Source organism: Biomphalaria glabrata, chromosome 18 (genome assembly GCF_947242115.1).
Source record: "Biomphalaria glabrata chromosome 18, xgBioGlab47.1, whole genome shotgun sequence".
Classification (NCBI taxonomy): Eukaryota; Metazoa; Mollusca; class Gastropoda; family Planorbidae; genus Biomphalaria; species Biomphalaria glabrata.
The window spans coordinates 9,528,009-9,672,187 of NC_074728.1; the positions used below are offsets into that span (position 1 = coordinate 9,528,009).

Here is a 144,179-nt window from a genome sequence, read left to right on the forward strand (position 1 = left end):
GTCTTTTCATAGCTATAAATTTATTTTTAATTCTTTAAAACTTTAGTCTGACAATCATCATACAATCATACACTTTTTACCCCCCCCCCCCCCCCCCCAATAGGTTATACTTTTACAATGATGGCTAACATGGTAAAGTACCGGCTAACTGGATAAATAATATTCTTTTTAAATTTCCTATAAAGCAACACTCACATCAGTCACACTTATATCTAGATTTCTATTTCTACAACATATTTTTTTTTTAATTCAAAAATTGTAATTGAAACTACAACTGAGCGCAGAGAATTTAGTAACACTCTAGGTAGATGTCAACATGTGGGATAGCGGTTTGCGATAACAGTCTATCACAGCAGTTGTTTTTTTTGTTTTTCATAAAATATCGCTGATTCTAGCAAAACGTTTTACACTACTGATAACACACATATATAGCCTATGGGCCATAGGAAACGCTGACCAGTAACGCTTTCTTCTTGGTGTCTAAGACCTTTAAAATGTAGGCTACCTGTCAACCCAAGCAAAAAAAAAAAGTAAAGACATCGATCTTGTAAACTTTCTAATTAAGTTTAAAGATGGGATTTGAAACAAAATTAAATGTACATGTAGAGCTAGGCGCGGTGGCTGAGCGGTAAAGCGCTTGGCTTCCGAACCGGGGACCGGGGTTCGAATCCTGGCGAAGACTGGGATTTTTAATTTCGCCTCTGACTCAGCCACCCAGCTCTAATGGTTGGTCGTTGTGCTGGCTACATTAACCGTAGGCCACAGAAACAGATCCGCCCTATAGACCACAAGGTCTGAAAGGGGAACTTTACTTACTTTACTTACTTTATATAGTATCACTATTGCTGGATAGGCGTGTTTGCTCGATGAAATTAGTTAAAATCTACTTTATTTTGAAATTTTCTGCTAAACTACTGCAACGGTACTGCGCATGGTCCATTTTTCTACATTTCCAATATACGGGTTTTCCTTTCCTGTTTTGACTCCAGGTTGAAATCGTCCATTATTTTTCACGCACCAGGCCTTTTAAAAATGATAATGACCCATCACTTGCATGATACACCTAATTTTCGGTTTATTTTTCGGTTTCGGATGTGGAAAAACATCATTTCATAGCCATCTACCCGGAATTTAATTTTTAAAATTAGGTGTTTTTACATTTTTAAAGATAGTCACAATTGTGAAACACTATAGATGTTATTTATTTGATTTATTAAGTTAAATGCGCAGGTCAAATAAATAACAATCTATATCGGTGTGTAAATGCATTGGCATTGAACATGTAAGCCTTAGCCTATAGGCTACACGGTTACCTCAGGCTGTACATCAGGTGACGGTACTAAGGTGTATATGTCTTAGTGCAGCAAGACAGTCTACACATCCTTTGATAATTTATACCTACAAAAAATCTGTATCTATACCTGTAAAAATCTACTTCCCTGATGCCTTATTACAAATTTTAGAAAAGGGTTGGATAAAAACGTCCATATTCTATTCATGGCTTAATAGATACACTTTTTTTCCTGCTACCCTAATTATCCCAAACCTATCATTTGGTGACGGTCATGCAAGACTAGGTTTTCATTTAGAGTCATATGAAAAGCGCTCTATTGGACAAACACCCTCAAGTATATATGTTGCCATGACCTGGCGATAGGATTAATCTATAGAGCCCTTTGGGAGGAGTTTTGAAGAAAGTCTGGAGTAAAGTGGCAGCACCCGAGATAGCCTAAAACTAGGCCTGCTAGATCTATAGGACTGCGAGAAATTATCCCTTCAACATAAACAAATTATTATTTGCATATATATATATATATATATATATATATATATATATATATATATATATATATATATATATATATATATATATATATATATATATATATATATATATATATATATATATATATATTGTTATAATTTACAAGTGTATTTTATTTCCTCTCTCCACTTACTTGTCCCCACACGACCTAACTCTTTACTGATGTATGATCATGATCAAATACAAAGAATATATTATAAAACTTACTTTTTCGTGATGTAACTACATCGTCGCCTTATAAATGCCCTTTCTATTCATACCAACATACATACAATTCATACATACTACCCGAAATTAAATAATTAACATGAGTCAATCTAATACTAACCTAATTGCATGTATCTTATAACATAAATATACTATTCAAGATACCTTAAAACAACCTAATATCCTTCTAGTTATGACTACTAGTTAAGTCAATCAATGAAGAATGAAATAATTAAAATAACATCTATTTACATATTTATATACATACTATGGTCGTATAGCGTTATGTCATATCCGCTATCTGCCCGAGCAATGCATTTGTTCTCTCCAACTGGAGTTTACATCTCTTCTTACTCCACTATCAAACTCATATGACCTTCTACCTGTGTAGTCATTTCTTTCATCACAGTCGGACCTAGGCCTGCGCCTCCTATCCGAACTCGCAATCTTCTGTTCAGACTGTTCTGCTCTATTCCAACAATCTCTAGCGACGTGCCCATGTTTATGGCAGTTAAAACAAATTCTGTTCTTTCTAGGTTTATTGCGCCTCATGTTGCCATACCTGCTTTTCCACCTTCTAACCTGTTTGTCAGAAGCGGCGCTGACACCTGCTACATTTCCAAGTAAAACATCTCTAGATAACCTCGGCATGGCTACCCCTTCGCAATACCCTGTGTATAATGGAGATCGAAGGAACACTTTGCACGCTTCGAATCTCTTAACTGTGCCGTCTGCCAACCTGACTGATTTGGTATAGCCTAAATAATCCTTAGATTTAACTAATCCTCCTCGAACTGCGAGTGTACTGCTAGCTGTGTCCCGAATCACATTTACCTGTTTATTATTTATCATGCCTGGATATAGTTTAAATCTATCTTCCCCACAATCAACGTAATTAATTTCTTCATCTGGTTCACTATGTCCACTATCACGATCCCTGTCTTGGATGTTCCTTACAAAATTAACCCTATCTGGTGGCCGATTATCCCTCTCTTGTCTACGGTTTCCTTGATTACCTCTCCTATCACTAGTGCCACTATTATCCTGTGTATTCCCATTGCCAGCTCCATTCCCTCTATGTTTCCTACATTGGTATGCCATGTGTCCCTTTTCCTGACAGTTAAAACATGTAACATCCCTAAGGTTTCTATCACCCGCTTTAGGTCTATCTATTCTCCTATCATAACTTTCCCTGCCATTGTTTTCATTTTCCCAAGGTCTATCATTTAAGCCCTCATAACTATCCCGACCATTGTTCCCACGTTCCCTGGACCTATCATTTCTCCTACCATAATCCCTATCATTACCATCATTTTTCTTTACATAATTTACCAGGTCAATAACTTTTTTGTGGTCGCTAACTGAAAGTGGGTTGTTTGGGTAAGCATTCTTAAAGATCCTAATAATTTCTACCAAGTCTTCAATTACCTTAGGGTTTCTTTCTTTTACAAAGGACTGTAACTGAGGGTCACACTTGTTGATAAAATTGTCAATCAGAATAAAGTTCTTCAACCCCTCGTAGGTGTTCTCTACATTCTCGAATCCGAGCCATTTAGTGAAGAAGTCTTTCTCTGAGTTGATAGTTGTTTGTGGATCAACTTGGCTGGATGGAGTGTTTTCGTAATACTTCTTTCGGAATGTTGCCGCGTTGTGCCCGTATGCGTTTAGCAGTTCCTTCTTTAGCACCTGATAGCTGTTTTGCATCGAGTGGTCATGGTTTTGGCAAATCGTGAGGGCTTTCCCATGTACGAAGTCTAACAAGATTTCGGACCACTCCTTCTCCTGGACATTAAACTTTGCTAGTTTAATTTCAAATCGTTTCAGATAGTCGCCGATGTCGTCCTTGTCTTCTGCAAAAGGTTGGATTTTCTTTTTCATCCATGCGGCGCTACTATGGCTTTCTATGTTGGCACTATTGTTGCTGTTCCCTTCGGTGGGCACACTTACACCAGCCTCTATCCTCATCTGTTCAACTTGAATTCTCACTTTTCTGTCCGCCTCTTCTTTCTTCTCCCTCTCTACACGTTCCGCCTCTCTAACCTTTTCCCTCTCCAACTTTTCTGCCTCTCTAACCTTTTCCCGCTCTATGCGATCTGCTTCTTCTTTTCTTTTTCTCTGGCTCTTTCAGCTTCTCTGACTCGTTCCCGCTCTCTGCGGTCTGTTTCTCTTATCCTCTCCTTCTCTAAGCGTTCTGTTTCTCTTATCCTCTCCTTCTCTAAGCGTTCTGTTTCTGCCGCCACCATCTGCTGCACATAGGCGGCCAGTTCTTTGCCGCGTAGTTCCAGTTCTGTCTTGGCCTCTTGGATTAGCTTTTTCCTAAACTCTTCTAGGTCGTACCCTGGAGCAGTTGCCATATTACTTATTTGTTACTTTACTTCGCTTTTTATTTAAATTATCTTACACAAAAGCCTAATAGCTTCTATTACCTATGTTCTATAAATCAAATTATCTTTTGAGCGTACCCTCGCTCCGCGGCTTCCTAACATCTCTTAATTCAAATGAATTAAATTCGTCACTCTACCCTTGGAGTCTAGACTACCAACTCCGACTTATAATAACTTCTGTACTTTCCAAGATACACTTAGTATCCTTGGTACCAGTGTGTAGGCTACACTCTGACCCGACTGAATACGATGTGCGACACACGCACACTCAACCGACTACGTGTTACTCAACACGAGTCGCCGGTAAATAGACCAACCTGTCTATTTACAAATACTAAATTTACAAATGGGCAATCAGGCTTCACCTCGATTGTTCCCCAGATCTAGTCTAGATTACGCTAGATCTTAGTTACTTCTTACCTGCTTTCACAGCCAGGAGTGTATATAACTTACTCATACACATAAACTATGAAAATAAACTTAAATATGATAAACACCAAACTATAGATCTAGTTCTAATGAATGAGACTTTCGTCTGACAGTAAGACTTAAGACGGGAGTATTACAAACAATTAATACACAACGTTACTACAAAAAAAATGCTTAACTAAATGATCCACATTCACACACAGGACGAATTAACAGCTAAACGTATATCTGGACCTCTTGCTAGATTACACCTAATTTTTAAGGATATCCCCAATCCACCACGATTTAACCTGGTAGTGATAATCTAGCGAGTGGTCACTTCCCTACAGACTCTAATTATTCTAAGAAGAAAGTAGTTAAATAACACTTGACTTATCTGTCTAAGAAGCGGCGATAACTCCACAGTCAGTCTCGGGTCCACTCTTCCTACGCTAATGTCTGTCCCGGCGGCAAGGCTCACGGCGATGTCTTCCCTAGCGGTGAGATAAGGACAGCGAACGTTTCGGCTCTCCAAGGTTCTTCGGTACTGGTCTGCAACGGCTCCGGTTCTTCGGTGGTACGGCGTCTGGTTCTGGTTCACGGTGATTTGTCGTCTGGCTCCGGTTCGTCGGTGGCGTAGAGTCTGGTTCCGGTTGCTGGTTCCGCCGCGGGTACGGTGGTTCCCGGTGGTCGTCTGTCCAAAGTGAAACTGGAACGGTCCAACAGTTGACACAGCGACAAAGTCAAAGTCCAGTGCTAGAATACCGGCTATCTGGCTATCTAACGTGTAGCACCGATTCAGCCGAGCCGTAGATCAAATTAGCACTACTGTACTTAAGTGCCGTAGGTAGTAAGATGGCCCCTACGTCAAAAGTTCTTTGGCGTGACCTCAACGGTCGATCTTGGCCTTGCAGAGGTGACCTTAACGTTCGTTCTCACGATGCCGGGCAGGCGATATCTCTTCAGTACGGCTTTGACAGGACGGTTTTCTTCCCTTCCACCAACTGTAGCCTTCTCAATACCGAACTCCAGGCTTCAGTACGATGCCCCAACGTATGGGCGTTTCCAAATTACAAATGTAGATCTAGATCTATATTTTGTTACCTCCTAGGTCTACGAGTCCAGGATCTCACTGGCTTTCCTTCGCCAATGTGGCTGTATAATCAGGGTCTAGCTGCAGACTAGGCCGATGACGTAACTTCTGCCTCCTCCTAACAGAGGGCTTCTATCCTTCTGAACGTTGATGCCAGTGAGCTCCGAGTCTGGGGTCGCCACGTTGTTAAAGCCTCCGCACGGTGTTGATTCTTGACAATAGCATGAATATGTCTAGTGTAGATCTGACTGGAAGTAACGCTGAACTAAACTAATTCAGTAACACCGGCGAAAGGCCGAAACAATCAAATATGTAGTCGACGCTGATATGTTGTTCTATAAAGATATTTAATACTCAAGAAGGGAATCGTCCGATGTCAATTATGTCGTACTCAAGTCTACTACTCTACAAGAATCGTCTTCCTTTTAGCGTCACTTAGAGCGTTCTTATTTTTTAAAGATCTGTCACGTCACTTGTCGCTAATTAAAACTTTCCCCTTATTCCCGAAACAAATAACTAATTCCTAATCATGTCATAACAATATATATTGTATATAATTATGTAAATATCTGCTGTATAGGCCTACAAATATGTAGGTCTAATTGTTAGTAAGTTTTTCTTTTTTTAAATTTTATTTTGGTTTGTTCGTTTAATTGTTAATATTATTGCTTTTTCTACAGTTGAATATACAAATCATATTATCAAATATCATATAGATGGCTGCCTGGTCGCGCGGCTTGCGCGCTGGACTGTCATTCAGATTTATCGATGGTCCCGGGTTCAAACCCTGCCCGCTCCCTTCCCCCGTCGTCCTGCGGGAGGTTTGGACTAGGAAGTAATTATCTTCAGCTCTGAAGGAACATCCGAAGCATGTAAAACATTTTACAAACAAATTTATATATAATATTAATATAACAAATAAGAATTAAAGAATAGTGGAAAATAAAACCTTGTAAGGAAAATCAGGGTAGTGTAACACTGTGACGTCAATTACAAGAGGTAGAGAACCTAAAAGTGACAATGCGTGTCTTAAGCTTTAATACAACTAAAATTAATGTAAAGGATATGGAGTTCAATTATCATATATGACTAATTAATTTGTGCTTTATATATGCTTTGTTCCGACATTTTTACCGTGTTCCGCAATTGTGACTTCTTAATAAAATTATGTTCCGTAATTGTGACTGACCATATCTCAGTCGATTTGAATGTAAAATTTAAATATGTGTTGCAAAACTAAATAATGCATCTATTTTTATCAGAAAATGAATAGGCAAAAAAAAAAAAAGAAAACTATAAGTAGAAGCAAACTGTTCCGCAATTGTGACTCTACTAGAGTCTATAATCTACTTTACGGAAAAGAATCTCGATCTTGAATATAAAAACACAAAAACTTGCCAAGGCCAGCGATCGTATCTATTCACTACTGCGCATGTCAGGCTAAAACCGGAATATAAATAATTATGTGGAGAAATCAGAAATGAAAGCAGGAAAGAAAAGTGCATTGATTACAATACATTACAAAGCATGTAATACTAAAGTAATAGAATAGATAGTCTGTAGAAATCTACTGTACTTATTTCTAAAATCTAGTTCTAAACCTATAATAGTCGACACAAGTTCTACACTAGATTTAGATTTGATTAAACACATTAATGATTAACTTATGATATGACAAGGCAGGCTGCTGACCTGACTGACTCCTCCTTTACTGTTCAATCTGTTGTCAGTGTTGTTATTCTTATTGTCACTTATTGTGTTAAACTTTTAGCCTTGCCTTGTTAGTTTAGGTGTAAGTTAGTAATACTAATACCACTAGATCTATAGACGTAACTATTTATTACAAGCATTATATTCTAGACTAGTCTTTATTAGTAAATAAATTACAGTCTTTTACTTTTAAAATTCTAGAGTCTAGACTAACTTAACTAACTAGTTAAACTAGATCTACTACTAGACTAGTGACTAGATTCTAGTACTAAGCATACCCTTTTTTTTTTAACTTTCTAAATCTAGTACTACTACTAACTTAACTAACTACTAGACTCTAGTACTAAATATATCTAGATCTAGAGTAAAGGATGGTTATCGGCCACGCTAAAGGCTAAGCCGGCTAAGCCAATCTCCGGCCATTTTTAAGTTTCATAATTCATAACTGCGTAATGGTCTGACCTTTGAATAAACGGAGGTCGTCAATGAATTTGTCATCCTTTCAAGGCTTTTGTCTATAAAAATAGCTATTTTGTAATGTATCACTACACATAGTTAAAATTAAATCTGATGTGAATAGGGGTAAGGTTGGTTTTCTGATGCGTAAAAGTTTTCGACATGATTTTTTTCCCTTAATTTTATTTTTGTGTACATTAGCGCAACAAAACAAGCCATATTATAAAATCACATTTCCCACTCTCCACGCTTTCATTCATGGCTTGTAACTGACGTCACACCAAGGCCACTACTTTGGACCTAGCCTAGCTGGTCGCACTAGAGAAAAAAATCATCTCTGTTACGGGGGAGAAGAGGAGGAGTCTTTTCTCTACTCTACCTTATTGTCTCTATGGGGCACTTTTTTTCCCGTAGCACAGCTCCACTAGCGCAGTGCGTGCCTGTCTCACCTTAGCCTTTTTGGTACCAGTAACTGTTCAATTGATAATCGCTAGTCTCCTGCTCTTTCTCACCTTTTTTTTTGTAGATAGTCTCCACTCTTATGGTATGCTTAGGGGACATGGAAAAAAAGGGAGGTGGAGGAGGCTTCATACTCTCTTTTGATTTCGACAATCTCTTAGATCACACATAGCATAGTGGGTATATACTTATCACAAGCCCAGTGCATGTTGATGTTTCACACAAAGGGCTTTAGTGCACCTGGTCGATCAATAATTGTAGGCTAGAGGTCTACAATGATATTGCTACTGTGACTTTCTTTTTCAGCTGCCTATTGATGCCAATCTATTATTGTATAAGGATATACGCTCAAGTGTCATAACATTTGTACAAATTTGTTGCCTATTAAATGGTTTAAAAGAAATGGTTATATTTTTTGCATACACCACATTAGCTTTTTTTTTTAATAAATATGTTATGAATTTGTTTTTTAATAAAACATGTAACAAACACACACAAGAACACATGCATAAATTAAATATACATTTTGTACTATATTATTTTGACAAACAACAAAATTATTCATATAATTGTTTAAAAAAAAACAACAAATTTGTTTATTTCCCCCTACTTTACTGTGTCAAGTTATTTCCCTTTGATGACTCGCGTCATATGACCATATGTTTTCAGAAAAGGTAAAACTTATTGGCCACCCCCTATTTACATGTTGAAGTGGGAAAGGAGAATCTGGGTTGTGAAATGTATCTGTTTCTCTGACTATTTAGAAGCATTATATTTGGGTTTTAAGTGGCTAATGCATCTAGGGGCTTCTTCTTCTTCTAGCCAGTTTTATTGCTGCTGAGCTGTGAGCTCTTTTGCTGATTGTGCCTAGGAAAAAAAGTGTGCTGTTTTCTTCAGTTGTTCAGCACTGCAATACAGGGTGTTGGTTATGTTGGGCTGTAGTGAAGTAGGGTCTGCCTAAGATGGATTTGGGAGGGGCATTCAAAAAGGTTGTGATTTATGGTTTCAAAGGGGTGGGCGCAGTGTCTGCAAAGGGGAGGTTTGGAGTTTATTTCGTTCAGATGGTAATTTAATAGTGGTGTGTGTCCTGTTCTTAGTTCGAAAATTGTAGATTGTTCTTTGCGGGGGAGGAAGTTAAACTGTCCAGTTTGATAGGCGTAGTCATTTCTTTGTACAATTTAGGGGCTTAAAAATCGTGCTAACACCAGACCCTATCTCTTCTTCCCTTGGTAAAAAAAGGTCAGTTTTACAGTAGTCAACTTTGACCCCAGATAAAATTAATTACTCTCAATGAAAAAGGGAGATGTACGTGTCGGAAGTCTGACAAAATGGTGCTTGCGCAATATTTATGAGGAAGTTGTGTAGTAAACTTTCAAATAAAGAAGATTTAATAATAATACAGTGAGGTGACCGATATGCAAGATGAAAACCGGGTGGCCGACAACCATCCCTTACTCTTATACTAGATTCTATTTAGAGTAGATCAATTCTCTAGATTTTAGATCTAGATCATCTACTAGATCTAGACTAGTCTTAATAATCTACTATAAAAGCAAAAATACCACTCATGCACTGATTCACTGTTTTTCAAAACAGCATTCTTTATCAAGAGGCCTGAACAAGACACTGGCCCCTAAATATCCCTATTCCTATAATAATCCATTAAGTTTAAATTTGTCTTACCATTTGTGCATTACACCAAACAAAACATTATAACTATAGTGTTTATACATATTTTTTGGGAGGTGGTGTATAATACAGTTTGTAAAGGTGGGTTATAATAAATTCAAATTATTCTAAATAAGGTGCTTCTCTAGATCTATGACTGACAAATTAAAAATAAAAATTAAAGAGTGGATTAATTTGTGAATATATATATTTTATTGTAATACTGACTGTTCCACTGAATATACAAGGGCCAAAAGTGTATTGTTGAGGAGAGGTGTTACACTGAAATATATTTGTTTCATAGGTTTAAGAGTATTCTGGACAAAATAATCATATATACCAACAGTAATGTAGCACTATATTAGCTAATCTATTCATAAATGTATGTATAAACATATGCATCAATATTTATAATATATGTTTTATGTCCTCTGTGAAGGATAAAAAAAGTATTAAGCTTAGAGTTTATTTATTTAAATATATTACTTTTTTTACCAAATATTTTTTTTCATCTAGTGTTATTTGTGTTGTCATTAGAGTTGAGATTATGTTTCTTGAAATTCTTGTCCTAGCTTCCTTCCACTGACCTGATTAATAGCTCTCCAGTTGTATGCAAGAAAGCCAAACTTTACATTTGTATAACTTTTTTTCCTGGGTCCCTTATCCGAAGACATTTAGGCTAGAGGCCAATGCTGAAGGCACAGCAATACAGGGTGACACTCATTGATTGTATACTTTATAATAGATTCAACATAATCTTCTATTTAAGACATAATTTTTTACAGACATTTAAAGCACAAACTGCATCAATTGTTTTTCATGAAGAATGGTGTGTTGTGTTTTTATTAATGCATCTTAGACATTGATGACTTCAGAGCCTCATTTTTTACAATGTCTCTATTCAGCTGATACCTTTGTGGAAAAAAACTTCTGGGTGGGTTGGTGGATGAGAAGAACCTGTACTCGGATCTTGAAAAAGCTCTTACGACTTTCCTAGAAATTTGATAGTTGAAGTATATTGTTGAAAAGAGAACTACTAGCTAGTTGACCACACTGAGAAAACTCTAGTTTGACTGTTATAATTTTTCAAAGTAAAAATATACATTTAAATTTGGCTTACTTACTTACTTAGACTTAAGTCCTCCCGTGCTGTTTGGCACATTGGGCGGCAAGCTGTTTCCACAAAGATCTGTCACTGGCAATTTCAGAAGCCTCCTCCCAGGTGGTGTCTACTGTTCTTTATTATTTGTCTTTTTCACTTCATAAAAAGCTAATATCTTTATCAGATTTAGCGAAATTTTGTAAACTATGCCATGAAACAAAATTTGTTTTTAATAAAACATATTTTACCATTCAAAAGAAAATTTGGGTAGAGAATTAGAAAATATTTATCTTGAACAGACTATATGTCTTTGGGTATTTCCATATGTAGGCATTATTCATTCAAGAGTTTAATAAATAAATATTTCGGAACATTTTGCTCACCATCTTTTAAGTTGAGATGTAAAGGCCTATCAACTAGTAGATTAATAAGTTCCCTTAAACAGGAATGAGACAGGGAAAAAAATGCTCCATTAAAAAGAAATATGGCTTTTAAATAATCGCTCCATAAGTTGTTTAAAGTAAAGCAAAATGTTGTTTTTTTTGTTTTTTGTTTGTTTGTTTGTCTTCTTATTAAAGTTAAAGTATTTTGACTGATGGTATAGTTCCTGTGGTTTTCTGTGAGGCATTTTAGGTCTTAGGTGCTTAATAATCTTGACTAATATGTCAACTGCTTAAAATTAATTATTCTTTTAGTGAGTTTTTTTTTTTTAAACTAGTCTTTAAAATACACTTTTTTTTTTTAAATGACCTTTTGATGTTCCTATTTATCTCTTTTAATTAGTTTTTCTAGATGTATCTCTTGAATATCCAACTCTGCTTTTAAATACACATTTTATCTGTTGCTATTCCTAATTTGTTTGTGTAGGAGCTTAGTGCTCTTTTAATAGTGACAATTGATAGTCATAGCAGGGGCAGTCTCTGTTTGTATTACTATTTCAGTTTTTGTGACATACACACAAGGACCACTCCCCTACCCATCCTGTAAGTTTTGTTTGTGTGAGTGTGTGACTATGGTGTTACTTGAAAAAAAAAATAAAGCGTGACTTATTGGATAAGCTTGTTTGTAATTTTCTGCTGCTGTTTCAATTGTTTCTTTCTGTTGGTTTCAAACTCCAACTCAGTAGTGTGACAGGATGAAGACGAATGACATCATGCTGTCTGCTCACTTTGGTTCACACTGTTTGTTTATATAAACTACGGCCTGATTTAAAATAGTCTATACACTACTTCATGCTGAGTGGATACCTAGCATCCAGGCTAGTGGAAAGTCTTTTTCATTTAATGCAGAAAGCTAAGATTTTTAACTTTTAATGTACTGGTTTTCAAAGGAAGATCTTTTCATATAGAATATATATTCTAGACATCTTTGCCTTACAGAGTTAGAGACTGAAAAAAGTATGTACTTTTGTTCACTTTCATTTCATTTCATAATTGCATGATCAGATCTATTAGTCTTTTCTTCTAGCTGTATTGTCTATTGACATATATATAAAAAAGTATATCTAATATATATATGTATGTATGTATATGTGTGTGTGTGCGCGCATGTGTGTGAGTGTGTGTGTGTGTGTATGCGCGCTTGTGAATGTAATGTATGTGTGTGTGTGTGTATATATATATGTGTGTGTGTGTGTGCATGCGTGTGTGTGTGAAACAACATTTGAAATGAAGCACCACTTGATAGACCTTACCTAAGAGTCATTGAATTGTTTCCATACTCTTTCATAGAGTGTAAGGGTGCTCTTAAACATATTAATAATTATGAACCACTATTTGTAAACTATTTACACATGTCCCTCCTATGTGATATTTCATAAATCATTGAATACTTGTGTCCTTTATTATTTGTATTATTTGAGGGAGGGGGGGAGAGGAGAATTTGAAAATCTCCCTGGGCTTCCATTTTAGGGGGGGGGCCAAATGAGGGTTTTTTTTAACATTAAAAATTAAATATTAAGAGGTCAAGCCCCCCAGGCCCCTAAATGATTGAAAATGAAAATTTATGATACATTTTGTAAGAACTACAATGTGTGGGATTGTCAGGTGTAAGAATAAAACAAGAACTCCATTCTGCTGTAAATAAATTAAGGAATGAAATAAAAATCATACAAATGAATTAATTGATATAAAGAAGAGACATTGTGTTGTAAAAAAGGTTTTATTGTTTTTGTTATTGTCTCTAGAGTATAATATTGTAAAACTATATTAGTTTCACAATGTATTTTTGTAATAAAAAAAACAAAAAACTAATTGTATTTTAAATGATGTGATAGCATCTCCTTTTAACCCTTTGTAAGTAGGCAGTGCACATTTTTGTCTTCTGTGTATAAATGTGTATTTTTTTGCAGATGTGCTATGTGTTCTGGACATAAATGTGCATTCTTGTTGCAGATGTGTTGTGTTCTGGACATAAATGTGCATTCTTGTTGCAGATGTGCTGTGTTCTGGATATAAATGTGCATTCTTGTTGCAATGTGCTGTGTTCTGGATATAAGTGTGCATTCTTGTGGTAGATGTGCTGTGTTCTGGATATAAATGTGTATTCTTGTTGTAGATGTGATGTGATCTGAATGTAGATTGCTCACTGCATTCTTGATGCGGAAATACTGTCTTGCCTGTTTGACTTTTGATTGAATGATGCTTTTACCACACACCTTTAAGTTGAATTTCCCTTCAGTTTAAATTAAATTAATTGGTCTGCCTGTTGTTTGATTTGACTGTTTGCTAACTCAAAGCTAAAACCATAAAAATCCCGACATTAATTGATCTCTTAATGACTCTTTTATAATCAAGGCCTTTTGACTACAGTACTTGAATTAGGAATCTGCTTGGCTGTCATCTTTTGATTAATTTATAAAGCAGTATTATTTTTAATTAGGAATTTAAACTTGACTGTACATTAGCATGTTTTTAAATGATGAAGAGCTTCAATAGCCATTTATGTTAGTGAAGTAGTTGAAAAAGGTTTACCAAGGACACTAAAAAAGACTTCCCAATTATTTTGACTGTTGACATAACCAAGTACATCCAATTTTTTCACAGCTGTTCTTAGCAGTGTTTCAAGAGAGAGGCCAGTCCATACTTATACATTGTCCAGCCAGCTTTTCTTTGGACAACCCTTTCTCCATGCTCATATTTGTCAAGGAAATTTAAAAGAAATGATAACTCTGTGTACGTTTTGCTTTATCCCTTTTGATAATTCTGCCCTTCACACCCAAAGGAAGTATTTTCTAAACCTTTTTTTGTGTCTGGTACTGTATGGTCCTGTGCTTGAAAATGTTACCTGATATCCATTGTGTGATAATAAGTTTTGGCCAGACAGATTTGACTGAACAGTTGGATAGTGTGCTATTGTGTTACACACCAACACCATACATTGATGCCAGATTTAAGATAACTTTCCTTATGCTTACATTTTTATAATTTAACTTCACTTTTTTTTAAATTTTACCCTGAACTTAAAGCAATCATTTCATCAGTCTCTTAAAATGTTTATCCAAATTACAGCAAAACAGCCTGTGTTGAACATTCTCTGTTTGGAGAAAATTATCCATATGATCTATGACCTCTGCCCTTTCAGTTGTTACTGTTTACTACGTATTTACAACCATTTTTTTTGGGGGGGGGGGGGGGGGTTAATGCCACACGTCTGACACCCAAACTTCATGTCAAAGGTCACATGTTAAAAATTGATTATTTGATTACAGGGAATGAAACATTTATGTTTGCCTGTATTCTTTTTTTTTTTTTTTTTTACACAATTTAGAGATGACTCAATCTTAAACTTGATCATATGTTCATCCTTCATCTTAGATAAAAAAAATAATAATTTTAATATAAATTTTCAAATTACATATCAACCCCATTTTCCTTGTTAATATAAGTTTGTGTAGCAACAAGAACTCTGAATGCAGGCAAACATTGTTGTCTTCACTGCAATTAAATAATGATGTAATAGGTTCGATATTATTTTTCTTGTTTTAAAATAATTTTCTGGTTTATACTGAACCCATTTTCTTTTATGATGTTGGGGAAGACAGAGATACTATGTACCGCTAAATAATTTAAATATATTTTATATTTGTTTATTATATCCAAACTATAATTTGTAACTCCCTTTCCTTCATATGAGGAAGTAAATATCCATGGTTTGTGTTGAGCGCTTCCCTGAATACTGTATTGATATGTGAGCTTGTCCAGGATGGTCTAGTGACATGTCCTATCAGCTCTGTCTGCTTTAGTTACACTGTGCCTGTGTTCTTGTGTGTGGTTGTGTTAAGGTTGATCCTTGTTCTAAGCTCTAGTGTGTATGGTGCCAGCACACAGAGGTGAGCATTGTGTGCCAGGATTAACTTTAAACTCAGTTTTTTTTAGTGGCTATGTTTATTTGAATATACACCTTTTTTTTTTCCTCACTGATATGTTAAATTGAGTTTTATTAATTGCTACCTGAGTGTAAGTAAAACTATTTTAGGCCTCTGAGATAGTCAAAGAAAATTTTTGTTATTTCTATAATGATCTGTTTAATGTACTTGATTACAAAAATTTATTAAAAAAAAATTACTGTGATCTGTGATATAAAGCCATTAAGTCATTAATTTATATACATTTAGTCTGTGAAGATTATTGCCTTTAAGGAACACAGTTATCTGCATTAAAAAATATCAATTAAATTCTTTATATTCTATTCAGTGTGAAAGGTTTCAGTAGCTTTTTTGTACTCTATAATTGACAACATTTCACAAACAATACACGGTTTTAAAAGAGCTGGAACTCTTAGATGTTTAATAAGGCACTTTGATAGTACTTTTAATGATAATAATCTTATTTTTTCCATATATTATTTCTCATTTAATAAAAAAAAAGGTTGGGGAAAAGTATTTTAGCTATCACATCCAGATTTGAGTTTTCAGTTTTTACTCAACCAGACCTTCATCTATTCCATTGATACATTCTTTGATTTCATATTAATTAATACCATTATAGGTTCCAAGCTGTGATGACATTAACATTGGTGGTAACTCCATGCTTACTGCAGACCTTTGAAGTCTATTTACTTGTACTTTCTCTAAGTTTCTGAGATGAAATTAAGTAACTGTTGCATTAAAATAAATTGCCTAGTAGTACAAATAATTGAGTACTTGTCATTGAAATTTTTTTTTCCTTATCAGAATGGAGAATTTGTTTCATGTGAGGATAGAAGATTTGTTATTAATTATAATGCATTTTGTTCTGTCAGGTTTCAAAATATTTTTATATTGTCTGAGCATCAAACACAATTTTCAACACAATTTTTGTGATTGACTATATGTATTTATCTAACAATTAAATTCAGTGTTAATTGGGACTCCTTTGATAAACCAATAGATCATAAGATAAATACAATGTACTGTTTGTTGAGCCAGCTTCCTCTTATGACTGTATAAGAGAGCTCACTTTGTCCTGGCTTGATCCCACTTCATGACAGATGGGTAAACAATGTGATGGAATGTTATTTTGAGTTGGCAGGATTCAATCGCTTGTTTAGATATTTTTAGACTTTAACTACAATTTTAGCACACTTTAGAAATGGAGTTATAATGTGACTTGCTACAAAGTCTATTAAGATGGTTTGGGTTCAACTTCTTGTGTATTTTTTTCATCAGCTTTCTATTGTACTTGACTGTTTCTCATTGATCAGTGCAGTAAAGTTCTGAACATTTTTTAACAAAAAAAAAATAATTCTTATTCATTTTGGCTTGTCACAGTGATCTAAAACCACTTCATAGAGTTTGTTGCTAAGTGAGTTATTAGCTTCCTGCTTCAGTGAAATGTCTGCCAGAGTCATTGAAGCACTTATCAATGAATAGCTCCAAGATCACTTTCGCTTGATAAACACATGACATAACTCTACGCAAACATCAGTGACTGCTGGTCTAGAAACAGGAACACTGTTTTCTACTTCTGTTTGATACAGTCATTCATTAACTAGGTCAACTATTTTTGTTTTGAATAAATATTCATTCAGCATTTGGGGGTTAAAAAAATGGTTTGAAGTTTGTCTTGTTCAAGTCTCATAAACAAAATAGATGAAGAATTTGTGTTACCAAATAGTTGATTGGGATGTTAATTATCTCATGCAAGAAGCATCCACACCTTTGTTTAGTTTCGGTCATTTGAAATGCAATTTTCTAGTTTAATTAAACTTTCATTTCATCCATTTTTTTTTCTATTAACTGTGAATTTATACACATTTAAAAAAATTAATGAATAACACATCACATAAATTAGTCTAAAAATAATTTACATTTATTATACTGGTAGTTAAAAACAACAACCAAAAAAGGTTACAAAGTCAGTTTGTGTAGAAACAGAAACTGAAAATCAGTCTCCGAAGTGGTCCACCCAGGCAGGTAAAAAGGCAGGTTTCAATATTATCAGAATGAAATTCTATCAAAGACAAATGACAGAAAATAATGGAGAAAAAGGTTAACAGATCTTGTGTGGTGCCCCATTGGACCAAAGGATAAGTGAATGTGAAGTTAGGTGTGAACTTGGCCTAACTGATGTCTTATAATGAATATCTAATTGATCTAATTGTTTTGTAAAGGGCCAATCTCTTATTCCTCAAGAATAAAACATTTCCGTAAAAAAAATAATAATTTTTTTCTTTGGTTAAGTGTTTTGCATTTTGTTTGAGGCATTGCAGTTCACGCACTAGTATGAAAAACTACTTATAAATTGTTGTTTTAAATTATGTCTGACTTGTATGCATAGTAAATAGATTTTTTCTCTTTAAAAAATAGTAAACATTTTTTATAGTACTTAGTATAACAGAACTTACTTAACTTAACAATAAATATATAAAAAAATATTTTTTGATAAAAATCTAACACTGTTTGCATAAATGTGTTAAAAATATGGCAAATAGTCACCTCCCATAATAAAGAGCCTCAAGTGTTTGTTACTATTAATAGTGAATAGTTGTAAAAGTGGTGTATTTTTATGAAACAACTGCTTGCATAAGTGATTTAAAAAATTAGATTTTTCACTTTCAGAAAAGAAAAAAGTAGCCTTTGTATCAGAACTTTGACTGATCTAAAATATTGTGATGTCGGATTTTCACTATCTTTTCTAGTTTACAAGATCTAAATGGGACAAGCCACACAAAACTAATAGGGTCTTTTCCCCTTTCTGGGGCCGCTAAAAAGAAAAAAAAAACAATCTGTCTTATGACAATTAGGAGCTTCATATTCTATTCTTTTATCAAACAAATTAAACCTTTTTTTCATATTAACAGTTACATTTGAATGTATTTTTATTTCATTTTTTTCCCTACATTTTATCATTTTGTAGAAAAGAAATGATTATTCTTTTAATATTTATGTCTTCTCAGTTGAAAAAAAAAATTTTTTTTTAACAACTGTAAAGTTTTTGGTTTTTCCTACACATTCATAGCATTATTATTAACTAAACTCTAACAGATGTACATTTTAATTAATTTTTATTTTGTCTTTTCTACCTTCAGATTCTAGACGGTTGTACAGATGAACCCCAGGGAAGAACGAGATTATACAATGTTCTCACTAGAAACGAATCTTGCTCAACACAGTTGGTTCAAAACATAGATAATTAGTTGTCTTCATGCAGCCTGGTGAATCTGGAGATGCATTGCCACATCAAATTTGATAGTGAAATTGTGACTTCTTAAAACATGTTTTTTTTTATGACGACCGGATATTCAAAGATAAACCTGTAACGAATTGTGACTCATTTGCTCAACACGTATTACATTTTCTTTCAACGAACTGCCATTCCTTTTTTTATATTAATTTTTTTTTCACTTCTTGTTCTTCATTTTTGAACAAAACTGAAAAAAAAAAAGAAACTTGATCCGGAGAAAGTTGTAGAAATAAAAAAAAAGAACAACACTGACATCGAATTATCTAACAACCTTGTAAAGACTACATACAGAAATCGTCAAAATGAGCTTGGACATTCCTTCTTGGAACATAGTGGAGTTTGTGGTCATTTGTTTTTACTCCTGCTACTTATCATTCATTTATGCACCTGAAGGTAAGAGCTTAGCTTTGCTTACCCTTGTTTCTGTGTTCAATGTTTTGTTTGTATTGTTGGCATATCTCCTTAAAACATTCAAGTAAAAGTAAGGTTCCCCTTTCAGACCTTGTGATCTGTAGGGCAGATGATGTTAAGGTCATCTGTTTCTTTGGTTAGGATTATGAACCCTGATTAAATCTCTCTTGTTAATAAAAACATTTTTTTGTTACTAGCCCATTGTGACGTGATGGAATTTTTTTTTCTTTTGAAATCATATGAATGAATTCTTTAAATGTAATGCTAAAAGAACTCACTCGGTGCATCCAATATCTATGAACCCTGGATAACTGGCTGTATTGACGAAGACATTTTTTAATCTAATTAGGCCATGTGACGTAGTAGATTGTTTTTCTTTGACATCATATGGAATTAATTCTTTAAATAAAATGCTAAAAGAACTCAATCGTTGCACCAATATCTAGATTTTTTTTACACTATATTAAGATTTTTTAACTGGATTTATATTCTAATTAAAATCTTTGCAGACTCTAGATCTAGAATTTCTAGGTCTAGTTTAGACTGATGTAGACTAGATCAAGATATGGAATTTCAATCTCTAGATTTTGATTTCCAAACGTCTAGATCAATATTGGAATGTTATAATATACTCAAACTAATCTACTATTTTTAAATTTTATGTTGCATTCAGTCTATTGATAGATTATCTAGGCTTTTTTTTTTTTCATTAATGTAATCTAAATTACATCTAAATTATTCCAAATTTATATTATAGATCTAGATTTAGTAGATATATATGTCATGCCGTAATGTGTAATATATCTCTTTATCAATAATAGGCTATTAGTCTGTTGCCAGTTTGTTATTAAGTTAAGAGCAATGCCTGGCCGTGCGGTTAGCGGTCTCGGGTTCATACCCTGTTCGCTGCCATCCTCTGTCGTCCAGCGAGAAGTTAATTATTTTTAACTTAGAAGGAACATCCTAAACATGGAAAACAGAAAAAAAAAATCTTTTTTCAAATGAATCTTTGAACTATTATTACTTTTGACCATCAAAATAAAATCATGTCTTGAATATTACTTGCGAAATGGCGGATCAGACAGGGATCCGACTCCGACGGGGGCCACTTCTGTAATCTTTGTAATCTTGTTATATTTATCTTTGACTTGTTTTTATGTTTGTTTGTCATGTTTTTATATTTATGTTCAACATTTGTTATGTTGACGCTTGACTTGTTTTCTTTCACTTGTTTTTATATTTATGTAAGTTTAACTTTTTGTTATGTTTATCCCTGACTTGTTTTTATGTTTATATATGAGTTATCTGTAAGTTCCACCTGTTTTTATATTTATGTTTCACTTGCTTTTATAATTATATTCAACTTGATATGTTTATTATTGACTTTTTTTTTTATACCTGTTGGGTGCTGAATTTTTTTTGCTAGTTTTTTAAAATTTTAAATGGATGTCTGAAGATTCAATAGACCTGGTAGTGTAGGCACTCCTTTGCTGTTACCAGTGGCCCGATTTAAGAAAAGTGTTGAATATATGTTCTTGTGTTTCAGGAGGACTGACGGTGGTGGCAGTCTATGTCCCATTGGTATTACTAGGCGTCCCTGCTGTCTTTGTGCAGCTCAAGCTAGGAGGCTACCTGCAGAGAGGGCTAGTGGGAGTTTTTTCCCTTTTTTTCCCATTCTGGAAAGGTAAATTTATAATAAATTTTAATTAAGGTCTAATATTTATAAATTTACTGGTCACTAACTAGATTGGAAATAATTTCATAATTAGTTCATTAAAGAGATTTTAATGGCAAAAATTGTATTCATAGAACAAGAATTCTTTGTTATATTAATGTAAAGACTAACTCTTATAAACTTGTATATCATTCAACCATACCTATTGCCAGGTGTGAAATGAAGTTCATGTTTCTTAAAGAGTTAAAATGGGTTAAACCATTTCCATTCTTAAATGATTCTTGAAAAGAAAGAGTTCTTATATAACTTTGTTTCTGCATATAGAACAAGAAATGTTCTCATTATAATTTTATTTTTGTCTTCAGTGAGGACTACCAGACCTTAGATGTATTGTATAAAATTCATTTAATGGATTGGATAATTTTAGTTTCATCTTTTTGATTAAATTTGAAAAATGTCTTTTAAAAGCTACTTTCATATTGTTTTTTTAAATTATTTAAGCCATTGGAAGATAATTATTATTATTATTATTGCTTATATATAATGCTACTTTCATATTTATAGCATTTACAGAGCACTATGGTCCAATCTCACTTGTGGACTAGTGGGAGGGGGTATCTGGGAGAAGGTTTTTCCATGCATGCTGTAGGCGCTAATTAAACACAACTCTGCTCGAGACGAACCTTCAGCCCCCTTCTTAGGTAGCCAAGACAAGCCAAGTTCAAGTGTACTTAGTCTCTCGACCATGGTTCCCACAATTGAAGATTGTTTGAAATGTGCTTGTCTTAATAGCGTTTAAATATATTTTCAATTTTTTTATTCATCATGGCTTCACATGCATTATTCTTATCTTGTTAACATTTTTCGGAAAAGGGTCCTTGTAATCATAACATATCCAAGAAGGATCAGTAAAGCAGTCTTAGCTTTTTTTAAAATGTTTTTTGTATGGATGTAAGCATTTGCAGAAATTAAATTGATTTAAAATATATATATAATATTTTTTAAAAGCATTCATAAAAAGTGAACTTATAATACCAAAAGTAGATATACAATGTCCTGTTGAAGACAGCGTAAACTGTCATGAACTTAGTACAGTGGTCTATTGGGTATATATATGGCTCCTTTTGTCTCGAAAGGCAATGGATGCGCCCAAATGAGTCACTGGTTTTGGCTTAATCTTGAGACGGGGCAGAATCTTTAAGAACAATGATACTTTAGAGTTTAGGGTTAAAGTTTGTTTTCTAAGAATGGCTTAGCAGTAGAGGGTTTCGATCCCAATCATTTGGTTTTATGTTCCAGTACAAAACACTGAACCATATCTTGCAAATGCAAAAACGCAACCTAATGTGCTTTACTCAGACACAATGATAAAGGCACATTTCTTTAAAACCTTTGACCATGTTAACCTCAAAATTGTGCTCGTCTTGCTTTAAAAAAAAAATTATATTTGAAACGTTGAATTCTACAATTTATGACTGTATCACAATGAAATCAGTTGGTAGTAACTCTTTAAAAGATATACACTGGCAACTCAACATTTTAAATCTTTGACCTTTAAAAGAGAAAATTAACCTGCCTTTATGTACAGTTTAAAAATTATATTTTAACTCATTACACATTGGTACTGCTGAATATTAATATCTGTTTATTAGGTTATAAAATGATAATATATAATATATTTCTTTTCTATCATTTTGTATCTGCTAGGTGTTGGTATAGCTGCCTTGTTTGATCTGCTGCTCCAGTTGTCTACCTTGGCTCCTCTTGTGGCCCAGTTGGGGACCTATGCTTTCATAGCCATCTCAAAAGAGGACTACATCTGGGGGAACTGTGAAAATATGAACTATCAAGAGACTTGTGACCCTCAAGGGTATGTTTGTCTACAACATTGGAGTGTAAAATGGAGGAAATACTGATTGAACTTGAAAAAGTTGTGTTCAATTTTTCTAGTAGTCCATTGAACAACGTTTTCTGGCTCTTACATGCAGACTAGATACAAGAACTAAACAGTAATTAAAAAAAACTGGAAATCAAAATTGAATATTATAAAAAGACAAAAACTTGTAAATAAATGAGTAAAATGAAGTTTTCTAGAGAAAGTCAAAAAAAAAACTTGTATTACATTGCTAAAAAAATGTTTTTAGCAACACATTTTAAATTTTATGTACCAGTCTGTAACATTTTAGGAGGTGGGGTGGCTGAGTGGTAAAGCACTTCTAACCAGGTATCCGGGGTTCAAATCCTGGTGAAGACTGGGATTTTTATTTTAGGATCTTTGGGCACCTCTGAGTCCACTCAGCTCTAATGGGTACCTAACATTAGTTGGGGAAAAGTAAAGGCAGTTGGTTGTTGAGCTGGCCACATGACACCCTCTTTAACCATGGGCCACAGAAACAGATGACCTTTAGTCCACTAGCTCTGAAAGGGGAACTTTACTTTACTGTAACATTTGGATAAAACTAATGTACTTTTGTATCACTCTATATAATTAAGATCTCTTTATGTTACAGTGTTTCTATGTCACGACCAGCCAACATATTTTACAAGTGAGTGAAACAATATTCATTTTGAATTATTGTGGGAGTGTGTCTGTGAGTGAGAGATGCAAATTGTTGATAATTAATAGTAGCAATAAGAAAATAGAAAGAAGTGATATAGCTTACATTCATGAGCCAGAAATAGTTGGAATACTTCAAATGGTTTAAATATGATGACCCTTCTTCTTTTTTTTTTTAAATTAAATTTATATTTAAACCTTTTTTTTTTATAACAAGCTGAAATAAGCTTGTGCTTGTATACACCATTTAGACCACCACATTTAAAATAATTTTTACTAGTTAACTGACAGTTAAGGTCTCTTATTGGTTAATTTGAGGTATGCTTATGTAAGCAGTTTGGGAGAAAGTTTGTGTGTAATTTAACATGTGAGTACAACTGATGCCCAGGGGCTGCATTTTAGTTGTTACCTCCATTGAGAGTCCATTGGTTACTTAATTTTTAAGTAAATATCTGTGGGTGCAGGTTAGTTAAAGTCATAGGCTGCAGGTTATTGGTTTGAGTCCTAATCTATATCAGTATGCCTGAAGTTCTCTAGACAACCTAGGTGCAGATGAATATGTGTTCCATGGTGTAGGGTTTCAACAAACTGACAGATTTAAGGGGTATAAAATATCAGCTCTGAAGATTGTGACACAGTTTTACCCTGTAGTTCATTTATGTCGATCTATTTTCAGGCAAGCTTTCCTCCAGGTTTCCTCTGATATTCAAAACATCAATGGCTTCCCACAGTGGCAGTTTACTGACCTAGCCAGGAAGGCTGGAATATCACTGATGCCTGTGACACTGGCCATCGTTTGGGTCCTGGTTACCCTGTTTGTTGGGTTTGGTGCTCGTGTTTGTGGTTGGGTGAGTTTCAACATTTGACTTTTGTCTCTGTGACTTGGTTTTACTGTGCTGCTTTCAGTCTTGGTTGAAAAGCAATATGTAATTATAGTTCTAGTTATACTTATTGTTGGAAGTAAAAAAAAAAATAAAAGTTCTTGACATTTGTTTTGTTTAATTATGTGCCTACTGTTATCTTGTCCATCTAGATCCTGTTTCTTTTGGCTCCAGCCGCTTTATCTTGTTTGTTAACTGTTCTGGGCTATGGCTACCACCATCTGAACAATACTCACACTGTGGACTATCTGAAGACGTTATACATGTTCCATGAAAGTGAAGGTGATGTCTTAGAGGTAGGGTTCTTGCTTGTATACTTAAGTAAGGAGTCTTCATGTCTCAGTCAGTAGAAAAGGAGAGGAAAAAATTATTGAGATCAACTAGGAGAGAGAGAAAGAGGAACAATTTATCTTTAAAAAAAAATTTTAGTGTGTATTTTTTCCCTAAGTTGTGAATAATGTTTCTGTTAGACCTTGTGTATGTAAAATGTTTAAGATTTTTGCAATATTCCTATCATTTATTTTGTTTAACCTAAATGTCACACATGGCTGTACACTTAGGGGTGGAGTTTCCATGGTACAGCAAGGTAAAAAATATTTGTTTCCAGACATTCAAAGAAATTTAACCAATCAAATTAGGTAAAGAAATATGTAAAGAGAGAGCATAGAGGCTTCCAAGAAATAGTTAAAAAGAATAATCAGTTCTTGAAAAGGTTATTTACTAGATACATAAAAAAATAGGAAGTCTGGGGATGGATCGGGAAATCAGTTTTGTGTTTAATTAATTATCTACAGTGAATTTTACTTTTATTCTAGTTATTACTTCTTGCCTGGGTTCTAGCATGTTCTCAGGAACCAGCATTCAGTTGGTAGAAAACAGCAAACACACATAACATCATTCTCCTTGTCGTAAATTTGTTTATTTGATTTGTTGCCTCTAGTGTTTGTTTACATTTGTAAGACTGTGTACTGACCATATTTCCTGTCATGATCTTTACTATGTGTTTAGTTGTATGTCATTCATTGTAATAAAGCTTTGGATGTAACATGGTTTTTGTTATGTTAAAGTATGACACTCCCTAATGTCTCAAGACCTCTACATTTACTTTGGGACTGTCCTATACATTTATGCTTGTTTCACAGAAATGGTTAAAAGGGTTCAAACTCCTCATCTACACTTTCCCTATGTGGACTCCCATTTGCTGCACCATGGGGAAGTTTTGTGGCAAGAGTCAGAGAATAAGGAACATGTGAGTTGCTTTGTCTGCTAGGAAGTACTATTTCAAAGCTAGAAAAAGTGAAGCAGCATGTTTGAAGCAATGTTGTAAAAACAGCTTGACCTTATCAAATATAATCAACCCTCCTCTGTGTTAAAATCATAGTTATAGTTTAACACAACACAGTTTACTCTTCTCTATCATTTATGCACCTCGTATTATATTTTAAACTGTTCAGAATTGTCGTTAACTCCATTGCTAAACAGTTCGAAGAATTATGATATTTGACGTTTAATTCAAGTTGTTATGACATCATCTTACCTAGCCCACAACCCATTACCATCTAAATTAGGTTATGCAAACGTCTGCACTATTTGACTCATACACCAAGTGTCAGGGTCACTTACCAGTTTATACTACTCAAACATCTCAAGATAAATAAGTTAATCTCTAACTTTGTAATGTCATGACATTAATTTTACATCAATTGTACATCCTGTACTGAGCTGTGAAACAGTCTATTCCATTTAGTTAAATCTAAGTTTGGGCACTCTAATAAGTGTTAGGTAGTTTATTGAGCTAAAAATAAGCATTTAAGCTATTATAAAGTTGTTGAACTGCATGTTAAAGTAAAATTTAAAAAAGACCATTCAATACAAGTATTACTTTAAGATAATGAACTATTCTGGGCCTGAGACTTACTATATTTCTAAAGATGTTTTTAAAGTTGTTGTTTAATGAGAGACTAGAAGAAAAAAAAATTGTATTGGAAAAATTATAGTCCACCACTTTCTTCTATACAATATGATATGAATTCTTGATACTAATGCATTTTATGAACATGCTTTTGTTTCACCAGGACATGGATTGCATTAGTGGCTATCTTTGTGCTTGTTAGTCAGTTGCCCAATTTGGCCATGGCACCATACCTGGGCAATTTACTAAACAGTGGTCAACATTTTTCTAGTGAGTATTTTATCCAGGGAAAATATTCTTTGAATTACATAAATATCAATCTTAGAAAATCAAGTTACTTGCCTTTTTTTTGTGTGTTTTAGCTGAACATTTTTAATTTAGCTTGACTAAACAGGAAAAAATTGTTAAAACACTTTTTGCAGAGATTATTAACTGTAGTTAAAAGCAGATACCTCTGATTATATATGTTTTATGCAGAATGAAAAAAATCTAAAGATATATCAGAAGACCTTTATTATTTAACTAGTCAGTTTGTCAGTCTATATATCTGCATATATAGTTGTTTTGTTATTAAGTGTCATGTCAGTGTGACACATTAAGTTGCTACACTAACATGCTTGAAACTAAATCCTGAGTCTTCTTCTGTGCACTTTTATTTTCAGTTGCATCAGACATCAGTCGTATCATGATACAGATGCCTGAGGCTTTCACTACTTTTAAAATCCCTCATGCCTATGGCTTCGTGTTCTATCTTTCAGCTTTCTTGTTGACTCTTATGTTTTTGGTAAGTACTTGAAATGAATTCAATATTTTGAAAAGTGGAAAAGGAAAAGGGGGATAAAAAGCTTTAAACTAATCTCTCTATATATAACATATTTTACTGATCTTGTTGGCAGAGGTTTTTGTTCAACTTAGAAAAGGACATTTAGAGAATTCTTTTAGCAATTTGTTTTCCCATCTTCTAATGTGTTGGAAACAAACAACTATCTAGAATATTAAGAATTTTAATTACATATTTTTGTTAAAATATGCCATTGAAAGTTTGCTTAGATTGTATACAGGTTTTTTTTTTGTACATGTTGGAGCAAAATGAAAAAATGATTGCCAACACATAGAAGTTTATATGAAAGAAGGGATTGAAATTAATTCTGTTGAATCTTGTGTTTGTATGACAGTGTATCGGCACTCTGACCATAGTGGACAACATTGTTGAGTCACTCAGGCACTGGATAGACAAACACACTTGTAGCAAGATAGCTGTCCACCTCCTAATCACCTTTCTAGTCATGCTTGTGGCCATGGGGTTAGGGATCATACAAACCACTAAGGTAAGTTTGTTTGTGCTGTCAAGGTGGTGATTGTGAGACTGCAGTAGTTACAATAGTACAAGCAAAGAGAACAGCCATGTTAAGTACCAGTCTGATCTTTCTTAAGAAATGGTTTTCAATGTTCAAAAAGTGTTATTAAAAGTATGAATAAGAATTTTAATTTAGTCAGATTATGTTACACATGGGGTCAGAGTGGTGAGGCGCTTGGCTTCCAAACTGAGGGGTATTGCGACTGAGATTTTGAACTTCTGAATCTTTAGGATGAGTCTTCCCAACTCCCATGGGTACCTGGCATATATTGGGGAAATAAAGATGGTTATTGTGCTGGCCATCTAACAGTTGGTCATAGAAGACATCATCTGGCTTCATAGAATTTACATTTACTTAACTTTTACTTTTTTTTTTACTTTTTTTTTTAATGTTATAATAGTAATCACTTACAAGTCTAGGGTGCAGTGGCTGAGTGGTTAAGTGCTTGGCTTCCAAACCTGGTGTCCGGGATTTTGAATTTCAGGATTTTTAGGGTGAACGAGTCCACCCAACTCAAATGGGTACCTGACATGAGTTGAAGAAAGTAAAGGCGGTTGGTTGTTGTGGTGGCCACATGACAACCTGCTTGTTAACTGTTGGCCAAAGAAACAGATGACCTTAACTTCATCTGCCCAACAGATATCAAGGTCTGAAAGGGAACTTAAGTATAATTAAATAAATAATTGTAAGACTTAGAGAAACAAATTTTTTTTTGCAAAGTGACTAACATTCTTTGCCTATTTCCATGGCCAATGTTTTAAGTTGTGTGTATGTGGCCTACACAATTGGTTAGTTGGTTTTCTTTTACTCCATCTAGAAATCTAGTTTTGTACATTATTTTACAGCTGAATAAGAATGCCAGTCTCCACTTAGATTCAGTGATGGAGTTTGTTCAATATCCTACAGCTCTAGCCACTCAGCCATAGAGTCCCACCATTCATCAAAAGTCTTTTATATATTTAACTTTAAATAGTAACAAAAGGTACCATCAAAATGCAATGTCTAGATTTTAGGCAAGTTCCCCTAGAGATGTTACAGTCTGTAGTTCAAAGGATATTAAGTTTATGTTTCTGGGGCCAATAATGAATGAAGGTATATGAACTTAAGGCATTAGGACAGGAATTTGTGACCTCTGGATTGGCATCCTTAAGTTTATTTTTAATGCTATATTAATTTCATTTTTTTTTTATTTTTTCATTTTTTTCATAATATACATTTTGTTTTAGTTGTATAAGATGGACCTTGTTTTAGTAGGTTTCTATTAAACATTTCTGCAATATGATAATAAACATCATTCAGAATGTTTTTTGTTTTTTGTTTCTCTTTTTCCTTACGTAGGCTGGCCACTATTATTATCTGCTGTTCACTCAGTCATTTGATAAATTGAGGTTTTTAATCATCATCTTGATTGCATTTGGTTTAATGATTGTTTATGGTGAGTAATTGTAAGATTCACAAGTCACAATATGCTGCTAGTCAAAAAATGTACCAATTTTCGTATATTTCCAATGAATGGTGTCTTTCTATTGTAACATGTGTCTGAACATATAACTTTCAACATTTTTATTTTCTCTGACAGTGAAACAGAATTTTGGATTGATAGAGAGAATAGTGATGGGTTTTTGGTTCACTATATCAGCTTTGATTAGTTCAGTGAGTAGAATTGAAAAAACATTTTTTTTATTTTATACGGTGTCTCAAAATTGATAAATTTAAAATTGTATAATACAGAATCACCTGTTATAATTATTGTATTAATTGTCTGTAAAATATATTTAGTGTTTTTTTTTTGTTTTTGTTTTTTTTTTATTAACAAAAAAAATTAAAACAATATTGGTTCTTGACATGGACATACATATGGGATCATATGGAATATACCTATTGGACCATATGAAACATACATATGGGACCATATAGAACATACATATGTGATCATATGGAACATACATATGGGACATACATACTGTGCTTTTAAAAATGATGTACTAAGTAGGCTACTTATATGTTCTAACAATAGGGTCACATTTATAAGCTAGCTAGTTGTTCTCTCAATCTCAGTCAATATTTTAGTTCTAACCAGGATTTAACTCTTTCAGTGCTGCGTTGCTCTCATGAGTAACTTTGCTTGCACTGGCGAGTGCACTGTTACTCTCCGCGAGTAACTTGATATATAATATTTATTAAGGCACGACATGGCCTAAATTGTGCCGATGTGCCTCAAATCAAAAATCATCAACTATAATATTTATTTTGCTATCTTTTTAATATTAAACTTTTTATTTGTTTTATTTTTTTTTTGGATTCGAGAGTGATTGTTCTTTGTTTTTGTTGTAAATTGGATGCAGGACCAACATGCTTTTTTTAAAAAAAAAGACAGCATTGTGTTAGTGGTTCCTCTTTTTTAGTTTAATTTGTGGGACCCGAAAAATGTTAATACAAAGGCCTAGTGTATTTGTTCATCTTTTATGAAACTTAAAGTGATAAAATGTGTTTAGTTTTGTGATTTTTCAATACTTTTTAGTTATAATTTTAAGGTTACATCTCTCAGTGTATAGATTTTCAAATCAAGTTCTTATATATTTTCTTTTTTTTGTACTCAGTTTAAAGTTAATTAGAAAAATATTCTCTTGAATAATTTATTTCAATTATTACACTTCTGTAGCCAATTCATTTTCCTTTAAAATAAAATCAAATAAAAAAACTAGTTAGTTAAAAATTCTACCTCCCTTCTAAATTTTTTTTCGTTCCTGAAAACTGCTTTTTTTTTTATCAATACAATACACACTGAAAGAGTTAAATTCAGGTCAACTTTATCCTGTTTCATTTGAATGCCTTGTGTTTTCTTTGGTTTAACCTTATCCTGTGTACTTCAAACAGGGTCTCTGGTTGTACCATCTTTATATCCAACTGGATTTCCACTCGACCAACATCCAGTTGGATGATATCACTAAATCAAAGGAGGAACTCAGTAAGTTTTATTAAGTTAATGTAATATTGGTCATAATGGTTTGTTACAAAACTTTCCATTTTAGTTCTTTATTGGCTGCTTAGCTGTACACTGTAGTGTTTCCCAAATTTTTTCCTTAACGGAACACTTCACACATTCGAGTATTTAACAGAACACTTGGCTTTTTTTTTAGAGTGATTAATTCACATGGTGGTAAAAAAAAAGTTCACATTTTAGACCTTGTGGTCTAAAGGGCAGATGATGTAAAGGTCATCTGTTTCATGGTGGTCTTCTTGTTAATTATTCCAGTAGTAGTTTGTGGAACATCTATTCAGGGTTCCATGGAACTCAGTTTTGGAAACACTGCTGTAGAGAATTAGTTCAAAGAAACCAAAGTAAATTTTAAGGAAAAAAATGGTCTGCTAGTGCTGCTATTATATTTGTGAGTAACTTTGTTTTCAGCCCTAAGTTATAACAATATAGCTTTGGTCTAATTGAAACTATTTTTACTTGTATATCAATGCTACAAACTGAAAAATCTTTTTTTCTGAGCTTAAAAATTTAATAAAATATTTCTATGACTTAATGTGCCTAAAGCGGATTCTTGGCTAGGTAGAATTTATAGTTTTAGTTAAACTTAACATTGTTAAAGTAATTTTTTTTTTGTTTAACTTCATGTCTTTTTAACCATACTTCACTCACAACCTAACTGTCCCCTTTACCTACGTTCTTGAGGGACATGCCTCTCTTTTCTTACTTTCAATCTAGCTTTAGATTTAATGAAGTTCAATATTTTCTTATCACTCAAACTCTCTGTATATATTAATTGAACTAAAAAGTTTATCCCATTATTAAGAGTCTAGATATCACAAATATCAATCGACATTGTGAATTTTCATAAATTTTTTATGTCAAACCACACTAAGGGTATATAAACACAGGAAACAGACATTTGCAATTTTCAAAGGTTGCTTAATTATTATTGCTTGGTAATTTTTGAATTGATACCAAAAAAATAAGTACAGTGGTCTGGTAGAGTTAAGTGTCAGACTACTAAGGGAAGATTCACATAAATGAAAAGATGCACCCTTAGTGAAATGAGCCCTTAGTACACAGCTGTGAAACGAGACATTGTTTTACAGCTGTGAATTTATTTTTTAAGATTAAAGTATAATGATACATTTTTCTCTCCAGATTATTTACCCCAGGAGTGGACGTGGGTCAGCTGGGCTATTGCTGGTTTTCCATTTATTGGGATTCTGCTTGGAGCCATTCATGCATGTTTCTCTGCATGTAAAGATTCATCTCAGGTAGGAAGCACTGCCTTAGTGGTCATATGTATGGTCACACTTAACCATACTGAAAACATTTTTTTTAATATAAGAAACTGTTAAAAAGTTTAGAACTCATGTGTGTATGTGAGGGTTAACATCTAAATTACTTAGTTTGTTGATCATTAGATGTGGCTGTATGGGGTGTTGAAAGCCGAGAAGAAATCTGCCTTGAGAACTCAAGCATAAGATTAGGGTGTATCGAGATGCTTATAAAGCTGGTCCAAAAGCAATAAGGTTGCATCCTCAGTTCCCCTGGCTGCTTTATATGCAAACTAGTAAGGGTCTAGGCTTTTATTGACCATTGTTACAAGTTGTTTAAACACATATTTTTCAAAACATTTCATGAGTGTTAGAGCTACTGGGCGAAAATCATTTAATCTAACTTTTTTTTAGTTTCTTGGGTACTGGTACGATTTCTGAAGTTTTCCAGATTTCGGAATTAAGCACATTTGTAGGGAGTGTAGTCAAAGATGTGAGAGAAGATAAAAGAGATTTGTTCAGCACATACCTTCATCAGCTTGCCGCTTATTTTATCTGGCCCAAGTACCTTTCATTACATTTACTCTTCTGAATAGAAAGGTCAGCTCATCTTGGGTTTTAGTTTATTGACACAGAACACCTTAGCAAATACTGCCAGCTCAGAAGAACAAAACAATTAGCCTATTTTTTTCACTACTTTCCATACTAATTATAAAATTGCTAACATTTTAAAGATTTTCCCACCCTATTTACCAAGATACTGCTTCTTTTATTTCTTTATTTACAGAAATGTCGCAAACTTTGCTGTGGCATGACTGAAAGAATAAGAGAACAGAATGGAGATGACTTCTCCCCGCCTCCCCTTCACCCTTCGGAGCCGAGTGCCCCTCCGTACATGTACAGCTATATTGATCGCTCTATGAATGGCACCCACCGTCATGAAGACTATGACTTGGACCACTATAAACTAGACTATGACCCGCCTGAGACAGAACCTTTGACCCGAAATAATCGATCGACAAGGATATAGCTTGTCGCATATGTTTCTCTCATATATCTCATTGTTTTGTCATCTCTTCAGTCGAAATATTTTCATATAAATTCTCATCACACCAACTCTAGTCATTGCAACACGCTGAGTCCAATTATTCATCACTTATAATAAAATATTCACCCTATTGTATGACCAATCTTAATCTATGAAGAGATAGACATAGAGAGAAAACATATATATTTATAAAATATTTATATATGTAGTTTATTAATGACAAGACAATATTGTAGATAATTTCTATTAGAAAATCGTTGGTGCAATGATTATACTAACCCTTATTGTAAATAATGTTTTTTTGGTTACATTTTTGGTGTCATTTGTAGAACACACTTGTTTATTTTTTTTTTGCATGTACCTTCCCTCGATTCTATGAGCTGATCCACAAGTTGACCATGTCATTAATGAAGTATTGTCACATTTAAATTTTGACTGTTTGATTTTGTGACACCTTATCTTCAAGGACATGGTTTCAATCAAACTAGTAGAAGTGCTTATGAAAACTTGATGGTTGGATATTGTGTCTGAAGCTCATAATATGTTTATTTTAACCATTCTTATTTTGTAAGAGACTATACTCTTCTGTGTTAATAATGTAGGGATTTGAACTGAGGACAGTGGGTACACTTTTGTATACTATTTATTGTCATGTGATAAAACAGGAATTCCACAAACCATCAGCTGGTTATTTATTGCAGCGAGTCATAACTGCATCAGTTGTTGAAGACGTTTATCTCAGCCGTTGTCATGACTATTTCTAATTCCAAGTTGATTCTGTCCTAAACCTTAAGACTGAAGTTCATTCTAGCCAGATCTCTAGATCAGAACATATTTTGAAGAGACCATGCTAGTAGTAGAGGTCTTAAAACACTGTCCTGGACCTGAATACCACATGACATTAGTAAGGCAGCAGTTCTCAAAGTAATCAATCAGTCAGGATTATCTTCCTGGTGGTCCATGAGCAAAACATTTACATAGTGGGTCATTGCTCAAATTTCTAATGGGGATCTTGCTTCTGTGGGGCACAGGATCTGGCAGTGGTGTTTTAATTCTTAAAGATTGATTGTAGTTTTTTTTTTTTAATATAGCAGAGCTCATAAATTAATGTTTACACTATTAGACTTAGCATTAGATGCTTTGGATAAATGACGAACTCTTCTGCATTAGATACTTTGGATCAATGACTAACTCTTCTGCGTTAGATACTTTGGATCAATGACTAACTCTTCTATTTGATCTTTAGACTTCCTAAACCTGTAGTAAAGTGTAGAAGTTCAATGATGTACTGGCTGTGGGAGAAATAGAACCATATGTGGTTGTAGTAGATTGGCAAACATTTAGTCATTGTGGGAAAATTTAGACAAATAGACATAATGCAAAGTGCCGACTGGCTGAATGTTCTACAGCAAAACTGAGATAACATTGCCACTACACAGTCAAGTCCTTCTTCAAGTATTCTCATGAAATGCAGACTTTGATCTCACTTTTGTTATTGAGTTTTTTTTTCTTGCTGTCTGTAGTTTGTCTTGGGGGCCATCATGTGGTAATAGCAGCAGCTGTCTGTGTGTCCTGTGCACATGACACTGCCAGTAAAATGGAGCTTAACTTCTGCGTCATAAGTTCAGGGGAGGGGGAGACAGAACTTGATTTTGAAATAAACAACAGCTGTGATTTTTTTTTAAAGACATTTTTTTGTTTCATTTTGTTTAATGTTTGGTAAGAAACAGCCACACTTTTGAGCTCAAATTTGTTCTAAATGATCCATTTATTTATAGCGCCACTTTGATGGAAACATTTATTTATTGCATGTGTTTATTCTGAATGTCTGTTCAATTCTGTTGAATTCTGTGCTTGTGTGTTCTAATCTGGGGGCATGATGGTCGAGTAGTTCAGTGCTTGGCCTCTAAAAACAGGATCATGAGTTCAAAAATCTCATATGAGGGCTGGGAATGTTTTAATTCAAGACTTTGGAGAGTCCATGAGACAGACTAGCTGTATAGGGTACCCGCCTTTATTTGAGGATAGTAAAGGCATGATCTGTCTACATGATCACACACACCCCAATGAAGCATTGCTACAGAATCAGATGAGCTTTAAATCTCTCTGTACCGGTACCAAAGACTTCTAAGTCATAAACGGAAGCTTGATTTTATATTCTCACTCTATTAAAATATGTAACTTTGAATGTGATATTTCAGCATTATATATCTGTAACTAACGACTCTGTTTCACAAACGATTGTAACACTTTCAGAACAAAAGCACCATTAAGTCAAAACTTGCAAAGTAGTGAATAAACTGAATGTAAACAGTCCTAGTAGGTCATTGGTCTTGGTCAGTGGTGGAGGTATTCTTTGGGTAGTGTGGACTACAACCTTTGGCATTGCTCTACAACTTGTATTCATAGCTACACAATAAATATTTATTCTCGCCTGCAGTATTTTAATGACCTAAGTCTTCCTTGGGGTATGTCAGGCTCTGAGCTTCCTTGGGGTATGTCAGGCTCTGAGCTTCCTTGGGTTGATAAATACAGGACCCCGTATGAGAAGAAAAGTTTGCTGTTTTTCCAAAGCCAAGACTAGAATCAAAATGCTCAGCAGAAAAAATTGTGGCTAGAAGAAAAAGGAATATCTCCATTTATAATCAAGAGTTTATTGACCACTTTATATATATAAGTTGTTTAAGCTGCATAGTTCAGTGTGTTGAATGGATTGTTTCTATAGCCAGCTCATAGTGTGGCTTTCATTTAACTAGGTTTGATGTCTGCTCCAAAGTGATTTTTTTTTCTTCAACTGCTATGTGTATACATGATTTTATAGATATTTTATCTTGACTGTCATTCCATTAAATTTTTTTTTGTTATTGCTGCCTCATTTTATGTTTACACAAATTTGTGTACAAGTTTTACATTTTGTATTTCTTCATCAATATCCTTGGGCTAAATTGTGTTTTGTTTAGTTGTTACTTTGCATATGTAAAGGCAAACTAGCTTCTTCAAAGAAATATAATGTATTCATGTCTTGATTGTAACATGGGTGGGGGTGAGAGAATCACTAGAGTTGAAAAGAAATTGAACAGTCTCCAGACAAGACACTCTGAGCCCCCTTTTAATAGAAAAGTTTTAGTGTGCGCAATCTGGGGTAGGTGAGAATAAAATTGATATATGCCCGTTTTTTTTGTTCTATCATTACTTCTGGAGACCATGGCGCCTTAAAGTCTGCAATAATTATTTGTCGGCCATTCTCCATCCCCATGTTAAATTTGGTAGCTAAATTGTAATTTATAGCGGAGTGAATTATTGGACATTAGGACTATTTGATATTAACTCTAGATGTTGAAATAGCTCTCTCTGTTATGGTCCATTGTTAAAGACTAAACAGTTTCATGTGTAATTCTTCAACTAACATTCCTCTTTGCCATTCTTTGTCTCATATTTGTCAACCATTTTGTTTTAGCTTTTGAGACTTTTAGTATTTTACTCTTTCCTTATGTCTACACCTTTGATGGCTGCAGTGTACTGCCGTTTTGATGGCTGCAGTGTACTGCCGTTTTGATGGCTGCAGTGTACTCTACTCTTTACCTTCCTTAAATTTATTTTCTGTTGCCTCATTTTAGCTTGTGAGATTTTAAACAAAAAAGTTTTTTAAGGAAATTTTTTGTATGCATTGTTTTAAACTTTCTGTTTCATGATTAAAAATTGTAATAATGTCATGTCAATCCCTCTGGTAGAGAAACCAAATTATTATAATTAAACCAGAAGAGAGACATTTACAAATAGATATATTTGTGAGCCTCTGAAATGTTTTTTAATGCTATTTTATTCTGTATGTTCTTTCAACTTGTGTTCCTTCTGTTTAGAAAAGTTTTGTGTGTTTTTCTATGTGACTGATGATATACTCTTTTAGTTCATATCTAACCATTTTCTTTTTTGTTTAATCTTCCACGATGGACACATTTTAAAGTAACACCATTAGGTCACAATGTACTTTGTACAAAGCATTTTGAAGTATTTCATTCAGCATTGGATCCAGTCCTAGAACACATTCTCATGTTTGCACCCAAGGGGAATAATTCTTTTCTTGTCATTGATTGATGTAATCATGTCTGTTTGTGTATTATGGGTATAGGTTAAGTCTTCAGTTTCTGTCTATCTATAGACATATTGATATTTGACTATTTTGAAATAAATGGCACTCTTTCCAAAGACATTTGTACATATATTCTCACAGAAATAAACCCTGGGAAAACATATTTTTCAAGACATCTTTGACTTACCAGTACTTCCCTTATTACTGTATTAAATACTGAAATATTCAATGCTGAAATAAAACATTTGTACCATTAAAATGTTGAACTCCCAAATGGAAGTTTATTTAGTAGATTTAATGAATTTTTTAGGGAGAGCTCCCTCCTGGATGTCCACATCTGGAATAGTTTATTGTTTTGAGACTGAAAAGGTTATTTCGTCTAGGGAACTTCGTTTTGCTTAAAATATTTTCTCACTTTGAAAGAATAGCAAAACTTTTCAATTTTTTAATTCAATTTTTCTCATTTTATATACCCTGTACTCTTTGTTAACTTCCTTTGGTATTTGTGGAGTCATCGGCTGGTCTGTTTGCTAATGAATCAATCTCATAATTCAATCTATAGGTCAGTGTTTTTTCCTAAAGATTTGTAGAAAGTTAGATCAAACACACCTAAACATGGCAGCCAGCTAAGACTTGTGGAAATTGACACAAATCAATTTTTTGTGTATTTTGTATGTGAATTGAAGATTGATTTTACTTAGAAATGTCTTTTTAAAATACTATATATTCTTATCATTCATGAAGTCTTGCCTCTAACCAGACAAATGACTAACAAGAAGTAACAGTACTAAAATGGAGTCAGAAGTGTGCAGGTCTCAGCCCACATGTTTGTTTGGTCATGTTTTCATTCATGTCTAAATGAAACCTTCTCAAGTCAATCTGTTACATGCAGCCATTGTAAGATCACTTTGTATACACGTTTCTTAAATCAAAATATTTCATTCATGCTAATACTACAATCAAGTTTGGTTATTACTTTTGTTATTAGAAAACGTTCTGAAGTATTGAGTAGCCAGCACAATGACTAGCTCTATTTCATTTATCTTTTAACTTATGTTTGTTATAGAGTTGAGACATCCATTGGTTTTACTTAGTACAGTTTGTGGAACTTAATTCATTTTGCACAAGCTAAATTTGAGAAATATAATGTGTAGTTTTAAATACTTAGGGTTAGGATTTTTAATTTCTTAAAAGTTCATAATATTATACAGGTCAGTGATATAAAATATTCCCTTTTTTAAAAACAATAATAGAAGCATAGTGAAAATGCAATGGCGCCTGGTGATTTTATATGCCCAACCTGTGATCGCAGCTGTGTATCAAGGATTGGCCTCTTTAGTCACACAAGAAGTTGCAAAGGGAAAAGATCGTCTCACGAGACGTAAAATGCCACAGAGAGAATAGAAGCATATCTGTTTCCTGTATCCTGAAGAATCTGTTCCACATTACTAGTGAATCTGTAGTTTGTAATCATAGAGTTTGACAAATATAATTCTATCAATTTTATTCTATTAGTAAATGTTATATATGAACACTGAGAATATTGAGTAGGACTAAGTCTAGTTACTGGTAGTTACAACTATACAAATGTGAATTTTTGTTTTCATTTAGATAAGAAAACCACTACCTTGAAGTGTAAAAAAAAATATTAATTTAGCTAATAAATCTAAATGAGAAGACAAGAAACATCAATAGATCATATTCTGTTCTCCCTGAAAAAATACATATGTAGTTGACCTAATCTGGGTTTATTTCTTAAAGAAAAATGGTGTTGACATCAAGTTTTTTTTTTTTTAATCTGTTCAGCTGTTCATAAAAAAAAACAAAACAACTAGATCTATGTTCAATAAGAACTGGGGAGAGACTAAGTCTAGTGAAAAGAATTTGCTGCTCAAAATATGAATTGTTTATTTGCAGCAATGGTCATGTTCCCCCTTTTTTTCTGTTGTAACCTCTGACCCCCCCCCAATGTGTAACAAGTTTGTACACCACACATTTGTGTCATTGTGAAACAATTTTTTTACAGAAATAAATTGTAAACTTGAATGTTGATTGTGTGTAGCATCTTGTTCTTTTTGTGAACTAAGTCTTCAGTCTGTGTGTGTGGGTTCTTGATAAAAGAGACACAGTGTTAAATTAACTCACCCCTTCACGGTGGCACTTTTAGGGAGTATGATTAATAAGCCTGAATTATTTGATGCGCTCCCCTTATCTTAACTTGTAACATAATTACTTTTTATCATAGGTCATCCAGGGGGTTGGAAATTGCAAGCCTATCCCACTTCGTTTGTCATTCAAGGACCATTCGTGGCGGAGTTGAAGATAAGCAAAAATAATATTTAAAACATCTGTGATAAATTTAAGCAAAATTTGTTCATTTCACAGTTGATATTTTGAAACACTGTACTCTAGCACATGATCATTTGAAGGTTTAATTTATAGCTATATGGTTATAACAATCTACCCTGGACAAGAAAATAACAAACACTATTTGCATTGTACATTTTCTTTTTAAATATAAAGTAATTCAATCCAGTCAAAAATCAAGTATAATGTCTTGCAACAGTGGACATCAATGTCAGATATATGGGACAAATATTTCCTACATTTCTGAACTAAATGATTCACTTCTGTTACATTTTCAAAACCTGAGAGCAAGATAGCAACATGAGACTTTTGCTCTTGAGACAAGATAGATTGATTACTAGTCTAACTTGACAAAATAAAATTCTGTAAAAAAACAAAAGAAGAGACTACTTTTATTATTTGAATGACATCTTGTGTTGGAGGTTTTCTAAATAAATAAATTTGAAACTTGTAATTAGAATGCTTGTATTTACACCCAGCTGTATCAGTTTATATTAAATATTGATATTAGTGCTGGCCACACAATGAAGATGGCAGACACCATACAACTGGTTTGTCAATCCTAGTTTTACAGTCAAGATATTAATGGCATTGAAGAGTGCAGTGTTTCACATGACTAAGCAAAGATATTATTACTTGAGGCTAAATTTTAAGAGTTTTGTGAGCCTGGGCTGTGGTTCTTTACTATGCAATCTAAACAACTTTTGACTCTGTAAAGGACACTCAGCAATGGTGATTTTGTATTTAGATTTGTATCATCACTATTACAATGATGCCATCATGGATACATTATAAAGTGACATTTATTCAATGTTATACAGGTACAGTGAGAATACAATTGCCATTACAAAACTTTATTAAGATTGACACTTAGAACAATCAATGAAATATCCACCCATTTTAAGTTGATTCCCCACAGACTAAAATAGTTAATTGTTTTTGTCTTTGTCCATTCTCGTTTACCGACAAAGTTGAATATAATGTAATCTGAGATCAAAATGACAGCAGTAGGATTTGAATCAAAGACTGCTGAGTTGACAATCTGAAGCCTTACCACACAGCACTTATTATAAAGACAACCTTTAGCCAAAACTAATTTCATCATTGTTTATTTTTCATAATAAATTTGATAGGTTTTTGTTATTACAACAACAAACAAAGAAAAACAGTTTCAAGTAAAAGTTAAACAGATATTACATTATTTTGTCATGTTGATTACATTTTGGTCTAATTTATCAAATGACTCCGTTGTTTTATTGTCATGCTTTGTGGCCAAAAAATATTTTATTTCAAATGAACTTCTGATCCAAAAAGTCAGATGATAACAGTACACACAGTACACAGACTCATAGAAATTTTATCAATAGCTCATAGAAATTTAATCCATTAGGACATAACATACAAAATTAGCAAGCATTTATAAATACAGTATTGTACATATTACCTATTGACATGAACTTTTTTTTGGTATGTCAGTGACTGAAGAGAAACAATGACATTATACCAGTAGGCTTGGCAGCAGATAAATGTTACATTAAAATATTTTAATATTTCTCTCCTTCATTTAGAAATGCTCAGAGTATACTTTGAAGGAATGACTTTGATTGTATTTGCAAACAATGTTTTAAGCCTACATTTACTAATTTAGCAAACAGGCCAGCTAAAACAATTTACAATTAACATAAAAAATTAATTATATTTATTTACAAAAAAAAAAATAATTTGAACAACAAAAATGAATGATCCATCACAAAGATAAGTATAATAATTTACCATTCACTAAAAATCAAAATGTCACTAAATATGAATATTGTATATATGTTATAGTAAGTATATAACTTTTCAACGCAACTGAGAAACACAAACATTTTGTTTACAATGAAATAACAATATGAACACAAACTTACATGAAAAAGAATTTTTTTAAAATTAAAGTTATCTTCCACCATAAACATTAAAAAAAAAAGGTATAAAAAAACCCATGGTGGATTAAATCACCAGCTGATCAGTTTATTTCATATTAGAAGATAGCAACTGTGGACTGAAAAAATACCTCCCAATTTATATTCATTCTGATTTTTAACAAAATTTTTTTTTGCTCAACTTCGTCTGACACCAGACTTAATGTAATGTATGAAAAACCTTGATTTCACCAAAGTAAAGCTTTGAACACTACTTATCAACAAATTATAACTTTTTATAATGCTTTGTAAGATAAAATCTTTAAATACACATTACATTGGTGCCAGTGAGTGAAAATAAATACAATTTAAAAATAATGACTTTCAATTAGTTTACACTTATTTCACAGTGCCGTATACTGACTGGTAAGTTAAAACAAAGTTGAAATAACGTCTACAATTAAAAGTCACATTTCACAATACTTACAATAATATGTTATACCAAAAATCTTAGACAATTTTATAAAAAATTTCAGAGTCCACACCTGTATGTACATAATTATAAAATACAATCTGAATGTTTTACTAATGTATAATATCTTTGTAAGATATTTAAGTAGATCAATAAATTCTTATTGCGTTTCTTTGTTTTTCATTATTAGAAAAAAAAAATTAACACAACTGAATATTTTAATTTTTTTCTTTCATTGTTGAAACAACCTTTTAAAAAAAAAAAGGCTTCAATCAATTGGACATGATAAGTGTAAGGTCTGCCAAATATTTTTACATTTAGTCACGATTGCATTGTAAAGTAACAAGCCTTAGGGCTACCATGACAAAGATTAAGTGTCTGGATCTGTAACAAGACATACAAGTTTCTACTGGTTCAAAAAAAAAAAAAAAAAAGTTTGCAATTTTTCTTAATCCAAAAAAGGATACAGTGGAAGCAATTTAATGGTTGCAATTCACTTAAGTGAAAAAAGGGACAAAACTGTGGGTGGAGAGGGAGGGGTTAGGAAACTACTTGTATTTGAAACAACTTCTACAATTGAGGGACTAAGACAATGATAGGACTTGGATTCCTCACAAAAAAAAAAAAAACCCTCTGAGATCAGTGTTTACTCTGTCATTGATTTTATTTTTTTTATTTCATGAGTTGATTTCACTGGAAAAAAAAAGGTACATATTTAATTTTATAGATATCATGACAAATGTTATTCCATAAATGTATTATACTATTAAATTAGTAGTGATACAATGTTGATTTTGTTGGTACAAATGTTTATTTGAAAGTTCTTAAGCCTACAAATGAGTGCAGTTACAAAAAGCAATGGCTAGGTCTGGAAGTCCAAACCACCGTTACAAAAAATACATTCATCAAATCCTACCCTTAGAAAAACAGGACAAAAGAGAGAGAACAGAATAGGCCTCTGTCCCTGAACCAACTAAAATTAGCCTTCTTTTCATCTTTCTCTGCCTTCTTTTGTTCAGTAAGCGCCAATACAAGTAGACTGATTGAATGCAACCCCCTCAAACTTGTTTTTATAGATTTTGATTTTTTCTTTTTTAAAATTAGAACCTAGCCTTGTGTATAAGGAATTATCTTTTACATTTGAGGATAATTGTCAGTTCATCGTGAATTATTTGCGCTAATATGACTGCATATTATAATAATAGAAACGTCCTCTCGTATATAAACTAGAGGAAATTTATTCTAATACCAAAACCTATTAATGACCTGTTATGAATATTATATGTTGTATCGGTTGTCGTTCTTATGTTTACATGTGCTTGTAACTCGTCTGTAAGAATGTGTTCACGAAATGTGTGTTGTATAGTCATTCAGTGTATTAAAGCCATTCAAAGCGGACATGGTTTTCGACTCTGTTATCATTATGTTCATAACAATTTAATACACTGAATCAAAACTGTGAAGTTGTAAGAATTTTGAAATGGATAGGATATTTCGGCCAGAGAAGTTTGACATCGAGCCCACAGCACCCCAAGTAGCAGAGCATTGGCAGCACTGATATGAAACTTTTTAAAATTTTGTATCAGTAGTATCTGTAGATAATCTTGATACAAAGAAACTACTGATAAACTATATCTCTTCTGCTGTATACCAAATGATACTTGATAAAGAGACATTTGATGAAGCAATCCAGACTCTAAACAGCATCTACATTCAACCAAAGAATGAGGTGTTTGCTAGGCACAGGTTAGCTACTTGAAAACAAGAGCAAGGTCAAACGATAGACGCCTACATGCAGAAATTAAGAATTCTATCTAAAGATTGCAACTTCAAAGCGGTGACTGCTGAACTACACCAAGAAGAGGCTATTAGAGATTCGTTTATCAATGGACTAGTTTCCAACAGCATTTGAAAACATTTACTTGAATAGACTGTTTTGAGTTTAAAGGATGCCTTCAAGGAGGCTCGCGTACTAGAACATGCTCATCAGCACTCATTACAGTATGAATCATCACAGCCAGAAACTAATTGCGCGGCAACTACTCTCACCAATTCTTTGGCTACACCCTCGCCAAATGTAACGATTCCTCAAAGTGCAAGCAACTCACACACACATGAAGTAAATGCATTAGCTAGAAAGTGTTACTTTTGCGGCAGGGTTAAGCATCCCCGCTCTCAATGCCCTGCAAGGGAAGCGACATGCAATCAGTGCTTCAAAATGGGTCATTTTCAAAGAGTATGCAAATCGAAATCTTCAACAGTGTCGGCTATCACTACTGTGCAGCATTTGAGTTTAAACAAATCTATGATACCCATTTTCATCAACAACGTGCAATTGAAAGCCCTAGTAGACACTGGGAGCTGTGAAAGCTATATTTCGAAGCACATTGCTGCACAAATATAGGGAACAGAATCTTTATGACTTCCACCCACCTGTCTCGAATCACTCAAGGACATATCTACACTAGCATACAACTCAAAAATGAACGATACGAAGGAGTTAAACTTTCTCTACTAGACAATTTGTGCTCCAACGTCATTCTTGGACTTGACTTTATAAGTTTGCACCAAAATCTGTTTATTCCTTTCGATGGTCAGAAACCATCCTTGTGCCTGAGTACTCTCCAGCCAGTGAGGGTAGAGGCTCCTAGCCTATTTAGTAATCTGTCACCAAACTGTATCCCAGTGGCTACAAAGTCTCGCAGATACTCAATTCTAAGCTGAAAACTTGTTGCTATGTCACAGGGCTGTACAACATGGCAATGACCTACTGGTCTACACTGCTGACAGGTTGTGACAATGAAGGTCAGTGCTGAGGCCTACTCAGTTGTACACACCAATTGTCTAGGTGAGTGCTGAGGCCTACTATAACCAATGGTCTCAGTTGTACACACCAATTGTCTATCTACATCAACCAAAGGGAAAGAGATGCTGTGTAACATAAATACAATATAAAAGAGACTTGTGTCCAACTGATTTTGAATCATTGCACAAAAAACAAAAAAACTAGCAATAATTGAGCAAAGTTATCTTTCACTGTTACATGTCCCAATGTTGGTCCTGAAACAAATCAAAACTTAAATTTTTTTTCACAATGATAAAGAGATTTAACGCATAATACCGGTACTAAAATAAAAAAGCTGGTACTAGAAGCTATGAATCACTTCCATACAACCTACAAATAAATACCATAGAGCACTTTCTTTGACTGAACAATAAACTAAAAACCAGCTCCCTAAATGTCTTGTATAAAATAAAACTGTGTTCAGCTTATTTTTTGTTTTAAAGTAGCTACTGTATACACTTCTGGCATACAGAAATGTCATTTTCTTGTAATTATTTGGAGTTTTAAAAATGGTTTGGAGAAAGTTAATATTTAAGAGTAAACATGAATTTTGTTTTAAGCGGGAAAAAATTGAAACTATTTCTATTTTTGCAGGATCATAAACTTTGAAGTTTGCCAATTTGAACTTTGGATTTACTTTTGCATGAAACTGGCTCACAGCAGTATTAATGCTTACATTTTCCAACCTCTTTGAATACAAGCTTTTTGAATTCATGCTATCGCAGATTAACTGGCACATAACAGAACAAATAAGTTTGGTTTTGTGTAAATTAAAATTAGGGGAAACCTAAAAACAAAAAAAAAATGTTTTATCTGCCTCTTTTCTGTGAATACAAGCAAGTAGATCTCTTAAATGCTACATGGAATACCATTGTAAAAATCACAACCTCACAAAACATAGTAAAATAGCTTTGATTTTCAGTGATCAATTTTTCGTTCGCCAACATATGACAAAAAATATCCCTTTCATTAACAATTAGGGACTATGGGATATAGTATTCCAATGGACAAATCAATAAATTATCAACAATTTTTTTGGTCTGTGCTAATTTACATGAATAGTTTCAACATTATAAACACTTAAGATAAAGAAAAAGTGAAGAAATCAGAGAAGAACAAATGGCTATTGATAAAAGACATATTGCCAAAATGCCAACTAGCATCAAGGCAAGAAGTGGAACCTACAAGGCAAGAGGGTGTCCATTAAGCACCTGATCTTGTGAACTTGAGGTGAATACCTTAAAGTTTGGTTTATACCTGGAACAAGATGGAAAGGAGGGTACTAAGAAATCTATTGTTGGCACCCCATACACCAAAGCGAAGGAGGGGGGTGTTGTAAGAAGAAGTAAGAATAAGAAAGTTGGGGCACGACATTATCTAATGTGTGCCGATGTGCCAAAAACTCAAACTCATAAGAAAGTTGTGATTGGTGAATAAAAAGAAGTTTAGTCTTCTTTGAATAAAACATTGTCTTTGTCTAACAATTATATTTTTTTAATGGATAACAGTGCCTTTTTTTGGGTTAGGTTTCCCAAGAATAAAGCTAAAAAGTCAAAAAGTTTATCAAAGCAAATAAGAGACATAAAATAGTATGAAAAAAATGCATGCAAAAAAAATTAATTGATAAATGTCTACTTTAAAAAAAGGTTATAACTTAATCAAGAATATGTGTAAATAATTATAAACGCAAGAAAACATTACAAGTAAAACTTCACAAGCTGTACTTTTACGATTTAAAAAAAAAATGAAGACTAGAATTAACAACTAAATATCACTCAATTTTGCCTTTGAAAGTCTAATAAAAGGACTGAATGATATTTGTTTTTACTTACAAGACTATAGTGAATTTTAAAACTAAGAAAAACCTAAACATCCAAAGAACTGGAAATGGAAGCTTTTAATACCCAAACCTAGAGCAAACACTACTTACTTCACAACACTTAATAAATTAGTCTACATTTTCATTTTAGTTTAGTTTAGTTTCATAATTGAACAAAGATTGGACAAGTTAAATTTAAAGTTTATAAAATACATTTCCAGATGTCATATTATTTAAAAATATTTAAAACATTTTAAGGACTGGTATAAAAAAGAAGCAAAAAAAAAAAAAAAACTCATTACACTTATCTACGTTTATATCAGTTAAACAGATGTTGTTGTTTTATCTAAGTGAAACTAGCTTCAACCCCTTAAGTTTCAGGAAATAAGTGAAATAAAAGAGTCCACCACCACATAGTTAAATAGAAGAATACATTTTAAAGGAAAATGTATGGGCAGAATACAAGATGTGGTCAAATCTATTGGAGCACTGGACATACAAGAATGGTCAAACAAAACATCTGTACTGAGATCAACAATATAATGTATATAAACACTGGGCAAAAAGCCATGGCAAAAACTGTAACATAAACATTATGTGAATTGCGGGGCAAAAAAAAAAAAAAAGCAATATGTAATAATGTAGGATGGTTGATACAGTGTGCCTGAGGCCAGTCATGCAAATATATTTTTAAGACTTATTGTTTCTTACTAGGTGAGACTCTTCATTGTCAGCCTGTTTCTTGGCCCCAACCCCATTGCTCTTCAACATGGCCCCAACCTCTTCGAAGGTTTTATTTTTGGTCTCTGGCACGTAGATAAATGTGAAGATCCAAAAGAAAAGAAGTAAGCCAGTGAATGGTAGAAAGGTGAAGTCGTTGATGCCATCCTGCAGACATACATGGCAAACGGTTATTTTTAAATTCATAACATATCTGTACGTTAAGTTGTAGATCAATAGAATGTAAAGAATTGGTATTCTAAAACAAAATAATAAGTTTAAAATACTTGAAAAAGTAGAAGAAAGCAATCATTATCATACATGAAAATCATAAATATTTTATGAAGTTAACAAAAACAGTATGTTTGAATTGAATAAAACTGATCTTGAAATGAATACAGTTATTAAGAAAAGATCTCTGATGACTTCGTTACTGCAATAGAATAAAAAAGAAGCCTCAGAAACTACACTCTATAATTATGCAGATCTGAGTTTGAAAATTGCCCATCTTTTAATCTATTGGTTGTCAGACCATTCAAGACACATTTAATGAAACATATTTGTCAAGCAAGGAGTCATTTACAATCCAATATTCTGAGTGGACTTAAGAAACATGTATGAAAAAAAAACAAAAACGGACCAGAATGAAACAAAGTGGTGCATGTGTTCAGTGGTGTGAGTGTGTTCAGTGGTGTGTGTGTGTTCAGTAGTGTGAGTGTGTGTGTTCATTGGTCTGAGTGCATAGTTCAAGAAATGATTTTTAAAAGATTCTATTTCTAACCTTTAGATGTGGGAATGAGAATCCAACAAGAAAATTGGCAATCCAGTTCACCAATACAGAGACAGACATAGCAGCTGACCGAGGGCCCTGGCTAAACAATTCAGCTACTATCAACCAAGGTACTGAACCTAGAGTGAAAAAAAAAACAAATTAAGAATCATTTTTTTTTTAAACTGAATTTATTTTTGTTTAAATTACTACACAGCTGAAAAACAATTGTTTACAACCTACCTGGCCCCACAGCAAAGAAGACAACATATAGAAGTGACACAGCTATACTGCCACCAGTAAACCAGTCTACTTTATCCTGAAACAAAAAAAATAATTTTTGTTATGACTTAGAAAACATATAAGTTGCTCTGTTATAAATGTATATACCAGTATCTACAGATTTTATAAGTTAAAAGATGAATGCGAGCCAAGTCTTACATTTATGTAAGTGTTTTATGTACATTTAGACCTAAACTTACAATCTGAAATTATAACTAAAGCTCATTTACATTGAAACATAATTATACCAAAGACCATTTTACAAATAATGTTTAATTGTAATATTTTATGCTATTTGCTTGTGAGAACTCAAAATGTTTTTAAATGAAAAATGCCCCTTTAACAACTCAGTTCTTAATATTTATAATGCCCAATTTCAATACCAATGCCCAACAAAGCCAAATCTAAGTTAAAGAAAAGCTAAGCTAGACAACAAGTTCGTTATTATAATTTAATTTTTAAAAAATTAAACCAGAATAATAAATATTTTAAATTCTAAGAAATCAAAAGAAAAATCAACATATTTAAATTTAAAACACTAAAACAAAATGTCCTTTATCAGAGAGATAACATATAGCTTACACTCAGAGATAAAGTCAAAGTCATTAAAATGCTAAAGATGAACATGCCACCAAGGCCGACCAGGTGCAAAGTCCTCCGTCCAGCCCTGTCCATCAAAAATATTGTTACAAAGGTCATGACCACCATGACACCTCCTACCCCACTGGTCGCATGTGTAGCAGTGCTGGGGCTGAGGCCAGCACTCTTGAATAAGTTAGCCGAGTAATAAAAGACCTGGAAAGAAACAGATTTAGATCACTTCTAGTCTACACTTCCATTCAGTTCCACTTACTTTAAAGTTTACCACACAGTTCAACTCTAACCTTAAATGTTTCTGAATATAAAGTATTCTAGTAGTAGTATCGCTGTAGACACTGGATTAAAAACCTCTTTATGAGGGAATATTTCTATGTGAAATAAAGTAACAAACAAGGGGGTAGCGAGAGAGAGTTTTTTTTGTATGCACACCATCTGAAATTTTAGTATGGTTAAATTTTAAAATTTAAGCAGCCTTTATTAACAAATGAAGAATGGCACTGTTTTTCAATTTAAATTTTTCATTGTAACAAACAATAAAAAAAAAAAAAACTTTTCCGGGATTTTATGTCCAGGTACATACAACTAGAATATGTGCTGTAAACAATTGTCTGAAACTTATAGCCTACCACATACAACTTAAACAATGATTTGAAGAAGCACCTACTTAGCAAGAGATGAAAGGCCTATGTGTATCAGCTTATTTGAATTTCAGGATTTTTAGAGCACCTTAGAGACCACCCAATTTTAATGGGTACTGGACAGTAGTAAGTAAATGTAAATGCAGTAGGTCATTGTGCTGACCATGTCTAAAAATAGACACATGTGATTAAATGAACACCTAGTTGATGGGAGATCTCTAGATAGTAGGGTCAGTGAAGGATCAATTCTTCCATCCTGAGTAAAAGCCTTCACTGAGGTCAAGGGTCATATAACAGCTTAAGCTCAACCCTAATGGAGAGAAGCCTGTAACACAGTGCTATCTGGTCCATTAAAACTTCCGCCAACAATGCCATATAAAGCCAAAGAGGCGTGGGGTTTCATTGACTTTTGGTAGTGATGATGTGATGTTGGCCAGCAGTAAGAATAAAAGTATAGGGTGTAAGAGCATTAAGTGACATGTACTCACTCCATTAATTCCTGACAACTGTTGTGACAGCTGCATAACCATGCTGATTATAAGCGGCCTTCTATATGATTGGCTTGTGAACAGTTTTAGAATTGTCACCTTTAGAAAACAAATTAAATATAGAAAAAACATTATTGATAATGTATTTTGGGTAATAATTACAGTAATAAACAGTAACCTATCATTTATATTGACATATACCATAATTTGAAAAAAGAATTTTAAGAAATTTAATGTTTCAAAAGTGTATCATGGGTAATTGTAGTCTTGTCTGACCATGTTTTTAAAAACTGATTTAAACCTTTTCTTCTTGACTTTGCGCCCTAGACTCTTGCTTCATTTCGTCCAAATCTTCATCAACGTCACTAGTTCCTCGTATAGCAACCAGTGCTGAAATCATATTGATACAAAAGAATTTGTTAGCATAAAGAGTCAGAACAAAGCAGCTAAAACTGAGTCAATAAAAAAATCTGTGATAATGATTCAACCAGCTATTTTATACATAAGCCACTTTTATGTAATGGGTTCAACTTACAATACCGTTATTATTTCCAAAGATATTCTTACATTATATTACCCAGATAAGAATCCCTACATTCAGCTCTTCACACACAAACTGTACATTTGTAGTAACAAGTGTATTTATGCCCATCAGATGGTGAAATAAAAAAAAAGTTTTAAAAAGTTAAACTGCAACCAAACTTTGGCTCCTATTTATCAGAGTTAGTTTTTTAAATCAATAATGACACATTAAGAGACTTTTTTTTATGTTAGTCTTTGAAGATGAGGCTAACATTTTTAAAAAACTAAAATTAAGAATATTTGTATTCATGAATTTATGTACACCAAATTAATTTTTTTTTTCACTAACACAAGTGTCAAGTGAATTAGGCTAAAGGTGTATCAAAACTTGACACAAAAGAACTAATTTTAGCTTAGGTTTAGAGTAAAGTAGGGGGGCATGGTTGGCTAATTGGTAAAGCTCTTGGCTACTGAACAAAAGGTCTCAAGTTGGAATTGGTAACTGGGATTTTGAATTTTAAGAATTTTGAATTTTAAGGATGGCCTCTAAGTCCACCCAAATCTAATATGTTGGGAAAGTAAAGCTGATTGTTCATTGTGCTTGCCACATGACATCCTCTCAGACTATTGCCACAGAAACAGATGAGCTATACATCATATGCCCCCAAAGCCGAAAAGAGCACCACTGATATAGTAAGTAAAGTACCCATATTGCCCTAAACATCCCGAAATTACAAATCACAGTCTTCAACAGGATTAGATGCCATAGGACCACTCAAAACAGAACCCAAGTGTTAGGTAGTACTTATTTATTCAAGATAATTTTTAAGCTGTTTAGAACTCTATAGAACCAAGTATACATTGAGTATTATGGCTGACCTGAAATGTTATATTTACAACTAAGCTGAAGGTGATTGTGCATCATAAACAAAAAGTTTATGTGGGTTGGGGGAAAGGGAACTAAACTGTTTGAATGTGAAAGTTAGTGCTACCAGTACTAAAAACAATGTGACTCACCTAACTTGGCTTCGGCTTCTTTGTGTTTAGATATTAACAGATACCTGGGACTTTCTGGACAGAAGGGCAGGACGACCAACTGAAACAGACAAGGAAATATGGCTAGCCCTGCAGAATGAAAACAAGATCTAAATTGTACATACAAAACTGCTTAAAATTTAGATAAAAATAAAAAAAAGAATGCTCTACCACCATAAGTAGTATGAACCTTCACCCTCCCCAGCATCCACTGCCACATTGATTTTTATTTATTTATTTCACAACTCAAATATATATTTAATATAGTAATTAACAAGAGACATAAAAAATAATGCAATCTATTCTCTAGCAATGCACAGTAAAGGAAAACGTAAGTGGTTTAATTTCAAACACTAGCTGTAAGATTCTGTGAATTAACAACAGAGCACTGTGAAATGGGGTGACTTTGCTTCAAGGGGTGACTTTGCCTACTCTTACTCTATACTTAAAATGTGAAAGGTTTATAAAAATGATTTTCTTGAGTAGTTTCCCTTTTATTTTGATCTGTATATGAAAGAATACAGGTTAGTGATTAGTAAACACACTTCCGAGTTATATCACATGCATATCCAGCAAGTTAAGAGAAAAAAACATCACATATTTCTTGAATTGTTTTTTTCCCCACCCCTTTCTCATTTATTAACCCATCGACTACTACTTCCTCATAATACGACTTCTGCCTGTAGTAAAAAAAAATTTCAAAAGCCCCCACCTAGAAGTAAGTTCCAGAGGTCAGCATTGCCCAGCACTTCTGGAAAGCCCAATATCTGTGAGACAAGGATTCCAAATGTGACTCCCAGCTGGTGTAACACTCCCAGGGCTCCCCTGATGCTTGGTGTGGATATTTCTGAGAGGTATAGTGGGGTCAGACCAGTGTAGAGTCCTGGAAGAAAAACACAATAAACACTCCCTTTCAGATGTTTGAAGATCAAACTCCATCATGAAACCAGTTCATTATTTTTATTTTAAATTTAAATAAAAGACTACAAGTTAACAAAAACATTTCATTCTTTAAAATGAATTTGATAGAAAAAGAAGCTTCTTTAGCATTATTTCTTTAAAAAAATATATTAAGTTAAAACTTTTGTTTAATTTAAAAAATACAAAATAAATATATGGATCAATAAATCTTTACATATATGAATCTTTTTGATGAACATCTGCAATTTTTAAGGTACAATTTAGAATGCATTTTATAATTATTAATTTAGAGATTTTATAAAATATCATAATTATTTAAGGAGAATGAATGCATTCTTTGCTGTTGTGTTGGTTTGCTAACATATGAGGAAAAGCAGACCTACCACAATTAAAGCCTATGATAAGTCTTCCCACAATTATCATCTCGTAGGATTCTGCCAACACACTGAAGTACATGAGAACTGCTCCAATGATTCCTGGAACTACATTCAGCATCAAACCCATCTTTCTGAAACAGAAAAATAACATTTGTAAGAAGGAATATGCAAAAATGTAAAAAAACAACAAAAAAAACACAAAATTATAAAACTTATAATTTGTTTATTTATTCACTGCTTTCCATAATTTTTGTAAAATTGTCAAACAATTTGTAAAGATTCCAAGGACATGCACCATGATGTGCACTACTGAAAGTAGAGATGGGAATCGAACCCAACTTTTAAAGTTTGGGTTCGGTTCGGTCAGATTTAAGTTCGAGTTCGGTTCGGTGACGAGTATAGTTCGGGTTCGGTCAGGTCTAAAGTTCGGCTCGGTTCGATATTATGTAATAGCAAAATTAAGTTATAAGGTTTAATGCAATTTATTAGTTAAAACTTTTTTTTTGAATTTTTACATAAAACAAATACTTTGCAATATATAATAGGCCTATGGGCAATACTTTTTCCAAAATAATGTTGCCTACATACATTTAAAGCGTTGTAAAAATTTCTTAATGGAGATAGAAATGAAGATGCGGCAGGTTTTCGCTCAAGTCGGCAAGTGGTTTAATGCAGGGCGTGACTCGGCGCTAAGCGAATTTTTTAATATCGATGTGCTTTCTTTCAGAGCGCACTATTCATCATAATTTTAAAAAAAGTCAAGGGCCATATTAAATCTAATAATAAAGAGGCAGACCTGGCCAATAGAATTATGCAAGGGGCATTCTAGGTAGGACTACATATTGCGCATACTTCTATAATGGGCGTGATCTTTTTAAAGAAATATTCTTCATGTAAAGACGTCTCTATCACACATAAGTCGTCACTATTATAAATTGCAATATACGGAAGAAATTCGACTTTTCTGAGACAAAAAAAAATGCAGAAGAATCACACTAGCGAAGATGTTTTAAAATGTTTTCTTCAAAACGTTTTGACCCATATTGTGCATACGCGCCTCGCAAAAAGCAAGTCTTCAGTTGACAAGGTCTTATTAGAAGATAAAATGACATCTCCACTTAATATATTTTAATTTTTAAACATGTAATTATACTACTATTCAGATAAGTTACACTAAAAATAAAATATTTTTTTTCGATGCTCCCTCTCTTTGTTAGTTGGTCATTGGTTTGTCGCTTACAAACAGCTAGTACAATTGAACCAACATAGGCGTTTTATATTTTTACCGGTAAGGATAGTATAGATGGACTTCTTATGGTCTTATGGTTACGCTGGGCAGGGCACGTATCCCGTATGGGAGACGAACGTATGCCAAAGGCAGTCTTTTTTTTTTTGGTGAGCTAAAAGGTGGTCGACGTTACAGAGGGGCCCCATGGAAACGCTTCAAAGACCAGCTTAGGCGTCAACTTTGCTTAGCTGACATAGAAGAGAACACCTGGTTGCATGCGGCCTTAGAACGAGTCAGTTGGAGTTCACTCCCGAAGGCCGCGGGATACACATTTGAGACCAAAAGAAAATCCGCTGCCGAGGACAAACTCAGACGCGAAAAGAAAAACTAAATCGACCACCTGCGAACAGTGATTATGCTTGCCCTGGATGTGGCAAAATATGTAGGTCACAGCTGGGCCTGCGCAGCCATGGGAAAAACTCGAAGACTAAACTTAATAAACTTTAAAATAAAGGTCTTATGTGAACAACTTAATATAGCCTAACTGTTATTACAATATTCACATATTTAACTTGAGACAGAGATGTAATATTAATGAAATATACTGATATTTAAACAAAATCTAGGTCACCACAAAACAACGTCTTTACTCTTTCATGTCTCAAGATTGTCTGCCGTTTCACATTTACATTACGCTAATTTCATCATCCTTAATGCATAAACACCAATCAATCGCTTAACCTCTTACCGCCACCAGAAAACACACACACACACTCTACGACACCCCCTTTTTGTCAAGAAGTTGCGTCTCCCCATCCCCCAATTCAAGGTACTAATCATCCCCACCCACGGGAGAGGCCCGCAAAAATTCAAGGTTAGGGGGGAGTCGGCACGTACGGAAAAACCCATGGGAATCAAAGCACGCCGCTTTTTAAAAAAAAATACCACCACCCCCTTCCCAAGTTTTCAAAGTATAATGGAATCATTAGAATTTAAATAAAATATTTAAGTAATTTTTTTTTTAAACCCAAAATATAAAAAAGGGATGTAAAAATTGCAAAATTAGTTCGGTTAAGAAAAGGAAGGTTCGTTCGGTTCTTACCAAGCAGTTTCAAAGTTCGGGTTCGGTTCGGTCATAAGTGAGGTTCGAGTTCGGTTCATTCGGTTCGGGTTCGGTTCGTTTCCCATCTCTAATTGAAAGCTCATGTCAACATCTTTATTGTTTAAAAACAGTCTAAATCAAACCTTCCAAACTTCTCTGCCCACCATCCTGCCAATATGCCTCCGAGGCAGCCCCCTGCAGCAAACATTGACACAATAACAGCAAACAGGTTGGTGGTTTTTTCCTTGGACATGTGATGCGACGTCCGGTGGTACTCTGTTTCATTGAGGAACTCTTTTATACTCTGTAGAACAGAGAGTATAAAACAGAAATTTGAAGCTTCATTAACATGAATTTAAAAAAAAATTTTAATCACAATTTAAGTCATACATCACATATAAAGTACTCATTGTTCTATGTAGTTCAGGGTTCAATCAGAGGTCCCTCTCTCTCTCAGGTTTGAGACCTAAAGCAATACTTAGTCATAACAAAAGCCCATTGGTTTGGATTGGGTAGCAGAATTCAGTGCTGCTAAACAAAAAGAATGAATTCAAGTTTGAAAAATAAATAGAGTACACCCCCCTTGGCATCTAAATAAAAAAATGGAAAAGGAATGTTTGTTGAATGCTTACCTGGCAATCCTCTAGTAATAACCCAGACTCTTATTTCATCACCTAATTGACACACTACATCATAAAACTGTTACTAGCTAATGACCTTTTACAATTATATCTCACATACATTAACAGGTTATTAAAAATGGGCTTAACTAAAAGCTTGACAAGTATTAGAAATATTTTTTTTTAACATACTAGACTAAACCATTGCTGAGTAGCCTTAAAATTCTGTCAAATATTCTAATTCTAATATTCTCATTCTTCTACCAAATATTCTAATTAGAATAATTAGCTAATGCTGAGCTCCCAGCAAGACTAGAAGTGAAAAAAATCAATGTACAGAATCAGCAAAGGCAGGGAAAAATCAAATGTCAAATATTTTTTTTAAATAACATGTAACCATCTTTCTTGAGAGGTCATGGTAACCGGAAAACTAAAAAAAATAAGGGAGCTCACTGACAATTTATTACAGCCATGTCAAAAGCGATGGGAAATAACAGTCAAAGAATGGATTCAGTCAATAACAGCATGTCATTAATGGCATCACAGTCCTAAGATCATGATGATCTGAATAACAGTATGTTATTAATGGGATTAGATCTCAACAATCTCAAATGGAAAAAAAAAACGTAAGGAAGACAAAAGAGTTTAAACAGTAAATAAAATCTGCACTTCGATACTACAAATCTTCAATGATTATATTTATATAGGATAAGATAAATATAATCATTGAAGATTTTACACAATACAGAAACTTATTTATAAAAATGTGACTAGATTAAAACCTTCTTCTGTATATGAAGAGAGATTTGTGTTTTTGCTTTCATTGAGCCTATACATTTTCCACATTTAAACATAAATATTACATTGCTCTTAGAACAAAATCAAAGTGAACATCTCATAGATCTCTTTGTATTGATGATTCAAGCACTTGTAGATTACAACACCAGAAAGCAAACCAAAAAAAAAAAAGGAGAAAGAGAGGTCAAAATTAAGACAACTGTGTAAAAAATAGCACAATCACATGTTTTGACAGTTGATTGATTTATTCACAGACTATGAAAGCTAGTCAGTGTTTATTCAAGAGAGCCCTACTTGATATTCTAGCTCATGTATTTTATTTCAGAGAGCCAGTCTTTATTTTTTCATGGCAATAGTTCAAGTTGGGTACAAAAAGGAAGAGATGACCCCTAAGTTAGCGATTTCTTATTAGATTAAGATTATTATTATTATTACTATTTAGAATGATTAAAAATTGCTTAGTAAACAAGTAAGAACATATTTTTCATTTTTTTGGTTTTATGACATGACATATTTGCAACAACTAGGCCATGTTGATCCACTAAGAGATGAAAATAGACATAAGATGGAAAGCCTGTAAAAAGAACAACACAAATTTGATCAGAAAAGAAACAGGGCAGAAACAAACACTTGGACATGCAAAACTGTACACAGAAATAGTTCAGCTTGAGACCTTCAAAAATGAAGAAAGAGTATCTGTGTTCAAATCTCATATTTGCATCAAAAAGTCATTATTACTTAAGCCATTAACTATATATGACTTGGTATGCAAATAAATGCAAATAATGCCGAAAAAATCAAATTATGACCAATAGCAAACAGGTCTTTAAAAGGGGCATCAGCATTGCAGGAGAAAAGCTGACAAGTGTCAGTTGCTTTTAATACCTCGGAGCTATCATCTCAGATGAAGGCACCAAACCGGAATGGCCGGAATTGCATAGTCCACAGCAGCACTGGCAAAACTCAAAACAATATAGCCTTTGTTAAAAAAGTCAGACTGATGCGCTGCCTGATCATGGCCACATTCTTATATGCTTATGAGTCTTGGATGCTGACTGCAGAGCTAGAGAGGAGGATCCTAGCAATGGAATTGAGATGCTACAGAAGGATCCTAGGTATCACATTTAAAGACTGCCTCACATACAAAGAGATTTGAGCAGAGACAGGGTTAACTACAGCATTTGGACCCCACGATGACCTACTAACTATTGTAAAAAGAAAAAAAAAAAAGGAAACTAAAACTCTATCGCCATATTTCAAAGTCTTGCAAAGACCTTCCTTCAAGGAATATGAAAAAGAAGAGGTAGACAGAAAGCGATGGATTGGCCTGCCATTGAAAGGCAAAAGACAGAGAGAAATGGTAAAAGACGGTTCACAAATCTTATGTGGTGCCCCCAACAGACTAAGGGATAAGGGACACTAATTTCTTATTAACTGCTTAATGATAAAACTAAGATATCCTAAAATTTCTTGAGTACATTAGTTGTCACAAAAAAATCCTAAAATTGATAGAGTAAAAAATTATTATCACAACAAATCCTAAAATTGCTCCAGTAGATTAATTAACAAACTATCACTGCAAGTATACATTTTAAAAACAGAATTCAAGAAGTGGGAAGAGGTCTGGGGCACAAACAGATTGTGAAACATGTAGAAATGAGGATTTTAATGTATCTACAACATACTGTAATGAAGTTTAAAGCAGTAGTATCCTAACACAGGACTCACTCACCTCCTCAGGAGCATTTATGACGCCAGTGTTGAACCCGAATTGGAAAGATCCAAGCACAGCTCCTACCACACTCAGACCCAGCTTAAGAGACATGTGCTGAAAACATAAAGACATAGTTCTAACCATTACATTAATTTCAGTTGTTTTTTTTTTGCTAAATAACTTTGCTGGCCCCAAAATTCCTTGAACTGTTATACATGTGGGTTAATGCCTAGTTTTCACTTAGCAAAATTATACAGTTCATTATCTTAATCAAAGCATTAACAACAGCAAATAAATATTCATATGCAATGGAACCTCTGCTAGCGAACGCCTTTAATAGCAAACATTTTGGCCAAAAATTTCATTAAAACTTCCAAGTCACCCACACATAACCAACCAGCATCTCAGACCAGGTACCAACCAGCAGATTGTGGTTCTTAGCCAATGTTCCTCTGTAATCTAAAATGTATGAAACCCAAGTTCAATCCCTGGGTTCAAATCCAGTCAGAATAGAGTATCCACCTGGCTCAACCAAACCATCTGCCGAAGAATAAAGATTTCTGATTTTGCTGGTCCCTTATTAATTATTTTTACCAAAATGGATTTATAAACCTTTTCAAAACTTTAGATCCAGAGGTGTCCAGAAAAGTACATTACATGTGAATATAAAAGCAGCTTGAAAAAAAAAAGATTCTCTTCAGTGTCATTATAGGTAGTGAAAGATCTATAACTTGATCAATACATTAAATTTCATAATGAAACCAAATAATAGAATCACACACACAAAATCAAAGTATACAAGTGTATTACTGATGGATAAACAGCCACACATGCACAGAAATAATGTTGTACCAATATTTTGATATTGACCTGTCAGCACATTAATTTACTCACACCTGTTCAGGTATAAAACAAAATCAAAAATCTAAAAATAGAAACAATTATTCAAACAGGGGGAATGATTGAACCAGAGACAGCACAAGTGCAACAGATGGTTTGCAGACTCTTTTTTTTCCCCCAATGATATCATTCCATTTAACAATGGCTTACTTAAAAATCTAAGGCATGTGTGTTAACAGTGTGTTTGTGTGTGTGTGAGAGAGAGAAGGGAAGGTGTTCAGCTTCAATCACTATTGGCAGCCTCAGATGTTGTTTTGTTCCTTAATACATGGATTTAGACACTTTAAGATTTTGTAGTTGTTGTCAATTTAGCTTTTCTTTGCATAGTTGATGCAAAATATTTATTTCTTTTCATGCACAATCCTTTTGATTATTTTTTCTATACATTTGAAAAGGTTCCATAAGGTCAAGTTGGTGATGTGTATAAAGATTTTAACTATCCCTCGTTAAAATAGTAATTATTTTTTAAATATTGTTGGATGGCTGCCTGGTCGTGCGATTTGCACGCTGGACTGTTGTTTGGATTTATTGATGGTTCCGGGTTCAAACTCTGCCCGCTCCCATCCCCCGTTGTCCTGCGGGAGGTTTGGACTAGGAAGTAAACTATCTTCAACTCTGAAGGAACATCCAAAACATGTAAAACAAAACACAAACAACCCTGCCTTGCACTAGTGCTTGTGGTGTGTATAAGAGCATTATTGGACAAGGACAGGAGGATGCTGGGATAGAGGAAAGAAGAGTGTTTACATAGGTATCGAGATTAGGAAGAGTCGCAATTTGTTGGGAACTGAACTAAGGTGCCATCTTTTGTGCTGCCTGAAGACAGTAGTAGGGACCTGAAGCGAAGCAGGGAAAGCTGTCATTGGTCAGTATTCAGCTTTGCTGGGGAAAGGACTGGTAGAATTAGGAACAAGACTCTTGGAATGTAGAAGGCTGTTATGTGTTTGCCCTGGTGAATAAACACATTTATTTATTTACTGTAGAACTTCGTTGAGTGTTTGCCTTAGATTTATTACAATATTTTTTTTTTTTTTAAAGTTTCATGATTGTTATCTTTCTGTTAGAGTTATTCTTCTTAGCACTCACTATGAGAACCAAAAAATCTGTTTTGTAGATTGGCAACTGATTAAAATAAAACAACGGAGGCAAAAATACAAAAGAAAGAAAAGTAATTTTTTAAAAATGTTTAATAATTAGTATATGTTTAAGTAATAATTAATGAAAGAATCTACATCAAATACACAAGAATCCAGTTAGAGAACTGGTTAATTGGCCTAGCCACTTATTCAAACACGATCCTAAAGAAACAAAACTAATCCTATTACACAGTCAGTCCCTACATGATCCAATGAACAGGATTTCACCATATTCTTTCTATAATGTTTACATCATTAGTGGTATACAAAAGTAAAAATCTGAGTTCTTTTTTTTTTAATTGGTGAGATAGCAGATAACAATAACAATTTAGTTTTAAGGTTTGTTGAAATTTTTAAAACCTTTCTTTTTTTCTTATGAAATTTTTGTTTGTTTGCTTTATAAACGCCCCCTTTTTCTTTTGTCGATTTTTCTTACAGCAGTTAACAATTACGACAGAAACAAATCCTAGCAAGTAAAAAGAAAAGTCTTTTCTCAAACACTCTTTGATTTACTGAAGTCTCCACTGTGTTGAATGTATGAGATTGAAAGGTCAAAGGTCCATATGGCAGCCAGTAGTTTCAAACTTGTATGGCATACCTAACAGTGAGACTTTTGCCTTACACTGTCAATGCTAGGAATCTGACCTTTTGAACTTTTTATTTTCATAAGTTTTAGAAGTATTATTTAGAGACTTAAACTAGTTACTGGATTTTTTTCTGAGTTTTTTTTTGGTAACATAAAAAATCTTGATGTTTTTTTTAAATATTAAAGTAACAAAATATTTTCCTATTGAGTTGTACTGTATTCCTTTGTACTTAAAAAAAATATTTTTATTAAAACAAAATGTCACAAAAATACAATTTCGGGAATAAAATTCAGTGTGTTAAAAAAAAAGAAAAAAAGGAAAACATAAAAAGTTTAATTTAAAATCCAGAATTAATTTATATTTTAAAAAATTGCTTTTGTGTATAGTGCATCTCTTACCATATATAACATGCTCAGGGCACTGTGGTCCTATCTCTTTTGTGAACCTGTGCGGGGAGGAGGGTATCTGGGAGGTTTCCGCGCTGCCTGTAGGCACTCAGTAAGCTAAAGAGCTTTATTGTATACCGTGGTATCTTATACATATCAATGTGTTAATCTAGTTGCTCATGTTAATCAGAGATTTCAACTCGACTACTTATTCATTCATACATTTTTCATCTTATTTAGAAATTTCCAGGCTCAAATTTCACACTTTTGAAGTTATTGAGAGTTCAAGGATCTGATTTTATTCTTTTATAATGGAAGATTGATATTAGCATACTTTGAATGTGTACATCACATAGCCCACCCAAATACTGAGCAGGTTAAATCATAATTGGATAGTTCTCAGTGTCATGAGAAAGACTTTCAAGGTCTACTTTGTGAAAAAAATATTAATGTTTAGTAACTTCAATTATTTTTCATAAATACATAGATTCTGATTGTTACTTGAGTCTGTGGCGTCACTGGGAGGAGAGGGGATAATTTATGACATCCATCAGATGGTGAAACTAACAGTGAACAAAAAGCTTTTTTTTTCTTTGCAAAAGCAGACAATTTTCTAAAAATTATTACTAGCTACATTAGATAGACAAGCTTCTGCACATATTATAATAAAGATTGATATAGTTTCTATTGGTAAAATTTATTTTGAATGCACCTAAACAAGGTTGTCACAAACTTTTCTGCAAGGGAAAACTTCGTGCGGTTGGAAAACTTGCCTTATTAACCTTATTTTAAAATTGAATAATTTTCAACAAGAATAAAATGTAAAAAAAATAATTATTATAAAAATATCAATCATTTAGTAGGCCTACTATTTATGATATGAATGTAAAATAATTTTTTTTTAAAGTCAGAAAAAAATAAAGCTTAATGACTGATGATAACTTTTAGCTATCAGGCACATTATTGGTAAGTTGAATTCCATTTACTAATTTCATCAAGCCTATTTATAAATGCCGTTTGACTTTGTTAAAATATCAAATAGTCCTGCTTTGTGCAAATAGGTTGTAGAAAATAGAAGTAAAACAATAGCTTGTTTTGAATAATTGTGCTACTATTCTTTGTATCAAATCGGAATGGCTATTTAAATCAATACTATATTTTCAGAGTCAATAGCCCTAAATGTTTGTTTGTTTGTTTGTAAAATGTTTTACATGTTTCGGATGTTCCTTCAGAGTTGAAGATAGTTTACTTCCTAGTCCAAACCTCCCGCAGGACGATGGGGGATGGGAGAGGGCAGGGTTTGAACCCTCGACAAATCCGAACGACAGTCCAGTGCGCAAACCGCACGACCAGGCAGCCATCCTACTGCTTTAACCATAGAAGAAAGTGGATTACAAAAGCATGAATCACAAAGGTGTAGAGAGGGGGGAGCAAGGGGGCATGATGCCCAGGTGCACCCTCAGTGGGTGCTACAGACAGTTTATCTAGGTGATGTTCATGGTAAAGGGTGGGGGTGGGGGCGGCAAAAAAGTATCTTGCCCTGTTCAAAACGCCTCTGATGAATCATACTCACTAGTTTTCAGAAAATAATGCAGAAAGAGTTGATGACAGAAACATACATAAAAATTTATTTTCCAATTAAATTCTTCAAACTTTCATGCAAGGCAGAAAAACAAGCAAAACATTTTTTTTTAGATTCAACTAATGAAGTAAAAAAATTAAAAGGCTTCCGAACCAAAGGGGTTCTGGGTTCGAATCTCTGTGGTCTAATCTACAAACAGGTTGTGACGTTGCAGGTTAATGTTGAGCCCTTCTAGTACACTATATCTAGATGACTATATATATATATATATATATATATATATATATATAGGTCTATGTCCTTTTAATTAAGCATAAATGAGAATTTCAATGAGTGTTTATAGATCTAGATCTACTCTAGAGACTTACCAAGTTACACTAAGCAAGAGTAAGACAAGTAAGAGTCTAGATTCTAGATCTAGATAGATTTTGTCTACATTAGTCAGTGACTAGTGGCACAACGTAGTGACATAATAAAATAGTGGCACTGCGTAGTGACTAGATATATATTATATAATAGTGACACTACGTAGTGACATATATATATATATATTAAATAATAGTGGCACTACGTAGTGACTAGATATATATTTTTATATATTATAAATATAATAGTGACACTACGAAGTCCTAGTGACTAGATATAGATCTATTACATAATATGGACAATGTAGACGTAGTGACTAGATATAGAGTCTAGAATATATTAGATTGTTAGATCTATGAGTATATTATTATTTATATATTAATAATTAAATAGTTGCACTACCTTAGTACCTATAATAGACTAGCCAATAATGACTAGATATGTATATTATATAAGTGGCACTACGTAGTGACTAGATTTTCTATTATATAATAGTTAATAGTGGCACTATGTAGTGACTAGATATAGACTATATATATATATATATATTTATAATATTATATAATAGTGACACTATTTATGTACTGACTACGGTTACTTACATTTTTTTTGCGAGAAATAGAGAGCATATGCGTAGAATTTTCTTTCATTTCGTGCCTATCCGCTGTGACCATCGCTTTATGTTTATAGTATACTATTATAGATCTAGAGAATCTAATAGTTTATTTTTTAAAAGTCTTCAAATAACAGAATAAGTCACACACACACATCACTACACAGCACACTATCTACACAGTAATATTTACTCGATCTAAGACTAGATCTAGATCTAATAGTCTAATCCCCAATCTGAAGTCGAAGTGACCGGTTACCACGACAAATCTGTAACTGTAATCTCAATCTTTGTTTTTCTCTCACAAGATTTATCAGTGAATGACAGAGCAAATAAATTTAAACTGTAAGTAGATAGATTCTAGGCCAAGGTAGCCCTTTTATTTTTCTATCTTCTTTTATTTTAGAACAGCACGTGACAAAGTCATTCATACATGCACACGTATTCAGTTTTAAAAAGTAACGTCAAAGCCAAAGGCAAGAAAATATGATGAAATTACTCCCCTTGGGAAAAAAAAAAACAAAAAAACTAAGCCGTAGGAACACAGTGATTAGCGGACTTGGCTAACAATGAAGCAGTCGTGGAAACAGACCAGTGGCGTCGCTTAGCGGCTGCATAGGATGCAGTAACGCATCTGTTAACGTTTTTTTTTAATTGGTGGTTTGGGTGATATTAAGGTGATGTTTTGAGCGGAAAACATGGATATTTTATATATTTTTTTTCATTTATTTAATTATTTATATCAGTAGTCCTAAATTTATCATATTCAGTTTAAATATTTATTAGATTCTCATGAAGGTAAACAACATGGGCGCCCGCAGAATTTTTTTCCAGGGGGGGGGGGTGCAAGTTGCCACCTATGGCTCAAAGTCGTAGTTTCAACTTATTTTATTACACAACTTATTTTATTACAAAGAATATTAAAGAAAAGAACTGTTGCACCTCGCCATCCATAACTATGCGATATGAAGTTCACTGTAAATACTTGTTACATGAAATTAAAAAAAAACTAACATCTGAACAAACTATTTACTGTACACGTTGGTAAGTTGATCCGTGCGGCTCGTGTATCCCAACGTTCGAGCTAACAAAAAATGCAAACGATGCCAATACGCTCAATAACTTGACTATGATTTGCTTCTCGTCGCGATGGACAAGCCGGCGATGAACGCTTATCTGGCAGTTCTGATATTCTTTTTTACGTTGCAGCTCTTGCATCGTTTTAGGATGCAGACAAACCAGGTTGAACTGAGCATTGTAATTGCTTGAAAAGTGAAACGTTGATGATGAAACTAACGAATCAAGATACGGAATGTAAAGCTGTGTTCTGTGATAACTCTCAAAATCCTAACGTGGTTTTTGCTGGGTGTATCTGTCGACTGCGTATTCTCGGCAGCACCAACTCAATACCTGGTACTTCTTCTACTTCTTCTTCTAGCCAGCTTTATTGCTGCTGAGCTGTGAGCTCTTTTGCAGACTGTGCCAAGGAAAAAAAGTGTGCTGTTTTCTTCAGTTGTTCAGCACTGCCGTACAGGGTTTTGGTTATGTTGGGCTGTACTGGAAAAAGGGTCTGCCTAAGGTGGATTATGGAGGGGCATTCAAAGAGGATATGGTTTACGGTTTCAAAGGGGAGGCGCAGTGTCTGCAAAGGGGGAGTTGTGTGGATTTTATTTTGTTCAGGTGGTAATTTAATAGTGGTGTGTGTCCTGTTCTTAGTTGAAAGATTGTAGATTGTTCTTTGCGGGGGAGGAAGTGAATACATGGTACCAAGTTTGTCAGCCAGCAGTCTCGCCTTCCTCTAGATGCCATCCTTGAAGTGTACCTCGGCATGATCAAGCTGATTTTCGATTATGTCATTAAGGTGACAAGCCTACTGATGTGCTGTTGAGCGGCCACTTATGCTAAGATGGACAGACTGTAACATCACGGAAACTGGTTCAAGAACAGATGAATAATTGACAACAATTAAAAGACAAATCAGGAACACATGAGAAGCAGGCACTGATTATACATACGCAGTTTGTCATGTTTCACTTACAGCTGTTACTTTAAAATACGCCAAAAAGGCAAAGATCTTCTCAAATTTGTGACTTAAAGTAAGTTAAAGCGCGAATGAATTCGTATTTCTCAGTCTATCGTGTCTCACACAAAAGATGTAAAGTTAGCACCAACGCTCTCGCTTGGGACTGTTACGGAAGAAATAAATAATCTTCTTGATGACACCAACAGCATTAGGTACATCTGAAACGTCATTCAGGTCAATGATAACAAGTCTAAGTCTGTGGGGCGCGCAACTGACAATGTCTGCTTTGGGATATTTTGTACGAATCCTTGCCTGAACAAGTTTTAAATGCTACCCATCACGGGGCAGCCATCGTTGTTTGTCCATGTGAAAGATGTACATAATGTATTCGCAGACGTTAGTCACAGGCAGTGACAGAACCAATGAATTCTTATCGCGTACAAATCGCCATCAACAAATCCATCTGTTCAGTGCTTGACATGTCTGCAATTTTATTATCAAAATACCAAGAAAACGCAGTTAATTGATGCTGTTGATGCTCCTATATTTTGGTTTCTTGCTGCTGCCAGTGCTCCTTCGATACAAATCAACGTTTTGACTCGGATGGCATTTGAAGAACTTGTTTTATATATCTTTTATCATAAACTGGGGGACGTGTTTAACCTATTTTATCTAGCGCTAACACTGACGAATCTCCGCAAGACGTAAATACATTTACCAAGATATCTGCACTCTTCAATTTTGTTCATAGAAACTTTCATATATATCAAATCGAAAGACAGCTGACAAGGAGTTTTCATCCAAAACAACAACAACCTTTTAGTATAATCTAGGCTTTTACTAAATATAATTATAACTATTAATTATATGCAAATGAAAACAAATTGTCACGACTAACGTGCTATAGAATATTAAATTGCAAGCCTATAATAAAGCGTACATGGTCGGATTTGAACTACAGATGAGCCTATTCTAGTTTATAATTATAATAGCTTATCCTTTTTAACTCTATTTCGGTGGATGCACTACATGTTAAGTTGCTTCCTAGCAGAAGTGAATTGATTTGAAGGTGTAAAAAAAAACTTGCTAAAATTTGGCTACTCAGAATACAGAGGGGTGCACGTACATGGTCATCCATCAATTCCTGATAAGCCTGAGGCTAGTCTACTACAACACCGTTACTTCAGTCCCCAGTGGAAACACTACTTGTTCAGTCACCAGTGGAAGCACTACTTGTTCAGTCACCAGTGGAAGCACTACTTGTTCAGTCACCAGTGGAAGCACTACTTGTTCAGTCACCAGTGGAAGCACTACTTGTTCAGTCACCAGTGGAAGCACTACTTGTTCAGTCACCAGTGGAAGCACTACTTGTTCAGTCACCAGTGGAAGCACAACTTGTTCAGTCACCAGTGGAAGCACTACTTGTTCAGTCACCTGTGGAAGCACTATTTGTTCAGTCACCAGTGGAAACCCTACTTGTTCAGTTGCTACTTAGTTTTTAATTGATCTGATGGTGCAAAAAATTGGCTAGAATTTGGCTACTCAGAATCCCAGAATCCCCTTCGTGAGCCCATGGTAAACTACTAGTGTCTATAACAGGGCTGGACTGGCAATATGGGCATTCGGGCTAAAGCCCGGTGGGTCGGTACCCCCAAAGAGGTCAAGCCCCCCGGGCCCCCAAAATGATGAAAAATTCCTAGCTACGCCCCTGTTCATTGCTAGTTGTATTTGCTTAACCAAGTAGGCAGACGTCTTGTACTCTCACATATCTCACCTACAAATAACGTTTTGATTGTTATTTGGTGTATCTTTCTATTACCTACCAGGTATCAACTATCGCCAGCAACATAAATCTAGACATAGAAAGGAACAAAAAAATCAGAAAGGCCAATCCTACATGTATAATGAGCACGCACTCTTCTTAGTGTTAGTGAGAGCGGGTCGACATGCATATTGAACCATAAACTTCAAATACAAAAACAAAATCTAATAAAATACTCAGAAAGACACAAAGATAAAGGCACAGTCCTCGTTCCATATGCTAGGACGATATTTACACAAATGCTACTTCTTCCTTAGTGATATTAGAGCATGGAATGGGTTGCCTGAGCCAGCCAGGAAAACTAGTGACTTAACATAATTTAAGTCATTGGTTAACATGCATGACTAGGTTGACCTAGGAACACGCGTAGGACGTTATCGTCTTCTTTTTTGATGTAACGTCTGTATTTAATAAGATAAGATAAGAATGAGGCCTTGAATGAGAGATGAGCCGCAGATCAGATCATTGAATACTTGTGACCTTGAACACTGTAATAGTAACAATATCAACAACACCAATCAATACAGTCACACCTGCAACACTTTCACCCCGCACACGTCTAGTTTGTGTGGGAGGTGATAGGATTGTGATGATGATAGCTCAGAGCCTCTAATTTTTATGCGTAGAATATAGAAAACTTCAGTTTTACCTAAAAAAACTGATGAAACATGAGAACCACATGTGAGTTTGTTTTGTCACACAAACTCTCCTTGTAATCTAGTCTTTTTTAAACCAACTTATTAAGTATTTTCTTTAAAGAAATAAGTTCAAAAGTAACTTAAAACTGTTCACATTTTATTTGAATTTTGTTTTTTAAATTAATATTTTTTAATCTTGGCTTCCGAACCTGAGGTCCTAGGTTCGAATCTCGATGAAGAATGGGATTTTGAATTTTGGGATTTTTAGGGCGCCCCTGAGTCCACTCAACTTGAATGTGTACATGACTTTAGTTGAATAAAGTAATGGTGGTTGGTCGTTTTGCTTGCCTTGGTCAAAGAAACAGATGACCTTATATCAACTGCCCCATAGGCGGACCGCAAGGTCTGAAAGGGGAAACTTTACTTTAAGGAGGCGCGGTGGCTGAGCGGTAAAGCGCTTGGGAGCTACAATCCTGGGATTTTTAATTTCGGGATCTTCGGGCGCCTCTGATTCCACCCAGCACTAATGGGTACCTGACATTAGTTGGGTTAAAAGTAAAGGTGGTGGGTCGTTGTGCTGGCCACATGGCACACTCATTAACCGTAGGCCACAGAAATAGATGACCTTTACATCATCCGCCATATAGATCACAAGGTCTTAAAGGGAAACTTTTTTTTTTTAATTTTACATCTATCGCGAAAAGTCGCCCACTGCAGACCACCCCTAATTACTTCCCCCTTGTCCTCGTTTCGACAATGACAACGCACAATGCTAATAGGGTGAGACTGCGGGATTCAGTCAGTGATAATTGTTTTGCGAAATGAATGCATGATAATTAATTTCTCCTTTTTTTTTCGCTTTTTATGTTAATTTGTTAAAGGAATGTAATTTATTCGGTGTATTTACGATGAATTGTTAAACGCAAGTCCTGCCACCTCTTTTTTGTTTGTTTGTTTGTTCCTGAACCTTATGTCTACATTACATTGATCCCATATCGCGGGAATCCAAAACAGACAACAGCATAATGGAAAAACTATTTGAAAGTAAAAGCTCGTGTTAGTTTAACACACGCAATTAATTTCTTGATATTAAGGCCTCCCCGGCCTCCTGCAATTTTCTTTCACTAAGCTTCACACTTCACAGTTCCCTGGCTAGCGCTAAAAAATGCCACGTCTTATCTTTGCTGCTGTCACAATCGCTATTTTTCCAAAGCCAGTATTAACTCTGTCTGTCTGTCTGTCTGGTACAATTCTTGTACATGATTTTTTTCCCCTCCCATCTCGGATCAAGTTGAAATTTTGCAAAATTATTCATTGTCGATGAAAACACACGAATCAATAATAATAATAAAAAAAACAATCAATTAATTGGTCGTTATTAATTTTCAAATAAAAGACCTAGATTGTACTAATCAAACGGGAGATAAGCCTTGCTATAACGAGAGGTATAGATTGAACGGTGCTTCCCCCCTCTTTTCCATAAAAATGTAGGGTATTTACGACAATGCTTTAGATTATTACTAGACTAAAATGTTTAAGATGTTGTTTTTTTGTTGTTGTTTTTTTAATCTCGACGCTCAAAGTTCTGCTTTTAAAGAAAATCTTAATACAATTTACTGGCATTCATGCGGCCCTTTCGGTGGCTCTATCGGCCCATTTGCCCGAAGCATATTATTTTCTACCTTTAGTTTATTTTCGCTCTAGAAATATATACGAGCATTGTAAATTTGATTCTATTAAATAAGCACCACTCTTATACACACTTATGTAGATTGATTTGATTAGGGATAAAAAAAACAACTGTTTTTTATGTTTTATGTTTTTATGATTCATAAATTGTTTACAATTTAAATTCCAAAAGAGGCGTATAGGCATAGGGGTTTTTATTTTTGTGAATAGGCTAACAGAACCTACAAAAAGATGGTGCGCAAATGTTTAATTAGGCCAATTCATACATTAAAACTTGTTTGCAAAGAAGTGTTTTTTGTGTACTGCTGAAAGCCAGTGACGTAGGCGGTGTCAAGTTTTTTTCCTCTGACGTCATTTGAAACCCTTTCATTCATAAATAGATGTCTAGCCAAAATTAATTTCACGATAATGAAACATGTTTAACGCTCGACCTCGAGTTTTCTTCATGTAGCCAGCGAGTTTGAAGTTTTGTCTCATTAATATACATATATCTTGAAATTTTAAAGAAAATCATTAGAGCCGTTTTCGTGATAATTTATAGTATCCTATGGGGGTGGGGGGGCGAACGTAAGCCAAAAGCAGTCTTTTTTGGTGAGCTAAAAGCTGGTCGACGTAACAGAGGCGCCCCACGGAAACGCTTTAAAGACCAGATTGGTTGAGGCTCAGGTTGAAAGCAACGGCTTTAATCGTTTTAACTGTATTGATATATTTGTTTTGATCGCTTTCTAAAAGCCCCCCACACACACACTCATATTTTGAAATATAATTGAAACTTTTTTTTCGTAGAGGGGGAGGGGGTTTGCGGGCTGTGGATACATGTTGTTTTATTACACATTATGTAATATTAGGTAATTTGTGGTAAACTATCGTAATAGGTATGCATTAGGGCACGTATCCCGTATGGGAGACGAACGTATGCCAAAGGCAGTCTAGTCTTTTTTGGTGAGCTAAAAGGTGGTCGACGTAACAGTGGCGCTCCACGGAAACGCTTCAAAGACCAGCTTAGGCGCCAACTTGCCTTAGCTGACATAGCATAGAGCACCTTGTTGCATGCGGCTTCAGAACGAGACGGCTGGAGGTCACTCCAAAAGGCCGCGGGATACACATTTGAGACCAAAAGAAAAACCGCTGTTGAGGACAGGCGTAGACGGGGAAAAGAAAATCTAAATCGACCATTGGCAGACAATGGTTATGCTTGCCCTGGACATGGCAAAATATGTAGGTGACAGCTGGGGCTGCGTAGCCACGGGAAATACTGCACTCCTCATTAATCTTCGGACTCGAAGACAAGCCTTATGAACTTTGGATGAAAACACCCAGCATACAGTGCGTAATGAATCCTAAGAGGCTCAATCCCATTAGCATTCGATTTTTTCGAGATGATGCCACACGCGTATGGAAATGTATATGGCTATAGAGCCGAAAAAGGTTTGGGTACCTTTGAACCACGCAATCAAAGTAAAACTGAAAATAGTGCTTCCTCATTGCTACGGTCGTAGTGCAGCGTGGTGCGAATGTAAAAGGTGGTGTGAATGTAAAGTGGTGTGAATGTAAAGTGGTGTGAATGTAAATTGATGAACAAAGATTCTTAATATTGTAGAAACATTCTTGATAGCAAGATTAATGTGTTAATAAAAATACAATCTCACAGTAAAATCAAGCAAAATATATTTTTTTTAAATCCTTCTTAAAAATAAATAAAATAATTTTTCTAAGAGAAAGAATCCAAATTTACAACTGTGTCACTCTTCTTCTTCTCCTTCTTCTAACCAGCTTTAGTGCTGCTGTGCTGTGAGCTCTTTTGCAGGGGGACACGACAATTCGTTTACTAACATTTCCTTCACCGACAAATCGTTCACGACTTTTCGTTCACGCGACTATTCGTTCACCAGACATTTCGTTCACCCGACAATTCGTTCACGCGACTATTCGCTCACGGACTATTCGCTCACAGACAACTTGTTCACCGACAACTTGTTCACCGACAGTTGGTTCACGACAAATCGTTCACGCGACAAATCGTTCACTAACAATTCGTTCACAGATAAATTGTTCACAGACAAATCGTTCACTGGATATTTCCAAAAACCAAAAATTGCTAGAGATCGGGCGTGATCCGAAATTCTTTGTTAATTTTTGTTTGTTTGTTGTTAATATTTTGTTAACGAGGAATGTATGTGATAAAAAATTATACTGAAAAGAAAAAAGAGATCTTACAAGCAAGCTGAAACATTTAAATGGGCCCTCACTTTACTATAGGTAACATTTTTACTTTCAACATGTAGGCCTTCTTTTACACTCATGTCCATCATGTGGTCTTGTTCGACCTACCCATATTTGCTTATCTTCTTAATAGCGGTCCAGATGTTTAATTAACATACCCATTTTATTGATATCTTGTTAACAAAAACAAATCTTATCTTATATAATACAGACGTTTCTTTAAAAAAGAAGATGATTACGTCCTACACGTCATGCATTCTGCCAAGTCACTGGTTTTCCTGGCTAGCTCAGACACACTAGTATTTTTTCCACAATCCTTTTAGTGTTTTTACGAGAGATAATTTAGATTTTTAACAATGGTACTAGATTTGGTACAATATATGGTTTCACTGTTCAACTCTGAACGTCACATACTATAGATACAGATCTAAGGTTAATACTTATCAATTAAGACATCTAAGAAAAAAGAAAACTAATTACATATACAACACTAGGAAATATTTTGGTTCCCTATCAAAAAAATATAATTTATCGCAATACAACAAAATAAAATTGTTTCAATAATTTTGTTATTGAGGTCCAAGCAATCAAATTAGTCTACCAATGGGTGGTCACATATAGAAACAAGTTAACTAAAATAAAAATAAAATAAAACTTCTTTTAAACTTGATGGAAAGTACTATACTAGTGCCTAGTAGATATTTTCAATGTAGACAGATTGAACATGTGTATAGGCAATGTCCAATAAAGTTTTATCACTTCCAGAGGAGCCAGTCTGACTAGCACTCAACTAGGTGTTAACTAGAGTAGCCAGATGAATGGGTAGATTCCCGGTAGATGAAAAAAAAAGAGGGGGGTGTAACGGTATATTAAAGGTGAAAGTAAAAATGTTACCTATATTAAAGTGAGGGCCCGTTTACATTTTTCAGCTAGCTTGTAAGATCTCTCTTTTTTTATTTTTTTTTATTTTAAGTATAATTTTTATCACATACTGTCCTCATTAACAAAATATCAACAACAACAACGAAATTAAATAAACTCGGATTTGACCTGATCTCTAGAATTTTTTTGCACTTGGAAATAATAGCTACAAAAGTTTTAATGTAAATAAATTAAACACGCGACGAGAATATATACTATTAACAATATGTTACTATCCAGTGAACGATTTGTCTTTGAACAATTTGTCCGTGCCGTGAACGAATAGTCGCGTGAACGATTTGTCGCGTGAACGATTTGTCGTGAACCAACTGTCGGTGAACAAGTTGTCGGTGAACAAGTTGTCCGTGAGCGAATAGTCCGTGAGCGAATAGTCGCGTGAACGAATTGTCGGGTGAACGAAATGTCTGGTGAACGAATAGTCGCGTGAACGAAAAGTCGTGAACGATTTGTCGGTGAACGAAATGTCAGTGAACGAATTGTCGTTTGCAGACTGTGCCAAGGAAAAAAAGTGTGCTGTTTTCTTCAGTTGTTCAGCACTGCCGTACAGAGTGTTGGTTATGTTGGGCTGTAGTGGAAGTAGGGTCTGCCTAAGGTGGATTAGGGAGGGGCATTCAAAGTGGATATGGTTTACGGTTTCAAAGGGGTGGCGCAGTGTCTGCAAAGAGGGAGCTGTGTGGAGTTTATTTTGTTCAGGTGGTAATTTAATAGTAGTGTGTGTCCTGTTCTTAGTTGGAAAATTGTAGATTGTTCTTTGCGGGGGAGGAAGTTAATACTGTCCAGTTTGTTAGGCGTAGTGATTTCTTTGTACATGGCTCTGCCTGTGTTTCCTGATGCCCATTGGTGAACCGTTGGGCCACTCCTCTTTGTGATTGTTGACTAACATTGACCTTAGGGTGAGGTAGTTAACAGGTCTATCTGGTTGTTCCATAGATGAACCTGCCTTTGATAGCTATCTGTCTTTTCATTTCCCATGATGCCAATGTGTCCAGGGATCCACTGTAGTGTGATATTGATATTTAATTTTGATATCATCTGATGGATTATCACAAATAGTGTTGTCAATTTTCTTGGGCTGTTTGAGGTGCTGCTGTTAAGTGATTGCAGAGTAGATTGGAACCTGTAAAGACAACAATATCTGATGGTGGTTGCACTCCTTCATATAATTTGTTTTCCACTGTCTGTAGTGCTATGGTAATTGCCTCAATTTCGGCTTGGAAGTTTGAGCAGTAATCGCCACAGAGTGCGCTTATCATAAAGTGTTTATTTTTAGGGAAGACAAGGAAGGCACCAAGACCAGCATTGATGGTGGCTTTGAAAGCCGATCCGTCTGTATATATATGGATAGCTGAGAATGTAGAAGTTATTTCCATTTTTCGATATTAAACCAAAAATCAAGGAGACTAATTCAACTTATACAACCACATCTGAAAATACGATTTCTTTCCCTTGTTCGATACCAAACAAAATAATTAATTTTCAATATTTAATTAGTTTTTTTTTAAATTGATCCATGTTTTGTTTGGTACAATAAATAATTTTTTTAAAGCTTCATCTTGATCCGAGAATGTGTGTGGGAGAAATTTAAAAAAAGTGTAAAATTATTGAAGCGGACAAAACCGGACATATTTAACCATATAACCATATATCAATAAATTTAGAAAGCCTTCAGGACAGAAGGCTCAAAAGTAAAGTAGCAATCATACATAAAACACTGAACCATAATCTTCAAATACAAAAACAGAATTTAATAAAATACTCTGAAAGACACAAAGATAAAGGCTGCCTGGTCGTGCAGTTTGCGCGCTGGACTGTCGTTCGGATTTATCGACGGTCGAGGGTTCAAACCCTGCCCGCTCCCATCCCACGTCGTCCTGCGGGAGGTTTGGACTAGGAAGTAAACTATCTTCAACTCTGAAGAAACATCCGAAACATGTAAAACATTTACAAACATTTACAAGGCACATTCCTCGTCCCATATGCTAGGACAAATTTGTACAAATACTCCTCCTTCCGTAGTGCTATTAGAGCATGGAATGGGTTGCCTGAGCTAGCCAGGAAAACCAGTGACTTGGCAGAATTTAAGTCATTGGTTAATATGCATGACTAAATGCATGACGCGTAGGACGTAATCATCTTCTTTTTTTTGAAGTAGCGTCTGTATTATATAAGATAAGATAAGATGTGAAAATTTATTAGTTTTTCCTTGTTGGTATCAAACACAAAATAATAATAACCAGTAATTAGCAGTCTACGCCAATGAATAATTGTGCAAAGTTTCAACTTGATTCGAGAAAGGGTGTGAGAGAAATAACGTGTTCCAACTTTTTACCAGACAGACAGACGGAGTGAGTTGATATAAGCTTTGTAAAACTAATACACAGCATGCATGTGTAATATTGCCCACTATCTTGCGATGTGTTGTGTTCGTTGGCCACACCCTTCCGGTTCCGTTTCATCCACTATGACAAAAGAAGTTACACATTTTTTTTTTTGTTTCATGGACAATTGGACAAGAGGAAGAAGGCAACTTTATTTTAAAACATCAAATGGCTGTCTAAATGTGTATCAAACAAGAGTTAAATATTAGGCTCATATGTCTCTGCTCCCCCCCCCCAAAAAAAAAACCCAGTCACATTACATCATATATTTCACTTATCTATATAATACAAAACTTAAGAACACAATGATCTTTTTGGTTTCCAGAATTTCTCGTTTAATGACAAACCCCTTTTAACCGAACAAAAATGTACTTTTAGACTGGCGAACATTTAGCAACAAAACAAGCCTATTCGCTGTTACACAATTGTAGGCTTCCGTTACCCAATATTTCGTTTATCCGGCTGTGTGCTGAGTGCTCTGTTTACTCACTGACTTTGTTCCATGGTTTACCTGTTACATGTGTGAGTCAGAAATAGAAGCAGAGGATTGCAGATACACATTCATATCCTGTGTTTCCCTGAACCTGTGGACTGGTAAGTTGCTTTCTGTGCTCCCAGCAAATCTCAGAGATTTATAAAAATTATTCAATTTTGCAAGTTAAGCATTGAAAACATTTTTTATTACTACAAAAATAACTAATTAGATATACTCCAGGACGTTATCAATGAGTTCCTTACATTGTGATGGCCTTAGAATTCGAAATTAAATATCTAGTATTTTAATGCTGTTAGAAATTTAGTTAGTTAGATCTAGATTTGGGGAGGTCTTATTGTCTCTACTTGAGATTCTACAATTGTGATATTTGAATTTTGAATATTATTTTCCCGACTTTCTAGTCTGGATTTTAATCTAGAAATTCAATGATTTTTTTTTTCTGTTATTTTGAGCTTTTGCTAATCTCTTACCGTTCTAAATGCGCTGGAAAGTCATCTAGGTTGTTTTCAATGATGTAAATGTGTTTTTTTGTGTGTTGCTGGCTAAAAGACACATTCATCGCCATAAGTAAACTAATGTTCATTCAATTTGTGTTGTATTTATTGAATCATAAAACCATTTTGTTGTCCACAGTTCGGAGAGAAACCCCTAAGAATGAACTTTTCAATATTTCTTTGCATCGTCTGCTTGTGTCTGGCCTTGTCGCTGTCAGAAGGGAGGAGGCACAGGCGAGAAGGTGAAGGACGTTTTATTCTTTATCCGAGATTTCAATTTAGGATCTTCGATGTTAAAAACTATATTTTTTAAATATGATTATAATAAACATAAATGATATTATGTAGTAGGTTTGTCTACAACTCCAACACCGAATCGTCACGTTCATATTTATCACCGAAATAACGGCGATCTAGACTTTCGGAAAACGCCATTTTTATTTCAGATAAATCGAGATCCAGGGGCCTATCTAGAACGTAGACAGAGTAGACCCTTTCCAGACCCATTTTAGATGCACAAGTTAAGAATGGAAGAGAATATAAATAATTGTTCGTGAATTCTTCTTTCTTTTTAGCGGCCCCCTAAAGGGGAATAAACGCTATTAGTTGGTTGTGGTCTGTCCGTCCGTCCGTCCCGTTTAGATGTCGTAAACTAGAAAAGATATGGAAAATCCGACGTCATGATATTTTAGACCATTCAAAGTTCTGATGCAACAGCTACTTTTTTCTTTTCTGAAAGCGAAAAATTTAATTTTTGAAATCAACTATGCAAGCAGTTTTTTTTTCATAAAATACACCATTTTTACAACTATTCACTATTAATAGTAACAATCACGGGAGGCTATTTAGTAAGGGAGATTACTAGGTACCATATTTTAACACATTTATGCAAACGGTTATATATTTTTTTGTCAAGTAAAATTTATTCTAACAATTGTATTGCTAAGTTAAGTAAGTTCTGTCTTATTAATTACTACATTTACAAAAAAAAAAAAAATGTTTCCTTTTTATTTTAAAGAGAAAAAATCTATATAATATACGTATAAGTGGAACATAATTTAAAACAACAATTATTAAGTTGGTTGCGTGAACTGTAGCGCGTCACTACGGCCGTAGGACATGAGACCAAAGGATTTATGTTTTTTAAACGGAAATTTTGCTTTATTTTATTGAGGCTTTGAATAAGAAATTGACTTTTACAAAACAATTATATAACATCAGTTAAGCCAGGTTCACATCTAACTTCACCTTCACTTTTACCTATCCATTGGTCTGATGGACCGTTTCACGCAAGATCTGTTAACCTTCTTATTCCATTCTTCTCTGTCATTTCCCTTTGATAGAATTTCATTCTGATATTCTTTCTGAAAATATTGAAACCTGCCTTTTTACCTGCCTGGGTGAACCACTTCAGGGGCCGATTTTCGAGCTTGTTTTTCCACACAAACTGTCTTTGTAACCTTGTTTTTTTTTTTATAGCAAGCTTAGAAACTAAAGTGTGAAGATATTAGGTCTACTTAGACGCCTTTTAAAAACCAAAAATATATGAATATATTTTATTGTTGTGTTTTAAAACAGTAGAGCTAAACAGTCTTTGTATGGCTTTATATTGCTTAAATAGTCATTTGAAGTGATCTAGATTCTAGATATATCAAGGGTGGAGAAAAAGAGACCAAAGATTGCTAGTATTCCTCTGTGTATTTCTTCGTAAACCTATATAGTTAGAAGGACTTTCTAACTAAATCTAGATCTACAATTTCTAATCTGTCGCCAGGTATTTGAAGTTGTACGTAGAATGTAGACTAAATCTAGTCGATTTTTACTTCTTGATTTACAGCTATTTGTTTCTAAGCGATTTTGGCGTCTAGTTTTTTTTCTCTCTTCGGAACGGTCTCTACTGGAGTCAAGTTCCTAAGATTAATTAGGCCTTAGGCCTTATATCTACTGATTAGCCCGATCGGGGTTTAAGTAAAGGTCATTTGGTTATCAGCCAAATGTTTAGTGGAGCCACCATTATTTTAAATTTAACAGTATATCATTTTACAACATGTCTTTTCGTATAAAATTTGTCTCAATTTATTTGAGTTAGTTGAATATATAATGTCGGATAATTGGCTGAAGACTTATGGTGTCAGTTTGCTTACATTTTTCAGTTAGGTCTACACCTTGGCTTTTAGTAAAGCAGGACTTGCTTTGGCTTAAAAATAATAATAATAATAATAATTTATAATAATAATAATAATATACCCCATTGTTATATCAACCGAGGGGATAATAACAGCTGACCTCACAGACACCTTCAAGGCACTTAACATTCCTAGGAACATCTTCGTTGCCTGTCAGAGGGCGGTACTGCTGCAGACCTGCCACATCACCAGTAAATTCCTCATTGGAAGCTGTTAAAGGGACTACGATGAATTTTGTTTCTCTTTAGCGAAACTCGACCCTGGCAGCGCCAGAGAATGACTACTCGTTCATTTCTAACATAATAATAATAATAATAACTAGTTTCCTTCCTACGCAAATACGACTCCGATGCGACCCCTCTGAACCTACAAAATGTTGATGTTTATGTCGGTTTGGACGGCGTAGGGCATGAGATTCGCCAATGGGAAGAAAAAACACTCCACGGAAAATTCTCGGGTTTGTTAGATGGTGACAACATTGACAAGGCTGTTTCCTTAGCATGGCTCAAAGCAGGACATCTCTACCCTGAAACTGAAGGCTTTGTTACAGCAACACAGGACAGAGTAATTAGGACAAAAAATTACGAGAAACATATCCTAAAACTCAATATTGTTGACAAATGGCGAAAATGTGGAAATGTGGGTGAGTCAATTGAACACATAATGGCAGGATGTTCAGCCCTATCGGAATCTGCCTACCTAGGTCGCCATAACCAAGTTGCAAAGCTAATACACCAACACTTGGCTTTGACGTACAATTTGATCGGTAAGGATACTGCTCCTTATTATAAATACTCGCCACAAGAGGTTCTCGAGTCTACTGAACATCTGCTATACTGGGATAGGCCTATTCTGACCGTCAAAACGGTAGATTTCAATCGCCCTGATCTTCTGTTAATTGATAAAAAAAAGAAAAAAAACGCCACCATTATAGACATCGCTGTACCACTGTCTCATAGTTTAAGAAAAACTGAGATAGAAAAATTAAGAAAATATGGGAACCTAGGCTTGGAGATTAAGCGTCTATAGAAATTATCCAAAATAGCAATATACCCCATTGTTATATCAACCGAGGGGATAATAACAACTGACTTCACAGACACCTTCAAGGCCCTTAACATTCATAGGAACATCCTCGTTGCCTGTCAGAGGGCGGTACTGCTGCAGACCTGCCACATCACCACAAAATTCCTCAGTTAAACTTATAAAGGGACTACGATGAATTTTGTTTCCCTTTAACGAAACTCGACCCTGGAAGCGCCAGAGAATGAATACTCGTTCTATTCAAACATAATAATAATAATAATATGACATTTCGAAATCGTGTTTTCCATAGAGTACTTGCCAATTTCATTTGGGGTATTTTTTTAGTCCTACCGTAGGCCTTTACGAAGGAGCTGAATGGTCAGTACAACTTACTAATTAAGCTCATGTAAACGAATCAACCTCCCACAGCGGAGATTTGACAATTTTTTTCATAAAACTTTTCAAGAGGAACATTTTTTGCGTTTGATCTGCTGTGTTTTAGACGGAGAAGTACAGATAACAATGTAGGCCTAGTGTCAGCTAGTGTACGCAAGTAACTTCAAGTCCACTTGTTACACACACTCACACACACATACACGCACACACACACACACACACACACACCCACCCCCGAGAGGCTATATATCTAGATCTAAAACTATAAGACCCATTGAAAATAAGGCTGAAAAAAAAGTGAATATTGACGATAAGGTCTACTATTAGAAATAAAGGTACTCGATCATTCTTATCTATCTCTCTCTCTCTCTCTCTCTCTGTGAAGTAAACGGACTGTTGAAAGGAGACCTGAAAGGACCCCCCACCCCATTTTCCCTTTCCCTTTAGTTCCATATATCTCTGTAGCATTTTATGTCTCGGAAAAAGTTTACTCCCATTGCAACTTATTGCATGACTAAAGAGGCCAATCCTTGATACACAGCTGCGGTCACTGGTTGGGCATCTGTAATCACGAGGGGCAGTTGCACTTTCACCCTTCCTTCTACTACTGTTATGTATGGCATCTGTAATCCGGACCCTTCCTTGGGCTAGGTAAAAATTCCTTCTATATTACATTAAACAGACGCACCTTCAAGCCCCACATCAACGCCAATAGTTGTCTAGAAGCCCCTAAACTTACAGATTGCTTAACGCATATTTTTACATGAGAAGAAAATGACCTTTCGTTTTCGCTGTAGCCTTTGTTAAAAGTGTTCTTCCATGTCGACTGGATTACAATGATTATAGCAATAGAGAATCCCAGGGCTTAGATTTGTATGCAGTTGAAAAATAGGAGATTTATGTCAAAGTAAACTAAGATTCGTTAATCTTTGTATGTTCTTCTCAAAAGTAAGCATTGATAAGAAAATATTTTGTTAGCTTTGTTGAAAATATGAGATGACTGGTGTTCAATTAAGACAGGTATTTTAGTGTTTAGAGCAGGCATGTCAAACACGGCGTTCCGGCCACCGTAAAACTTATCAAAATAATGTTGAACTATTACGCTGGAAAATAAGAGATGACAAGCTACTTGAATTGAAAAATAGTATTTCTTAAACTGACACTGAACAACGAGAGTGAGTTTGCAGCGAAAGCAAGCTACATTGTGTCAAACTTAATTGCAAGCCATATCAAATCATTTAGTGAATGTGATTTTATGAATGAGTGTGTCGTTAAAGCCGAAGGAAGTAATTTGTCCAGAAAACGTAAAAGCATTCAAAGTCAACGGATGTAACGAGTGTAGCACAGTTGGCACATAAGGACCTGCGACTGGAATTTTGAGAGACATGAGGAGCTACTTGAGTTCTGTTCTATGCATAACACCACAACAAGCGATGATTTTGTTTTGAGAAATAACAGGAGGTGATATTGCAGTACAATTTACCTTTGGTAAAGCTAGCTAGTCTAACAAGGGATGGCGCACCAAACATGAAATGAAATGATTTTCATGCAAAGTTACCTCCAAAAATAGAGAAACTGATGCTAATTTTAAATTGGCTCATTTTCAGTGCACCATTCACCAAGAAACATTCTGCGCAAAGAAATTACAGTTCCAACAAGTGCTAAGACCAGTATCAGTCTCTCTCAATAGTATTCATGCCCGTGGATTAAATCATCGCCAATTTTTAATGTTTCTGGATGACATTGGACACGAATTTGATTGTGTTCCCTACTATACAGAAGTCCGCTAGCTCTCATGTCATAAAGTGTTGAAGAGATTTTTGTACTGCTTGAGGAAATTGTATTGTTTCTGAACATGAAAGGTGAACCTGTTGAACATTTCCAAACTGACGAATGGGTTCAGGATTTAGCCTTTGCAGTTGATCTTTCTGGTCACCTTCAAGACTTGAATTTGAAACTTCAAAGTAAAGACAAAATTGTCACAACTGCGTGTGATCATGTGAAAAGCTTGCAAGCAAAATTACGGATGTGGATAAACCAAATATGAAGAGAAAATCTTGTTCACCTATCAAGGTGTCAGGAACTAAAAAGATTAAATTTGGCTACAACATTTGGTAAATATCCCCTACACCTGGAATCATTAGTAGATGTTTTCAATGACGTTTTCGTGACTTCGTTTGATACTAGCAAGAATTTTTGTTGTTTGTATCTCCATTCTCATTTGCTTCTGAAAATGATGCTGGTAATGTGCAACTAGAGCTGATAGTATTGCAGTCAGATTCTGTGTTGAAATCGAAGTATATTTGGCTGTGCCAAAATTTTACAGTTATTTACCTGAACGGTACTTTGAATTGTGGAAATTTGCAGCTAGAATTCTTGATTTGTTTGCAAGCACTGATCTCTGTAATGAAAGTTACAAAAACACCTCATCGTTCGAGGTTATCTGATCAAAATGTGTCATCAGTGTCAATGGCAAACAAACTTCAACATGACATTAATAAACTTGTATCCCAGAAAAGATTTCAAGCATCAGTGAAAAAGAAAATTATGCGTAATCATAGGAATTTTTATCTACTACATAGTACTACACATTTAGCTAAGGGACAGGTATGCCATTAATTATTTTATTTCATTGTATTGTTTCTAATTTACATAAAACTAGTAGGCTGTTTTGCAACTGGTTTTTTGCTGCGGCCCCTCAGGTCATAGTAAGTTTTTATGTGGCCCATACCCCTTAACGAGTTTGACATGCCTGGTTTAGAGTAACAGGGGAGAACACTTTTTCATACTTTATTGAGTATGTTTGTTTCCTTTCAACCTGCCCACGTTGATTGGTGTTACCTAAAAAGGGTTTGAGGTTGGCTTTTCTAGAGTCGTTTGTATTATTTTGTATTATTCTTATTATTAGGCCTACTATTACTGTCACCATTACTATTATAAAAACTGTTATTAATATAGAATTATCATTCTCTGGCACGGCCAGGGTGGAGTTTCTTAAAACTCAATACAATGGACACAGGCTAGAAATAACTCAGTACACTCATTAAGAAGTATGAACTGAATATTTTGTCTCCCTTGAAATCCATTTTCTAAGCAAATACTAGCAAGAAAATAAAAACAGTTTCTCCTATTGCAAGGACGTAGTCACACACTTGGAACGCTTTCATATTAAAATTATAGGGATTTGAGTTGTCGTTATTAGCAGTCTTTCTAATTGCCAAACTGACAGACCAACAATATGTCAAAGTTTTAGCGTACGGTACTAATCAGTGAAATACATTTAAAACAAACAAACAAACCTACAAACCAAGAATTACTTTTAACAATGATATCCTCAGCCTCCTTGAACTTCAAATCAACTCCCAAACTGGTGGTGGAGGGTGTCACGCAGGAGCTCAAATTGGAATGTAACACCCCGTCAAGTCTCACTGACGTCTTCATTCCCATCGTGATCCGCATCGAGAAGACAGACGTCAACGCCTCCAGCACCGACTCCATCGCCACGCAGATACTCAGCAGAGATCTGGTAGCCGTCGAAGACAGCAGGTATTCAACAGTATAAGGTTATGGTCACTTCGCAAAAGCATGAATGAGCTTAAAAAAAAAATCAAAATTAAAAAAAATATATATATACGTAAAAAACCATGGCAATATATATTAATTTTCTTCTTTTTGGGGATTTTTAAGAGCATAAATTTCCTTTTTAACTTTCCATTTTTAAGAATTTTGATTTTCATTATTTAAGCAAATAAAAACAGCATAGATACACGTGCAAACAGTAACTTTATATCTTTATAAGGAGGCCTTAAGTCGATTTTTTAATCGCTAAGTGTGTAGGCCCTAAAAGGATGAAGCCTACTAGTTGCACTGTCTACGGATGTAGGCTATTACATTCATTATTTCGGAAAATGTGTTAAGATTAAATTAGCATTACATTGTAGACTATTTATTTTTTCATCTCGACGTTCAGAGGGTCCCTTTTAGAAGAGAGTATCATAAAACCTTAAATAATTTAATACGTTCTATAATGGCATTGATGAGACCCTTTAGGTGGCCCTTCCGGCCCGTTTGGGTTGCGGCCCACCAGGCATTAGCCCAAATGCCCATATAGTCAGTCCGCCCCAGTTGTAAAGATTTTAAGTCTCTGATTAACATGCATGGCTAGATTGACCCAGGGATACGCTTGCTACGTAATTATATCTTAGTCTTTAATTTATAAAATAAGAAGCTCTAGATGCAAATCTCTATGATTAAACTTCTTATTTTTTTAAGGGATCTAAAACTGTCACTAGACTAAATTATTCATCCCACCTCATTGTTTTATTGTTTTATTGGCCGCCCCCCCCCCCAAATTTCCTCACAATTACCCGTATAACTTTCAGTACCAAGGTTGTACTATCGAATTTTACGAACCGTCCTTATTTGGAATGTAATCTTATTCGATGTTAAAACTCATTAGTGTGGACAGTTTATGCTTCAGTAATGTATGCATCCGTCTGCTAATCCAGTGTTTTGTTTCCAGGATACGTGCAGAAGGGAAGTTACAGAGCAAGTCTGAGGAAGTCTCCAGTCTCGTTATTCAAATTGAAAAGGTCATACAATAGTCTAATTCAAACAATGTAAGCAGTGGCGTAGCTAGGGTGGGGGAGGATTGGGGAGAATTTGAAAATGTCCCCGGCCCCTATTTGAGGGGGCCCCCAAATGAGTATTTTTGAATATTAAATATTACGCAAAATGCAGGGGCCCTTTAGAGGTCAAGCCCCCAAATGATGTCAAATTCCTAGCTACGCCCCTGAATGTAAGACTTCATGAACACTAGAGCATTACAGTTTCTGATTTGTTCAATTTAATTTTTTTTAGTTCGACGAACAAGGTGGATTTGAAAAGTTATTTTAATATACTTTTTTTTTAATAAATAATTCCTCTCTATTCAGCCTGCAAATTCATGGACTCAAAAATCCTGAGTGGGTGGATGGACGCAGTCCTTGAAAACGGCTCTAAAGATTTTTCTATAAATTTGACAGTTGATGTATATCTTTGGGAAAAGAATTATTTGCTGTTTGGCCATTATTGGAAAACTCTAGTTTGACGGTTATAATTTTTTTCAAAGTATTCAAAAAAATTAATTTGGCTAGAGGACTAGAAAATATTTTATCTTGAAGAGACTACCGGTATTTCTCATGTAAGCTCTAGTCATTCAAGAGTTTAATAAAGAAATAGACATCTAGAAACATTTTAAGCACCGTCTTCAAAGTCTATATCTATAAGTCTATCATAAGAATTTTATATACTCTGACTCTGAGTGGATTTATACGTTTGCTTAACCAATATTGTTTTGTTTGGGGAAGGGGAATAGGGGCGGGGTAGAAAAGGTTCAATTTTTGTTCAGATCTATCATTCACTAGTTATTATGAGCCAAACATCTGCTCATACGAAACAGTTGTCAGCTTAATAAAGAAAAATTGTCTTTTTATTTTAGTATTTATTTTTAATATTTGGCTTGTTTAAATGTCTCAAATCTGTCTTAAATCTGTTTTAATGCAGGGGTAACTGATAAAACACTCTATGTGCTGGGGATATGTCTCAGCACACTATTAATTCATTTTTTTAAGGAAACCATAAAAAAAAAAGATTCCTTTTGATTGAATCACATCGATGGATTAGAATTAGATAAATTTGCTTCTAATAAATAAACATGCATGGCTAGGACAAATAATCTTCAATTCTGAAGGAACATCCGAAACACTTTAAACAAGCATTATGAAATACAAAATTAAGTGCTTGATTTTGTATTATTTAGTAATAGCATAGTGGTAATAATATTGGTATAGGTGTTAAAGTAATACTCTATTTTTTGTGTGTGTTTTTCAAACAGCCCCAGGTCAATGACTCTGGTAAATACACCTGCACGTTTGATTACCTGGACTTTAAATTCCAGACACGAACTCTGACCAAAAGTGCAAATGTCACTGTCGTTGGTAAGTTGCCGGCTGTGTCAGCTCATGTCTGGTAGGTCACGAGATGCGCTCAAGCATGTCATGGTATCCCATTTTTTATATTGGGGAGGGGGAGTACGATTTGTTTTAATCGTTAGGTGGTATGGTGGAACTAATTATGCATGTTGTTGTTGTTTTGTATCTGTAGGTCATCTATGAGAATTGGTTAATCATTAATTATGGTAAAGTTGTATTGGTACCTCATATTTTGTTATGAGAGGGGGGGGCACTTTAATATTTTTTAATAAGAGGGCGACAACGTATAATTTTAATAAGAGGGCGACTGTCGTTTAAATTGTCGTTATAAATACGTATTTAAATATTGATCAAGTAAAAATAACACCAATGTTTAAAATGACGTCATCGAAGTTTGAGTTTCTAGCCGTTCTGGAGAAAGACGTCTGCAACAAGGTCAAAACTTTTTTTTTGTAGGAACCATTGTAAATCTTTCCGTTAAATTAAGCGATTGGTCGGATTTCTTTGATACATAATACCATCGCTCTCTTCACGTTCAGAGACCAAAGCAAGCTCACGTCGAAATGTGTTCTTTTATGTTTCTTAGCCTCGATCTGTATCACCAAACTAGAATCTCTAACTAGATTTAGTATTCTACATTTTTGTGCTTTGGTCAAAACGTTATTCATATTTGTTTTTTTTCCCCAGAAATTGCTCCAGTCAGCTTATTACCTGTACCAGATGAACAGTGTGACTGTAAAGATATTTGGGTAGAAATCAACAAAATAAAAGGTGATTTACTTTGTATATTTCTTACGGTGTTAGGTTAAAAAAAACAATTTTAATTATTTTATATCTTTTTAGCTAATAAATACAGACGTGGCTTTAAAAAAAAAGAAGATAATTACGTCCTACGTATCTATATGTTTATTTGTCCATGTGTTTATTTGTCGTGAATGTTTATCTAGACTTAATCTTTACTAGGGCTTTGTTTTTCCTGGCTGATTCAGGCATCCTGTTCCATGCTTTAGGCAATAGGGAAAAACAGAGCATTAAAAAGGCATTTTCGTGGAGTTTAAAGATTAAGGAAGTGTACAGAATATTTCGTAGTTACACAGACCCAGTTGTAACCTATTTGTTATGTTAAAATCTAAAATTGCAGTAATAAACCAGACTTAAAACGGGATTTTAAAAACTCGCCATCAAGCAAAATCAAATGCAGTTCCAGCAGCCCGTCTGCAATTTTCTTGTTTTTGTTTACTGTTCAGGACAAACTTTGACGTCCGTGTAGTGCAGTTGGAGGGATAAAGTCTTTTGACCAAACACATCACTGTGAAACTAGGAATGCATTGATTCGAACAAATAAATAGATCCCTAAATTCAATTATAGCCTCTTACTTTTGCATTTATTTTTTTTTGAGAAACGGTAAAACAAGTCGCCATATAAATCAGACTTATGTAGTGCCTATTTATGAAATTTTATTAAATCTAACTGTGAAGTCTTAGATTGAAGTGCCTTTTGAAAATAAGTTTTGTTTGATTGGTTTTCCATTGAATGAAAGGCAATACTCACTTTCAGTCTTTTCATTCTCTTATTCTTAAGCTAGCATTCTCTCTCTCTCTCTCTCTTTCTCTATCTCTCTCTCTCTCTCTCTATCTCACTTTCTCTATCTCTCTCTTTTCATTCACTTAAAAAAAAAATTATATTGATCTCTTGGTCTTGAATCCAGAGGACCTAGTTAATTCCTAGTCTTCAATCAAATAGGATGATTTGTCTGCTGATCTTCGTTTTTATTTCATTATAAATCGATAATCGAACATGCAATGTTCCAGTTTTGTTTTTAAAGCATATTTCATGTTAAATAAAAATGTAAATATATTAAAGGGAGCTGCCTCCGTGAAATGTGAATTTAAATTTCTGTATTAAAGATTGTTTCTACATTAATCACCAGTATTTTTTTCTCTGACTATCAGAGTCTAATTCCAAGGACATAGAGCTGTTGAAACTAAATATTCAGGCCTTAGGTAAGTCATTTATGTGTACGTGACATTTACATCCATGTACGTGACATTTACATCCATGTACGTGACATTTACATCCATGTATGTTATACTTACATTCCTATATGTGATAATTACATTTGTGTGAGTAATATTTATATTAAAATGTGTGACTTTAATATTCAAGTATGTGACATTTAATCAGATATTTAAGTTATTTTCTGAAGAATTAGTTGCAGAGAGAGTTAAATATTAGACCTTGTCTGTAAGGTCTTGAGTTAGGAACTTTAAAACATCAAATCTCTAAAATATGTTGAAGCTCAAAAAATATCACTGAGCTATTTTTTGTTAACTAAACCGTCGTCTGACTGCCTGTAGTTAGGTCTTTTTTTTTTTAAATTTTCTTTGAGATTTTCGCAAGAGTTCTTCAGTCTGCTTCTAAGAGTTCTGAAAACAGAAAACAATTCAATTATTGAAGATCAACGAACAGTGATTGCCTTGACTTCCGGTTTTACATCTTATGTGATGAATTATACATTTAGCATTGTTTCCATGCGTACTTTTTAAAACACATGTCTCAGACACATATTAAGCAAACTGTAGATTTTGGTCAGGTAGATTTGAGAAGTGTTTCGCTAAAGTCTCATTTGAAGGCGCAGGGGGAACTCAGGTGGAACTCAAGCTTTTTAATGATCTGCTAGTTAATGTTTATGCTGCCCACATGAACAAGCTATTAAAGTAAAACACAAATCTCCTATATCATATTTATTTAACGCTTTTATATCGATTTCTTAAGGTAATGTTGAAATCAAAGTAATCGAGATATGATTGGGTGTTATTTTTTCTAGTGAGCTGTAAAAAATAAAACAGCAGCTGTCAACCTTTTTTTTTTCATGAAAAAAATCTACGTCTACAACTATGGTGCTATATAAATTACAGGCACCGTCGTTATATATTCTGATTGCCAGATGACAACGATGTCTTGATGTTACGCTGAGATTGTGTTAATTTTGCATATATTATCCAACCAGTTTGCATAACGCTGAAATGACATCATTGCTTTTTATACTTTGTCGTCTGCTTTTTACAAAGATTATATCAACTCACTCTGTCTGTCAATGTGTCTGTTTGTCTTTCTGTCTGGCCAAAAGTTTGTACACGTTATTTCTCCGACACCCAATCTCGGATCAAGCTGTCTTTTACCTGACAACACAAGAATCAATAAAAATAAATATTAACCAATTAATTAATTAACTATCGGTAATAAATTACATTGTTTGGTATCTCAAACAAGGGAAAGAAACAGTATTTGACTGAAGTGGGAGTATAAGCTGAATTAGTCCCCTTTCCAAGGGAAAAAATAGTAATTGACTGAAGTCTTGGTATAAGCTGAATTAGTCTCCTTTATAAGATTGTCGTTTGAGGCGCTGAGGCTTATTACAAATCTAATGACATGACTGATCCAAACTAATTGATACACTTATTATAAGCTTTGTTGTTGTTTTTTTTCTTTAGTTGTTCTCTTGTATTCTTTAGTGGGATACAATAGTTTATTTATTTCCTTCAGAAAAAAGTTCTCAGGTTGGTGGCGCTGTCATTGCAAGCCCCCAGGAGGTTTCCGATGGTAAGTCATTATGTCATAAATTGTAATGTATCAGAAGTTCCAAACTAGGATTACCAGACACCTACATGCTCAAAGGAGTAATAGGAGGAGAAACGCTTAGATAGGAGAACAATTTATAAAACAAGGAATAATTTGTATTTTTATAAAACATGCCAGTAAATCAAAGGCTTTAAGTTCTGAGTAACAAGTTTCTTTTGGAAAGTCTAGAATCTGCAAACACCTGTTCAAGAAGGCGATTTAGGTATCTTTTTTTTTTTTAGGTACGAGCTTTATGTTTAAACAGCAGATATGAAGTATTGTTGAATTATAGGCCATTGCAGTAAGCTATAGGTGGACATTTTCACAATTTAGGCCAATAAGCCTGGCGGACAAGAGGACAAGACCCCAAAAAGGAGGACATATTTTCTTTCTTTTTGCCGGACGTTTGATAACCCTAGTTCTGACACAGCGTTAGAGCCTACATCCTCAGCTAGGCGAGAGCTTAAAACTACAGGCAATAGTGACACTGAAATACTTGTAGTGTCTGTGTACCCCGAATGTTCCAATTCTCTTGTAGTCAACTTTCTTGTTGAGCTTTTTTTTTTTTTTAATTAGCGATATCCAAAAATAAATTTAGAGCCGTGCGCAAATGTAACCGTACTCAGTGGGTTTTTGGAATGTTTATAAATGAAATAAATTCTATATCTGGGTTGTGTGGCTTATAGGCATTTCGGAAACGTTCGTCTACATAGAACCAAAACGCACTGAGCATGCTATATTAGAAGTAGAAATCATCAAGCTTTGGGAGATGGGTGAACAGAGAAATATAGAGGTGCAGATCTTAGAGGGGAAGTGGAGATGGATTGGTCACACGCTTAGAAAAGATGCCAACAACAGAGCTAGACAACCCTTAGACTGGCTTTAGAGTGAAATCCCCGAGGCACAAGACAAAGAAGACCAAGAATAACGTAGCGACGCAGTATACAAGATGAAGCCGAGAGGACAGGAATGAGCTGGGAAGCCATTAACGAAACTAGCAAGAGACTGTGAAGAGTGGCGTGTTTTTACTGAGACCCTATGTTCCACGAGGAACGCAAAGGAAAGATGATAATGATGATGCTATATTAGCATGGAAAGACGAGCAATACAAATAAGCATAATAATAATTATAATTCTACTGAAATATGTGATCACTAGTGTAAGAATTTTTTAACTGATTTTAATCACGTTATATTAACAAAAAAATGGTTTAGAAAGATGGCAGTCATCCCTTAGTTAAATATAGAATTATAGACATAGCCAATTTTTCTTTTAAATTGCCTTATATTTTATTAAATGATTAAAACCTTTACATTAGTCTTACACTGTGTATAATTAGGTGAAAATTATTTTTTTTTTTACGATGGTAGATGGAAAAGTAACGATTTTGATTTGAAAACGGTTTTATTTCTTTATTATTTTTTTTTCTTTTGCTACGTTGTATAACCCTGCCTGAGACGCATAATGGGCATCTCTTGGAGGGACCATGTCTCCAATCAGGAAGTTTTGAGATTGGCCAATATGAACAGCATGTATGCTCTCCTGACACAAAGAAGATTACGCTGGCTCGGACATGTCACCCGCATGCCAGATGGTAGAATCCCGAAAGATATCTTATATGCTGAGCTTGTGGAAGGAGTCAGACCCAAGGGCCGCCCAAGACTAACATATAGAGATGTCTGCAAGCGAGACATGAGAGCCTCAGGCATCAGTGAAAGTATGTGGGAAAACATAGCCAAAGACCGGAGTGCATGGAGACAGACTGTGCGTGCTGGGACAACCCTTGCTGAGAACAAAAGAATTGAAGCGGCTTTAATCAAGAGGGAAAAAAAGAAAGCTGCCCTGTCTGCTAGCCCTAAATCAGAGGCATACACATGTACGAATTGTGGCAAAGTCTGCCGTTCTAGAATTGGCTTGATTAGCCACACCAGATTCTGCCCCGTCTCAAGATTAAGCCAAAACCAGTGACTCACTTGGGCGCATCCATTGCCTTTCGAGACAAAAGGAGCCATATATATAACCCTGCACAGGGCCGGATTTAAATAAGATGAGACCCCTACTTTTTTAGGAAAGTTTTTTTTTTAATTCACTTATTATAGTAATTAATTATATCTAAATGTATGCGATATCCTATAAACAAGAAAAAGTAATAGAGTACTGGTACTTATAAATTGAATATTTTTCTCTTCTTAGAAAAGTGCAACACGCATATTTTAGTTTAAAAATTCTTTTTGTATTAGGCCGGGTAAGGCACTGGGTCGACGCACTGCAGTAAGCCTCGAAATGCGTTTATATATCAAGAGCGTGCTTCAAGTGTAAAACAATAGTGTTGCCAACTGTAAGTTTTAAAGAACTGTCGGTAAACATTCTTCCCCTTCTTCCCCTGTCTACACTTTACTGTCAAGTGATTTCTTGCACTCCTCAGATTCATGCAAGGCGGCTTTCTCAGCGAGATTCGCACGAAGGGACGGCAACCCCATCGTTTCTGAATCTGTCATTGTCTTCGATGCGGTCACCACTAACAAGGGGGAAGCCTATGATGTCAAAAGTGGAGAATTCACAGCTCCCTGCTCTGGTCAAGTAAGTAGTAACTATTGAGGTCTTAGGTTTTACATACATTTATTGTGGTCAAAGGGAGGTAACGAGCTTAAAGTTTTTTTTGTCTAGGAGAGGTAACATTATTTAGAAAGGAAATGTTTTGTGGTCTAAGGGAGATAATATTTATTTTTAAAAAAGGAATGTGGTCTAAGTGAGGTAACATACTTGTTTTTAAGTATTGTAGTCTAAGGGAGATAACGTAATTATTTCTAATTGGTTAAGAGAGATAACAGCTTAAAACACAAGTTTGTTGATTTAGGGAGGTGACATACTTAGAAAAGGATTATAGACTTTGGTAGGTAACATACGTGTGTTAAGAAAGTTATGTATTCCAGGGGAGGTAACACTGTTTTATCTTTATAGCGTTATGGTCTAAGGGAGGTAATTAATCTGTATACATATTTTATTGATGTAAAGAGAGGTAGCACTGTTATTCAGTTTTGACATTTAATAAAAGAAGAAACAAACTTAGAAAGGAAAGTATTGTCTAGAGGAGGTAACATACTTTTTTATTAAAAGCAACACACAAAAAGTATTTTGGTCTATGGCAGAGAGCCCTTGGTTGCATATGCTGACATTTTATACATACTCTCTTACATTTTTGTGTTATCCTTTTAGTGTAAAATAATGAGTACAATAATGAGTAATATAATTTTAATTTATTCACACTATAAGTATTTCTTCACTGTGACCCTTCGTACACACCAAGACTTGGACAGTGGCTATGTGGATGGTGTACTGCAAGTGGATGGTCAGGAATTGGTGAGTGCTCTATCTTGAATCTCTACCACAGAGTGTGGAGCTGGTGATATGTAGCTTTCACATGGTAGCTATTCAAGATGTAAACATTTTGATTATAACACGTCATCGTTAAAGTTTAGTCTTTTCGAGTAGAATTTACACAGCACCTTATATCTTACATAATACAGACGTTACTTCAAAAAAAGAAGATGATTACGTCCTACGCGTCATGCATTTAATCATGCATATTAACCAATGACTTAAATTCTGCCAAGTCACTGGTTTTCCTGGCTAGCTCAGGCAACCCATTCCATGCCCTAATAGCACTAGGGAAGAAGGAGTATTTGTACAAATTTGTCCTAGCATATGGTACGAGGAATATGCCTTTATACGTGGTATACATATACATACTGGGCCGGTCTTATGAACTGCGGAGCCCAATCAAATGGATGCTTGCAAAGCCCCTTCTTCTACTTGACCCAGAGATACTTGATAAGTTTAACGCATATATCTTAGTGCAGTGTTTCCCAAACTTTTTCTTTAATGAAAAACTTCACACAGTCTGAGTATTTATTGGAACACTTTGTTTATTTTTTAAGAGAGATTAATTCACGGGTGGCCTACTTGTTAATTATTCCAGTAGTTTGTGGTAAACCTATTCAGGCCTCGTGAAAGTTATACACAGTATGGGAAACACTATCTTAGTGTTATCCTAGTGATATAACCAATTGCCTTATATTGTTCTGCTTCTCTGTGTCTGCCTAAGTGTATACACATCTCATCGTCTTGAATATATTTTATGCTTTCTACTCCTGCACACAGGCCAGAACGTCTGTCCACTTGGATGCACCGATTGAGAACATGGAAACTTCCACCAACGGTCTGGTGGTGAAACTTGAGAAAGGTCAAAAGATCAGTGTGGTGACAAAGACTACTAGCTCTGGTTCATTCATTGGAGAATCCTATTCCATCTTTTCTGGGTTTTTCTTGTTCCCATGAGAAACTGATAGCATAGCTAAAATCTCCACCACTCTACATAGATTTAAGTCTCCCTTTAACCTAATCTAATTAAATTGAAAAGTAGTTCCTTGAATTAGATATTATCTTATCTTTTGATGACATGTTTATGATTTATAAAGTATCATAATAATAATAGAACAATAGAAAATTGATTATTTAATAAGGTTAACAATAATAATGCTTTAAAAATAATTTTTAAAATAAAAACAATATCTTAAAGTATTTTGTTCTAGTCCTGGTTTAAAAAATACAAAGAACAATAATCATGATATTAATATAAGTATCTAATTATTATTATTAATATTATGCCTTTATGATATGCCCTCTCCATTTTTTAATATATTTTTTGCCGATAACCCCCCTTTTAACTATTTCTACAGGCTTTATTTGATAATACATTTACATTAATCAAAAATCATTTGATTTGTTCCAATACCCTTGATATTTTTTAATGTTTGAAATACTCAATTTGATTTTCTATAGTTTTTACTTTTATGTCCGTTTTAACTCTATGCATTGTACGTGACTTGTTAAATACAAAATATTAAACAAGCATCAATGGTAAGCCTTTGTGTGATTTGTTTCTAATGGACCTTATTTACCAATAGTAAACAAAACAACATTTAGCCACGTGATTCTCTATCTCTTCTATACAAATTACGTAATACACACAGGCTATCACGTGACAGTTTTTTTTCGTTGTTTTGTCAATATTATCACGTGGCTAAATGTTGTTTGTTTACGATTGGTGAATGATGTCCATTACAAATATTATTATTTTTAGAAAAGAACTAATATTCATTCTCTGGAACTGCCTGGGTTGAAATTCATTAGAGTGAATCATAATTAATTGTAGTCACTTTCTAAATTATTTTTTTATCAAACAAGATCTAGTGAACACATAAACTTACGTTATAAAACTTTCAAAGAACTTAATGTTATAAAGATGAGTCGTAAAATATGTCATAAAAAATGACCCATGAATGTCCTATTTTTGTTTTCTAAAACACGTTATATCAACGCCCTAAAATACGTGTATCAGGATGAACAGATGAAGACATTAAACGTCGTATAAATCTAGCGCGTCAGACATTTACACACCTAAAACCAACCTGGAAATCTCCTCACATCTCTAACAAGATTATAAACAAGAATCATTAACTCTAATGTCAAAGCTGTCCTACTGTATGGTTCTGAAACATGGAGAGCAACTGAAGCCACAACAACAAAAACAAAAGCTCAGACCTTCATCAACAGATGTCTGAGAAATATCTTAAAAATAGACTGATACGACAAAATAGAAAACACCAAACTGTGGGAGATGAGTGGAATGAATGAATGATCACACCCTTAGAAAAGATACCAACAACAGAGCTAGACATGCCTTATAGTGGAGCCCCCAGGGCACAAGACGTAGATTAAGCCCAATAAGACAGGAAAGAACCGGGAAGCCATTAAAAAACTAGCAAGAGACAGTGGAGAGTGGCGTGTTTTTACTGAGGCTAAAATGTAAAAGCACTGGTGAACTATTAAAGAAAAACTCTTTGCTGATCTTATAATCTCAAAGTGATATTATGGGTTGAAATAAAAATAACATATCTATAATGTCACTATCTGTCGATAATAAGAATCCTCCTCCCCCATTATCCACTCCCCCCCCATGCGGTGTTTGGATTGACGGGAAGTGTTGCTTAGTAAACTTTATGTTTTCGAATTTCCCTCCCCCCCTCCCCCCCCCCCTTCCCAAAAATAAAATTAAAAAAAAATTCATTGATATATCCGGACAAAATGCCGGGTGTAATCTTTAAGCACAAGCCAGTAAGAAAGTGAAATTATAGAGTAATTCTTTCCAGTCAGAACTTCAGAATTTCTTTAAAGACAATGAACGAAATAAAATAAATTTTAAAACAATGTAACTATGAGATGTATTAAAAGTTCCAATAAGAACCGACAAACTCAAGGGAAGATCACGAAAATGGTGGATTTATGATATAGAGTCGAGACAGAGGAACGTTTACAATAACCTGGGTCGTGCTAACGTTGAGCTCTGGCGAGATCTGTATGGAAAAAATATGTTGAAACTCGCCATGTCCCCACCCCACCCGCTCCTGTTATGAATTTCTCCCCGAAACAGTAGGCCTACTGCGCATCGCTGTCATAAAGACAGAAACTTTAAACCTTATTGAAGATTTACTCCGAGGGTTATTGTGTTACTGAGTGGACTTACCTGTACCGGATGTATCACTTTATCATCATTATGATGGAAAGGTAGCTCAGCAACCAATGAATAATTTCAATCAACTGAAGGAGAAATGTAACCTCTCATACTCTTTCACTTGTCTAATATCCTTTCTATTTATTTCTTCTCTCTATCCGTCCTTCTCTCTCTCTCTCTCTTCCCCTCTCTCATCATATTTCTCTCTCTCTCTTTCCCTCCTTCTTTCTCTCTCTCTCTCCTCTATCAGTCCTCTTTATCTTATCTTATATAATACAGACGTTACTTCAAAAAAGAAGATGATTACGTCCTACGCTTTAACCCTCATCTTGCTATCTGTCCCCTCTCTTTTCCTTATTCTCTCTCTCTCTCTCTCTCAATTAACCATTTGATTAATGGAATAACATTTTCTTAAAGCTCAATATTTCTTTTAATCAAACTATACTGACATTTATCTCATTTAAAGCAAAATGGCCCCTATTTGATCTTTATAACGCTTTTGTGAGTAGGAGACATCTCTTTTACCAATCAGATGTCCCCTGAAAGAGACAGTTGGAGAGCTCTCAAGAGTACTGGTATCCCGGGACACACATTTGAGACCCAAAGAAGAACACTTGCTGAAGACAGGCGCAGGCGACGAAAAGAACATGTTACTCAATATTTTCCCAGTATCTTTATGATACGAATTGCCATTTAAGCTCTTAGCATACATTTTTGGTTTCGAAATACCGTTCAGTTTCGGTAAAGACAACACGCCGATTCTAAGCAGCTATCATCGTTTAACAGTTCACAATAAAAACACGTAGGTGGAAGCTACCAATCCCAATCGTATATTTCGTATTTAAACATCGATGTCCAGATTTTATTAGAAAACTTCGGACTGATACTGTTTGAACTACTCTTTAAATTATGAAAATTGTATATGAAAGTGTCATTTATAACATTTGTAGTAAGATACATACACCTTTTAAAAAATTGATTTTTTTAAAATGAAAGTTAATAAATAAATATACAGTGTTTTCTTGACTTTCGCTGGTGATACCTTTTAAGACCGCATGCAAAAGTCAGATTTTCGCGGTATTTAATTTCATATGCGTACACTATTTTCGGATATAAACAGTATCGCAAAACATCCCCAAACACTTAAAACCTCTAGATAACCATTTCCAATTTCATTAATAACTTTCACAAGCTTTTCCTTTTAAAAATTTATTAAATGTTCAGTAATTTTTAAAAGTGTCATACAGCACTGTTATGTCGAATTACAGTATAAAAAGAATTGGTGCGTATACATTAAATATACTGTTCATTTAGTCTGCAATGGAAAAAAAAAGGGTTGAGGGTTTATGAGAAGGATTCCTAATATATTGATACTGTAACCTAGCCTGTATTGAAGCAGTTGATTTGCTTGTACAGCTATTTCGGTCAATCAGCTTCCAGAAAGTTTGGCGAGGACGTATTAATTCCCTCCCCCCCCCAATAGACTATTGTGCATAGACATCTTTTGAAAACCCGTGGTATAGCCCTTCCGCAAAAGTCGGGTCTGTGACACTTTGTTCTTATAGAACGTCCAATTAGTTTCAATTTTCAGAGTGCGCGAGTGATTTTTATTTGCTTCTGTTAATGGAATTACTTAATTACTTTATATACTGTAATGTTCTATATTTTGTTGCAAAAATTAGGCCCACATCTTAGTGACGGACAGACTGTATTGTTATTGTTACATCGTTAGAGACGGATGAGCCCGTTAGCGTGATGAGTTTACAGAATAAATATAGTCTACCCTTAAGGCTAAGGGCACCGCACATGACGCTTGCCTAGGACGCCCGTGTCAGGAGGGTTTTTCCAGGCTCATCTTGGGTATGATTTACATACCCGGGCTCCCCTCATGATCAGTACAAAACAAGCAAAGAATAAGAGAACTTAGATATATGGCTTACCAAAAGAGAGAGAGAGACGTAAAAAAAAAAAAAGGGGGTGCGATAAAGGGAAAAGAGCAGCTTTGGCAGTACTAACTATTTATTCAGACGAATAGTTGGCGATATCAATCTTTTTTACTGGAAAAATAACTTTGGTATTATAGTCTAGATTTATATAGTTATCTCCCATTTGTTTCTAAGCAAACGTCAACTCATTCTAGATTTAGATCTAACACTCAGTTGATCTTCCTGATATTCTAGAAGTTAGACTGTTACACTGTTTGATTTGTAAGTTTACATTTAAAGTTAGGATTTAGACCTACATTTTTTTACTTGTTAGTGATCACTGATGAAGTTACCAATTTAACACTATTTCTAGATCTTGATTCTGTTGATGAACTTCAAGTTTTTTTGTTTTTTTTTCAGAAACATGATTATTATAAAACATTTTACAAACTGTAACAAACAAGTAGACTTTTTCTATAGATCTACAATGTTGTTAAAAAATAATTTAAAATGTGTGTAAGTCATAAGTGTACACTCTTAACTTTAACTAAGCTTAACACTTCAAAATCTAACTAATTCTTAAGTTCTTAACTTTAAGACTAAACTCTAGATCTATCATAATCTATGTGACTATGTCTAAGTCTATCTATGTCTATCTTGGCATGAATATGATGAATCAGAAAGAGAATTATGCTGCATTTATGAAAATGAGGTTGTAAAAAAATAATTTTGTTCTCCAATTTGTTAACATTGTTTTTAATCAATTAGATTTTGGATCTATAGGCAGTATAGGGTAAAGACCTAACATAACATGGCCACATGAGTCCATAATTATCAATATAGATTCTAGATCCAGAGTCTATAGTCTATAGGAAAGGTAATTATCTTGGTACTCCTCAGCCATTTGACAATAACAATTTATAATTATAATTATTTATTTATTTTAATTTAGCTACTTAAAAATGAGATTTAAAATAAAATTGGGTAAGAGTGGTTCCTTTTCATCAGGTCTTTAAAAAAAGTCTTTTTTTTTTCAGACAGATGGTTGATTATATCTGATTTCTTAGAATAAATTATTTCTTTGATTTTTTTCTTTCTTTCTTTATATATGTTTGAATGTTCCTTCAGAATTGAAGATTATTACATCCTACCTTAAACCTCTTATAGGACAGCAGGAGATGAATGTGTGCAGGATTCAAACCTGGGACCATTGAGATGACAGTCCAGAGCACATACTCTATTACCAGAAAACTAGCCATTATATGAGTTCCCAAAAGGCCTTTTTCAATATACCTTTCTTTATATAGCTTCTCCTTCATTGTCGAAAATGATTACATTTCTCATTTCCTATTAACTCAAAGAAGACTATTAAACACTCATGACATCATACCATGAGGAATGTTCTAGAGCTAGTGTTTCCCAGCCGAGAATGTCAATATCACACTCATTGAGGGAGTTCTTAAGGGTGTCTTTGTAACGCTTGTGTTGACCACCCTGAGAGTGCTTTCAAGCTTTTTCCCACAAAGAAGTCATTTGAGGGGGGGGGGGGGGGGTCCATATACAACAATGTGATGAATTAAAGTAGCTCAAAATGCCATGTTTTTTGTGTTAAATTCATTCAGCTGATAGTATGAACTATTTGTGAGCTTTCACTGTGACTGATGTATTTGGGATTTGATTTTATTGTAATTACTAGGTCTCTTTTGTCTTATTTTGTATTATAAATTCTGGGTCAGTGTCATATCATATGCTCCTTTAATATTATTTTTTAACACATTTTACTTGTACAGAAATTGTCTGAATTTTTATTGATAACAATAATATAGTAACAATAATAGAAACGTGAGATTATATGTATGTTCTTATTTATTTATTTATTTTTTTTTTATCTAATAGCATTTTGAGAAGCGAGACATTAATCTAATGACCTCAGTTGGAATGTTATCAGGTTATTAGATTATATACAAACAGTCCATGCATTTCCTTTAAATGGATTCATGATACAACAATTATGGACCCATTTAAAAGAGCATTTCTCTCCTGTTGTGGAGACACTGCCTCCATCAATTTCAGTCTGGTAGGTAGACAAACAATGCATGCAGTTAAATAAAGTGACTTGAAATGTTTTAGTTATGGCACTTTGTCATCCTGATATATCACTCCATGATGATGTTGAGAACATCTATGAATGTTGTGCTCTGTACTACATCACTCAAACTGAACTAGATTTAATACCAATATAAATATTTATTTTTGAACACCTTTGTCTATCCACTCTTTCATTCTTTTGTTGCAGCTAACAATGCCAGAAAAATTGGATATTCATTTTTCCAGTTTTTGGCTTTGGGAAGCGGCAGTGATGCTAGTTTTAGATCCACTTCTCAAGCCAATGGTAAGTCATTTGTTTGAAAGTTTGATTTAATTTTTTGTGTGTGATTTCATTATATGTCCTACGTACAAGGAAAAATATTTATTTCCTTTTTTTTTTTTTTCATTTTTGTTCCTTTGTCATCTGTTGTAAATGACCTGTAAAATCAATGATCTTGTCCACAGATTGGTCAGTTTGAAAGAAAGTACAAGTACCTGAGTAAGCATCTGGGTCAGTACAACTCTTTCATGCTGTATTGTTTGACATCATACTTGTTCAGTTTTTGGATGTTTTATAGGTTGGTGGAGATTTGTTTTAAACCTAAAAACAAAAAAGTTAGACATTTAAAGTCTGCAGTCAAGTGTAACTGTTTTCCAATTTTATTTTTCTAGTGTGTAAGTTGGGAAAATATAAATCTAAGTGCTTCTTAGGTTCAAATATTTATTGTGTTTTTCTTACTAACCTTTCAAATTGCTAAATTCAAAGTCATTTATTTCCAGCTCCTGATAATTTCACCACATCATTCAAGTACAATTTCTTTCCATTTGCTTGTTACCAAACAAAATAATTAATTACCAATACTTAATTATCTAATTGCTTTTTTTTTTTTTTTATGATTATTCTTTTGTCATTTTGTCAGGCAAAAGAAATAATTGTGCAAAATTTTAGCTTGGTCTGAGATTCAGTGTGGGAGAAATAATGTGTACAAACTTTTTACCAGACAGACAGATGAAGTTGATATAAGATTTGTAAGAAAAAAAATATAAAAAATAAGGGAAGTAACTTTTTAAGATAATCTTATTATTCAGTTTATTTTGTGCCTAACCTGCAGTCCTCTGACTTCCTCAGTTACCACAGGGCTCTTGCTGAACAGCCTTACAGTCTGAAGCTGACAGAGAACAAAATCTTGATCTTGGGCTACATCTTTCTGCTTGGTGGCTTGGCTGGGAAAATACACTCCTACAAGAAGTATGGAGCTTTGGTTATCATGGGAGGTAATTTTGCAGATTTTACTAAAGGAAGTGTTGATTACAAAACCCTCAATTTTTTAGTTTCATATGCTTTGTTTAACTGGAGATTTCAACAACCTAAATATTGACAACACACTGCCAAACTATTGCCAGTACGTCTCCCTCCCCACAAGGCAGGGTAGAACGCTCGACAAATGCTACGTAAACATTAAGCAGGCTTACAAATGTAAAAGTTTGTTCCCACTTGGAGAATCTGACCATGTACTACTCCATCTTATACCAAATTACAAACCTACTCTTAAAACTACAAATAGAGTTATAAAAACAGTTAAGATGTGGTCTGAAGAGGCTGTAGAAAAACTACAAGGATGCATTGAGAAAACTAACTGGGAAATCTTTATTGAAAACTGTCACAATACAACTGAAACAATACAAGTCTATGGAAACAATAAGCCCTGGATGACCAAAAAAATCAAACACCTTATTACTGAAAAGAAAATAAAGTATAAGGCTAGCAACGAAGAGTTTAAAATGCTAAAAATGAACTGAGAAAAGCAATAATTGAAGGGAAAAAAACATACAAAGAAAAAATTGAGAATTTCTTTGCAAATAACAACTCAAAACAATGCTGGGAAGGATTGAAGAAAATAACAGGCTGCGCCTCAAAACGAGAACAAATTTCAGTGGCTGATGATGAGAAAACGAACTTAATTATTTTTATTCTCTTTTTGACAAAGAAGATTTTGTTGATCTACACAAAGAACTTTTCAACACTCTGTCCAAAGGAAAACAAGAGCCCTACGTCAATTTTGTAACTGAGGATGAAGTGACCTTGTTTTTTAAAAGAGTAGACATCACAAAAGCTTCTGGACCAGACAAAATAAGTGGCAAGCTGATCAAGCTATGTGCGGAGCAAATCTCTTCTATCTTCTGTCACATCTTTAACCACTCATTGCAAACGTGCGTAATTCCACACATCTGGAAAACTTCAGAGATCATACCAGTGCCAAAGAAACCAAAAATAGATTGCTTAAATGATTTCCGCCCAGTAGCACTAACACCTATTGTTATGAAATGTTTCGAAAAATATATGCTTAAAGAACTTGTAGCAAAAGTCAATAACAGCCTAGACCCTCACCAATTTGCATACAAAGCAGCTAGAGGAACTGAGTATGCCATTCTATTGCTTTTGGACCAGCTTTATAAGCATCTCGATATACCCAAACATATGCACGAGTCCTCTTCGTAGATTTCTCCTCGGCTTTCAATACCATACAGCCGCATCTAATGATAAACAAATTCAGTAATTTAAATGTAAGCCCTTATGTACAAGCATGGGTTCTAAACTTTTTAACCCAACGGCCCCAGTATGTTAAAGTCAACAACACCAAATCGTCAACTGCCATAGTCGGTCTTATTTCAGGAGACGAAACTCAGTATCGAAGCTCGATAGTAGAGTTTACAAACTGGTGCACCGATGACTTTCTAGAACTGAATGTCACAAAAACTAAAGAACTTGTAATAGATTTTAGAAAGAAAAAACAAACTATACGTGAACTGCAAATAAACACTACATCTATAGAACAAGTAAACGCATATAAATATCTAGGCGTTATCATCAACAACAAGCTTTCATGGGAAGACCACCTTGGAACTTTGACAAAGAAAACAGCCCAGCGACTCTTTTTTCTATACAAACTCAATAGCTTTAAACTAAAAAAGAAGATCCTTGAGACTTTTTACGGCGCGACTATACAAAATCTGCTAACATACGGAATAACTTGTTGGCAAGGCAATGCCTCATCTAAACTGTTGCGACGTCTAGAAAACATCATTAAAAAAGCATCAAAAATTACACTCACAACATTACCGCATTTAAAGGAACTTTTTGAACAAAAGTGCCTAAGGAAAATCAAAAAAAATCATGGAAGACAACGGCCACCCGCTCCATCAGAACTACGCCAGGTCGTCGCGAAGTGAGCGACTGCTGTCAATCAAAACAAGAACGGAGCGGTACAAAAACTCGTTTGTACCTCACTCGGTCAGACTCTATCACCGCCACTCATTGATCAGGGAACAAGAAATGCACCAAGATACCTGTGTGTAGTCGCTGAATGAACTCTTTATGTTGTCTGTTGTATTTATGTGTATTTTTCTGTTGTGTTGTCTTTATATGAGTGAAAAGTCCTTGTAATCACAACAAATTTCCATAAGGATCAATAAAGCAGTCTTAAAATGTGGTGTAGGGTTATTTGCATGAACATCCGTTGTAATGTCCACCTCCTTCTCCATTTACAATAGACCAAAATATTGCAATGAGGAATAGAGCATGCAACATGAATTCATTTTCACTGTGTTGCACCATTTTATTTTTTTTATTTACAATTATGCATTTATTTTCATATCCACTCTTGCTTTGTAAAGACAGACATTAAGTCACGTACAGAGACAGTTTCACCAACAGAGAATTAGTCTGCCTAAAGGGTACTCATCCACTTGTCAAAAGTTGTGATAGAACATCATATGAGGTCTGCAGAATATGTTCTTAGACAAGTTCAATCACAATCCACAAAGAAAGATATAAGTATTTGTTCTACTTGACAAAATAAGAATCAATACAAAATAATTTACATATTAGTTAATTAACTATTGGTAATGAATTATTTTGTTTGGTATCAAACAAGGGAAAGAAATTTTTGTACTTGACATGTGGTGGTTAAGTGGAATTATTCCCCTTGGGGAGATTTGAGCCCTGATTTCGAAGTCGTACAACTTTTAAAAAAATGCATTTAAATAGCAATCTTTCCCAAATGGTCCAAACAAGTGATAGGATCATAAGGCATTGGGAAAGCAAAAAGCCTGAAATAAACAAAAGCAATTGGTCTAATTGCACATATTTATTTTGTTGGTCTATATCAGTGGTTCCCAAACTTTTTTATCTCGTAGACCCCTTGCCATGTTTTTAAGTTTTCGGTAGACCCCCCAGCATTTTTTTGAAAATTCATTAACTTCAGATGTGCTTTTCTCACTGATTACTATGCGATATATATTTATTGATGACATTCAAAGCAAAATAAAATTTGATATGCATTACAAGAAGTAACTAAACAACAACAACAACAAAAACGCCTATTGGTGGGCAGCTTTGATAATAAAATGTCAATCTTGGGCTTCAATTTAGTTCGGGTTAACATTCTATCTTCTCGATTAGATGATGTCTGACTGATTTAAATTTGGAAAGTAAGAAAATTTATCATTGTCATTGTATGCTTCATTAATTTAATCTTCACATGAAACACTGAGAGTATGCCTTCGTGTTGATCAAATTTAGGTTATCACATTGTAGCAACCAAGAACTCAGAAAAAATAGTGTCAAAGATAAGCCTTTCGAAAACTATCATACTTCAGTGTGAAGGAGCAATTGATCAAAATTTCAGGCAAAAAGCAATTATTTTTGAATTTCTTGATTCATAACAAAAATATAATAATACCACTACATTATCAGGCAAGGTTAACTAGTCCAGCGTTTTAAAAAAGTAAATCGTAATAACACGATAACCATTCATTGTCCAAAACTCATTTCACCATTACACCTTTGAACTGTATTTTTAATGATATCAGATATAGGATTGTGTTAAACAGATTGTAAAACCTCGTCAATGGTTGGCAAAGTCAATATTTTGCTTATAGTGTGCAGTTTTTTAGAGTTTGATATAAGCCTAAGTAATTATATTGTAAGACGCTCACAAACCTATTCTTTTCTATGATGTTTAATCAACATTTTTCTACTGTGGCTTAATTCTGAATTTAAAAGTTTTCAAAAGTATTTCAAATCTTAATCTATTTTATTTCATGTTGACTTTTCTCGATGTTCCAGCTTCGATGGTTTCATAGCGACATAGCTTCAAACTTTGTTACATAAAAATAAAGAACAAATGCAAAGAAAGAATGAAGCCAAATTTTTAATAACCAACAATTTACGGTCAACATTTTATTTTATAGACTCGGCCATGTAAATTATTACTTTCATGTAGACACAATTAAGGTATTTAAAATAATACGTTAAAATTTTTAAATAAAAAAAAATCATTCCACTAACAGGGTTGAAATTCAAAGGATTAACTAAGGTACAAATCATGTCTGAACGAGTCAATTTCATGAATGGTCATGCTTCAATAAGATCGGCCTTCGTAGACCCCCATTAACAGGCCATAGACCCCCAATTTATTTTTTCACTTCTGTAGACCCCTTGGAAGTCCTCGTAGACCCCTGGGGGTCTATATAGACCACTTTGGGAATCACTGGACTCTATATCTATTACAAATTTAATTACATGACTGATTCAAACTAATTGATACAACTGCGCAATGTATTAGCTTTGTTTTATTTTTTTATTGCTTTTCTTGATGTCTATTATGATGGCCATTGTCCAGACTGGATGTATCTTTCATAGTCTACCCCTGTATAATATTGTATAATTTTACTACCATGTTTTTTTTTTTTTTTTTTATTGGCTTGATTAATCAGCTTTTGTTAGACTTAGATTTCTGTTGCTTGACAAAATTCACTATTCTTACTATGGGATGCTACTTTCACTTGCAAAACTTCATCGATCTTTAGAATATGTGAAATGCATTTAAATTGTAAAAGCCCATTCTGAATTCGGTGCTGACATTGAAGGACTTACTCTAATTTTCACTACTTTTATTAAGGATTTGTATGAATTAAAAAAATAATTTGACATAATTTTCGATCTCTTTCTGTCTGTGCCAGTTTATTAAAAGGATTTTGAAGATAAAGTTTTTCAACAATTCTATCTTTTTTTTTTTTATGAATTCAAAAATTATTGAGTCATTCATAGAAGATGAGCTAAAATTTATGAGAAAAAAAGAAATAAAATTTAAATCATTCTATGCTTCATTCTAGTATGCATTTTGGCTGAGTGATAAGGCACTTGGCTTCTGTACCAAGGGGTCTCCACTTCAAGTCCCTGTGAAGACTGAGTTTGAACTTTGGAGTTTTTAGGTTCACTCAGTTCTGTTAGGTACCCAGAAACAGGCTACATAACACCCTCATTAACCATTGGCCATAGATGATCATCAATTGTTCCATAGTCTGAAAGGGGTTACCTTTTCTTCTTACCTTTAGGCATCATGCATATGAAATTTTTTGAACTTACGTGTGCTCATAATATATGTTTCGGTTTCACTTCACAGGTCACTACTTTGATCTTTATAGCTACCCTTCCTCAAAATTAAGATACGACCCTTATTACCATCCTTCTGGCACTGCAACCCTAGCTGCTTTGTTTGGATTAGCTCTAGTGTAAGTAATTTTGACTTAAATGCCTGGGGAGATAATTGCCATTGGAGTTTTGAACTTTTTTTTTTACAATGATTTGTTTCCCTTGTTCTTTAAAAAAAAAAGAAAAGAAAAGTATAAATTTAATTGATGCTGATAAATGTTTAGGTCTTTGAGATATTAATTTTTGAAATATTAATTTTATTGTAGTGTTTAAGCGTCAATGAGGAACTGTGGCTAAGAACAAAGCAGCAGCCAATTAAAGAAGATTTCCTTCTGGCCACACCCTTCACAATCCTGTTTCCACAATCCCATGTCAAGCCCTGACCTCAATCTCCCAAGAGGAAAAAATGGCCCAGAAATACACGGTGCCAAGATTTGGAGGCTGATGTCAAGCAGGTGGTCAAGACATGGGCTAGTTCTAGAGTCTGCCCCAGAATCAAAACATCTGGATTAAGCTGGTTGATGACTTAAGCCTGCTGGATATTTTCCTAAAAAAAAATACAATAGGGTTGTTTCCAAAACCTCTGACCTACTTTAAAATAAGTCATGTGGTTATGGTCTTATACATGACAATAATGGCAATGTCTTCTTATGATTATGATAAGATCTAGATCTAGTACTAGCCAAGATCTAGATCTAGCACTAGCCTAGATCTAGTAGATCTACTAAATAATCATATCAATTTGGGAATTATTGCAACTTATCTTTTTATTTCTTAAAGATGTCTAGAGCAACATAATTTTCATATTCCAATTACAATGAAATCAATGAGGCCATTAATGTAAACCATGTGACAAGCAAGAAATACAGAGCAACACCATAAACCAAATTTTTCTGAATTATATAATTTTGATTTAAAAAAACAAACTTCAATTTCGAACCAAAAACTTATGGATATAACATATTATAAATTATGATATGCACTGCATCTACTACCAAAGGAATAGTTGCATTATGAAACCAAAATTGTTACTTTTTAATAGATATTTGTGCCTCTAAATGTTTTGTATTTCTGTAAGCAGTCGAGCCAGCCTGGCAGGCCTCCTGTTGCATCCACTTTGTATTGTGTCTTACATGCTGTCATTTTCCTTTGAGAAGTGAGTATTTAACGCATTTCTATTTTCACTTAAATGAAAGATGGTATTAAGGTGAACTACACCAAAACAAACTGTGTATGTTATATAAACATGGACCATTTTGTTTTAGTGAATTTTCTGAAAGAGACTTGAATAATTGGTCCTACTTTATATGATGAATTGCAGATTTTAGTTTATTCTTCAGATGGCTAAACAAACCTTTTAAAATTGTTACATTAATAAGAGATGTCAAATCGGGTGACATTTTTGCTTCAATGTAAATGATGGCTGACTTGTCATATGGTATATGCTCTGGACTATCGTTCAGTGGTCTTGAAAGACCTAGTTCAAACCCTACCCACTTCCATCTCCCATTGTCATGCAGGATGTAATTATCTTCAGGATCTGAAAGAACATCCAAAACATGTAAAACATTTTTGAAAATGACTATTGAGAGAAATATCATTGTGTATATGCATTTTTTTCCCCAAAGTGCTACTAGAATTCACTAGCCAAAAGGAGGTATTTATAACTTGAACCATTCCATTGAAAGATGAAAAAAAAAATGTTTCTGCAATTTAATCAATAGAGTGAAGCTTGGTTATTAGCTTGTTATTAGCAAGTAGAAATATGAAATGCAAATATATAAAACAAATAAAGTTCATCTACTATAAACACTGACACACACACATAGATGCACACATGCATTATAGAAGTGTGTACTAGCATTGGGAATTAAGGTCTGGGACTAAGCCATAGAAGTTTCATTATTTCTTAACAAAATAAATCTTAGTGGATGACAATAGTATTAACATATTTGATGTCTATCACATTTTGAAGCTAATGACTGACATATTTTATTGTTATTATTATTATTGTTAAAACGTTGACTAATTTTCATTTTCAGCAAGCGGCAGAAGAAATCCCTTTGAAACTTTGACTGCTGAGTTGAGTTCAAATCTTTGATCTGAATTTTATAATGTTGACCTCCTGTTATGAAATAATTTGATATTGTTTGATTTGTTGCTGTTGAATCTACGGGTGAACATTTTGTTGTTATTTTTAAATTGAACTCGCTTTTTGTTCAATTAAAAAAAAAATTCATGTTGGTTTGTGTTGTTTTTTTTTAAACATTTGAACTATTGCAGTTTTGAGATTTTTTAATTTTTTTTTTTTTTGTTCTGGCAGAAATGGTTCATTTAATAAAATTACTTTTGTGAATAGTGCTTGGAAAATTAAAAGTAAAGTTCCCCTTTCAGACCGTGCAGTCTATAATGCAGATGATGTAAAGGTTATCTGTTTCTGTGGCCCTTAATTAATGAGGGTGTCATGTGGCCAGTACAAAGCCAACTACCTTTACTATTCTTGAACTAATGTCAGGTACCCATTAGAGCTGGGTGGACTCAGGAGGAGCCCTAAAGATCCCAAAATTTAAAATCCCAGTCTTCACCAGGATTCGAAGCCAGGACACTCCAATTTGGAAGCAAAGTGATTACAACTTAGCCTGTTAGAAAATTATATTTTGTCCTCATCACTAGGTGTGTGACTGCTGTGTGGAGATGTCAATCCATCAGAATCTGTTTGGAGTGTGTGAAAAGTTTGTCCATTCCTTTATGTTGACCTTCAAGAAGTGTTCTGGTGATCCAGTCTACATACTCTGCCAACTTTACCTTGTTGATAAACTTTGGACCATGCATTATGTCTAACAGTCTGTTCAAACAATCCCAGATTATTTTTTTTCACTTGACTTATAAACTATATGAGGAAAGTTAAGTTTGGCCCTAATTTCTGGGATGATTGGAGAAGGAATGAATAGATTAATGTTTTCAGTTTTTGACCCAAAGTCTTTGATCAGAGTTTGTGCTTGGTGGAGCTAATCAGAGTACTCATTATGTCTTTGTGCTAGTCATATCTTCTGAAAGATCACTTTTTGAATTAGTGAATTAAACATTAAAATTATCTCTTCAAAAACAAAACTAAGAAGCATATTTTTATTATGAACCTGCTACATTGATACTCCAATGATGACAATCTTAGCTGTGTCACTTTGAAAATCTAATGAATAGAATGAGAAATTATAAACCTTCATCAGCTGCATAAACAAGCAAAATATTTTTTTAAAAGTCAATTAAAAGAAAAAGCTTATCTAAGAGAAAGAACTCTGCACATAACTATTTCTCTCAATAATGTTGAAGTTATTTCCAGTATTTGGTATAAACAAATAATGGACTAATTGGTTATTTTGTTTTTATTGTTTCACATTTTGTTAGGTACAATAAATATTTACTTAAAGTTTCAACTTGATCTGAGAATGGTTGTGAGACAAAAAAACTATATATCTGACTTCTGAAGGATTAATTTCCCTTGTTGGTATCAAACAAAATAATTAATTACCAGTAATTAATTGACCAATTAGTTATATTGTTTTTTATTGATTCATATGTTGTCTGTGGCAAAGAAATAATTGTGCAAAGTTTCAACTTGATCCGAGATTTGGAATGGGAGAAATAGCTTGTACAACCATTTGACCAGACAGTAAGTTGGTATATACCGTATTCTCGCGCATATAACACGCTTTCGTGCTCAACCCGCACACGCGTATACCCCGCACAAATCACAAAATAAGTAAAAACAAAAACGTACAACCCGCACCCTTATATACCCCGCATGTGCACGTTAACTTGTCAGAATTGATTACTGGCTTATAAAAGATTCTCTGCCGGTACTATTTGTTTTCTTGAGGTTTATTGTGAGCTGTTTATAAAGCTTTCCAATAAAAATTTCACAACCACACAGCGAATTAGAGGAGGTATAAAGATCCACCGGTATGTCCTTAGTCTCCGTCATGCTATAATTATGAGTAAAAAAAAAAAGTAAACTTCGCACCTTTATATACCCCGCATAGCTATCACCCGTTCGCGGAAACTTGTATAACTCCGCGGGTTATATGCGCGAAAGCTTTGTAATAAATAAAAACGTAATGGTACTAACTAGTACATGAGCAGTTCGTGGAGACAGCATAAGAATAGAAAAATTGGAAATTGTAAGGGAGGGAATCTTCGCTTTTCTATTTTGCCACTTGTGATAATTTTTCACATATCTAGGCCTATATTAATTGGAAATGTTAGTAAATTTATAAACAATGAAATATGAATGCTTAGTTGAGACTTATTTGAGCATCAAGTAGAAATAATTGATTTAAAAAAAAAAAAAAGAAAATTATATTCCTTGTTCAACGAAACGAAATATCAAAACAACTGTTTCATCAAATTTGAGCAAATATCTGAAACAATACAGACTCTCCACTTTTCATCCATTCGAAAAGTAGATGACGAGGCAGAACACTTGAACTTTGCTCGGTTGCAAAATAGGCGACATTTTGTGTAACCGTTGGGTTTACGACGTTGATAAACCTATTCACAGTTTTGATGAGCGTGATCAAAGGGCCAGGTCAATGACATTAGCAAAGTATAAATAGGTCGACTGTTTCCTGTGTCACGTGAAGGATACAAGTCATACATTCAACACGACATAAATGTATCCTAACACATACATGTATTCAGTCTGCATTAGAAATGTGCATAAAAGGCATCTAATTAATGCAGGGCTCGAGGATCACGTGTCACAGCGAAGAGTTCTGAGCCTCAACAAATTACCAACTCGTCATATTTTTTTTTAAAAAGAACATCTAACTTAAAATCTGCTCGATTTTCATTATAATATTAGAAAACAAGAAGACATAGTTCTTAGATTCTTTTACTATAAGTGAATACAAACACACTGCAGTCTAATGTCGAAGTAACGGTTATTGCTCTTGATGACTAATTGCGCGGCCTACCTAGTCAAAAAGTTTGCCCGCCCCTGAACTAATAAACAAGAGTACACATAAACTAGTCACCCTCCTTCACCATCCTTGGCTCCCCACCCCGTGTGGCCAAGTGAAGTGTTTACACAATCACATACTTGACACCATTAAAAAAAATATTAATAATGAGTTGCGGGACTTTGACTCGCTCAAGAGTTATGGGACATGGGATTTAAGGCAACAGCAGATAGCTTATGTCTATTGTGAGCAGATTGACACATGTCTGGGACATGAATTGACAATGCATTGATTTTATGCTCCTCATTACTCTGTGATTACCGTGTTAGTAAAACCTGTTGCGTGTGGCGTGATTGGTTTTCAATTGGGTTGGTCTAGGCTTAGAGCATAAGTGTAAGGAAAGCTGTTTTTATTAGACACATATCGATTTTTATACATCTACTTATTAAAAAGCTTTTATTAACTCACTCTGTCTGTCTGTCTATCTGTCTGGTAAAAAAAAATGTTCCCGTTATTTCTCCCGAACCCGTCCTCTGATCAAGTTGAAACTTAGCAAAATTATTCATTGACATAGACAAGACATGAATCAATAACAAATAATATTAACCAGTTAGTCAAATAATTAATGGTAATTATTTTGTTTGATATTGACAATGAAACTTAATCCTTCAGTATTCACATATACGGCTTAATATGTTGGGTTTCGTCCCCTTAGATAATATAACATATTATTTTCCCCACACCCATTCTCGGTTCAAGTTGAAACTTTAAGAAAATTATTTATTGGGCCTAACAAAATAAGAATCAATGAAAAAATTATCGATTAATCTATTTATTATTCGTATAAATTGTTTGATACCGAAAACAAGTAAATAACTTCTACATTGTGAGAGATATAGATGTTAGTGCGTAGTTACTTGTTATATTGGGATGGATCAACTACTTTTAGTTTTAAATAGATTTATTCCCATTACGTGTGGTCTGTTGATCAGAAGCTTGGCGTCCGAGCTAATGGATTTGGAGTCTGAATCCAGGTAAAGGGTCAGAAGTTTTTTTTATTCAAAATATTATGGGTTCTTCCTGAGTTCACCCACTACTAAAGTGTACCCGTTGTTCTGACCACATGACACCCTCGTGAATCCACGTGAAGAAGCATAATATCATGGGCAGTGCATAGGCATGGGTGCGAGGGGTGAGGTCCGCAACGAGTAACACCCATGAGCGTTTTACACCAAATCGATACAATGTTGTTGTTTTTTTAAGAGGGAATTAATCAAAATAAAAGATCGGAGCCCATTATATAGTTGTGTTGTAATGAAGATTGAAGGTAATTTGTGTACTAATAAAGAATGATGGTAATTTGTGTACTAATAAAGAATGAAGGTAATTTGTGAACTAATGAAGATTGAAGGTAATTTGTGTACTAATGAAGATTGAAGGTAATTTGTGAACTAATGAAGATTGAAGGTAATTTGTGAACTAATGAAGATTGAAGGTAATTTGTGAACTAATGAAGAATGAAGGTAATGTGTGTACTAATGAAGATTGAAGGTGATTTGTGAACTAATGAAGATTGAAGGTAATTTGTGAACTAATGAAGATTGAAGGTAATTTGTGTACTAATGAAGATTGAAGGTAATTTGTGAACTAATGAAGATTGAAGGTAATTTGTGTACTAATGAAGATTGAATGTAATTTGTGAACTAATGAAGATTGAATGAAGGTAATTTGTGAACTAATGAAGATTGAAGGTAATTTGTGTACTAATGAAGATTGAAGGTAATTTGTGAACTAATGAAGATTGAAGGTAATTTTTGTACTAATGAAGATTGAAGGTAATTTGTGAACTAATGAAGATTGAATGTAATTTTTGAACTAATAAAGATTGAAGGTAATTTGTGAACTAATGAAGATTGAAGGTAATTTGTGAACTAATGAGGATTGGAGGTAATTTGTGAACTAATAAAGATTAGTGAACTAATGAAGATTGAAGGTAATTTTCTTTTAGTTTTACTTCGAAACACAAACTTTCTCTCACACACACACACATGATTGATTTTACAGAAAAAAGTTTATTTTGGGAAGAACTGTGTGGAAGAGCGGGAAACACCATTTGTTATCGCACCGGGGCAACACCAACGCTAGTGATGCCCCTGATCGTGTGCCCCACAGACCATTAGTTGTCATGGTAAAACTCAATGAAAACTCCACAATTTAGCTTGAAACTGGGACGAGGTACCGTCCGTAATAGGATCATGGCGGTCACGGCTTGGCCTAGGACCTGCAGGTTGTCTGTACCATATCGAGATTTGAACTCTAAGTGCTGTGTAGCAAGGCACACGACACCAGTAAGTAAAGATTCTAGAGAGTTAAAAAAGAAAAAGAGACCACCCGTTGGAAACGAATCAGTTTGGAACCCGATATCTGCAGACTTATCACACTGCTTTCGTCTCTCTCCAGTCCTGTTATTACGTACCAAACAAAGGTCTAACCTGATTGGATGATTTCAGGAAACTTCATTCTCTTCCGGACGAGACATTATCTTTATTTTGTTGTTCACTTCTTGCAACTCCCACCCCCTGCACTATTCAATCCAGTTCCTCCTAGTGTTCACCCCCCTCCGCCTCCCAATTTTTTTCTTCTTCCCCCAACAGTACTCCAATTAACACCCTGCACCCCGATCTAAATTGTGGACCTGACCTTGACCTACTTAGCATCGACCTTAATGTACACATTCATTAAGAAAATGAATGCACATTTTTTTTTTCTTCTTCTTCTTCTTCGCCTTCATGCGCTGACTTAATGCTAGGATGGCTAGCACTTTAGCGTGTTAACAAAACCAACGTATAAAGGAGGCTGACAAATTAGTTGAATTAATTAATCGCTAGAGGAGAAAGGCATTTCTGTTCTGCATTCACTTCAGTTCCGCATATCTTTCAATCTACCTTATTTAAATGCAGTAGGATCTAACTTACTTGACCCCCAGCACTGGTGGCTCTGGGACGTCTGGGATGCACGCGGCAGACTTAAATGAATTCCCCCGTTCTCCTCCAGGCCTTAAAATAAATAAGCCACATTTGAGGATAATCTGAGTGTTAATGTACACCCATCTGGCACACACAAAATGGAGGCCTACATTAGGTATTGGAGAGTTTCATATATGGCGGCTAAACCATAAATAGCAAGCTTTTTGGTGTATCCGGGGTACAGAAAACGGAAGTGAAGTATTTTAATGTGCCTTTAAAAAAAAGGAGCCACATTTGAGGAAAGTGTTAATGTACCAGTCTAGCACACACAAAACTAGGTCCCTACTCGATTTATTGGATATTTCCCTACATGGAGGCTAAACCATAAATAGTAAGCTTTTAGGTGTATACTGTGTATAGATTGAGGAAATGAAGTATTTTAATAAACCATGCAATTGTCCACATTTCAGCATTGTTAAATTCCAATTTGTCAGCTGTTTGTCTTGTAGCAAAAAGTCACTTTCATTATTTAGTTGGCAACAATGATCTTTCAATAGGGCGTCCTTGACATTGTTTAGTTTGTCCTTGACATTGTTTAGTTTGTCCTTGACATTGTTTAGTTAGTCCATTTATATCAAGTCTCTCCCTAGCTTTCTCTATTCATTTTTTCTTTCGTTTTTCTTTAAAAGTTCTCCTTTCAGACCTTGCCATCTGTTGGCAGATGATGTAAAGATCTTTTTATTTTCTTCTGCGGCCCTAACCCGTTAACGAGGACATCATGTAGCCAGCACAACGACCAACGGCCTTTACTTTTCCCAAACGAATGCAAGGTACCCATTAAAGCTGAGTGGACTCAAAGGCGCCCTAAAGATACGAAATAAAAAAATATCCCAGTTGACATGTGGTTCGAACCCAGAAGTCCTCTTTTTTTCTTTATGTTCCATTTTACTTCAATACAAACTACAAAAAAAAAAACATCACTCTATTTTACTTTAACACAGACTACAAAAAAAACATCACGCTATTTTACTTTAACACAGACTACAAAAAAAAAACATCACGCTATTTTACTTTAACACAGACTACAAAAAAAAAACATCACGCTATTTTACTTTAACACAGACTACAAAAAAAACATCTAGCTCAGCAGCAAAAAGCTGGCTAGAAGAAGAAAAGAACGCAACACAAAGTGCCAACTATGAGCATATTAGTAAGATTAATTTTTAGTGTGAACATTTGAAATATTGAACAGAACTAGGTCAATCTAAATTGTTGTTTTTTGTCCTAATAATTAAGAATCGTAAAACGTCTCTTTGCCACACACAACCTCTCGCTAAGGGTTTCACGGCTGATTCGATTTAGAGGTTCAGTTATTAAACACGTATAGATGGAGGTACCTGGAAAATGAAAAAGAGGCAGGCAAAGAAAGCAATGGGATTTTTTGTGTGTATTGGACGAGCTGGTCATTGAAAGAGATTTATTGGACGAGCTGGTCATTGAAAGAGATTTATTGGACGAGCTGGTCATTGAAAGAGATTTATTGGACAAGCTCGTCATTGAAAGAGATTTATTGGACGAGCTGGTCATTGAAAGAGATTTATTGGACGAGCTGGTCATTGAAAGAGATTTCAATCAAGGCAAAAGACTGAGAGGAATGTGTGGTGCCCCAACTGACTAAGGGATAGGTGAAGGTGAATACGCGGAGGGGATGTGAGCGAGAAACCGGAACCTGATTTCTTTCTCCTTTTCCTTGCACTCATTTGGAACCTTGGAAGCGCGGTAGCTGACTGGTAAAGCGCTTGACTTCTGAATCGGAGCCCCGGGTTTGAATCCTGGGGAAGTCTGGGATTTTTAATTTTGGGATCTTTAGGCCGCACCTGAGTCCACCCAGCTCTTATGGGTACCTGACATTAGTTGTGGAAAGTAAAGGCGGTTGTTCGTTGTGCTGGCCACATGACACCCTCGTTAACCTTGGTCCACAGAAACAGTTGACCTTTACATCATCTGCCCCATAGACCACATGGTCTGAAAGGGGAACTTTACTTTTTTTCTTTTTTTTTTACATTTGGAACCTAAAAAAAAAAAATAGACATGCATATAGGAAACTCTGCGGGACCAAAGCAAAAACAGATAGAAACAAACAAACAAGACAACAATCGACACAAAATAGGCCTTTGGTCTGGAAGGACAATTGGTCTTGTAGCGCTTGTCCTAGTTCGAGCCTTCTCCACCTTGTTATCTCCGTGCAGTCCTGATTGAAGTTTGTCTGCGACAGAACGTGGTTTAAAAATCTACATGATGGCACCTCTGAAACATGTGAGACTAAATCCTTAAAGGGAGAGAACAACTTTTTTAGACATGTACGGTGAATTTTGTTTTCTGTACGGAGTTCTCTACATCTGTAAGATCATGTTGTCGAAAGATAAAGAGAATAGTACACACTTAAATGAAATACCAAGAGATGAAGAAAACAAAATATGAAAACATAATTTTAAAAAATAGTCAAAGAAAGAAATATTACAATTGAAAGAAGTTCATCATACTATTTTCTCCTTTTAAGGTGTTATAAAAACAACGAACGTACAAATCAGAAGTTGCATGTCATAACTTCGAGATATTGAGAGGTAGAGGTACAGAGATAACAGAAAAAAATAATTTTTTAGAGACTGCAGCTAATTCCGAAAATTCAGCCCCTTAAGAAAGTCAGATGGTTGACCAATAAGGACGAATAAAGATTGACAATAATTAAGAACAAACGAAAGTTAAGAAGACAGAACAGTTCAATGCAGGCAATAAGACAAAACACATCTCCCTTCATAACACCGACTGCACCACCACCCCCCCCCTACCTCCCCCACCTTTAAAATGGCATCTCACACGTTGATTAAATGCAGGGGAATTTATTTGCCCACCTTATTTCTCACCCCCACAGCCCCCTCCCTTCTTCTTTTCTTTCATTAAGTTTTTCCCCCCCTCCAATGTTTTTTCTCGCTCCCTTCCCCCCCCCCCCCACAACCTATTTCCATCACACCCCAAACCACAACAGCTACTCCGCGCCCACCATCATCCCGCCTCTGTCTGACCTTGGGGTGTGACTAACGTTACGGGCAGGGTGGGATAAGGAGGTGGAAGTGACTTGAGGTACAGGTCATGGAAAAATCGGGTCTGAGAGTGTTTGGTGAGTGGATGGGGGGCGGGGGGGGGGGCTGTTAATGCGGGGCGCTAACTTTTTTTTGTTGTTGTTTTTCAAGACTTCACTGAATGTAGTGTCTGGCGTCATTACCTTACAGCTCACTACAATAGGCCTGAACTCTCGAAGCCTTTATTCAACGACCTTGAAATTATAGCAAACTGGAATGCATGCATTCCTAAAGACTTGTGGTTCTAACAGTTAAAAAAAAAAAACAACCTCTCACAATAACTTAGCAATGGGTTAGCCTTGAGTATGTACAACTGAAAAAAACAACTTAGCCTTGAGTATGTACAACTGAAAAAAACAACTTAGCCTTGAATATGTACAACTTAAAAAAACAACTTAGCCTTGAATATGTACAACTTAAAAAAACAACTTAGCCTTGAATATGTACAACTTTAAAAAAAAAACAACTTAACCTTGAGTATGTACATCTTTAAAAAAAAATTAGCATTGAACATTCACAACTTAGAAACAACTAAGCCTTAATAAGATACTATTTCGAAACAATTTAGCCTTGAGTATATAATAGAGGCCCTACACTAAATAACCATAAAACAGCCTTGATAAACAAACGTAAAGTTTCCGTTATAGACACAGTAATTTGTAATGTTTAGGCCATTTGTTTCTTTGGCCCACGATTAACAAGCAGGGTGTCATGTGGTCAGCACAACGACTAAGTTTACTTTCCCCAATTTAAGTCAGCTACCATTAGCGCTGGGTGGACTCGGGGGTGCCCTAACAGTCCATGATTTCAAAATCCCAGTGTACACCGAGATTCAAACCCAGGACCCCTGGAATAAGTACAAACTTAAATAAAATTAAAACTTCGGTCATTTTGAAAAAAAAAAACTTAAGAAATGTAGCATACACTTACAGATCTAGAAGTAGCCAAAACAGATCTATATGTAAGCATAAACTTACAGATCTAGAAGTAGCATAAACTTACAGATCTTGATGTAGCATAAACTTACAGATCTTGATGTAGAATAAACTTACAGATCTAGATGTAGCATAAACTTACAGATCTTGATGTAGCAAAAACGTACAGATCTAGATGTAAGCATAAACTTACAGATCTATATGTAAGCATAAACTTACAGATCTAGATGTAGCATAAACTTACGGATGTAGATGTAGCATAAACTTACGGATGTAGATGTAGCATAAACTTACAGATCTATATGTAAGCATAAACTTACAGATCTAGATGTAGCATAAACTTACAGATCTTGATGTAGCATAAACTTACAGATCTTGATGTAGCATAAACTTACAGATCTTGATGTAGCAAAAACGTACAGATCTAGATGTAAGCATAAACTTACAGATCTAGATGTAAGCATAAACTTACAGATCTAGATGTAGCATAAACTTACAGATCTAGATGTAAGCATAAACGTACAGATCTAGATGTAAGCACAAACTTACAGATCTAGATGTAAGCATAAACTTACAGATCTAGATGTAAGCATAAACTTACAGATCTAGATGTAAGCATAAACTTACAGACCTAGATGTAAGCACAGACTTACAAATATAGATGTAGCATAAACTTACAGATCTAGATGTAGCATAAACTTACAGATCAAGATGTAAGCATAAACATAGAGATCTAGATGTAAGCATACACTTACAGAACTAGATGTAAGCATAAACTTAAAGATCTAGATGTAAGCATACATTTACAAATCTAGATGGAGCATGCACTTATAGATCTAGATATAAAAGTTTGCCTTTGAGGTCTTTTAGTTTCTGAAGCAGATGATGTAAATTTCATCTGTTTGTGATAGCAACTGTTTACTAGGATGTCATGTGGCCAACAAATGTCAGTATTCACTTAGGATATGTAAGAGAGAGAGAGAGAGAGAGAGAGAGAGAGAGTATAATAGACGTAAACTTACAAGAGGCATGCATCTTGTAACTTACATTCGTTATTCTATAATATTATCAAGGAAATAATGATGATATCCGAAGTGTGTCTATGTGTTATTCAGGGGCGTAGCTAGAAATTTTCCATCATTTGGGGGCCCGGGGGGGGGGGGACTTGACCTTTTTGGGGGCCCCTGCATTTTGCGTAATATTTAATTTTTAATGTAAAAAACACTAATTTGGGGGCCCGTCAAGTGGGGGCCCGTGGGGATTTTCAAGTTCTCCTCCCCCCACCCTAGCTATGCCACTGTGTTATTGAATCTATTTGTGCTTGCTACTTAGAAACTTAGACTGCTAAGACTATTTCTGGACTGTCGTTCGATCGTCTCAATTAACAAATGAATCCACTTGATGTCACTGTGTATTTGTCAAATGTTATAGAATAGAGATCGTGATATGACATAGCACTCGGAAGACACACAAAAATAACAGACTGATGCGCTCCTTCGTGCAAGCTGCCCACAGGTTGAGACGTCACATGTCAGTGTTCAGGCCTTCTATAACAATTGATCTCGAACACAGACCAGCGACGTGGCAATCTAAGGTCAGGGGGAGACCAATAGCTCATTGCTACGTCACAGGTCTGACTTGACTAACATTGGAAGAACCGGAAAAAAAAATGATGTTAAATATAATTTCATATAATAGTATTAGCTAATTTATCTTTTATTGTTGAACAGTTCACCTAACATTAACATAAAGAAACAAAAATTGTCTTTGTATGTTGTGTACCACATTCCTGCAAGCAGGGCCGGTCTTAGGCCACTGCAACCTATGCGGCTCAGTGGGCCCCACACTTTCATAGGCCCCGCGCGAATTCTAGGTGTAAATTATTAAATTAAACCATTTTAACTTATTATTAAAAGGTTCCTGGAATTCTAAAATATACGAAAATGTCATAAAAATCTCCGGAAATTATTAAAATCTTCTGAAAACTGATGCAAATTTCCTTAAAAACAGACAAAATTGTCATTTTGGTGTGTCATTCAATATGGAAAACTCCAATCCTACTTGCGATAAAAAAAAAACGGCATTATCAGCATTAATTTAATAAAAATCTAAAAATAAGGCGAATTTTAACCAAAACAAGAAGTTCAAATACTTAATTTACTTTATAGTCTCTGGCATACAAGTATAGATCTAAATCTATCTCGACCTCTTAAAAAAAGACAAAAGCGATATTTTGCTAGTTGATAGTAAAGGCAGATGTAAATGTTTACCGTATGAATAAAATGCAAAGACGAATGCATGCTTGCAGGCAGGGCCGGTCCTACAGATTGCGGGGCCCTATGCGAAACGGATTGCGCGGGCCCATTCTGGGTTGTGATAAAGATAAAAAGTGAAAATTAAGATTTTGTATTAGAAAATAAATTTACATCACAACTTCACAGGAGACAAAAGATTCCATGACCTGGAATACCGCTTCTGCTGGCGGACTAAACCATGTGAGGGGGTGGTGATAACATGGCATGACCGTTAATAAATCCATACCGACTCGGCCGTCGCCTGAGATACCAATGGCCACGCCTACCCTCTACAAGGAGGACACCAGTCCGGTGTACGGGTCTGCCATTGAAGTTAGGTATTAACTAAGCTAAAAGACAGAGAGGAATGGAGAAAGACGGTTGACAAATCTTGAATGGTGCCCCAACGGTCCAACAGACTAAGGGATAGGTAAAGGAAGTACCTTTGTTAAGATCGTTGTTTATCTATTCAGTAGAAAGTCTATTGTGATCTTCTGCTCAGTTTCTAATGACAAATTTCTGAAATACTTATTATGATAACAAGAAGAAAGTTATCGCCAAATTTTGGTTAAGAACTTTAAATTGTTAATGATGATGTGAAATAAGAACATTATTTAATTTTTCTTATAATATGACTTTATTTGATTATGGTTACTAAAGCCTCTGAAAATTGAGATTATTAGTGTCTTCTATGTATATTGAGATTTCGTCGCCTACTGGTTTTATTTTAAATTTATTATTGGTTAACAAAGTCCATTTGTAATAATAAGTGTATTAATTAGAGGTATTTTTAAATTATTTATTTATGTATCTCAACTAGTGGGAAACGTACCATAATATTATATATAGAAATAACAACTAAAGAAAATAATAAATAAATATAATTTATCTAACAGAAAACTTTCACATTCTTTAAAAATTTTTCATCATTATTATTGTTTTTACTATCGTTATTGTAACATTTTATAATTCTACGAAACGTTGCAATGACAATTTAAGAGTTACCTCCCTTTAACAGGTAACACACTACACTGTACTACAGTAATTAGTTTAACATCTATTTTTTTAAATATTTTTTTTACAATTCCTATTTTCAGACTGCAAACTCTTCATCGGGACCAAAAAAAAATATGGAACCTGGGTGGACAAGGGTCTCGAAAACGGCTCTAACTATTTTCCTAGATATCTTGCAGTGGATAAATTACTAGCTAATTTGCCACATCGGGAATACTGTTTGAATGTTATAATTGTTAAAAGTATAATAATAATAATAATAAATTAATCTAGATCCAGCCAAAGGTCAATACAATTCATATCTTGAACTGACAAAAAAATTCTGGTTTAATATATATAAACTAAGAATCTCTAACTCTAATGTCAAAGCTGTTCTACTGTATGGTTCTGAAACATGGAGAGCAACTAAAGCGACAACAAAAAAAAAGTTGTTCAGACCTTCATCAACAAATGCCTGAGAAATATCCTAAAAATACACTGGTACGACAAAGTAGAAAACACCAAACTGTGGGAGATGAGTGGACAGAAAAATATAGAAGTGTATTTATATACGTGTGTGTGTTTGTGTACAAACGTAATTAATCTTTATGACCCTTCATTGTTTCGGAAGGACGTTTAGTGTACCCTAGAGTAGGTTCTTCCTGGAGTCAGTGAGAAGACTGTAGACACCCCACACTTGCCAGCCAATCGGTTTAGGGGAGCGTTTTGAGCTCACCCCAGCGGGGTCCAGGACGGAGCCCAGGCGCCAATCACTATTTCCGGTATTTAAAACAAAACAAAATGCTATCCTGCTATTAGAAAAAATCTTCTATTCACTGCAGCTATGGAAAGCATAACGCTTAGACAGGCACTTTAATAACGTGAACAGTTATTGTTACTTTAAATATTTACAAGTGTGATATATGCATATTCAAAAAGTAAGAAGATCAGTGCAATACTCACTGTCACGTTCTTTATAACTGTGTCTCAATCAATTTCTTGTCGAGCATCTTTATTTACAACCATCAGCACAACATCTTAGAAGTGTTCTTCTGTCATGGTGCTCCTCAGCCTATTCTTTAAACATTTCAATGTGCAGAAGCTTCTTGCACGAGACACTTTAGTACATGACAGCGTAAGCACAAATTTAGAAGGCAAGCCAATTACAAGATGTGCTAATTTCAGTAAATTGTACATCTTTAGAATTCGGTACCAGCTATTTGGACAGCGACTACAAGACCAACACACTTTGCTCTAAATTTCACTATCGCCTCAATAGTCATCGTCCTGTTCATGTTTTGTATTTTGTTTCATGCTTAGTTTATAGTCATCCAAGGTTGATATTTTCAGCTAGTCCAACTGCTCAGTTAAAGTCTTCAAAGGAAGCATCGCTTTTAAGAGAAGTTGATAACCACCATTTGTCTACAATCGAGAGTGTGGCGGAATAAATCGCTTTGCCTGCACTTCAAAAATCAGTGTCTTCACTAGGGGAGGGACTGGTTCCATGGGCGATCAGGCAAAAGCCCGGTGGGAAGGCACAAAATGGGCCGGTCTGGTCGCGACTTAAGAGAAAAAAATGTGAACCTTTTCTAGTAGGTGATATAAAACTATATGGGAATAGAGAATGTAGTGTCAAAACGTGTCTTCCTAAAAAAACCAGGAGATACATGTATACAAGTAATGGCAAATTAAGCAAGAGAATCTTGGATGATTTAAGAACTGGAGGGTCGACTTAATGTACAGATTCTACCCCAGACAGGTCCCACATAGCTCAGCTCAGTTATTGTAAGGTATGTTTCACCAGGTGATGGCCTCCATTTTGAACGTTTTCTAACTTTTGCTTGAGATAGGGAGCTCTACAGTGGCTCAGATTGTACACAGCTCAATTACAAATGTGTGCAAAAACAAATTTTATTAAATGTCGAGGCCAGATACGTCTATGAAATACAAGAGTACCTGGTATGTTGGAAATATTATTGAAGATTAATGAATATGGGGGGGGGGTACATCCCATGTGCTGGTCATTCTCAATCTTATTGGAAGTGTAGAAATAGTCGGGGGTAAACTTTTAAAGGCATTTTTTAAAAATGCATCATGTAAAGATCTTTTTTCTTTTCCCTATGGCCAGCGGTTAACGATGATATCATGTGGTCAGCACAACGACCAACCGCATTTACTTTCCCAAATTAATGTCAGGTACCCATAAAAGCTGAGTGAAAGTTAAACCCTCTAATTATCCGAAATTCATATTTCGTACTGATATATGATATCTGGACAGACAAAGAGCCCCCCTATCTCAAATAACTTAGGTTCTATAAAAATATAAATCCAGCCCTAATTTAAATAAAAAAAAATATTTTCATAGCACTTTTCTTTTTTTTTTTTACCAGTTGTCTCCCCTATAAAGAAAAACACAACTATTCATATTTGTTTTTTATTTGATCATCTCCCCTGAATAACACACCCACGATACACACATTTAGTTTTAATATCATTTTGTTTAGAAAAAACGCTTTCATATACTGTCTAAAATTAAGTTCTGCAGGGACGATTGGAACTCGTTCTTATTGGCAGGCACAGAGTAAGGTGACACTACCATACTCCACTCCTGCCTGGACAATGTCATATCAGGGCTGACGGTGACAAAAGATGCTCTTTATCGCCCCCCTCTTTAGGCGTGAGGCCTGTGGGCGGTTGCCCAATTCACCACCCCCTAATTCCGCTCTTGCCTTGGGCAAAAAATTAAATGTTATAACAATCGATTTTGCATCTTTCTTTACTTTGTTACAGTAAGTTTTTCAGCCTCAACATGGCGTCAGGGTTGACTCGTTCGTTAGAGCAGCCAAATATTGCCAACAGGGAGCAAAACAGAACTCCCAATGTGTCCGAAATGGAGTCCGAAATGAACTAATGGCACTGGCGGGAATGGAAGAGAGCCCTATCAACGTATCTCAATTCATTTCTCAGAGGGCCATTTCCATGGTGGACACTCAAATGGCAGATGTGATGTCAAGATGTGATGTCAAGAAAGATAATGAGGGTTTTCTGACTTTACCCACTAGCCATAATCTTATGGGTGTTATAAGAAAAAATCTGATTGCTTTCATTCACGTTTGTTGAGGAAAGCAATCTGTTATATTTCTGATATATATATATATATATATATATATATATATATATATATATATGTGTGTGTGTGAGTGTGTATATGTATATATGCTTAAGAGAATTTATATATAGCAATCTTCATGGCCACACATCGCCTAATCAAATCTGACGTCAGAGGCCAGGTACCTAATTAGAACAGGTTAATTCGCTACTTAAACTAAATAAAATTAAATCACAAATGCAAATCTGGAACCTGAACCCGTGACTTTGAAAACCGCAGCCTAACGCTTAACCACTCAGCCACCCCCGCCTCTTCTTCAGATAAGTTAAATGAGTATTCTTTGGTTAAAAGAGTTTAGCATTCCGAAAATTCATTTCAATATAAGTTGACAATAATTAGAAATGAGGAGAGTGTTCCTCAAGTGATTTTTTTTTTGCATTATTGTAACGCATGCATTCAGAACATTCTCTAAATACTTCTAAAATAAATAAAAAAAACAAATTACAGCAAAATTCTGGGTATTTTTCAGAAGCTAATACACTCAAAATGTCTTGAAATTATAATATGTGTTCTTGTTACAAGGAAGATTGTAGAGAACAGCAATGTCCAAACTTTTTCGGCTGGTGGAGGCCATATGCAGTTCAGACACGTTTGTTACATCACATCAGATCTTTCTGCGGCTTCATTTTGCATTGTGGGTAGAAGTAGCGAGGGCCGGATATGACCCGAGGGCGTAGATTGTGCATCAGTTCTGTAGGTTTAAATTTAATAGCTGGTAAACTGGAGTCAGCATCTTGATTCGCTATTCAGTGTCCCTGCAGAGTTAGAATTAACACCTCTAGTAAACTTCTAAATAAAATTAAAAAGTAACCACTTCACTGTATGTTGCACCACATAGCTGTATGTAGGACCACATTGCTGTATGTATGGCCACTTCGTTGTATGTGGTACCACATAGCTGTATCTAGGACCACTTCACTGCATATAGGACCACATCGCTGTATGTAGGACAACTTCACTATATGTAGGACCGCATCGCTGTATGTAGGATCATTTCATAGTATGTAGGACCATTTCATAGTATGTACAGCCACTTCACTGTATGTAGGACCACTTCACTGAAATTAGGACCGTTTCACTTTATGTAGAGCCACTTCACTGTATGTAGGACAACATCACTGTATGTAGGGCCACATTACTGTATTTAGGGCCACTTCACTGCATGTAGGACCAATTCACTCTATGTAGGACCACATCGTTGTTTTCTGGACCACTTCATTGTATGTAGGACCACATCGCTGTATAAAAGACCACATTTCAATATGCATGACCGCATCACTGTATGTAGAACCACACTGATGTATATATGACCACATCACTGTATGAAGTAACATATTATTGTATGTTGTAGGATGTATCACTTTATATAGGACCGCACCTTTGCATGTAAGACCACATTTTTGTGTGCAGGACCACATCAAATCGCTGTATTAAAAAATCACATTATTTAGAACCACAATGCTATATATTGGAAACGTTCATATATGGTGGAGAAAATGTTTTGGTGTATTCGGTGTACAGAAAGTTGGTGTATCCGGTGTACAGAAAGTTGGTGTATCCAGTGGACAGAAAGTAGGTGTATCCAGTGGACAGACAGTTGGTGTATCCTGTGTACAGAAAGTTGATGTATCCAGTGGACAGAAAGTTGGTGTATCCTGTGTACAGAAAGTTGGTGTATCCAGTGGACAGAAAGTTGGTGTATCCGGTGTACAGAAAGTTGGTGTATCCGGTGTACAGAAAGTTGGTGTATCCAGTGTACAGAAAGTTGGTGTATCCAGTGGACAAAAGTTGGTGTATCCGGTGTACAGAAAGTTGGTGTATCTGGGGTACAGAAAGTTGGTGTATCCAGTGTACAGAAAGTTGGTGTATCCGGTGTACAGAAAGTTGGTGTATCCAGTGTACAGAAAGCTGGTGTATCCAGTGGACAGAAAGTTGGTGTATCCGGTGTACAGAAAGTTGGTGTATCCAGTGTACAGAAAGTTGGTGTATCCAGTGGACAGAAAGTTGGTGTATCCAGTGGACAGAAAGTTGGTGTATCCAATGTACAGAAAGTTGGTGTATCCAGTGGACAGAAAGTTTGTGTATCCAGTGTACAGAAAGTTGGTGTATCCAGTGTACAGAAAGTTGGTGTATCCAGTGTACAGAAAGTTGGTGTATCCGGTGTACAGAAAGTTGGTGTATCCGGTGTACAGAAAGTTGGTGTATCCGGTGTACAGAAAGTTGGTGTATTCAGTGGACAGAAAGTTGGTGTATCTGGGGTACAGAAAGTTGGTGTATCCAGTGGACAGAAAGTTGGTGTATCCGGTGTACAGAAAGTTGGTGTATCCAGTGTACAGAAAGTTGATGTATCAAGTGGACAGAAAGTTGGTGTATCCGGTGTACAGAAAGTTGGTGTATCCGGTGTACAGAAAGTTGGTGTATCCGGTGTACAGAAAGTTGGTGTATCCAGTGGACAGAAAGTTGGTGTATCAAGTGGACAGACAGTTGGTGTATCCGGTGTACAGAAAGTTGATGTATCCGGTGTACAGAAAGTTGGTGTATCCAGTGGACAGAAAGTTGGTGTATCCAGTGGACAGAAAGTTGGTGTATCCAGTGGACAGAAAGTTGGTGTATCCTGTGTACAGAAAGTTGATGTATCCAGTGGACAGAAAGTTGGTGTATCCAGTGTACAGAAAGTTGATGTATCCAATGGACAGAAAGTTGGTGTATCCAGTGGACAGAAAGTTGGTGTATCCGGTGCAGAGAAAGATGGTGTATCCAGTGTACAGAAAGTTGGTGTATCCGGTGTACAGAAAGTTGGTGTATCCAGTGGACAGAAAGTTGGTGTATCCAGTGGATAAAAAGTTGATGTATCCAATGTACAGAAAGTTGGTTTATCCGGTGTACAAAAGTTGGTGTATCCGGTGTACAGAAAGTTGGTGTATCCAGTGGACAGAAAGTTGGTGTATCCGGTGTACAGAAAGTTGGTGTATCCAGTGAACAGAAAGTTGATGTATCCAATGGACAGAAAGGTGGTGTATCCAGTGTACAGAAAGTTGGTGTATCCGGTGTACAGAAAGTTGGTGTATCCGGTGTACAGAAAGTTGGTGTATCCGGTGTACAGAAAGTTGGTGTATCCAGTGGACAGAAAGTAGGTGTATCCAGTGGACAGACAGTTGGTGTATCCTGTGTACAGAAAGTTGATGTATCCAGTGGACAGAAAGTTGGTGTATCCTGTGTACAGAAAGTTGGTGTATCCAGTGGACAGAAAGTTGGTGTATCCGGTGTACAGAAAGTTGGTGTATCCGGTGTACAGAAAGTTGGTGTATCCAGTGTACAGAAAGTTGGTGTATCCAGTGGACAAAAGTTGGTGTATCCGGTGTACAGAAAGTTGGTGTATCCAGTGTACAGAAAGTTGGTGTATCCAGTGTACAGAAAGTTGGTGTATCCAATGTACAGAAAGTTGGTGTATCCAGTGTACAGAAAGTTGGTGTATCCAGTGTACAGAAAGTTGGTGTATCCAGTGTACAGAAAGTTGGTGTATCCAGTGTACAGAAAGTTGATGTATCAAGTGGACAGAAAGTTGGTGTACCGGTGTACAGAAAGTTGGTGTATCCGGTGTACAGAAAGTTGGTGTATCCGGTGTACAGAAAGTTGGTGTATCCAGTGGACAGAAAGTTGGTGTATCAAGTGGACAGACAGTTGGTGTATCCGGTGTACAGAAAGTTGATGTATCCGGTGTACAGAAAGTTGGTGTATCCAGTGGACAGAAAGTTGGTGTATCCAGTGGACAGAAAGTTGGTGTATCCAGTGGACAGAAAGTTGGTGTATCCTGTGTACAGAAAGTTGATGTATCCAGTGGACAGAAAGTTGGTGTATCCAGTGTACAGAAAGTTGATGTATCCAATGGACAGAAAGTTGGTGTATCCAGTGGACAGAAAGTTGGTGTATCCGGTGCAGAGAAAGATGGTGTATCCAGTGTACAGAAAGTTGGTGTATCCGGTGTACAGAAAGTTGGTGTATCCAGTGGACAGAAAGTTGGTGTATCCAGTGGATAAAAAGTTGATGTATCCAATGTACAGAAAGTTGGTTTATCCGGTGTACAAAAGTTGGTGTATCCGGTGTACAGAAAGTTGGTGTATCCAGTGGACAGAAAGTTGGTGTATCCGGTGTACAGAAAGTTGGTGTATCCAGTGAACAGAAAGTTGATGTATCCAATGGACAGAAAGGTGGTGTATCCAGTGTACAGAAAGTTGGTGTATCCGGTGTACAGAAAGTTGGTGTATCCGGTGTACAGAAAGTTGGTGTATCCGGTGTACAGAAAGTTGGTGTATCCAGTGGACAGAAAGTAGGTGTATCCAGTGGACAGACAGTTGGTGTATCCTGTGTACAGAAAGTTGATGTATCCAGTGGACAGAAAGTTGGTGTATCCTGTGTACAGAAAGTTGGTGTATCCAGTGGACAGAAAGTTGGTGTATCCGGTGTACAGAAAGTTGGTGTATCCGGTGTACAGAAAGTTGGTGTATCCAGTGTACAGAAAGTTGGTGTATCCAGTGTACAGAAAGTTGGTGTATCCAGTGTACAGAAAGTTGGTGTATCCAGTGTACAGAAAGTTGGTGTATCCAATGTACAGAAAGTTGGTGTATCCAGTGTACAGAAAGTTGGTGTATCCAGTGTACAGAAAGTTGGTGTATCCAGTGTACAGAAAGTTGGTGTATCCAATGTACAGAAAGTTGGTGTATCCAGTGGCCAGAAAGTTGGTGTATCCAGTGTACAGAAAGTTGGTGTATCCGGTGTACAGAAAGTTGGTGTATCCAGTGTACAGAAAGCTGGTGTATCCAATGGACAGAAAGGTGGTGTATCCAGTGTACAGAAAGTTGGTGTATCCGGTGTACAGAAAGTTGGTGTATCCGGTGTACAGAAAGTTGGTGTATCCGGTGTACAGAAAGTTGGTGTATCCGGTGTACAGAAAGTTGGTGTATCCGGTGTACAGAAAGTTGGTGTATCCAGTGTACAGAAAGTTGGTGTATCCAGTGGACAAAAGTTGGTGTATCCGGTGTACAGAAAGTTGGTGTATCCAGTGTACAGAAAGTTGGTGTATCCAGTGTACAGAAAGTTGGTGTATCCAATGTACAGAAAGTTGGTGTATCCAGTGTACAGAAAGTTGGTGTATCCAGTGTACAGAAAGTTGGTGTATCCAGTGTACAGAAAGTTGGTGTATCCAATGTACAGAAAGTTGGTGTATCCAGTGGCCAGAAAGTTGGTGTATCCAGTGTACAGAAAGTTGGTGTATCCGGTGTACAGAAAGTTGGTGTATCCAGTGTACAGAAAGCTGGTGTATCCAGTGGACAGAAAGTTGGTGTATCCGGTGTACAGAAAGTTGGTGTATCCAGTGTACAGAAAGTTGGTGTATCCAGTGGACAGAAAGTTGGTGTATCCAGTGGACAGAAAGTTGGTGTATCCAATGTACAGAAAGTTGGTGTATCCAGTGGACAGAAAGTTTGTGTATCCAGTGTACAGAAAGTTGGTGTATCCAGTGGACAGAAAGTTGGTGTATCCAGTGGACAGAAAGTTGGTGTATCCTGTGTACAGAAAGTTGATGTATCCAGTGGACAGAAAGTTGGTGTATCCAGTGTACAGAAAGTTGATGTATCCAATGGACAGAAAGTTGGTGTATCCAGTGGACAGAAAGTTGGTGTATCCGGTGCAGAGAAAGATGGTGTATCCAGTGTACAGAAAGTTGGTGTATCCGGTGTACAGAAAGTTGGTGTATCCAGTGGACAGAAAGTTGGTGTATCCAGTGGATAAAAAGTTGATGTATCCAATGTACAGAAAGTTGGTTTATCCGGTGTACAAAAGTTGGTGTATCCGGTGTACAGAAAGTTGGTGTATCCAGTGGACAGAAAGTTGGTGTATCCGGTGTACAGAAAGTTGGTGTATCCAGTGAACAGAAAGTTGATGTATCCAATGGACAGAAAGGTGGTGTATCCAGTGTACAGAAAGTTGGTGTATCCGGTGTACAGAAAGTTGGTGTATCCGGTGTACAGAAAGTTGGTGTATCCGGTGTACAGAAAGTTGGTGTATCCAGTGGACAGAAAGTTGGTGTATCCGGTGTACAGAAAGTTGGTGTATCCGGTGTACAGAAAGTTGGTGTATCCAGTGTACAGAAAGTTGGTGTATCCAGTGGACAAAAGTTGGTGTATCCGGTGTACAGAAAGTTGGTGTATCCAGTGTACAGAAAGTTGGTGTATCCAGTGTACAGAAAGTTGGTGTATCCAATGTACAGAAAGTTGGTGTATCCAGTGTACAGAAAGTTGGTGTATCCAGTGTACAGAAAGTTGGTGTATCCAGTGTACAGAAAGTTGGTGTATCCAGTGTACAGAAAGTTGATGTATCAAGTGGACAGAAAGTTGGTGTATCCGGTGTACAGAAAGTTGGTGTATCCGGTGTACAGAAAGTTGGTGTATCCGGTGTACAGAAAGTTGGTGTATCCAGTGGACAGAAAGTTGGTGTATCAAGTGGACAGACAGTTGGTGTATCCGGTGTACAGAAAGTTGATGTATCCGGTGTACAGAAAGTTGGTGTATCCAGTGGACAGAAAGTTGGTGTATCCAGTGGACAGAAAGTTGGTGTATCCAGTGGACAGAAAGTTGGTGTATCCTGTGTACAGAAAGTTGATGTATCCAGTGGACAGAAAGTTGGTGTATCCAGTGTACAGAAAGTTGATGTATCCAATGGACAGAAAGTTGGTGTATCCAGTGGACAGAAAGTTGGTGTATCCGGTGCAGAGAAAGATGGTGTATCCAGTGTACAGAAAGTTGGTGTATCCGGTGTACAGAAAGTTGGTGTATCCAGTGGACAGAAAGTTGGTGTATCCAGTGGATAAAAAGTTGATGTATCCAATGTACAGAAAGTTGGTTTATCCGGTGTACAAAAGTTGGTGTATCCGGTGTACAGAAAGTTGGTGTATCCAGTGGACAGAAAGTTGGTGTATCCGGTGTACAGAAAGTTGGTGTATCCAGTGAACAGAAAGTTGATGTATCCAATGGACAGAAAGGTGGTGTATCCAGTGTACAGAAAGTTGGTGTATCCGGTGTACAGAAAGTTGGTGTATCCGGTGTACAGAAAGTTGGTGTATCCGGTGTACAGAAAGTTGGTGTATCCAGTGGACAGAAAGTAGGTGTATCCAGTGGACAGACAGTTGGTGTATCCTGTGTACAGAAAGTTGATGTATCCAGTGGACAGAAAGTTGGTGTATCCTGTGTACAGAAAGTTGGTGTATCCAGTGGACAGAAAGTTGGTGTATCCGGTGTACAGAAAGTTGGTGTATCCGGTGTACAGAAAGTTGGTGTATCCAGTGTACAGAAAGTTGGTGTATCCAGTGTACAGAAAGTTGGTGTATCCAGTGTACAGAAAGTTGGTGTATCCAGTGTACAGAAAGTTGGTGTATCCAATGTACAGAAAGTTGGTGTATCCAGTGTACAGAAAGTTGGTGTATCCAGTGTACAGAAAGTTGGTGTATCCAGTGTACAGAAAGTTGGTGTATCCAATGTACAGAAAGTTGGTGTATCCAGTGGCCAGAAAGTTGGTGTATCCAGTGTACAGAAAGTTGGTGTATCCGGTGTACAGAAAGTTGGTGTATCCAGTGTACAGAAAGCTGGTGTATCCAATGGACAGAAAGGTGGTGTATCCAGTGTACAGAAAGTTGGTGTATCCGGTGTACAGAAAGTTGGTGTATCCGGTGTACAGAAAGTTGGTGTATCCGGTGTACAGAAAGTTGGTGTATCCAGTGGACAGAAAGTAGGTGTATCCAGTGGACAGACAGTTGGTGTATCCTGTGTACAGAAAGTTGATGTATCCAGTGGACAGAAAGTTGGTGTATCCTGTGTACAGAAAGTTGGTGTATCCAGTGGACAGAAAGTTGGTGTATCCGGTGTACAGAAAGTTGGTGTATCCGGTGTACAGAAAGTTGGTGTATCCAGTGTACAGAAAGTTGGTGTATCCAAAGGACAAAAGTTGGTGTATCCGGTGTACAGAAAGTTGGTGTATCCAGTGTACAGAAAGTTGGTGTATCCAGTGTACAGAAAGTTGGTGTATCCAATGTACAGAAAGTTGGTGTATCCAGTGTACAGAAAGTTGGTGTATCCAGTGTACAGAAAGTTGGTGTATCCAGTGTACAGAAAGTTGGTGTATCCAATGTACAGAAAGTTGGTGTATCCAGTGGCCAGAAAGTTGGTGTATCCAGTGTACAGAAAGTTGGTGTATCCGGTGTACAGAAAGCTGGTGTATCCAGTGGACAGAAAGTTGGTGTATCCGGTGTACAGAAAGTTGGTGTATCCAGTGTACAGAAAGTTGGTGTATCCAGTGGACAGAAAGTTGGTGTATCCAGTGGACAGAAAGTTGGTGTATCCAATGTACAGAAAGTTGGTGTATCCAGTGGACAGAAAGTTTGTGTATCCAGTGTACAGAAAGTTGGTGTATCCAGTGGACAGAAAGTTGGTGTATCCAGTGGACAGAAAGTTGGTGTATCCTGTGTACAGAAAGTTGATGTATCCAGTGGACAGAAAGTTGGTGTATCCAGTGTACAGAAAGTTGATGTATCCAATGGACAGAAAGTTGGTGTATCCAGTGGACAGAAAGTTGGTGTATCCGGTGCAGAGAAAGATGGTGTATCCAGTGTACAGAAAGTTGGTGTATCCGGTGTACAGAAAGTTGGTGTATCCAGTGGACAGAAAGTTGGTGTATCCAGTGGATAAAAAGTTGATGTATCCAATGTACAGAAAGTTGGTTTATCCGGTGTACAAAAGTTGGTGTATCCGGTGTACAGAAAGTTGGTGTATCCAGTGGACAGAAAGTTGGTGTATCCGGTGTACAGAAAGTTGGTGTATCCAGTGAACAGAAAGTTGATGTATCCAATGGACAGAAAGGTGGTGTATCCAGTGTACAGAAAGTTGGTGTATCCGGTGTACAGAAAGTTGGTGTATCCGGTGTACAGAAAGTTGGTGTATCCGGTGTACAGAAAGTTGGTGTATCCAGTGGACAGAAAGTAGGTGTATCCAGTGGACAGACAGTTGGTGTATCCTGTGTACAGAAAGTTGATGTATCCAGTGGACAGAAAGTTGGTGTATCCTGTGTACAGAAAGTTGGTGTATCCAGTGGACAGAAAGTTGGTGTATCCGGTGTACAGAAAGTTGGTGTATCCGGTGTACAGAAAGTTGGTGTATCCAGTGTACAGAAAGTTGGTGTATCCAGTGGACAAAAGTTGGTGTATCCGGTGTACAGAAAGTTGGTGTATCCAGTGTACAGAAAGTTGGTGTATCCAGTGTACAGAAAGTTGGTGTATCCAATGTACAGAAAGTTGGTGTATCCAGTGTACAGAAAGTTGGTGTATCCAGTGTACAGAAAGTTGGTGTATCCAGTGTACAGAAAGTTGGTGTATCCAATGTACAGAAAGTTGGTGTATCCAGTGGCCAGAAAGTTGGTGTATCCAGTGTACAGAAAGTTGGTGTATCCGGTGTACAGAAAGTTGGTGTATCCAGTGTACAGAAAGCTGGTGTATCCAGTGGACAGAAAGTTGGTGTATCCGGTGTACAGAAAGTTGGTGTATCCAGTGTACAGAAAGTTGGTGTATCCAGTGGACAGAAAGTTGGTGTATCCAGTGGACAGAAAGTTGGTGTATCCAATGTACAGAAAGTTGGTGTATCCAGTGGACAGAAAGTTTGTGTATCCAGTGTACAGAAAGTTGGTGTATCCAGTGTACAGAAAGTTGGTGTATCCAGTGTACAGAAAGTTGGTGTATCCGGTGTACAGAAAGTTGGTGTATCTGGTGTACAGAAAGTTGGTGTATCCGGTGTACAGAAAGTTGGTGTATTCAGTGAACAGAAAGTTGGTGTATCTGGGGTACAGAAAGTTGGTGTATCCAGTGGACAGAAAGTTGGTGTATCCGGTGTACAGAAAGTTGGTGTATCCAGTGTACAGAAAGTTGATGTATCAAGTGGACAGAAAGTTGGTGTATCCGGTGTACAGAAAGTTGGTGTATCCGGTGTACAGAAAGTTGGTGTATCCGGTGTACAGAAAGTTGGTGTATCCAGTGGACAGACAGTTGGTGTATCCGGTGTACAGAAAGTTGATGTATCCGGTGTACAGAAAGTTGGTGTATCCAGTGGACAGAAAGTTGGTGTATCCAGTGGACAGAAAGTTGGTGTATCCAGTGGACAGAAAGTTGGTGTATCCTGTGTACATAAAGTTGATGTATCCAGTGGACAGAAAGTTGGTGTATCCAGTGTACAGAAAGTTGATGTATCCAATGGACAGAAAGTTGGTGTATCCAGTGGACAGAAAGTTGGTGTATCCGGTGCAGAGAAAGATGGTGTATCCAGTGTACAGAAAGTTGGTGTATCCGGTGTACAGAAAGTTGGTGTATCCAGTGAACAGAAAGTTGATGTATCCAATGGACAGAAAGGTGGTGTATCCAGTGTACAGAAAGTTGGAGTATCCGGTGTACAGAAAGTTGGTGTATCCGGTGTACAGAAAGTTGGTGTATCCAGTGGACAGAAAGTTGGTGTATCCGGTGTACAGAAAGTTGGTGTATCCAGTGAACAGAAAGTTGATGTATCTAATGGACAGAAAGGTGGTGTATCCAGTGTACAGAAAGTTGGTGTATCCGGTGTACAGAAAGTTGGTGTATCCGGTGTACAGAAAGTTGGTGTATCCAGTGGACAGAAAGTTGGTGTATCCAGTGGACAGAAAGTTGGTGTATCCGGTGTACAGAAAGTTGGTATATCCAGTGGACAGAAAGTTGATGTATCCAATGGACAGAAAGTTGGTGTATCCAGTGTACAGAAAATTGGTGTATCCGGTGTACAGAAAATTGGTGTATCCAGTGGACAGAAAGTTGGTGTATCCAGTGGACAGAAAGTTGGTGTATCCAATGTACAGAAAGTTGGTGTATCCGGTGTACAGAAAGTTGGTGTATCCAGTGGACAGAAAGTTGGTGTATCCAGTGGACAGAAAGTTGGTGTATCCTGTGTACAGAAAGTTGATGTATCCAGTGGACAGAAAGTTGGTGTATCCTGTGTACAGTAAGTTGGTGTATCCAGTGGACAGAAAGTTGGTGTATCCGGTGTACAGAAAGTTGGTGTATCCGGTGTACAGAAAGTTGGTGTATCCAGTGTACAGAAAGTTGGTGTATCCAGTGGACAGAAAGTTGGTGTATCCGGTGTACAGAAAGTTGGTGTATCCAGTGTACAGAAAGTTGGTGTATCCAGTGTACAGTAAGTTGGTGTATCCAATGTACAGAAAGTTGGTGTATCCAGTGTACAGAAAGTTGGTGTATCCAGTGTACAGAAAGTTGGTGTATCCAGTGTACAGAAAGTTGGTGTATCCAATGTACAGAAAGTTGGTGTATCCAGTGTACAGTAAGTTGGTGTATCCAGTGTACAGAAAGTTGGTGTATCCGGTGTACAGAAAGTTGGTGTATCCAGTGTACAGAAAGTTGGTGTATCCAGTGGACAGAAAGTTGGTGTATCCGGTGTACAGAAAGTTGGTGTATCCAGTAGACAGAAAGTAGGTGTATCCAGTGGACAGACAGTTGGTGTATCCTGTGTACAGAAAGTTGATGTATCCAGTGGACAGAAAGTTGGTGTATCCTGTGTACAGAAAGTTGGTGTATCCAGTGGACAGAAAGTTGGTGTATCCGGTGTACAGAAAGTTGGTGTATCCGGTGTACAGAAAGTTGGTGTATCCAGTGTACAGAAAGTTGGTGTATCCAGTGGACAAAAGTTGGTGTATCCGGTGTACAGAAAGTTGGTGTATCCAGTGTACAGAAAGTTGGTGTATCCAGTGTACAGAAAGTTGGTGTATCCAATGTACAGAAAGTTGGTGTATCCAGTGTACAGAAAGTTGGTGTATCCAGTGTACAGAAAGTTGGTGTATCCAGTGTACAGAAAGTTGGTGTATCCAATGTACAGAAAGTTGGTGTATCCAGTGGACAGAAAGTTGGTGTATCCAGTGTACAGAAAGTTGGTGTATCCGGTGTACAGAAAGTTGGTGTATCCAGTGTACAGAAAGCTGGTGTATCCAGTGGACAGAAAGTTGGTGTATCCGGTGTACAGAAAGTTGGTGTATCCAGTGTACAGAAAGTTGGTGTATCCAGTGGACAGAAAGTTGGTGTATCCAGTGGACAGAAAGTTGGTGTATCCAATGTACAGAAAGTTGGTGTATCCAGTGGACAGAAAGTTTGTGTATCCAGTGTACAGAAAGTTGGTGTATCCAGTGTACAGAAAGTTGGTGTATCCAGTGTACAGAAAGTTGGTGTATCCGGTGTACAGAAAGTTGGTGTATCCGGTGTACAGAAAGTTGGTGTATCCGGTGTACAGAAAGTTGGTGTATTCAGTGGACAGAAAGTTGGTGTATCTGGGGTACAGAAAGTTGGTGTATCCAGTGGACAGAAAGTTGGTGTATCCGGTGTACAGAAAGTTGGTGTATCCAGTGTACAGAAAGTTGATGTATCAAGTGGACAGAAAGTTGGTGTATCCGGTGTACAGAAAGTTGGTGTATCCGGTGTACAGAAAGTTGGTGTATCCGGTGTACAGAAAGTTGGTGTATCCAGTGGACAGAAAGTTGGTGTATCAAGTGGACAGACAGTTGGTGTATCCGGTGTACAGAAAGTTGATGTATCCGGTGTACAGAAAGTTGGTGTATCCAGTGGACAGAAAGTTGGTGTATACAGTGGACAGAAAGTTGATGTATCCAATGGACAGAAAGTTGGTGTATCCAGTGGACAGAAAGTTGGTGTATCCGGTGCAGAGAAAGATGGTGTATCCAGTGTACAGAAAGTTGGTGTATCCGGTGTACAGAAAGTTGGTGTATCCAGTGGACAGAAAGTTGGTGTATCCAGTGGATAAAAAGTTGATGTATCCAATGTACAGAAAGTTGGTGTATCCGGTGTACAAAAGTTGGTGTATCCGGTGTACAGAAAGTTGGTGTATCCAGTGGACAGAAAGTTGGTGTATCCGGTGTACAGAAAGTTGGTGTATCCAGTGAACAGAAAGTTGATGTATCCAATGGACAGAAAGGTGGTGTATCCAGTGTACAGAAAGTTGGTGTATCCGGTGTACAGAAAGTTGGTGTATCCGGTGTACAGAAAGTTGGTGTATCCAGTGGACAGAAAGTTGGTGTATCCAGTGGACAGAAAGTTGGTGTATCCGGTGTACAGAAAGTTGGTATATCCAGTGGACAGAAAGTTGATGTATCCAATGGACAGAAAGTTGGTGTATCCAGTGTACAGAAAATTGGTGTATCCGGTGTACAGAAAATTGGTGTATCCAGTGGACAGAAAGTTGGTGTATCCAGTGGACAGAAAGTTGATGTATCCAATGGACAGAAAGTTGGTGTATCCAGTGGACAGAAAGTTGGTGTATCCGGTGCAGAGAAAGATGGTGTATCCAGTGTACAGAAAGTTGGTGTATCCGGTGTACAGAAAGTTGGTGTATCCAGTGGACAGAAAGTTGGTGTATCCAGTGGATAAAAAGTTGATGTATCCAATGTACAGAAAGTTGGTGTATCCGGTGTACAAAAGTTGGTGTATCCGGTGTACAGAAAGTTGGTGTATCCAGTGGACAGAAAGTTGGTGTATCCGGTGTACAGAAAGTTGGTGTATCCAGTGAACAGAAAGTTGATGTATCCAATGGACAGAAAGGTGGTGTATCCAGTGTACAGAAAGTTGGTGTATCCGGTGTACAGAAAGTTGGTGTATCCGGTGTACAGAAAGTTGGTGTATCCAGTGGACAGAAAGTTGGTGTATCCAGTGGACAGAAAGTTGGTGTATCCGGTGTACAGAAAGTTGGTATATCCAGTGGACAGAAAGTTGATGTATCCAATGGACAGAAAGTTGGTGTATCCAGTGTACAGAAAATTGGTGTATCCGGTGTACAGAAAATTGGTGTATCCAGTGGACAGAAAGTTGGTGTATCCAGTGGACAGAAAGTTGATGTATCCAATGTACAGAAAGTTGGTGTATCCGGTGTACAGAAAGTTGGTGTATCCAGTGGACAGAAAGTTTGTGTATCCAGTGGACAGAAAGTTGGTGTATCCTGTGTACAGAAAGTTGATGTATCCAGTGGACAGAAAGTTGGTGTATCCTGTGTACAGAAAGTTGGTGTATCCAGTGGACAGAAAGTTGGTGTATCCGGTGTACAGAAAGTTGGTGTATCCGGTGTACAGAAAGTTGGTGTATCCAGTGTAAAGAAAGTTGGTGTATCCAGTGGACAGAAAGTTTGTGTATCCGGTGTACAGAAAGTTGGTGTATCCAGTGTACAGAAAGTTGGTGTATCCAGTGTACAGTAAGTTGGTGTATCCAATGTACAGAAAGTTGGTGTATCCAGTGTACAGAAAGTTGGTGTATGCAGTGTACAGAAAGTTGGTGTATCCAGTGTACAGAAAGTTGGTGTATCCAATGTACAGAAAGTTGGTGTATCCAGTGTACAGTAAGTTGGTGTATCCAGTGTACAGAAAGTTGGTGTATCCGGTGTACAGAAAGTTGGTGTATCCAGTGTACAAAAAGTTGGTGTATCCAGTGGACAGAAAGTTGGTGTATCCGGTGTACAGAAAGTTGGTGTATCCAGTGTACAGAAAGTTGGTGTATCCAGTGGACAGAAAGTTGGTGTATCCAGTGGACAGAAAGTTGGTGTATCCAATGTACAGAAAGTTGGTGTATCCAGTGGACAGAAAGTTGGTGTATCCAGTGTACAGAAAGTTGGTGTATCCAGTGTACAGAAAGTTGGTGTATCCAATGTACAGAAAGTTGGTGTATCCAGTGTACAGTAAGTTGGTGTATCCAGTGTACAGAAAGTTGGTGTATCCGGTGTACAGAAAGTTGGTGTATCCAGTGTACAAAAAGTTGGTGTATCCAGTGGACAGAAAGTTGGTGTATCCGGTGTACAGAAAGTTGGTGTATCCAGTGTACAGAAAGTTGGTGTATCCAGTGGACAGAAAGTTGGTGTATCCAGTGGACAGAAAGTTGGTGTATCCAATGTACAGAAAGTTGGTGTATCCAGTGGACAGAAAGTTGGTGTATCCAGTGTACAGTAAGTTGGTGTATCCAATGTACAGAAAGTTGGTGTATCCAGTGTACAGAAAGTTGGTGTATCCAGTGTACAGAAAGTTGGTGTATCCAGTGTACAGAAAGTTGGTGTATCCAATGTACAGAAAGTTGGTGTATCCAGTGTACAGAAAGTTGATGTATCCAGTGGACAGAAAGTTGGTGTATCCGGTGTACAGAAAGTTGGTGTATCCAGTGGACAGAAAGTTGGTGTATCCAGTGGACAGAAAGTTGGTGTATCTGGTGTACAGAAAGTTGGTGTATCCGGTGTACAGAAAGTTGGTGTATCCAGTGGACAGAAAGTTGGTGTATCCAGTGTACAGAAAGTTGGTGTATCCAGTGGACAGAAAGTTGGTGTATCCAATGTACAGAAAGTTGATGTATCCAGTGGACAGAAAGTTGGTGTATCCAGTGTACAGAAAGTTGATGTATCCAGTGTACAGAAAGTTGGTGTATCCAGTGTACAGAAAGTTGATGTATCCAATGGACAGAAAGTTGGTGTATCCAGTGGACAGAAAGTTGGTGTATCCGGTGCACAGAAAGTTGGTGTATCCAGTGTACAGAAAGTTGGTGTATCCGGTGTACAGAAAGTTGGTGTATCCGGTGTACAGAAAGTTGGTGTATCCAGTGGACAGAAAGTTGGTGTATCTGGGGTACAGAAAGTTGGTGTATCCAGTGTACAGAAAGTTGGTGTATCCGGTGTACAGAAAGTTGGTGTATCCAGTGGACAGAAAGTTGGTGTATTCAGTGTACAGAAAGTTGGTGTATCCGGTGTACAGAAAGTTGGTTTATCCAGTGTACAGAAAGTTGGTGTATCCAATGTACAGAAAGTTGGTGTATCCAGTGTACAGAAAGTTGGTGTATCCAGTGGACAGAAAGTTGGTGTATCCGGTGTACAGAAAGTTGGTGTATCCAGTGTACAGAAAGTTGGTGTATCCAGTGGACAGAAAGTTGGTGTATCCAGTGTACAGAAAGTTGGTGTATCTAGTGGACAGAAAGTTGGTGTATCCAGTGGACAGAAAGTTGGTGTATCCAATGTACAGAAAGTTGGTGTATCCAGTGGACAGAAAGTTTGTGTATCCAGTGTACAGAAAGTTTGTGTATCCAGTGTACAGAAAGTTGGTGTATCCAGTGTACAGAAAGTTGGTGTATCCGGTGTACAGAAAGTTGGTGTATCCGGTGTACAGAAAGTTGGTGTATCCTGTGTACAGAAAGTTGGTGTATCCGGTGTACAGAAAGTTGGTGTATCCGGTGTACAGAAAGTTGGTGTATCCAGTGGACAGAAAGTTGGTGTATCTGGGGTACAGAAAGTTTGTGTATCCAGTGGACAGAAAGTTGGTGTATCCTGTGTACAGAAAGTTGGTGTATCCAGTGGACAGAAAGTTGGTGTATCCAGTGTACAGAAAGTTGGTGTATCCTGTGTACAGAAAGTTGGTGTATCCAGTGGACAGAAAGTTGGTGTTGCCTGTGTACAGAAAGTTGGTGTATCCAGTGGACAGAAAGTTGGTGTATCCTGTGGACAGAAAGTTGGTGTATCCTGTGTACAGAAAGTTGGTGTATCCAGTGGACAGAAAGTTGGTGTATCCAGTGGACAGAAAGTTTGTGTATCCAGTGTACAGAAAGTTGGTGTATCCAGTGGACAGAAAGTTGGTGTACGGTGTACAGAAAGTTGGTGTACGGTGTACAGAAAGTTGGTGTATCCTGTGTACAGAAAGTTGGTGTACGGTGTACAGAAAGTTGGTGTATCCTGTGTACAGAAAGTTGGTGTATCCAGTGTACAGAAAGTTGGTGTATCCAGTGGACAGAAAGTTGGTGTATCCTGTGTACAGAAAGTTGGTGTACGGTGTACAGAAAGTTGGTGTATCCAGTGTACAGAAAGTTGGTGTATCCAGTGTACAGAAAGTTGGTGTATCCAGTGTACAGAAAGTTGGTGTATCCAGTGGACAGAAAGTTGGTGTATCCAGTGGACAGAAAGTTGGTGTATCCAGTGGACAGAAAGTTGGTGTATCCAGTGTACAGAAAGTTGGTGTATCCAGTGGACAGAAATTTGGTGTATCCGGTGTAAAGAAAGAAAAGAGGAGGTGTTAATAAGCTTTGCTTTTTTAAAAAGTATATGATCATTTTTCTACACTTTTTTAATACCAAGGAATCAAAGTTTGTAATAAAAGGTCCATTTAATGTGTGTAGAGCGACATCCGGTATAAATATCGCAAAAGGTGTAACTACCTATGCAGTGCCGAAGACAAGTAAGATTACCTGTGAATTTGACGCAGAAGGCGCGAGATAAAAGCGGGAGTCTGTGTGGGGCTGAACAACGTTAGCCGCAGACTTGCATGGACTGGTCATACAATGTAGAACGTTACATGAATGACTCTGTCTGTCTGTCTGTCTGTCTGTCTGTCTGTCTATCTATCTATCTATCTATCTATCGTCTCTCTCTTTCTCTCTCTACCTCTCTCTCTCTCTCTCTCTCTCTCTTGCTAAGGCATAAACGCACATTAGCAAAGTATCTCAAACGAACATTTCAGGTCAAGGAGGTCAATGAAGTAGAAACTAGACAGTATCGTGACGTTTCACTTTAACAACATGGCGGAGGGAGAACACGATGGATGTCTTTTTTTTTTCCTTACCACAAGCGCTTTCTATTTGGAATCAGTGTCCCACAGTATAAGTCAGCTCTGAATAGACGCCATTGTTATTGTGTCCAAAGATTGCCGCTGGTATGGAGGGTCAATGATAATGAGTAGGGGAGTATGTAGTGTTTAACGTCACGTGATCTTCAAACGATTGCATTCCTCCCCCCCTCCCCCCCCCCCAAAAAAAAAAACTCAACCCCCTCCCCCCAAAAAAGCCTTTTTCCCGCTCTCCCCTTCTTTAACACCCCGTTTTCCTCCATTGAAAACAAGGGAACGTAATAATGAAGGAATAATACCAAGTTATCAAGAGTCCCTAGTGTCCCAATCGTATCAGTTTGAGAACCCATGTGTCTTAACCTCGGTCGGTGAGTGTTACTTGTTGGAGCGGCGTATACTAAAGTTCCATGTGTCCCGATCGTGACAGTTTGAGAACCCATGTGTCTTAACCTCCGTCGGTGAATGAATTGCCAAATTGGGTGTTACTTGTTGGAGCGGCGTATACCAAAGTCCCGTGTGTCCCGATCCTGTCAGTTTGAGAACCCGTGTGTCTTAACCTCCGTCGGTGAGTGAATTGCCACGTTGTGTTACTTGTTGGAGCGGCGTATACCAAAGTGTTTGTTTGTGTTTGACGGGGGGGGGGGGATAAAGGAGGTGGCGTAAGTTACTGAGAAATTGGCGATCTGATTGGTTGAAAGAATGAGATAGTGAGGCGTTAAGAAGAAGAAGAACAAATAGAAAAATCCCAAAAGCATCAAAGAGGACATACAGAAGAGAAAATAGTAAAGGTTTTTGACAGTGTGATCTGGGGGGAAATACAATTTCTAATCTGGAATGTTCGAAAGTTTCTGACTCCGCCATATCCTGCTTAACGACATTTTATTTTAGTTAGGGTGCTATTTACATCTATTTCCGGATTGTTGCGCAAGTCAAAAGTTGAGGAAGATACGCCCATCTACATGTATAAAAAAATCTAGTTAATTTGCTTGTGTCGAAATACTTAGTTTCTGGGTTTCTTTCACTGACCTGAGTAGGAGCACTATGCATCACATATACAGTAGAGCCG

At 35.7% G+C, this 144,179-nt stretch overlaps 4 protein-coding genes across 15 annotated transcripts; 3 read left to right on the forward strand and 1 right to left on the reverse strand.

Annotated features, from left to right (window-relative positions):
• Nucleotides 1-7,363: 7,363 nt before the first annotated feature.
• LOC106069830 (sodium- and chloride-dependent betaine transporter-like) lies at nucleotides 7,364-39,220 on the forward strand. 5 transcript variants are annotated; one of them, XM_056016613.1, is made up of 16 exons: nucleotides 7,364-7,457; nucleotides 18,822-19,369; nucleotides 20,934-21,071; nucleotides 22,770-22,932; nucleotides 23,573-23,608; nucleotides 24,296-24,467; nucleotides 24,653-24,796; nucleotides 25,643-25,749; nucleotides 26,576-26,682; nucleotides 27,075-27,196; nucleotides 27,588-27,740; nucleotides 29,109-29,205; nucleotides 29,350-29,423; nucleotides 30,648-30,738; nucleotides 31,912-32,027; nucleotides 32,818-39,220. In XM_056016613.1, exons 2-16 carry the CDS (start codon nucleotides 19,279-19,281, stop codon nucleotides 33,058-33,060), a joined length of 1,854 nt encoding a protein of 617 aa, XP_055872588.1. In that variant the 5' UTR covers nucleotides 7,364-7,457; nucleotides 18,822-19,278; the 3' UTR covers nucleotides 33,061-39,220. The 5 variants fall into 5 exon arrangements, with proteins under 5 accessions (XP_055872588.1, XP_055872590.1, XP_055872589.1 ...); XM_056016615.1 differs by having other exon boundaries at nucleotides 7,414-7,446; XM_056016614.1 differs by lacking the exon at nucleotides 7,364-7,457 and adding an exon at nucleotides 12,390-12,709.
• A 149-nt stretch (nucleotides 39,221-39,369) lies between these two features.
• On the reverse strand, nucleotides 39,370-64,420 carry LOC106069829 (glucose transporter type 1-like). Of its 5 annotated transcripts, none has more exons than XM_013229568.2 (13): nucleotides 63,946-64,420; nucleotides 58,405-58,500; nucleotides 55,398-55,558; nucleotides 52,931-53,055; nucleotides 52,339-52,509; nucleotides 51,609-51,716; nucleotides 50,371-50,459; nucleotides 50,070-50,168; nucleotides 48,926-49,138; nucleotides 48,305-48,380; nucleotides 48,074-48,201; nucleotides 47,284-47,460; nucleotides 39,370-39,898 (listed from the first exon to the last, which is right to left on the reverse strand). In XM_013229568.2, exons 1-13 carry the CDS (start codon nucleotides 64,015-64,017, stop codon nucleotides 39,878-39,880), a joined length of 1,536 nt encoding a protein of 511 aa, XP_013085022.2. In that variant the 5' UTR covers nucleotides 64,018-64,420; the 3' UTR covers nucleotides 39,370-39,877. The 5 variants fall into 5 exon arrangements, with proteins under 5 accessions (XP_013085022.2, XP_013085023.2, XP_055872594.1 ...); XM_013229569.2 differs by lacking the exon at nucleotides 39,370-39,898 and adding an exon at nucleotides 40,374-42,601 and having other exon boundaries at nucleotides 63,946-64,419; XM_056016619.1 differs by lacking the exons at nucleotides 39,370-39,898; nucleotides 63,946-64,420 and adding an exon at nucleotides 63,346-63,370 and having other exon boundaries at nucleotides 40,374-47,460.
• Nucleotides 64,421-76,090: 11,670 nt separating this feature from the next.
• LOC106069827 (uncharacterized) lies at nucleotides 76,091-94,787 on the forward strand. The gene is made up of 11 exons (XM_013229567.2): nucleotides 76,091-76,265; nucleotides 76,801-76,903; nucleotides 83,608-83,815; nucleotides 84,792-84,861; nucleotides 86,145-86,247; nucleotides 86,929-87,012; nucleotides 88,195-88,245; nucleotides 89,789-89,845; nucleotides 92,289-92,443; nucleotides 93,137-93,223; nucleotides 94,025-94,787. The coding sequence occupies exons 2-11, from the start codon at nucleotides 76,822-76,824 to the stop codon at nucleotides 94,199-94,201; spliced, it is 1,074 nt and encodes a 357-aa protein (XP_013085021.2). The 5' UTR covers nucleotides 76,091-76,265; nucleotides 76,801-76,821; the 3' UTR covers nucleotides 94,202-94,787.
• A 3,751-nt stretch (nucleotides 94,788-98,538) lies between these two features.
• LOC106069826 (uncharacterized) lies at nucleotides 98,539-109,189 on the forward strand. 4 transcript variants are annotated; one of them, XM_056017287.1, is made up of 9 exons: nucleotides 98,561-98,644; nucleotides 99,150-99,239; nucleotides 100,259-100,439; nucleotides 100,659-100,754; nucleotides 100,916-101,028; nucleotides 101,580-101,725; nucleotides 106,918-107,026; nucleotides 108,028-108,102; nucleotides 108,989-109,189. In XM_056017287.1, the coding sequence occupies exons 3-9, from the start codon at nucleotides 100,374-100,376 to the stop codon at nucleotides 109,011-109,013; spliced, it is 630 nt and encodes a 209-aa protein (XP_055873262.1). In that variant the 5' UTR covers nucleotides 98,561-98,644; nucleotides 99,150-99,239; nucleotides 100,259-100,373; the 3' UTR covers nucleotides 109,014-109,189. The 4 variants fall into 4 exon arrangements, 3 of the variants coding, with proteins under 3 accessions (XP_013085019.2, XP_013085020.1, XP_055873262.1); XR_008775908.1 differs by lacking the exon at nucleotides 99,150-99,239 and having other exon boundaries at nucleotides 98,539-98,644; nucleotides 107,213-108,102; XM_013229565.2 differs by lacking the exon at nucleotides 99,150-99,239 and having other exon boundaries at nucleotides 98,539-98,644.
• The last annotated feature ends 34,990 nt before the right edge of the window (nucleotides 109,190-144,179 follow it).

Excerpts from the sequence above, each read along its gene's own strand:
- LOC106069830 (XM_056016613.1), top strand. The coding sequence starts at position 19,279 with ATGAGCTTGGACATTCCTTCTTGGAACATAGTGGAGTTTGTGGTCATT. Across the intron at positions 24,797-25,642 it reads GTGAAGGTGATGTCTTAGAG|AAATGGTTAAAAGGGTTCAA; the intron begins GTAGGGTTCTTG and ends CTTGTTTCACAG. Across the intron at positions 32,028-32,817 it reads CATGTAAAGATTCATCTCAG|AAATGTCGCAAACTTTGCTG; the intron begins GTAGGAAGCACT and ends CTTTATTTACAG.
- LOC106069829 (XM_013229568.2), bottom strand. The coding sequence starts at position 64,017 with ATGGTCACAGCGGATAGGCACGAAATGAAAGAAAATTCTACGCATATG. Across the intron at positions 49,139-50,069 it reads AGTTGTCAGGAATTAATGGA|GTCTTTTATTACTCGGCTAA; the intron begins GTGAGTACATGT and ends GTTTCTTTCCAG. Across the intron at positions 48,381-48,925 it reads CTTTGACTTTATCTCTGAGT|GATAAAGTAGACTGGTTTAC; the intron begins GTAAGCTATATG and ends TTTTTGTTTCAG.
- LOC106069827 (XM_013229567.2), top strand. The coding sequence starts at position 76,822 with ATGAACTTTTCAATATTTCTTTGCATCGTCTGCTTGTGTCTGGCCTTG. Across the intron at positions 76,904-83,607 it reads GAGGAGGCACAGGCGAGAAG|CCTCCTTGAACTTCAAATCA; the intron begins GTGAAGGACGTT and ends TGATATCCTCAG. Across the intron at positions 83,816-84,791 it reads GTAGCCGTCGAAGACAGCAG|GATACGTGCAGAAGGGAAGT; the intron begins GTATTCAACAGT and ends TTTTGTTTCCAG.
- LOC106069826 (XM_013229565.2), top strand. The coding sequence starts at position 100,374 with ATGGACCCATTTAAAAGAGCATTTCTCTCCTGTTGTGGAGACACTGCC. Across the intron at positions 101,029-101,579 it reads AGTTTTTGGATGTTTTATAG|TTACCACAGGGCTCTTGCTG; the intron begins GTTGGTGGAGAT and ends TGACTTCCTCAG. Across the intron at positions 108,103-108,988 it reads CTGTCATTTTCCTTTGAGAA|CAAGCGGCAGAAGAAATCCC; the intron begins GTGAGTATTTAA and ends TTTCATTTTCAG.